The 141,793-nt window shown below is 39.4% G+C and overlaps 10 protein-coding genes across 10 annotated transcripts in view; 3 read left to right on the top strand and 7 right to left on the bottom strand.

Moving 5' to 3' along the window:
* Positions 1-4,708: 4,708 nt before the first annotated feature.
* LOC108434661 (ras-related protein Rab-20-like) lies at positions 4,709-11,643 on the bottom strand. The gene is made up of 2 exons (XM_017709978.2): positions 11,164-11,643; positions 4,709-6,252 (listed from the first exon to the last, which is right to left on the bottom strand). The coding sequence occupies exons 1-2, from the start codon at positions 11,351-11,353 to the stop codon at positions 5,696-5,698; spliced, it is 747 nt and encodes a 248-aa protein (XP_017565467.1). The 5' UTR covers positions 11,354-11,643; the 3' UTR covers positions 4,709-5,695.
* A 1,924-nt stretch (positions 11,644-13,567) lies between these two features.
* On the bottom strand, positions 13,568-27,084 carry cars2 (cysteinyl-tRNA synthetase 2, mitochondrial). Its single transcript, XM_017709992.2, has 15 exons — positions 26,622-27,084; positions 26,494-26,544; positions 25,561-25,678; positions 25,396-25,467; positions 23,625-23,730; positions 23,442-23,522; positions 21,359-21,488; positions 20,512-20,645; positions 19,145-19,212; positions 18,881-18,947; positions 18,451-18,589; positions 18,207-18,330; positions 16,679-16,777; positions 15,596-15,823; positions 13,568-14,098 (listed from the first exon to the last, which is right to left on the bottom strand). Exons 1-15 carry the CDS (start codon positions 26,801-26,803, stop codon positions 14,030-14,032), a joined length of 1,668 nt encoding a protein of 555 aa, XP_017565481.1. The 5' UTR covers positions 26,804-27,084; the 3' UTR covers positions 13,568-14,029.
* Positions 27,085-28,328: 1,244 nt separating this feature from the next.
* LOC108434674 (inhibitor of growth protein 1) lies at positions 28,329-31,608 on the top strand. Its single transcript, XM_017709995.2, has 3 exons — positions 28,329-28,368; positions 28,449-29,159; positions 30,468-31,608. The coding sequence occupies exons 2-3, from the start codon at positions 29,024-29,026 to the stop codon at positions 31,202-31,204; spliced, it is 873 nt and encodes a 290-aa protein (XP_017565484.1). The 5' UTR covers positions 28,329-28,368; positions 28,449-29,023; the 3' UTR covers positions 31,205-31,608.
* A 193-nt stretch (positions 31,609-31,801) lies between these two features.
* Positions 31,802-34,276, bottom strand: LOC108434675 (ubiquitin-conjugating enzyme E2 A-like). Its single transcript, XM_017709996.2, has 6 exons — positions 34,106-34,276; positions 33,640-33,720; positions 33,027-33,052; positions 32,834-32,923; positions 32,533-32,621; positions 31,802-32,418 (listed from the first exon to the last, which is right to left on the bottom strand). The coding sequence occupies exons 1-6, from the start codon at positions 34,147-34,149 to the stop codon at positions 32,290-32,292; spliced, it is 459 nt and encodes a 152-aa protein (XP_017565485.1). The 5' UTR covers positions 34,150-34,276; the 3' UTR covers positions 31,802-32,289.
* Positions 34,277-36,860: 2,584 nt separating this feature from the next.
* Positions 36,861-60,692, bottom strand: ankrd10a (ankyrin repeat domain 10a). Its single transcript, XM_017709997.2, has 6 exons — positions 60,300-60,692; positions 56,763-56,915; positions 51,748-51,839; positions 40,502-40,734; positions 39,049-39,135; positions 36,861-37,868 (listed from the first exon to the last, which is right to left on the bottom strand). Exons 1-6 carry the CDS (start codon positions 60,498-60,500, stop codon positions 37,501-37,503), a joined length of 1,134 nt encoding a protein of 377 aa, XP_017565486.1. The 5' UTR covers positions 60,501-60,692; the 3' UTR covers positions 36,861-37,500.
* A 1,991-nt stretch (positions 60,693-62,683) lies between these two features.
* LOC108434677 (heat shock transcription factor 2 binding protein) lies at positions 62,684-74,224 on the top strand. The gene is made up of 8 exons (XM_017709998.2): positions 62,684-62,837; positions 64,290-64,437; positions 67,231-67,334; positions 69,892-70,041; positions 70,458-70,599; positions 71,836-71,953; positions 72,355-72,458; positions 73,514-74,224. The coding sequence occupies exons 1-8, from the start codon at positions 62,787-62,789 to the stop codon at positions 73,744-73,746; spliced, it is 1,050 nt and encodes a 349-aa protein (XP_017565487.1). The 5' UTR covers positions 62,684-62,786; the 3' UTR covers positions 73,747-74,224.
* Positions 74,225-80,002: 5,778 nt separating this feature from the next.
* LOC108434678 (serine/threonine-protein kinase SIK1) lies at positions 80,003-98,792 on the top strand. Its single transcript, XM_017709999.2, has 12 exons — positions 80,003-80,179; positions 84,038-84,209; positions 85,462-85,578; positions 87,781-87,844; positions 89,404-89,565; positions 90,765-90,889; positions 91,514-91,637; positions 92,100-92,323; positions 93,033-93,381; positions 94,188-94,463; positions 95,996-96,197; positions 96,893-98,792. The coding sequence occupies exons 2-12, from the start codon at positions 84,048-84,050 to the stop codon at positions 97,326-97,328; spliced, it is 2,241 nt and encodes a 746-aa protein (XP_017565488.1). The 5' UTR covers positions 80,003-80,179; positions 84,038-84,047; the 3' UTR covers positions 97,329-98,792.
* Positions 98,793-100,740: 1,948 nt separating this feature from the next.
* cryaa (crystallin, alpha A) lies at positions 100,741-105,069 on the bottom strand. Its single transcript, XM_017709979.1, has 3 exons — positions 104,706-105,069; positions 103,949-104,071; positions 100,741-100,947 (listed from the first exon to the last, which is right to left on the bottom strand). Exons 1-3 carry the CDS (start codon positions 104,895-104,897, stop codon positions 100,741-100,743), a joined length of 522 nt encoding a protein of 173 aa, XP_017565468.1. The 5' UTR covers positions 104,898-105,069.
* A 3,499-nt stretch (positions 105,070-108,568) lies between these two features.
* cbsa (cystathionine beta-synthase a) lies at positions 108,569-133,264 on the bottom strand. Its single transcript, XM_017710000.2, has 15 exons — positions 132,850-133,264; positions 125,576-125,874; positions 123,532-123,638; positions 123,224-123,358; positions 122,286-122,365; positions 121,854-122,058; positions 121,152-121,243; positions 119,497-119,622; positions 118,602-118,686; positions 117,771-117,876; positions 117,535-117,612; positions 116,280-116,414; positions 113,107-113,215; positions 112,313-112,397; positions 108,569-109,938 (listed from the first exon to the last, which is right to left on the bottom strand). Exons 2-15 carry the CDS (start codon positions 125,866-125,868, stop codon positions 109,808-109,810), a joined length of 1,767 nt encoding a protein of 588 aa, XP_017565489.1. The 5' UTR covers positions 125,869-125,874; positions 132,850-133,264; the 3' UTR covers positions 108,569-109,807.
* Positions 133,265-135,326: 2,062 nt separating this feature from the next.
* LOC108434659 (splicing factor U2AF 35 kDa subunit) overlaps positions 135,327-141,793 on the bottom strand; it is a 10,754-nt gene continuing 4,287 nt past the window's right edge. The window contains 3 exon segments of the mRNA XM_037543541.1: positions 135,327-135,618; positions 135,733-135,825; positions 140,275-140,408. Of these exon segments, the coding sequence (XP_037399438.1) occupies positions 135,507-135,618; positions 135,733-135,825; positions 140,275-140,408 (339 nt within the window). The 3' untranslated portion in view covers positions 135,327-135,506.

Genomic DNA, 141,793 nt, shown 5'->3' on the forward strand with positions numbered 1-141,793 from the left:
CAAATTAGTTGTTTGGGTGGGGGGTTCTTTACTTCATATTCAGCTGAAACATCCAAACCATTGAATTCTACACAACATAATTCAATAAACAAGTGGGTTACATATTTTACATACAGTACAGACTTTAATAAATATAGTATGCAGTGCAGTTCCACTGACATGTCAAGATATTTAAGCAAAAATGTGGACTGAAATAGTTGTTTCATGGTTTGCTGCATACATTCCCAATCCAGTCCACAATCAAGGGCAGCGTGGCACAAGTGCAACTACTGGGACACAGAAAAACATCTAATGGGGACAGAATGACACTTCAGTGCCCCTAAAAATAAAACACAGAGCTCCTTCCTCTTGCTGCTCAGCAGTTTCCTTCTTAGCACTAATAAGCACAATTCTTTGAACAGTCATTCAGTCTTGAACCCATCTTCTTGCATGATTAGCCAAACTTGCAAGGAGCCAGCAGGTAAATTTGCAACCTTAAATGCTGATGTCACACAGTTACAGTTATGCAGACCGGCCTTGGATGAGCATAAAGAGGCAATTACAGACCCCCTACTTTGCTGGGGTACTGCTGAGCAAGCATCTGATATGAAGCATAAGCACATAACCCCCATTCTTCTACTCAAGTTCATCACAACCATTCGAAGAAATGATATGTTTACAAGGGTGATGTTATGATCTACTTAAGTTAAAGTTAAAGTTACTAAAGTTAAGTTTAAGTTAGATCTTAACTTAAAGTTAAGATCTAAATATATACAGAATCAACATTATAATGTACTTTCTACTGGAAGGTGGCACAAAGAGTTTTAGATGATAGGTGGAGACTTATTTTAGCCACTCCCATGCATTTTGGAGCAGGATGTAAGACTGCATCCATGTTTCTCATGGCCACATGGTGAACTGTAAGATTTTGAAGTAAATGTGTCCCAAAGTCTGAAAAACTTTAAAATTGTCACTACCAAAACACGTATTTTCTACAATTAAAAAAGTCCTTGTCCACCTGGTCTTGCCCTTTCCCAGGCACCATCTTCAGGGCCATTCAGTTACTTTATTAGCTTGAGTGAAGGCTGTTAGATGAGCCCCTCAGAGGGGCGAGGGGTCAAGTAAACACAAGTGTCAACTTCGGCAGCAGACCTTACCCAGAAATCACTGCGACTTGATGCGTTTCCTTTTTCAAATCCCAAAATAAGAGCAGATAAAGCTGTTTATAAGCCACATCAGTGAACCGATTCCACAGATTTGATAGTATGCCTGGTATTGTCACTATTAGTACTACAACCTAAATCACACTGATAATAGTATCCATCATTTCAGCCACAACCTTAGAGCTGATCTGTGGACTCCAGTTAATGTCCAGCAACTTGGCTGCCTGGCAATACGCACTGACCCCAATTCCCAAGCTACACCGTATAAGCTGAGTTAGCCCACGGCAGCCAGAGGTGAGGAAAGCCTCATTTACTTCATGCAGAGAGCTGCTAGAAGGTGCGAAAGAGGTTTCCAGAATCTACTTGGTGAAAGGTGTCACTCTGAGACCCAGTAAGTGAGATGCCAAACGTGGCTAATCATCAGCCCTTAGAGACTCCCAGTTTCTTTGGAGTCTGTAGCTTCCAAGGAAGCCTGGACAAAAATGGACAAAAGTATATCACACTGCTAAAAACAGTAGTCTTGAGGCCTGAGTTTTGTCTATATTTTTGTCCAGAAAACACATGAGCACATATTGGAGATTACTTAACAGCTTGATGCTGCTTGAATTAGGCATGATGAAGGCAAACTGTTAGCACCATGCTAAGCGATGCACTTCCATTACTACCTTAGCCTTGTTGCTCCAGTCCAAAATTAAAGAAGCAAACTTCAGAGACCAAAGATATTTTGGCTGATTGACTGCACTTAAAATGTTCAACTGTTCTTTCAGCAGAAAGAATATGGCCAAGTTGGTATTGTACTTCATTATAAGGTATTGTACACATTAATATGAAGCCTAATCTTAGTCTAAATTTGACTTGAGCTAGATTTACTGGATACCTTGAAATTCAATGGATTTCACAATTCTGCTAAAAAATTAGAATCCAAAAATGTGCTGTCCAAACAACACAATGCTGGAGAAACTTTACAAAACATAGTTGGTATATGTAAGTATTTTTAAAAACACTGCTTTGTCAAGCTAAAACTGCGAAAGAACCAATAAGTGGTGAATGTAATCAAAGCTAGACCTTGCCAATAGAAAACTGCACATCACTGTTGTACAACCTCCATAATGTTTGCTTTAGAGCCAAACGTTAGATTCTGACCTTAGACATGAATATTTTCAGTCAGCACTGAACTTTGAGGCTAACGTTGAGCTCTGAATGCAGTTACTCTTTGCTCGAGATAGACCGGTTCAGGCTAGTTTGATGCTAATGCAGCACAGCAAGCTCTGTAGGTTGTAGAAATGATTCAAGTCTCATCTGTTATTCTTTATGACAAAAAAAACATAATACTCAAGGATGATAATGGAAATAATTGAATCGTATAGTAATTTGACACAATTACTGTAGTTTACTATAGGAAACTGCATAAATTCTACAGATAACTATTAAAATGAATATTATTCTTATAATATACATTGCAGATTATAATATCATATAATTTCCTATTATGTTACTACAATACAGTTTCATAAAGTATGTATTAAGGGTCACAAAACACTGACTGCAGGTCTCAAGTCAGTTCTTATGTACTCACCAGGACATGAAGCTTGAAACATGTGACTGCTGAGCAAGGTTTCTTTTAACCTTTGGTAATTCAGTGGCATAACAACAAGAATAAATATCCGTGACCTTTACAGGATATCAGCAGAAACGTACAACCGAGATTTACAAATATGTAGCAGCCCTCGCTTATCAACACAAAACTGATTTAAGACAAAATCCTTACACTAATCCAGTGTGTACATGATTTTCCTTTGATAGTTACCATGACAACAGTCAATAGATAGCAATCTGTTGACTAAAACTGGAGGAACATAAATTGATTTGTCCCACTTGAGCTGATATAGATCTGAAGAATTGTGTAACTTAGGAAAAAGGGTTACTTTTTGGTACTTTAAGCAGCTTCATGATCTCATGGGGTGGTTTAATAAAACTCCACCTGAAAAGTCTATAAACAGGTTCCAGGTTAAAAGATCAAACGTCTCTAAATTCACCTATGAACTGTTTATCTGCTTTAAAGAAGGCCCGAGGGAATCCTTTGAAGGGGGAAAAGGTATGTGGTTCTTTTCGCTTTGCATATATATGTACCAAATATTAAGTGCCATTGTATTTTTAGCATTTTTTTATTTACTCAATTTTCCCATTATGCCAAATGCAGTCAATCAGCCAAGACATATTCAGGGTCTTATTTGTTTTCTATAAAAATGTAGAACACAGTGTTGTATAGTTGTTGTTTTACACATCATTAGCTATAAGCTTTTATTCCTGGTTAGCTACATTAGCCTCATAGCTCTGACCAAACCATCACTTTAAGGCCTTAGACATTTGACATTACACTAGGCTATTATTGCCCAAGTTGTGCTTCCTAATAGTCAGTAGTAAAATGCCCCCAAAAACTTTTGAAATATGAGTTGGAGCATCAATTGCGAGAAAGGCCTTCTTGTTCAATATCAGTGCCTGACCTCATATATGCTCTTTTGACTAAATGGGCACAAATTCCAACAGACACTACAAACATTTTGTTGAAAGCCTTCCCAGCAGCTTGGGGGCTCCATATCAAAGCTCATGGTTTTAGAATGGGATGTTAAACAATCTCATATAGATGTGATGGTCAGGTGTCTGGATACTTTTGGCCACACAGTGTTTCTCCAACACAAAAAGATTAAAAAACAAAAATCTCTCTCAACACTCGTTAAAATGTCTAATGCATCACACAGTGCAGTCTTAGCCAATTAGTATAAAAGTTTTCTGCGTGGGAGCTTTTAGAGGCATTAAACTCTTCAAACTCTGGTTTCCATCAACACCAGGGTGAACAATTCTGACTCAGTAAGTTTCTCTAAAAGAGAACATTTCACATCAAACCACTATGAATAAATTAATCTTCGACATCTTAACAGCTTTAGTTTTGCACTAGATTTAATCTCTAAGCTTTTGTCTATGTAACCCATAGAAAGCAGTGCCACATCATCCTTGTCAATGTGTAGAGTGACCTCTACTGGAGAAACAGGAACGTTTCCTCATTAGTGCTGTATGTAAAAACATGCTCAACCCTTTTTGGACAGATGGTAAACAATTTAGCAAGGGAACAAGATAAAGGATGAAAACAGGTCAACAGGTCAAGATCAATAAATGCGTTTAAAAACATCACACAAGCAAACAAAGAATGTCCAGAGTGAAGCGAAAAGACTTTCACAAACCTTTATTCATAGAACATTCCAGCTGTGTTTAAAAAAAAGTTATAAATAGCTTTCACAGTATAATTCCACACAAATAAAACATTTAAAATGAAAAAGAGACAGACAATCCAGTTATACAGGCTGTAATTATGGTTTCAAATAATGTGTGGATTCACATGTACACCATCACATGCAAAGGTCTGAACACACCGTGGTTTACATGTAATCTGACCAGGGGCGCACAAACTTTGGCATACAACTGTATACTGTATATCAAATTTGGGCATCCCTGGTCAAATAACACGTTGTTCATTTTCTAAGTTCACATCACCTACAGAGAACACACCTCTGCACATTTTAAACACACAATTATTGTTTATTTGCTGAAGTGTACAAAATAAAAGCACACAATGTGGTCTGTGCAATAATTAGGGTTAGTTTTTTATTGTATATTAATTTTTCCAATACAGTTGCAGTAGTGTGTCTCTGTACAGGAAGTGTAACTTATTTATACTCAGGAAGGAAAAAAAAAAAAAAATCTAAATCAACAGCAACGTGGAATTTGGCCAGGACTTTTGCACACTCAATACCAACAAATAAACAGAAACTCTGCACTAAAATATGCAAAACAAATATTTTTTAAAAATCCCTGTAGAGAACGTGTTAACTTCAGAAAATCAAAAAAAAAAGTAATTTGACAGGTGTTCAAACTTTTTGCAACGGTGAAAATATCACAATATAATAATCATCAATACTGATCTTCACAAAAGGCTACAATGTGCAAATGGGCCTTCTAACCAAGCATAACATTGGAACGGTGGTTGGTCAAAATGCTCACTTCCCACAGTGAAAGAGTGGGACACCCCAAACAATTCTGTGGGTGTTTGGATGAATCAATGTATTCAAGGTTTGAAACAACAAAAGTGAATTATTTTGGTCAACATAATGCAGGACAATATATATCGATGACACTGACCGACCAGACATATCACAACATGCAGCAACATAATCGCAACAGTACTATTTTGTCCAGATCATGCAGCCATATGAAGCTGGAATATGTGAGGGTCTCAGGCTAAGATACAGAACGAAAAGAGATGTTTAGGACTGTTTATGCCAAATCATGTTAAGCAAAATGGCAAGTTACAGCAGGATGAAACATACCAAGATGCTTCCAAGAAGCTGGCAGGTGACACCCTTTTATATTAATGGGAGGTCAGTTCTCTTGTTTCTCATACCTGTTGGGCAATTCTGTCCACAGATCAGTGTAAAAGGCAATGAAACAATTTACCCAGCAACTAGTCTTGACCTATGACCTAGATCTTTTACAGTTCCTCATGTGCAACAGTCAGGCTTCCTCTTCCTCGCCTTTTCCTCATACTCTTCCAAGCACACAGTAGGCGACTTCGCCCGTGCCTGCTTTTGGATGATGGATGGCAGGACCAGCTCAAAAAGTGTCTCAAATAGGGAGTCTACGTTGTAGCCCGTCTTGGCGCTCGTCTCAAAGCACATCTTCTCCGCTAAAGGGCTGGTGCCTTCGTTCAGGGCCTTGTAGACGATTATGCGGTTATAGAGTGCCATGGCATCCTCCTGGTGAACCTGCTTGTGAATGGTAGGGGTGTGTGGAGGGGCTGCGCAAGAAGGGGCAGCTGAGATGCCCGATTCCTCCGGCCCAACGTCCTTAGAGGTCTCGACCTGGGCGTACGAGTCTGTGAGGTCAACTTTGTTGCCCACAACAGCGAAGATGCAGTCGCTGTTGGCAGAGTCTGTGAGGGAGAGGAAGCATTCCTCCAGCTGCACAAGGCTTTGCCAGTTGGTGACGTCATAGGTGAGAATGATGGCGGACGCACCGCGGCAGTACATGGAGCCCAAGCCGTGGAACTGCTCACGACCTGTGAAGGAGTAAGAACTGGGAGTCAAAATGGGTTGCATTTTACAGTTGGTGTGCTGCATATTGGGCCCCCAGGACCCAAGGGTCTAAAAAAAAATACAAGCAGATACATGCGTCTAAAAGCATCTAGAAACCCCTTTTAATTAGAGACAGCAAACTTAAGGTGCACCCACTGCTAACATTGGCATTCATTCACATGCACCTGTATATTCTCCATAGGAAAGCATTACCAGTACAATGAACCTAATGTCACCATACTAAATGCCAAGCATCAGACTGAGGCATATAAAGCCAACATTGGTCTGTGTAGCAGTGGATCTGTGTTCTCTGGAATGATTGAGCTCCATCCAATATCTTTGGGATGAGTTGGAGTGGAGTTTGTGATCAAGAACTGATCATCCAACATCAGTACTTGACCTCACTAATGCTTGTGACTAAATTCAATCAAATCCCCACAGCAATGTTACAACATCTAGCTTAAAGCCTTACCAGATGGGTAGAGGCTGTTACTACAAACTTCCCATTAACAGCCTTCATTTCAAAAGAAATAGTGGCTGTGTTTGCATCTAATGTCAAATAATATAAAACCAATCAGAATGCCTGTTATTTCAGTACTGGCAACACATCACTTCCCAAAAATGGCCAAAGTAAAGACAAAATCCTTGAGAAAACCGAGGCTTCAAGACGGCTGCTACTACTGTTTTTAGCCATGCAAAGCACTTTTGTCCAATGATAGCCTCGGACCTTGAATTTTGTCCATTTATATAGATAACAGCAGGGGTCACCAACACTGCACGACAAGATCTACCTTCTAGCAGACTTTAGCTCCAACCCTAATCGACCCCACCTGACCTATCTAATCAGAAGTCCTTCTTTAGCTGAAGGAGGTGTGTTAGTTTTGGGTTGAAGTGCAGAAAAGTAGATTTAAAGGAAGGTGGGCTGGTGACCACCGTCATGAGGTGTTGCAAACCAAATAAACTACTTACCACATAAACAAGTCTAAAAATGATCATATACTTGCAGTTTGTACATTGGTAGCTGTCAGCTTTAAGCTTCCGTTTCTTTTTAGCCACATAGTCATATTCAATGTAGCTCCAGTGCAAAATTAAAGTAGAAATTAGACATCAAACACATCTTGGCTGCTTGTCTACGTTTGGTCTAAGGGGTCAACTGTGTGTTTTTAGCCGAACCACTGCTTCAATACTGTGTGTAACAAAAAAGGATCTGGTAATGTATGCACTCATTCTCTTCAAGGATAGCAGCAAACATCCTCTCATTGATCTCCCACAGACTGAAAGGCCACTCCTCGCTCTCTAGATCTTACTGACCTGATAAATATACCCAACAGTATCTCCAGCAGCTTCCAGCAGCTTCCAGCAGAGAACTAACCAGCATTTTAGTACCAAGTAGCCCAAATCTGGTTATTCATTTAACTACACTGAAGGAAAGACAAAAGGAGCCGCTTTGAGGTTTTTAATCAGTACGACTCAATCACTACAGTAGATAAAACAGAAGAATATGAAAGAAAGTGGAATGTTTTACACTGAAGACATTTATAACCTAAAGCTGGAAAAATCTATGAACTCCTGATCAGGGCACAAGCAGGACAGTGTCTCAAGACTGCTGGGTGCTGTGATCAGATACCAAAGTCACGCAGTCTCAGCTGAGCTGTTCAGTCACGCATTGACGGAAATGCCTACAGCAACCCCATTAACATTGACTTCACCACGCTCTCACACAAATGATAAGGAATGTAAGAGATGCCAGCCGAGAAGAGAGTAGTTTCAGGATGACCTCAAAGCAGCAGCAACAGTTACTACAGAGACGCACATCTAAAACTACACATACGATCCCAAGAACGGTAAAGCACGGAGGTGGGAGCATCACTATTATGGGGCTGCTTCTCTGTAAACCGTACTGTGGCATTACACATCACTGAATAAGACATGCATGGCACTCCATGGATTGGAACATCTAGAGTGTCATCTGCCAAGAAACTGAATTTGGGGAGAAGATTCAACAGTGACTCCAAACATACAGCAAAACTAACACAAGACAGGTTTCTGAAAAAGAAAGTGTTGCCCTGCACAATGTTCTGACTCAAATCCTTTGAAAACATACAGAGGGTATGAATATGTGGGTCCAACAGAGGGACCCTTGTAACCTTGGGGAACTGAAGACAATTTGAAGAATGGGCAAAAACTGAACCACAATGTGGCAAAAAAAAGCTAATTACCACAGACGTCTCGAAGCTGTAACTGCCAGCAACAGCTTTGCAACAAGTACTAATGTTATTAATGTGGTGCTAATACTTTTTTCCTTTCAATTTCATTCTTAAACATATAGTTGTTTGTTTATGAATGAATGTTTGGTCCATATACACAAGCACAAAATCAAAGGACATTATGTGTGTAAATCTGACATGGACAAGGATAGACTTGAGACGCCAAGTTTGCTTCATCTTAAGTGATAAACTATATCTGGGTTAAAAGTGAAATGGATTTTCCTTAACCACAGCTTTAACAGGAAGAGCTCTCTTTCCTGAGACGTCACCACCCATGATGCAACATATTAGGAACAAATGTAATTTCACACACTTTTGGAGATCTTTGACAACATGTGACTACATTTGTCCTATATGTGGCCTACTGCTGCTTTAGAAGGGGCTAATAGTGCTAGACCGGTGCATTTTTATTTTAAACTATACAGTGGCTTATTTACATCATCGCTCATAGGCTCAGCTTACTCCTCATAAGCTGTGACAAAAAGCCATCTTTTATTTTCAAATCGAACATCTGTTTAAATCAGTGCTACCCAAATGTATTAATTCATTCTAACGTTCTATTTAAAACGTGTCATTTATAAGCATTTGTGTGACAAAACATTATATCCATTAATTAAAAACTCCATTTGAAACCTACCTACCTGCTTTATTTCTTCACAGTTTTGTCTTTTGGGCTATTTTTCGGTCTATGCTGTCTATGCCCAGGACTGTAAGGTACTAATATCAGTATGCAAAAAAATTAATTCAATCATCCATCCATCCATCCATCCATCCATCCATCCATCCATCCATCCATTTTCCAAGCCACTTCTCCATCAGGGTCACAGGGGGGTGCTGGAGCGCCTCTCAGCGGTCATCGGGCGGAAGGCCGGATACACAATGGACAGGTCGCCAGTCCATCGCAGGGCAGACAGACAGACATACACAATCACTCACACCTAGGGGCAATTTAGCACATCCAATTGGCCTGACTGCATGTCTTTGGACTGTGGGAGGAAACCGGAGAACCCGGAGGAAACCCACGCAGACACGGGGAGAACATGCAAACTCCACACAGAGAGGACCCTGGTCACCCAGCCGGGGAACTGAACCCAAGCCCATTCAATCAGAAAGTTACTAATACAACAGGAAAAAAAGAAATTGCTCAACTTATTACTGGACACACGAAAGCCAAAGTCCCTGAAATTTATATTTCTAACATTTCACAAGCTGCTGACTCATGGCTTTTCACAGCCATGCAGTAAGATGGAAAGTTGTCTGGTGAAAGACGAGATTTTCCTTGTTCTTGTTTTCTCAGGACCGTGTGAAGAAAAGTGGCTGAGAAAAGCTAAAAACACAGGCAGTGAACCTGTGCTCAAGTTCAACACTAAAGCAGCTCCAGATGACTCCTCACACAGCTACAAAGCAGTTATGATGACTTTTTAAAATGTGCGTAAACCAAATTTACACCGTTTTCTTTGCATGTCGTCGATCAGCCATGCTCAGTGCACATTTGACTAATTTTGCAGTGAAGCTACAAGGCCAATATAGGTTTTGGGTGACCCAAACTAAAGGGGAATTCATAATTCAGTTGTTAGGATATAAAGGAAGTCATTCAGAGTGATTTGATGTGAAATGGGCCCAACTCATTTGTGGAGAAATTTACCAACACAGCCTTTCTTTAAAGTAGTGGTGAAAGGAACCAGACGTCCTAATGTCTACACTGCAAATATGTAGTAAATACTCTGCCCAAAACCACCAGTGAACCTACATGCGTCTTCTGAGTTTTATATGTAATTTTGGTGATGGTAAAATAGTCAAATCTGAAATAAGAAATGTTCCATTTTGTCTTAGAACACCTTTACAGTGGAAATATGTTGGTTAAAATACATTTTAGATCAAAACTTGATGACAGAACTACCGTAAAATCAAGGTCTCAGACATCAGACAACATATTCACAACCATTTCATGTAATAAGGTTCAGTGAAGGGGCTTTTAGTGGTGGACGTCTGGTTCTGGCTCTAAGTTTCTCTAGAATAGTGAATTTAACCACGCAGAAAAAAATAAAAGATAAAAAAATCTGTGGAGTTCCCCTTTAATGTTTAGGCATATTAGCTGCTACATTGCTCCAGCGCAAAACTAAAGAAACAAACCCCAGACCGTGTCTCGGCTGATGGACCACAGCTGAATTAGTCTGAATCTCTAAGCCTAATGCTGTGGTCATTTGATTTGACCCGGAATCACGTGTTGAAGACCACCAAGATGTCTGGGAATGTTCTGGAAATAAGCCAAATCACTGAAAATCGTTGTTATGCTCTTATTTTGAAGTGATTGGTGGGCTTTTTTGAAAGTGGCGCTGGAATGGCGGTCATACAAACCCAAATCCAAACCAAAGCAGGACCCGGCGCTCCTGCGCGCTGTAGTAGCGCCTTCTCGACACACAACAGAGCTCAACAGTTAAGAGGCTCCTTATTCGAATTTTCTGTTCCACCTTAATCGGTGCAGGACGTCCGTTCCTGTCTCTGTACAGACGCTAGTGCGTCTACTTTTTAAGGTGGACTGGAAAATTCGAGTAATGTCAGTTTCAGCCTTGTCAAAAAAGTTAGCCAACATCTTAAAGACGTCTTATCTGTGGACGTAACTGTTACCTGCGGTATCCCAGATAGAGATGTTGTAGGGACCCCACTGCTTCAGGAAGAAAGCCCCTCCAACTGTGCTCAGAGTGTCTTTAAAGCTCCGCTCGGTGTACCTGTGCAGCAGGGACGTCTTCCCCACGTTCATGTCGCCCAGGATGACCATCTTAATGTCGGGTTTTCTCATTTTCCTCGCTGCAGGCATCGTACACGTGTGAATGGAGCTGGTTACAGTCTCGGTCTGGAGGCTGACTCCCTCGGTAATCCCTTCCTTCTCTAAAAGCCAAGCGGTGGGAGTTTAGAGATGAGAATTCCCGCTTTGGTGGCTTAACTTCACCACTTTGCTTATATATCAGGCGGTCTCCGCTTTTGGCACGTCTTGCAGAAAAACAGCAAAGCTGAGAGCCTCATAAGAGCTGCTCACGGGCTGCACTGAGACAGACGCGCGGTTTGTCCCGGACTCGGTGGGAAGTTGGTGATTTTGAAGAAATGACACAGGGGAAACTCACGAGGCGGAACGCACGCGCGCTGAAAAAAAATTCAAAAAATAATTACGCAATCTGGCATGTGTCCCTGACGTCACACCGCGAATTCCTCACTCATGACACAGCACGTTATTTAAACAAAGGGAAGGGGGGGGGGTCGCTGGGGGTCTACAGCACGTCCTTTATTCAGGATATCAGTTGGAAATGGACGTGGCTTTTGCCTCGTATGTCCAATAAGATCAAATAAGTTCACTTTAAAGTTCATTTTACATAAAATATACACTATAATTCTGTTATTTCCAAATTTGTTGACATTAACAGGTCTTGCGCCTTCTGTGGATCTGCTGATGAAACTTTGACTCACCTGTTCTTTCAGTGTGAGAGAACGAATTTATAACCCCGTCAAAATGACTCATTCCTTTAATCTCAAAGATATGATTTGTTTCTACAATAACTTTACTAACAAGCCTCTTATGCTAAATTCTTAATTCATAAAGAGAAGTTTTCAGGATCCAACCCTGTCCCTCTTTTTACTGGAATTTAAATCACTACGCCAGTGTTTACATCTTGTAGAAAGAAAAGTAATGGATTCTTGAATTTCTACGACCAGCTTTATGGAGAGGCACTTCATTAACTGGCTTTCCTCTTGTGTGTGTGTGTGTGTGTGTGTGTGTGTGTGTGTGTGTGTGTGTGTGTGTGTGTGTGTGTGTGTACCTCTTGTACTCTTCACATATTCTTATATCTGATAAAGTCTGATTTTGTTTGTATACTTCATATGTTCTTTAGAAAAAAACATTTCTTTCTAGGCGATGAAAATCCAAGCGGTGGTGAACGAGTGTAATTTAACGGCAAAACAGATAAACATTATTTTAAATACACTCAAACAAATCCCATCAACCAATGTGTGACCCCAGAGGAAAGAAATATCTAAATGAGGTCAAGTTTGAGCAGATCAAGGGAAGTCATAGTAAATAAGGGAGGAATCTGATCCTAGATTCAAGACGTTTTCTCCTGTTTCTGATATTTGGCTCCTGAGAAATGACCCTCAGATTTTATCACTTTGATCAAAATGTCCTCACACACGGTTTAACTCGTTTTTGAAGATGGCTCCCTTCAGTCTGCGAGGAGATGCAACCCCTGAGCAAAAAGCGTTTTGCGTTCTCCATTTCAATAAGAGTGAATCTGTCATAACTGTGCAACATGATTTTCATGCAGCCCAGATCACCCACTGTTAGCTAAACAACACTGGACGATCTCCGGAATCGCATTGAAAGAGTGCAGTGACACCCAACATGCTCAATTGAGGATTGAATGAAACGGACTATGGCGTTGACGTTGTCCAAACAGCTGGAGGAGGTTCATATTGAGCACTTGTAAAATTACATAATAGATTTTATGCTCACTTAAACCATTTACAATTCACTGCATTGTTCTGTAATGATTTACAAGTGAAATAAATCATTTTGAAATTGGATTAATCTTTTTGAAGGTACACTATATTGCCAAAAGTATTCACATACATTCTCATGTATGCATAGTGTATGTGCGTTCTGAATCCACAAGTGACCACTCATCTGCAAAAAGAACAGCTACAACAAACTGGCTATGTAAATTCATGAAGTTATAAGGAGTGTTTAGGCCTGGGGCTGCATTCTGTTAATCTAGGATCAGATTCCTCCCTTATTTACTATGACTTCACTGACAGGAACGGATCCTAGATTAACACTCCTACTCTGAAAAGTTTCATGATTGGCCCAGGACTGCTTTTTCCCTGCAGCATAATACAGGGTAACCAATCAGAACAGAGCTCATTTACATATACGTTTTAAAAGCACAGAAACAAAACCAACCCGTTTCATTCTAAGGCATGAGTGGTGGTAGGAATGTGATTATGTGAATTTTGTTCAAAACTATTTTAAATTACAAAGCTGACCTAAAGGAAAAAAGATGTGGGCCCTTTAATGTTGAGACAATGACTTGATCATGAGTTAGTCATTCAGACCACAAAACAACAGACTAAGAGTTTTTTCTGATACTGAGGCTTTGTGATGATAATGCCTTTTGTTTTTGTGGGCTGTGTGTGTGAAATATATTTATAGAACATAACAGCAAGTGCGGCTATTAGAGATGAGGCATTGATCATTCTGAGTTACAGAAATATTTTACATTCACTTTTGGCAAATTACAGCGATCATCATCACAGACGACAATTGAAGAGTCTCTCAGAGGTTGAGTGCACTGAGATCGCAAAGTGCTTTATCAGTCTGCCAATGCAAAGTTGGCACTCAGACTACAGATAAATACAACTGAACAAAAACTGATCATCTATGGTCTTGATTAGTTACAATGCCATGAACTGCAGTCCCATTGTGGTCCATATTAGGCTGAAGTGGATTCTAACTTTTCTTGTCTTTAATCTCCTTCTGTTGCTGTGTGATCTCCCATGTGGAGGTGGTTCCCCTGTCCTGAAAGCAAAACGCAAATAATGCAAGATAGGTGCTGGAATAAAATGAAAATTTCTTACATAATGATCAAACATGATGAATAAAGAGAACATCATTTAAAAAAAGGTATATGCACAGGACACGGGAAAGTAATAAAGAATAAGACAGCAAAGCTCAGAATTTGTCTGTGTATTCAAAAATACCAGAACTTTTCTGAACAGCAGAGGCCTTCAAGTGAGCCCTTTGAACCTTAAGCCACAAGGATAAACAGGCGTTTGATGAGCACCAAAGGAGGTGCTGGGTACCAGAGATGCAGCTTGCCCTTTTTAATGATTTAGATACGAGACAACTAGACCTTTTTAATGATTTAGATACGAGACAACTAGACCTTTTTAATGAGTCGAAGTTAATTGGATCCAAAAAAGTAATAAATCTTTGCTTTAATGATGAGCAAACAGGCTATGACACAACAAAAGAGAGAGAGAAAACTGAATGCACTTTGCCTGTAATAAAAACCAAAGCTTTTTTTCTCCAACTGAACCCATAGTCTGAAGTCTTCCTTGAAAACCTGAGATAGAATACTCGCTAGACGTAGGTGATACTATGTAAGACTTATAGATAAAGTAATTTGTTTAACCAATAGTCTGGCGTGGGTGATTAGTGTGGCATGGCACGGGCTTCTGTCTATCATCTTTAAAGTAATATATATTAGTGCTTTTCAGCCTAATCTCTATCTGCAGAATCTAAAATAAAATATTTTCTAAAAAATCCTCCCTCTGGACAGGTAGTCCCATCTCAAAGAACAACTTTTACAAATTTAACTGAAGATCTCATGAAAATGTGTTACAAAAATAGATATTTCACATAAACCTTCTGACTATATTCCGCAAATGACCGTTGGTTTTGTGTGAATGGATTTTGTGTACTTTTCCTAAGGACAGGGAAACACTTGGAAATGACAATTATTAATAATAACTGATAATTGAGAATTGAGAATCATATGTCACAGATGCAGGACATAAATAATTATGATGAAAAACACTGGAATGTTACTTTATAATTACAGAGTACATCAGAGAATTCAAGAGAAACTCTTACTACAAAGAAAAGTAAATCAAGTGTTGGTTTGCAGATCATAGAACATACAGTGCAAGGGTCTCTTTTAGGAGAAAATGCCTGGTAGAGGACATAAGGGCACAAAACATGTATATGTGATTTAAAACTAGAATAGCCCTGAAAAGCCTCGAATTCCAGAACATTTAGTGCAGGGGTAGCAAACTCCAGTGCTTGAGGGCCAGCAGCCTAAATAGTGTCCCATTAAAAATGGTTCAACATAATTTTCACCACCTATATAACACCCTTTCTTACAATCATATTCTTTCACATATAAAACTTTGAAAAGGCACATAACACTTCACTTGATCTTAAAAACTGAGAACTAGGGATGTAAACTGTGGCATAGTTGGTATTTGTAGGCTTAAATCTGTTGTCATTTACTCACAAACAAGGAAATCTTACCTTAATCTGTACTCCTAAGGGCACTAGATCCTTCCGTAGGGCATCACAGGCCTTCAATAAGGGTACTCTGTCTGGATGAGGCTTCTTTCTTGGGGGCTGGACACTGTTCTGAAGGTCTTGTGTGGCTTGGCCCTCCACAGAAAGGGCAAAGTTTCGAACCTCGCTGCGGAAACGCACCAGCTGCTCCACCACGTTGTGAAGAACACCAGATAAGTCATCGTGGAACTCCTGCAAGAGAGGATAATACGCCATGCAAAGTAAAGACTAAAGCAATGAATAGTTTGGCTAGAAAAATGTACAAACATCAATCAGCCATGACATGTTTGGTGTCTTAAATTTGCTTCTCAAGATTCACACTGGAACTATGATGCTAATGCAACTAACAAGCAATTAAAATAAATAATTTATCATCATGCAAATTGCATGCTAAAACCATCATAGAGCCTGTTTACAGTTTGCATCCGAATCGTATCTGAATAAAGTTTGGTCGGATTCCATATAACTAATATACATCCCCAGTGTAACTAGATGAGTTTGGAGCGCATGAAAGAACTTGTTTCAGTCGTAAGTTCTGCCTTTCATATTTTTGTTTTGTTGTTTCTCACTTGCTAGTCAGCACTCAGCAAACACATTTCCGCTCACATAATGGTACATGGACAATGAAAATGCATTCTGTTTACACTTGTGTTAAAAGCAGTAAACCTTTCTCTTATTTTGCCTGCATTTCTCTACCATGAAACTGGGTTTTGAAAAATGCACTTGAGGCAAAAACATCTCAAAACTACTGTGAATGTGTCGACACCAGACAACATATTCTCAACCATATCATAATAGCTTCCTGTGAGATGGTCCTAGATGGCTTTAAACTTTACACACATCTGGCTCTCAATTCTAACCCACTAAAACAGAGCATTTCACATTAAACCACTCTGACTAAATTTGCTTACACCTTGATGGTTGAACTATGCAAACACTGCTAAATGCGTAATAGACAAAATCAATCAACATGAGCACAACCCCCTGCTGTGTCTACATACTGTCCACTGCTGTAGGCAGTAAATAAAAACACCAGTGACCACTGACCTTTCTGTCCAAGAGATCAACTCCAAGGACGTCCATGATATCTCTAATGTAAGTCAGCATCGCTCCAAAAACTGCTGGACTCCTAGAGGTCCCGTTAGACTTAACACATAAGAAAGAAGACACATTCAATTAAATACTGTTCACCACTCCTGAAAAATTATTATTCTGGGAAAAAAAAGATCATGTTTTGGCCTGGAAAATTGGGTTTTCTCATTTAAAATGATAGCAAGGTTGCACTACAGAATACTATACAACACGACAAATAACATGTTAAATGCTAGTTCTAGTCCAGAATGCCTAACTTTGTGTGATGTGATTTGATGAAAATCAAACTGCTACACAATTTTTAAATTAAATTTAAGGCTTTTTAATACCTTTTTGAGGCCTCAGCATAACAAAATTAATCCTTAAACAGACTTTTCAGTAGGTTTGATCAGGTCTTCTGTCCTGCAGTCCTTCATCAGCGATCAGTTTAGACCACAGATCCACTGTCAAGCAGGGTACTTTTTTTTTTTGCTTTTATTTACCTCCTGATCTGATATTAGTCATTTAATATGAAGTATTTGCCGAGACCGATCCACTATCTGCCCTTTCATGGATAATGTGGCTACACAATTTAGGGAAGATTTAGGTAAGATTACGCTCTGGCCAAATAATCCTACAGTAAAACCTTTTTATTTAGTGTGAGCATAATTATGAACTGGTAATTGTGTATTTTTCAAAATTAACATCTTATAATGTGTTTAATGGCTTATGATCATATCAGAGTGATTGATCTGATGATTTGGAGGCCTGTTCTGCAGAGAAATCACTGCAGTTTTGATATATGCACAGTATTACAGATTAGAAACAAATTTTTAATTTGAACTCTTTATGTGAAACAACCATCTTATAAGGTGGTGAAAATGCTAAAAGTTCATATGTTTTAATGCGAGCACAGCAGCTGCTCCCTCCCTACCTTGGAAAGAGCTTACATTACTGCTAATGTCAGTTTTAATTAGAGTGCACCCAGTGCATGTTTTGTCAGCATGTTACACGTGACATGCAGCAGAAAACAAGTTTGTTGTTGCAGACACGTTTAGACAGCTAGGGGGATGGTTTAAACATGGTTTTAACATTTGGAAATACTGAAGTTACAGATATCACAAATTTTATGCTTCCTCTTTAAAAGAGGAATTTATGTCCATTAATGCCGTCTCAATGACAGAGGAGTAAAGGGAGTGCAAAGGAACTGGATTGGGTTATTTTATCCCTTATAATATGCCTGAACATCCCTCAATTTAATAACTCTCATAGCAAAAATAATTTCCAGACATTTTATGACCTTAAATGTTCAGTATCTATTCTAAAACTTTAGAAGACTGGATATGAAGTATCCAGTTCTGGCTTTTTCACAACTCCTTTTTTAGTTCTCTTTTTGAAAAAATTAAAAGGTTTAGACTAGGCTGAAGTAAGTTTGTATGAACCATTTGTAATGCATTGCAGGATGTCAGCAGGACAGGTACATATAGGCCATATATGAGCTTACCTTGGTAACAGGCTGAAGCTGACAGTTGCCATGGTAAATGAGACTCATGATTGCATCCATCGCTTTTGGTGTGTCAAAATCATCTGCTAGTGCACTCAGGACACTGGCCTGCGCAGCTGATAACCTTAACAGAACACATCAGGACGACGTGACCAAATCCAGCAATGGAACCTATTCACCCTTTGTGTGTACTGCGCGCAGCAGGCTATAGTGTTTATCTGCAGTTACATTTTCAGTTTCCTACCTCTCCCATAAAAAGCTCTCCTGTATGGTTTGGCACAGTAACTGCCCCTGCATGTAGCCCTGGGCATTGTGGATAAAGGCAGAGATGGCGGACAGTGTGGAACGAGCCTCGTTCATACTGGCATCGCTGTAGTCGATTGCTGGGGAGACAAAAGCAATGAGTCGCGGAGCGTTCTTAGAAAAAAACTGACGTTGACCGTTTCTTTTTAGCTCTAATTAAGAAATTCTTTTCAGGAGCTCAGAAGAGGTGTACACTGCCCCAGCTCAACTGGTTTGATGTTATATTGGATCAAAGTCATTCAGACTCATAACTGACTTGAACTTTAGAGTAAAATTAAACTCATGATGAAGGTAAATCTAAAAAAAGAACATGACAACTAATGCTAACGCATCGATGCTACTGTATAAGATTTAAAGAATGCAAAGCTTACCTGATCTGTACTTGGTTAACAGACAAAACAGTCTGAACTCATTGGCACTGTGGGACTGTAAATAATCCTACAAAGAAAGAAAGAGTGGTATATGTATCAATGTATGAATTTAAATGTGAGAACTCTCTTATTATTCAGTCTGAGATGAAATTAACTACATTAAAAACCAGTAATAGTCTTAACCTGAATACCAAACAAGAAGTATTCTACCAAAGTAGAATACCGCATTTATCAATTAATTTAGCTTGCTTAAGAAAGCTTTACCTTTATTGTGATATAATTCTTCAAAGACTTAGACATCTTTTCTGAACTGCCTTTCAAATGGAGGTGCCCTGAAAATGTATATGAAGTAAATAATTTGCATTGAACTCTTGTCTATTTTCAATCCTTACAAAAGTTCCAGAGAATTGCAGTAATAATCAAATTCATCTGTCATTCATTCAATTTTACATTTTACAAAGACTGTTAAGCTGATTGACCAATAATAGCAATACAGACTGAACTAGTAAACTTACTATACACACAGCTCTATCGTGGCAAAAAGAGAACATACATTTAAAAGAGACAATTAACAAACCACTAAAATAACTAAAATGCTGTGCTACAATATTTGTATGATTCATGAGTTACTGCTGTTTAAAGAATCTGACAATTGAACTGATTATTATACGTGATAATTTACAGTAAAATCAATCAGTAAGGCTGTTTAACTAAAACTACAGAAATCTGTTCAGTTTTTGACAGTATGAAAATTGGTGGATTTAATTCCTCAAAATTGGCATTCGTTAAAAAATTGTCAAATCTTTCAGGACCTATTTAAAGGAAATACAAACCTCAATTCCAGAAAAGTGGGACAATATGACAGGATTGATCCCTGCAGCATGTTTCTACAAGTTAAGACTGTGCTATGCACATCCAGTCAACAATGTACAGAAATGCCACCAAATTCTCTGGGCTTTGTGGTCTGAGGAGTTAATCTTTTAGACCGTTTATGGAAATAATGGACATTGTGTTCTCTAAGCCAAAGAATAAAAGCACCATCCACACTGTTAGCAATGCAAAGTTTAAAAAAAAAAACAGGTACTAGCATGGGCAACATGCACAACTATGAAGGCACCACTAAAGCTAAAAGATATGCACATTTTGAATGCATTATGAACTGAAAAATATGGCAACAAAAGGACTCATCTGAAGGAAAAATGGGAAATATACTGCTTTCAAAACTGGATCAGTTTGTGTCTTCAGTCCCCAAAAGATTATTAAATGTTGTTAAAAAGAAATGTGATGTAACAGTGGTAAACATGCTTCTGTCCCAAATTTTTGTCACATGCATATCATTTGGAGTGAGTGTGAGTTCTAACAATCCTAAGGTAAACCATTAAACATTGTCTTGTGTACTGTTTTCAATTTACTTTAATACAGGTCAAACTGAATTTATTAACCATTTCCCATACTTTTCCAACTTTTTTGAAATTGAGGTTTGTACTTTTTTGACAAATACTTTGACATTACAAGTTGCAGATATTCAGTGCACTTCAGAACTTTCAATCTCATTTCAGAAAGAAATGCCACTGCAGCATGAACACTGAAATCAACCTACTTGGCTCCACCGCACTGTGCAGTGGCTTTACCTGAGTGCAGAAAATAGTTTCCCCATTGGTCACACTTGTGGTAGGCCTCACACTGAGCTATTTCATTCTCATGATGAGGAAAGGCCAAGTCTAGACCTCCTGAGTGGATATCCAACTGGCTCCCAAACACAGAGCTACAGAAAAGAGAAGGGTCATTCCTTAGCAAATCAACTGATGTGGCTGGCTTAACAGATATTTCTATAAAACAGTTCAGTGCAAAGGAAGTACAGCAGAATCAAAATGTTTTTATATTTGTCAAGTTCATGATGTGCATGGAAATGCTCTTGGTGCTTTTATCAACATATTTTTTTAACGTGATCAGTGAACGGCACAGCTGCAATGACTACAAGAAGTCCTTTTAACGTACTATAGGAAGCATTGTGTCAAACAGATGTGGCCGTGTGGTGCATGACGGGACTAGACATGAGAGTCACAAAAGCTGCCCCTTATGCAAATGTCTATGCACATTTTGTCTGTCTTTTACTGTCTTTGTCTTTGCACTGTTTACTATGCATATTTTACTACTGCACTGGAAAGTTAGCCTGATAGTGTTTCGTTATACTGTACCACCCTGTATTGTATAATGACAATAAAGTTGAATTGAATTTAAATGGATCAGGCCAATGTGACCAGTCAACACAATCAGAAGTCAGAAGGAGTTTGAGTCTAAAGATCCTTGTTTATAGATGGAGCACTCAGTGTTATGAGGGCGATACCAACTGCCAACTGTCCTGTAGCATGATCAGAAGAACAAGATCAAGTAAACTAAGACAACCTCACACACTGGCCTGCAGGCAACTTCTGAGATGTGAACTTTTGAATGTCTCAGTTCATAGGAAGTACTTACCTAGCAATGGTGGAGCATTCAATGTGCCAGCCAGGTCTTCCCCTTCCCCATGGAGACATCCAGTAAGGTTCCTGTGGTTTAGAGGCCTTCCACAGGGCAAAGTCCCGGGGGTCCCTTTTCTCCTTGACCCCTGGGAAACAAATGACTGATCTGAGACCAAATCGACTAATACTAGGTTAGCATGGGCACTGGACATCTGCCACACTGCAGTGTTTAGATCCAACCACAATCTAACACACCTGATACAGGTAATGAAAGCCTTTAGGGACATCTGGATATTAGAGCCAAATATGTTGGTTCACTCCAGGGTGACAAATCTCCAGGAGCAGGACTGGGCACCCCATACCTGACAGTTTGTGCCCATACAAAACATCTTCATAAGCACTTACCTGGATGGATATGAACGAAATACTAGTATCACAATTAATTTGCCTCATTTTACCTAGCAGTATACAATGACAATGCCAAAACATTATGACCGCCTAATATACTGTTGGTCCTCTGTGTGTCGCCAAAACAGCCTCGCCCTTTCGAGGTATGGACTAGATCTCTGAAGGTGCCCTGTGGTATTTGGCACAAAGACATTATCAGCAGATCCTTTGAGTAAGACATGAGGTGGAGCTGCAATGAATCAGACTTGTTGTTCCAGCACATTTCACAGATGTTCAAATGGATTGAGATCTTGGTAATTTTGAGAACACTTTGAACTCTTCGTCACGTTGCTCAAACTATTCCCGAACACTGTGCACAGTCTGGCAGAGTACACTATCCTGCTGCCTTCTGGGAAATCCATGCCATGATGTAAACGAAAACAAGTCTTGTCTGACCAGTTGACAACCATCCATTGCTCTAAGGTCCAGTTTTGATGCTTGCACGTCTATTGTAGGTGCTTTCCACAGTGAACAGGTGTTAGGATGGGCACTCTAACGCAGTCTCTGGCTACACAGAAGAGAGCAACGTACTGTGTGTTGTGAGACATTTCTCACTTTCATTAAAAATATCTATGACTTCCTATGATTTTTGGTCACCCATGCTGACCAGGAGCACCCCACAAGCCTCGCAGTATCAGGGATGCTCCGACGCAGTTATCTGGCCATAACATTCTGGCCTTTATTATAGTTGCTCAGGTCTTCACATCTGCCCATTTCTCTCACATCCAATATGTCAAGTATGAGAACTGATTGTCCGCTTACTGTCTCATTCATAAGTGGTCATAATGTTTTGGGTATTAAAGATGCACTGAATCAGTAATGTGACATGGCTTGCATTATTTTGACCAAAAACAATACTTATACTTTTGTTGAATTAGAAGAACGTGTCGCTTCATCAAAACAACCACAGGGACACTGATCTTAAACTGTGATTGACCAGGATGCTCACAGCACAGAGAAAACAGCTTGATTGACTCGCCTGCATATTGCAGCCTTGTGAAATATCAGTAAGGCCAATATAAAACAACAAACAAACAATATATTGTGTGGCTTTAGTAACTGTAACACATAAAAACATGGAATAAATAGTGTGGAAATACACTACCATTCAAAAGTTTAGAATGACTGTTTTGAATATTATTTTAACCACAACAAGTAATACAGACATAAATACTCAGCGCTAGAGAGCAAAAGATACATTTAGATGGCAATCAATATTACAAGCATTTTGGCAACAACAAAAAGTTTTCAAGGAAAATAATACACTGTAATCATTTATATGATTTGATATAGTTTAACAACTCGGCTGCCTCACAATGACTGCCTCAGTGTGGCTGTTACTTTTAAAACACAAAGCATTAGAAATACTCATTTTACTGTATATTCAGCCAGGCATTTTAGAGTCTTCATTCTTAATAAATCATTGTTTACAGCTTCATACATCTTTCTGGACATCTATAAATTTTAATTATTTCATTTTTTTTTCTTTACCGCTTCCTACTGATTATTTGTAATGATTATTTGCAAAGAACTGGCTTTGTATTACTAAAAACATGATTCCAACTTTTGAATGGTAGTGTATGTTTTTTCTGTAATAAACAGGTAAGAAACTTTGTGGGCCCAAGTTTAAATCATGTGAGACATGACTGTACCTGGTGCCTCAGCAGCATCTCCAAAGTTCACCAGCTTGCCGTAACGACTACCAATGGATCTAGTATCAAAGTAGACATCTCCTATGAAAAAGAACACAGATAAGATTACACCTTTTCTTTAGCTTATGGTAACATACCATTCAACTCTGAATTCATGAGAGCCAACATGAAAGTAAAACTGACCTTGACCTGTGGCATAAGCATGGCCATTGCTGATGATGCCTTCTATAAAAGCTACAATCTGAGGTATGTTCTCTGTGACTCTCATGTACACCGCCGGGGGAAGCACCTAAACAATCAAAAAGAAAGTTAGCTCAGAAAATTATGGGACGCTTTAAAGCCTATTCATCACCATTACTGTTATATATACAAAAATTCTTCTGGAATCAATGTTTCCAGTAATATTAAAATATTTAGTTGCATATAAATGCATAATGTGTTTTTAACATGTTTTTTATGATTCTGAAACTAAAGTTACAAATTATTTTTAGGGAGCCGTGAAAAAAAACTACATGAAAACGGATTATTACATCTTGGGGCAAATAACAGGAAACTGCTGTAATAGCAGCATATTTTAATTTAAAACTTGTTGTTCCCAAACAAAAAAAACATAAAAAATATATTGTAATGTCGTTTTATGTCAATCAACAGTACATATTAGTATTTATGTAAATAGTATATTACTATTTAATAAAATTACACAATTGTTTAAACTGTAGCAATATATGAAGATTCCAAAGTTTTGAACAGCAGTGTATGAACATGTATACACAGTACTGTGCCAAAGTCAGAGACTGCTCTTGACTTATTTAATGTCTAGTCAAAACAGCCTTATAAGAAAAAGTATTACTTTGTGTGTTCAAGGCTTGTGAGGCGCTCTCAGTCATTTGGTAGAGTATCTACCAAAAAAGGTCAGAGAAGGTAAAGGCCTTCCAGTCTTTTCCAGAGACTTGTTTTCACTTTCTCAAACTCCAAAGTTCAGTTGTAGAAGTTGGTTGCGTTCCCTGCTTCTAATGATCCAAGTAATCCCAAACACACTCAGTGATGCTGAGGCCTGCAGTGGTCAGTCCACTGTACTGAGGACACCACCAGCTTCTTTGTTTGATTTGCAAATGTCAGTGTTTTTGCATATTTCCTTTTCTCAGCAACATTTAAAACACAAGGTCTCTATCCTTTCAGACCCAGTACTGAGTTGTCTTCCTATGGTGGAAGGACAGACAGGACTTTTTCAGATATGGTGACAGTTTTGGTGGTCTACCACGTCTTGCACAGTTGTAAGGAGTCCCATTTTTCCCTGCATCTTTTAATAAAAACTCCAAGTCTGAATACTTTCCTTTGACTTTCTCCTTCTTTGTTCAAGTGGATTATCTCATATCGGATCTCCTGAAAAATCAATAACTTGTACTTAAATGGCTGTTTGATTGGAAATGAAATAAATGAAAGACTGTCACACACTGGCACAGCACTGTATTTGAATTGGACGATTTTTACGCCAAACACGTGATCAATTCAATCATTTTATTTGGCCAGTCTGTTACAGTTTAATGATGTAAATAACATGAGTCACTGGGGTTTATTGAAATTTACCCTGCACTGAAAAAGGCTCATCTTTTTGTGTCATGTGGTTACACACAAAGAAAATCAACACAGTTGCTTTTCTGAAAGAGGTTTAATTATTACTGCAATCATGTCATACATTTTATTTAAGTGCAACCACTTGACACATTTTAATAGTGTAAGTTCACAGAGACTCTTTTTTCAGTGTGCAAAGTGTGAGCTTCAGTATAAAAAAAGGCAATAAAAGTCAGCCAAAAATCATTAACCACCTAATTTGGCTGCAAAAAAATCTGAATCGCCTCTAAAAATTCATAATTGGTGAATCACTAACATAAACAGAAATGTGGAAAATACATGTGCATTTAGAGTGTATTACACTGAAACAGGGATGTTAGACCTTGAGAGCCATCATATCTCTTTTAAACTCCTCTTCATACATTCTGGCAAGCACAAAAGGTGAGACGTTCTCCTGTGAGACAAAACAAGAACCATTTTGCTTTAGTACAACAAAGCAGACATTTCACTGTCTGAAGACACAAAACATCAGCCGAAACGCACTTACCTCAAGGCCCCTTTGTATGATCTTGTCATCGATGTCCGTGATGACCATGACATGAGTTACGTTTATTCCGAACAGCCTGGTCAGAATCCTTTGCAGAATGTCAAATCTGACATAGGAGCTTGAAAAGAAAAGAGATCAGGCAAGAACATTGGCTGACTGACAACAGCTGTCAAAGTCCCATGTATATGTGGGCATGTGCCCAACTGAATGAGCGGTTAAGCAGACACTCAGGCCAAAAAGACAAATCCATGTCTGAGATGTACACAAAGTCATTCAAAGTGGTTGCAGTGAAATGCTCTGTTCTAGAGAAACGTGCTGAGTCAGAATCGTTCGGTGGTGGTGACAGGAACCAGAGTTTAATGCCTCTGAAACCTCCTTTACAGAAAGTTATTACATGCTTATATACATGCTGCTTGATACCTGACACGTAGTTTTATGATAAGGTTTTGGCTTTAAATGTATGTAAAGCCATTTATTTTAATCCATTCATTGTGGAAGGGTATGCGTAAGGCAAAACCGTCCCCAAAGAGGACAAAAATGTTTGTGCTTCACTGCATTCAGATTTATTTTAGCAGCATCGATACATACAATTCACATAAAAGCAGAGAAGACACGTGTTACTTCACTGATGGTTTTGCAGAATAAATAAAATGTTTATATTTGTGTTGTAGACATGGCCTCTGGTTCCTTTCAACACCACTGCGAAGAAAACAGTCCCTACGTTTCTCAACAACAAACCATTTCACATCAAACCCTGAATAACATCTCAAGGACCCAATTATTCCGAAATTTTGAAAAACTGGTGCCATTCCCCTTTAAACGCTGGTCCAGAAAGCCCCTTAAAGTCGTGTTAAACAGTTCAGAAAACAATAATATTAACTGTCAGTGATCTTCTGAACTAGTAATGCATCTCAACTGACTCTCAGGACTTACCACGCATGGCCAAGGTGGGCATGGTCATAAACTGTGGGTCCACAGCTGTACCTACACAGACAACAACACTGATATAAGGACTATTTCAGCGTTTTCAAGTACACCACTTCAACCTGAGGGTGTCTTACCAGGTTGCTACTCCTTCTTTAGCCAAAACCAAAGGCTCCTTCTGTCTGGTGAGGCTGTTGTATGTCTTTAAGCCGGTGTCACGACCTGCTGGTTTGATCCATTTGCTCCCTGATTCAGAGCACACTGCTCGAGTTGAAACCAACGAGGCTGCATTTCTGACTAGTGTCAAAAAGGGCCTCATCGTTACCGAAATGTCGCTGTGATGAAGCAGAGCATTTGTGTTGTGTTGTCTACATCACTTCGAAACGGTTGACTAGGCTAGGTTGGCTGAAGAGTGAAAGTCCTCTTCATTTCCTCGTTTGCTATCAAAGTTTAGCACCTGTCCTCTACTGTAAAAGACTCGTGAACATATAACGCCAAAACCAGCGCAGGTACAGTCACTAAGAGCCTTGTTTCTAAGCCAAGTACTTCGCCTCTGTGTCTGTTACTGACATTTTCAAAATGGCCACATTCCGTAAAGCTTGCCGGAGTTAAAAGGCTGTGTCTCAAATGGCACCTTGTCTAGGGCACTAGAAGTCATTAAACGATGGATTCTACAGCCAAATCGTGCTTTATGTTGGCTAGAAATCCATTTATATTCAGATATAAACTCCACGTCCCCTATATTTAATATCTAGTGTATAATTTGGGTGCAGTAGCCTTAGTTTCAGATCACACATAGTGCACTATATAGGGGGCAGTGGAGCTAAGTGGGATTGAGGACACAGCGGAACGATAAAGCGCTTCTCCCTTTAATTCTCAGTGATATTCTCAGTGATAGTGACATAAAGTCGGGTTTGGCATTTTTCTTTAAGTCCCATTAAAAACCATTAATTTCCAACACACGAGTACTGCATTTCGCCTTCTTGTGGGTTTGTTTCACCGGGTTGCCAGGTTGCTTCTACAGTTTCCAAACAAACAACTGTCTGCGCTCAAAATTTCCGCTAAAATACTAAGTAATATATTTTTTAAACCGGTTGTACGTCACTAATAAACTGCTGGGTACGTTAACCAATGATCTTGCCTTCGAAAGTGTGCAGGCTGTCTGTTTACTAGGGAAGATGTAGATGTGGGGTTATTTGGAAAATAACTCCTAGTTATTATTTTAATTTGTTAGCTCATTTGTTTAAATTCACAAAGTAAAAATTATAAAGCCAGAGCAATCCTTCCAGCTTTCCAAAACTTTTTTTTCTTGTTTGCCTCTCGCAGAGGCATGGAAAGAATTAATACATCAACATTACTGCAAAAACATTTTGGAGATTTTGAAATGATAAAACATGCTTTCTAAATTCTGGAGTGTTTCTCCTTTTTTAATTTGATTATATTTAATCATGTGTTTGTTGCTTTTTTGTTTGTTGTCCTCGTTACTTTAATATCTTGTTGCCAGTTTGTAAAGTTGTGCTGATCTACTGTGATCCCCGTGATTTCCGTGATTTAAAAAATTAAACATTTGCTGTTTTATTCAGAAATGCAGTTTATTAAGTAACGTTAACATTACTGCTTTCTTTTGTACAAGCCAGCCCAAGTGTTCTCCACCTGCCAAACAACGTGTCCTCCCACTGTATCCTACTAAAAATCTGCGCAATTTGGCGGTACATTGCACAAACTGGCAACGCAGGACAGGGGCGCTAGTGGGTGACGTAGCCCAACGCCCCGCCTGCTCGAACGTGATTGGCTGGCTGTACATGACACGAAACGCTTACGAGGCTGCTGCAGTTACATTCACAGACGGCGCTGATCGTAACCCAGTAAAGCAAACAGACGCAGGTCAGCGTTGGGGAAATTCACCGCTCATCTCCATCATGTCTCTGCAAACTAACCACGTTACGATGCCGTTTCCCCCACAGACTCGACCCCAGCGCCGCTGCCAATTCCCAAACCTACTCTCTGTCACAGGTGTCGTGACACGTGGGCGAAAGCGGCTCAGCCCCGGCGGCGCGGATCAAGCCCCGAAAACCAGAAACTGGACGAATCTGAAAGTATTTAGATGAATAAAAACACACGAGAATATGCGCCCCAGGCTACCAATCACTCTGACTAGCCACAAACAGCCGGGGAGTGATCGTCCTACGCTGGCGCATGCGCAGTAGCGCAGCCAGACTGTTCCCCAAGTGTTTGAAACTACCCGGAGGATCTGATCTCCACGCTGGAGCGAGTAATGCGACATAAGGGACGTTTTCGCCACATAACGGACAGCGATCAGCGTCTTTTACGCCACTTTTCCTCTTCGCCGGGCGCACTTCTCGGAGCCCCTTTAATAAAGCACCTTTGCCTTTTGCCTCATAGTAGTTGTGTCGGGTGGTCTCTCAGCAGCAGCGGGTGCCGTACGATCATCTCTACTCGGACAGATCAAATGCATTTTGTTTTGTCGACGAGCGGACTCATCCCGGGCATCTGAAGCACCAGCCGACTCGGAGCCGAAATGCTGAACACGGCCAGCTGGGACCCGCTACACGTCGCCAACTATGTGACTGAATATCTGGACTTGGTTGAATCGCTGCCGTTCGACCTACAAAGAAATGTGTCTCTCATGAGGGAAATCGACTCCAAATACCAAGGTAAAGGTCTCCTTCGGTCGATAATCTGCTCCTCTAGCCGTGGAAGCGGGTTGTTTTGTTAAGGACAGCTCGCTGTGCTTTTTATTTTGAGGGGGTCGAGCTGCGGTGTGGACACAATAGAGCTTACACAGCTTTGCTCCACAACAACCTCCACAACAAATCTGCAGATTCACACGGCTGTTTCTTCGCGATTCAGTGGTGCTGTGGCTGTCCTGGTGGTTTTACTCGCGAATGGACGAGGCTGAAGTTGGCTCCCCATTCGATGTTTTCCGTTCTCCCTTAAATGTATATCGTTAGCGTGTAGATTCTGCGCCATTTAAGGTGGAACGGAAAAATTCGAACAATTGGCCAACTTCAGCTTCGTCCTGCCGCCAGCTTTCATTCAGCGAACGTTTCGTCAACGATCACACGGACACACGGGTTTGGGGACTGGCGGTTTCCTAACGTTACTTGCTCTCTTTTCACTTTGTTTTCGGTGTAGTACAGCCGTGGCTTTTTGTTCACCCGCCTGAAAGAGGTACAACACGGCTGTGTACTTGTGCGGTTGCCATCTATGCTCCGGTCGTCGTGTTTACACTTGGAGAACCACTTGACTACAATCTGTAAACGTTTTAAAAGGGAAACTCCACGTAAAGGATGTTTATTCCATTGTCACTAGGCTTACTCTTGTTTACCCCGACTCGGCGCGTTGACCCTTCCCTAAATGGAGACTTTAAGTGTTGTTATTGTGCGGAAACTTCACACCAAACCGCAGAGATGAAGATAAACCGCTTCTTACACCCGTCAACCTGTATTTCCAATGTTTTAAGCGAAAGTGCGTCAGCTCGCTCGACACTGTTGGGCAGAAATGGGCATGAAACGTACGCTAAAGACTTTATTTGCATAGTCGACAGGCTCCTCCTCCGCCGCTCTCTGATTGGCTGGTAGTCCCGAATGCGGGCGGGTAGCCTTTGCGTCAAAGAGCAGCGGTTGGCTTGCGAGTTATCCGTCCCTAGTGGCCACGCCCACTCCGGACGCATTAGGGTGCGTTCGTGGACTCTGATTGGTGGCCTCACGCTAAAGTAGGCGCGTCTCTGCTTGGATTTCTCGGCTGTGATTGGCTGTGTTGATGCTGAGGAGGGCGGGGCTATTGTGTTTATGCTTAGTGCGTTAAAAGCCAAGTTGTTCGCTTGAAGTTCAATGTCAAGAGCGATGTGCTCAGACATGCTATTCTATACCAAAATAGTACTGAACTCTGATTATTCACATAAAATCATTTGTAAAAAAAAAAAAATAATTAAAAAAAAACAAAAAAACTCTCTTTTACAGAGATCCTCAAAGAGTTGGACGAAGCTTACCAGAAGCACAGCCAGGAGGAGGACCCGATCCAGCGGAGGCGCCTGCTTCACTGCATCCAGCGAGCCTTGATCCGAAGCCAGGAGCTGGGCGATGAGAAGATCCAGCTGGCCAGCCAGATGGTGGAGCTGGTGGAAAACCGTAGCCGGCAAGTGGACAGTTTTGCCGAGCTTCTGGAAGCTCACAGTGAGCCCCATGACAATGCAGCAGCTGCTTCCATGACCACCATTGTGCCTGGAAAGAGGCGAGAAGAGGAGAAACGGAGAGAGGAGGCCCTGGGATTGGTCGATAGACTTGCAGGGGGCAACAAGCGCTCCAGGCGGCAGAAGGCCAACAGCAATGAGAACCGGGAGAACGCTTCCGCAAGTCACCATGACGAAGTGGTCGGCATCACAGGTAGGGAGAAGAGAGCCAAGACATCAAAGAAGAAGAAGAGGTCCAAAGCCAAGCAGGAGAGAGAGGCATCGCCGGCTGACCTGCCCATTGACCCCAATGAGCCCACCTACTGCCTCTGTGAGCAGGTATCATATGGGGAGATGATAGGTTGCGACAATGACGAATGTCCGATTGAGTGGTTCCACTTCTCCTGTGTTGGGCTTAATCACAAGCCCAAAGGGAAGTGGTATTGCCCCAAATGCAGGGGAGACACAGAGAAAACCATGGACAAAGCCTTGGAAAAGTCTAAAAAGGAGAGGGGCTACAACAGGTAGCTCAATACCTGTTGAACTGCACAGCCATGTTAATATTTCTATTTATTTGATATGTATATACATACACATTTGTTCAGTGCTAGAAGTATTTACTTCATTGTTTTAAGTCAGTTTGTCACTTCAGTATGAAGCTTTATGTGAGTTTTATCACTTAGCAGAGTAGCACTAAAGGGCTTCAGTTCAGCCTTTTGAGTTGAAGGATACGATATGTGCCAGTGACGCTCTCAATTAAGTATTTCATTTTAATCTGGATGTCTGTTTTGTGAGTTTGTCTACCTATTGTTACATGAGCAGTACAGTTGACAGGAGTATTGTTTTGTGAAGGCACTTGCAGCATGTGGTTATCGTGTTCAGTGTTTGAGTGGAGATGTTCTCATTGCTAATAAAACGAGTATAGAACCCGTTCTTCTTGTAGTGCTTCAGTCAGGCTGCTCACCGTAAGGCTTCTTTTTAAAAGTGTAAAAATACTATACCAACATGTTAGGTAAAAAGGCCTGCTCGCTACTATTCAGAGGATAAAGAAAACTAGTGCTAAAAAGCTATTTCACTAGAAGAAATCTGGACCCCCAGAGAACACTAATCAAACTACACAACTACTGTACATGAACTTCAAAGTGTATTTTTTACAATATGATACATGAGAGGCAAGTTGACAAACACATCATGGAATATAAAATCACACTTCCAGGCATGTAACAGCACACAATACAGCATAATTTGTGGGGGTTGCTTGTAGGTCAGTTCCAAACCAGGCACAGACAAATGCAACAATGGCAGGCCAGTACCATGTCAGTCCTGAGGAGTTTAACTCCACTTCTTTAAAAAAAGGCCCTTGCATATGTTTCTACGGTAAAAGGCCAGCATCGTATTTGGTTACTTCTTGGACAGAAAGTGGCCAGGTGGTCAAGGCTGAATAGAACAGAGCAAGTACTCCAAAGTGGGGGGATGGGTGGGGTAAAGTGCATTTGAGCTGTATGTTGAAAGGAGTGAGTGAGAGACAGAGAGAGGGAGAGGTGCAACGAGATGCTTCACAATTCACTCTGTTAACTAGCATCGCACAAAGTTCTGCATTCTTCGGTGAGAGGTCAACTATCCCTCCAGCTCTGCTCGACGATGGCTGAAACACGCTTCTCATACTCCCGTTTGTTCTCCTGGTATAGCTGGGCCGCCTGGCTATTGGCTGGACTGTTTGGGTTTGGCTCATCAAGCAATGACTGAATATAAGCAAAGAAATAATGATAATCATAGTAATAACAATAATATTAATAACAGTTATAATTAAAATGACATTTGCGGTAATATAAGGCATCCTTGCCAGAACACTTTACCTGGATCGACGTGAGAATGGAAGAAACATCATAAGTCGGACTCCAGCGATTTTGTAGAATATCGAGACATATACTTCCATCGGCATATACTGAAAGAAACAAAAGGGCAGGGAAAGGAGCATTAAATTAGCATCTTTTAGACAAACCTGCTTTTTCTTTTTACCTCTCTCAACCTGAATGCCTCTTATTCTAAAAATAAACCTAAGAACGTATTTAAAAATAAGCCACTGAGGCCAAAGACAAAAGTGCCAATAAGGACACAAAAAGCATGCCCAGCCACCAAGAAAGACAGCGACCGTACCATTTGGATGAAACATCTTTGAAATGAATCTGACTGTGGGTGGCTTATTGGGGTATTCTTCTGTGAACTCTACAGTCAACTTGAAAGTACCTGCAAAATAAGGACAACACACAGACGCAGAGTATAAATAGCAATGCAGTTTATCAATGCTGTCAATAGAGGCTGCACACTGCACTAAAAAGGTACTTCTTACCATCTTCGAAGGGAGTCCCCTCTGGTCTGTAAAGAAAAATAAGAAGTCAACACAGCTGGAAGTAACAGCACAAAAATTACCCTTCCAGCCAGTAACAGGAACATAAACAAATGCACCTGACAAAGCCGTAATGACTCGGATGTAATGACTACAGTTAAAAAGACAGCATGTAGCTACAGCCATCAAGCTCCCTCTGGACAAAAATCAAGGTGAAGGAGGAAAATGAAACCCCTGAAAGGGCAAAACACAGTTCCCCCACGGTCGATCAGGAAAGACAAGGTGTTTAAAGACTGCTTCTTTAGTTTTCTACTGGAGCTGCGAGGCTACTGTAATGGATGTCTAGGTCACCCAAAAAGATTCTGGGCGACACAGACCACCATTACCTCTTAGCTAGCTGCGTTAGCCTCGTCGCGCCAGCGCAAAACTACAGAAGCAAACTTCAGACACTAAAACATGTCTCGGCTGATCGACTTTGGGGTAATTAAGTAGGGAAACGTGCACATTTGGCTATTCAGAGATCCGCTTCTTTAAGCGAGAGAGGAATCATAACAGCCGGGCCAAGGGAACAAACACGGCTCGCATTCGCGAGTAGACTGGCTTCCAGCCCGCTTACCCAAATATAACTGCGTTCCACACCATGATGTTGTTTTCTGAAGGGGCACCACTAACTCCGGCCGGGGGGTCCTCCTGGAGTCTAAAGCAGAAACAGGAGAGTGTCAGTGATGGAGATTATCAGCTCAATAGCACCGCTCGACCACACAGCGAGCAAAAACACTGAAGTAACACGGGCGCCGCTTTAAACGGCTCAAACGACATTTAAATTCGGGCACTGACTTAACTAAAGCCAAAATAAACGAAGCCGCAACAATTTCCGACATTTACAAACGCCGATTTCGGTCTCAAATGAACGTTCAAACTGAAATCTTCTTCTATTCTAACCGACTTATCCGAACATGTAAACGTTTCTCCGCAAGAAACACTCTGACATTTATCACTCAGTTCCAACGAGGCAGCGTTAACGTTAAGCTAGCTAGCCTGCAACCGACTGCAGTAAACAGCGGCTTTCTGGACGAATTCACCTTTTAAAATCCCTCATGAGCCGTCTTCGCGCTGGAGTAGACATCGTTGCGGATTAGAAACGGCTCCGAGCAGACTTTTATGTAAAAGCAAGGGGCTTATTTTCCGGAAAAAAAACACCTTCGCTTCTCTTGCTCGACCCCTCGGCCTCCGGACGCCAGCTAATGTTTAGACTCTGCTGTGAAGATTTCAACAGGGAATTACAGACCGTACCACTTCTGTATGGGGTGATACCTTTATTGACCCTCAATTGTAACAGGTACATAAAATAAACAACCCTTTATAAAAAAATAATGAGCTGGCTTAACAAAATGATCTATGTCCAATGTGGCATACAAAATATACGTATGCTCGGAAAGTATACAATTATTTTGCAAAACGTTGTGGTGTCACACCCCCCATTATTTAACGCGCAGACTGAACACTCCGTGCATGTAGGTGGAGCTGTAATGACGCAGTGAAGGTCGACGCAGACTTTTGATGACTGGAGTGTGTCCGGACACGTGAGGTTGTGGTCTGGGGTGGGCGCTGGAACTTCTGCGAGACAGACTCTAATCAAATATCAGCATTGATTTACCCGGTCAACCTTAAAAAGATGGTTCTTCAGTAAAGGGAATGGTTCTATTTAGAACCAGTAGTTTTATAGCTTTATAGAAACCTTTGATGCTTAAATGGTTCTTTGCATGGTGAAATGGTTCTTTAGACTGGTAGAGAATGTGTTGCACAAAGTTCTGTGTGGCACCTTTATGAAAAGGGTTCTTTACAGCACCAACATGAGTTCTGCTGTTGTTAAGATCTCAAGCATTTTACAATAGAAGAACCTCTTTTGGTGCTCTTTTCAATTTCAAAAGTGTTCTAGATAGAACCACATATTCTGCATCAGTCTGAACACATGCACAAAAAAAAAATCAATTATTCACATGGTTCTATATAGAACCACTGCCTTTACTAAAGAACCCTTAAAAAGGAGTTTTCAAGATTGACTGATATGTATGCACAACACATTCTCCATCAGGCTGAAGAACCATTTCACCATATTTAAGCATAAAATGGTTCTATGTAGAACCCATGGTTCTAAATGAAACTGAAAGAGCATCAGTGGTAGTGTATTTGGTCATGAACTGAACGTTAATGAAAGCTTCTTTCATCTATTGCGGCGGTCTCCAAGTAATTCACTGACCTCTGTGAGGAAATGTCCACAGTGCAGTCTGAATGCTGAATCATACCTGGGGACTGAAACCGTGGGCAGGACCACCACTCAGTACGTTGGTTGAGTACAGGGTGTTAGTGCTGGGTGATCTGTCATCTACACCAGCATATTGTGATATTGCTTTTCAGTTTTAGTGATGTTTTGTACTGTTTAAAAGTCTGAAATCTCCATTTGTTATTTAGTGTCCTGCCCCCAAAAAGGCAGGAAACATAATGTGTAACTACAGAAAACCAACACTAAGTATATCAAATCTCAGTGTTTCATTTGTCCACTCTTTACTTTTGTGTCACTTTAACATGTCCATCATTCCAGTCCTAAAACCGATGAGTTACAGCAATAAAAGCTGTTCCCAAATGTCGCTGACATTGTTCCCCTTCACAGAGGCACTAACATTCACACAAGCAGCTACCCAGACACACTTCAGCTACCTGCATATTTCTTTGAAGAACTGAAAGTTTCCCAAAAAAGAATGGAAGCTGCAAAAAAGGCAGAGTGAACACATTTTAAAAAAAATCCTGTTATATTTAGTTCTTGAGGCTAACTTGCAAATATGTTCTCTGCTTTTTTCCTGAAGCTGCAAAATGAAGGCCTTGTAATTAACGGCCTCCTGAAGCACAGTTGTGCTGATGTTGCTTCCAGAGGCAGTTTGGAACTCCTAGTGAGTGATGCAACAGAGGACGAGTCACTGCTACACATTGTGTGCCTCAGCACGCAGCGGCCCCTCTCCCGAGTTTAGGTGGTCTACTGCTTCATGGCTGAGCTGTTAATACTCAAAGATGTTTCTGTTTCACAATAATAGCACATCTGTTTGACCAGGTCAGAAATACCATAAACTGACTTATGGCAAATGTGGCACCCTTTGACAGTACCATGTTTAAAATAACGGTAAAATAAAAGGTTTGACCCATTCTACTGCCAGTGTTTGCCAATTGACATTGCATGGCTAGGTTTGCAGTGGGTGTGGATAAAATAACTCAGCTTAATAATTAAGAGGCTTTCTCTTGGCCTTAGAGTTTAACATATACCCTTTCATTCTTACGTAAAAGCATTTCTGAATTGTAAAGTATAATATATAAAATTATACTGTGCAGCAGCTTAGATTCCATAGCAATGTGTCTATTGTCTGTATAGTTATGTCTCACTCTTTCATTTGAACCACAATGGAAAGTTAGGAAATAAGTCTTTTTGTGTCTAAAGTGTTTAATGGCCACCACGATGATGAGAATTTTAATCAAATGAATAATTTTAGAGAACACAGTAAGGCTTTAAAAGGATCATTATCCAATATTTTTCTTGTATTTTTTTTCTCCTGAGGTTCATTTAACATGTGGGATTATGTACCAAAAACATTTACATGACCATGTCCCTAGATGTCCCAAGATATTGTTACAGTACCTTTAAGACTGACATGTAAGACTGACGGGGCATGAAATGTTTAGAAAATGTGTGTCCCATACCATATCAAGCTGTTTTATTAACCCCCCCCCCAAAAAAAAGGTGGTTGCAAAAACACAAAGAAAAACAGAAAAAAAGACAAGAACACTTCATTCTGTGCCTCAAAATTTTATATAGCACTGCACAAAAGGTATCACCAAAGTCCAAATGTCCAAAATCTCAAAAACGTACTTCTTTACAGTCAGAATTCATTTTACATCCATTCATAAATCCATTCAACTGAGCTTCTCACAAATGACAGGAAACACAAAAAAGCTCTGTACAAAATTTTCCATAACAGTGCCAAGCTTCGTAGAAAAAAAGTACTGGCACCAATACTACAATCAAACAAGGGGGGAGAGGGGAAAAAAAAAAAAAAACAATGCAAAATTCACAAATCACACTATACAAAGAGCATTCAATTCAATTCTCAGAAAGTTGGGGGTGTTTAACGGACCAGAACAAAGAATCCACAGCTAGGCTACTACACAAACATACCATAAAATAAAGGATTCAAAATAGTCACATACAAAAACAGAGTTTGTCCCCTTTGGTACAAAGGTTTTCCCCAGAATTCATCAAAAACAAACCAACTTCTTGCTGTGGCTGTGATAAGGTGCAAGAGAGAAGTCAAGGTAAACCGCTTGGTTTAAGGCGGCTGGTGGCTACAAAAAAATAAAATAATAAAAAATACAAATAAATGCAATCATTTGTACTTGAACGGACGGATTGTAACCAGCCAGCAGATTCCATTCATGAGCCATGAAACAGCAGCATGGTGCTTAACACCTCCTGATTGTAGCACTGCTCAATCCTAACGGTCGTATTGTGATCGTGGCGGCTGCTGGCATCTTCCAGGTCTTCCGCAGTGTCTCCGAAGCCATGGTAATACCCGTAGTGCAGATGTTCGCTGGAGTCCGAAGCGAACGTGCCCCAGGACGGCCTGAGAGTAACGCAGCTGCTGGGGCTGCCGCTGAGGTGCAGCGAGCCGCACATGTCGCTTCTAGTCTCAGCATGGACAGGCTCGGTGCGGGATGGGTGGCAGTGTCCGTTTATGGGGACACCATTGATGGTAATGTTGTTCTGTTGCGTGCGACTGTTCCTCAGACCTATGGTTGTTTCTATGGTCAAAACATAACACAGGTCAGAGATAGCCAGACTGTACCCAAGTGTATGGTGAAAGAGCAGAGCAGAGAAGCTTTTGTACGATGCCAGTTCAAACAAGGTTATTATACGCTCCAAATGTTTCGCTTGATGTGTCTTCATAATCGAACGTTCATAGTTTACGATACACAGAACACCAAACTCTACCACAATGAATGAATGAATGAATGAATGAATGTTGCACATACAGGAACAGCTTGATCAAACAAGCTAATGTAGCTTACAGTGACCATTAGCAGGATGTCATTTGTATGCAAACTGGTGGATGCTGCTTTTCATTTATTTCAATTAGCTTTTTTTTGGACTGTGCTATTCCTTAAATGGTCCATTTTTACTTTGCACATTTTTGTCCATCTGAATGACCAAACCCCCCTCTGAAGTCTGAAGTACAAACCATTAAAATTTTAAAAATCATCAATATCTATCAAAGTTAAAGGTTGCCAAATCAGGTATACTGGGCTGAACAGAACAAAACTCATTTCAAATTACAAAAGAACAAAATAATGTATAAAATTTGTTAGTAAAAGACTGTATAAGTGACTCATTCATACTGTTTATACTATTAAAACAAAGAAATCTTAGGAAACACGACTGAAGGGACTTTCACAATTCACAAGCATTCACTGAAGAGTTCAAATAAAAGATTTGATTATTAGAGTTCAAATATAAAGATGAACTGATGGACAGAAAGTGTGCAATACAAAACTATAGCCATGACTGCAAGCTTATCTCAATTAGAAGAATACATACACATGAATGAAGATGAATAAATATACATTAATAAATATACATCATTTTGTTTCTTTACATGTGTAAAGAAACAAAATAAACTATATAAAGCTGTAATGTGCAACATTCTGAAACATGAACAACTAATCAAACTTTTAGATAATCGAGTGGCCCAACATATTTTCAATAGAATCCATCTCAAAACTTTGAATAAACTATACAAGTCTAGGGGGATTTTTGACAGTGATTACAAATAGGCATAGGAGTTTGTACAGCGCCAGGGAAAAGGCATGGATGACTCAGACGTGGGCTTCAGTGTTCGTGGGGTGGGAGAAAGGCTCTCCATGGTAACACTGTCTTCATGACGTTCACTGTCAGTAGGCATAGGTGGAAAAGGTCCAGTCCCACCTGATTGATTGTCTGGAGCAGATTCCACATGCATGCTCTCCATCTCTTCCCCCATTCCATTCAGTGCCTTCACAGGGAAATCCATACCTGAGTGGGGGAACATTCAGAAATGAGCTACATACATGTAATACTTTATAAGGTTGCACCAATACTGTTTTGGGAGTTAACTGGGACCTTGAGTACACTATTTCGTTCCACTTCATGTACCACATGTGATGCGAAAGACAATAAAGCCTTAACTCATCTTATCTTATAAGCATGGATAACGCCACTTAATCAACAGTATTGGTATCAGAGACAGGAGTGCCAACACCACAAAGCAATTTCTGACGTGTAGGTGGTGTTACTGTTCGACGCGTGCATGCACACTGGGAGATGGAACTTAAACGTCAGAGGCGTCTGACACAGCAGTAAAAATGGTCATGGTAAAATTTCTAACACCAGTATTTCATAGGAAGCCAACAGTAGTGGTTGATATCTTTGTTGAAATTCTTCCCAAGATATGGTGGTATCCTGGTGAAACTAATAAGACAGATAACCCACCATACACACAATACTGAACATAGTAACAGTAGCCATTTAACGTTACCTAAATGACTGACTCAGGCTCATTTCAGTAATCGCTCCTCTCCCACCACTATGTAGTCAGTTACAGTCTTAATTAATGTTAGTCTAGGTTATTATCGAGGGTGCAAATGTCAGAGTGACATATGGAGGGAACTGCCAGTATTGTGAGGGTAACGATAGATAATGTGTGGATGTTTAACACATGAAGCTGCACAACAATAAACACAAATATTGTAACAAATCTCAAGATACTGCTGTAATCCCTACCTGACAGGAGTGAATGCTTAAAACCAACTTATTTTAGTAATTGTTTGAAGACAAAAATATATTTTGATTCATCAACAATTTCAACTGAGAAATATTTTGACAGTAAAGAAATGCAATTTAGTATTAGGGTGATTTTTTTTTTTTTTTAATTCAGATTGCTTGCGCCATCATTAAAACAAGAACAAAAACAATCATTAGTCAATCAATCAATCAATAAAAAAAAAAGTCATTAATTAATTAATACACTGACCTATTTTGTTTGTTGCAGCTATACCTAAAATATTTGTATGGGAATCATCACCTATTAGAAAAATAATGCACTATAAAATGCGTCAGTCATGTTGTACTGTCCTTCCAGCACTCCATGATGATCCTCCACTCAACTAACTACAGCAAAGACTAAAGTAGTAGATACAAATTGTTCTACAAGGTTACCATTCCAGAGCGGCTTATCAAACCTCAGAAAATAATAGAGAGAGATACACATGTATCTTAAAATGTTTTCAAGTATATTTTACCATATTGTCCATCCCTACCAGTTATTGTCCATTCAGCAGTCCTGCAGTTCTCAATAATTCCTGCAATAGCAGAAAGACGTGGTGACCTCCGCTTAACTTACTGTCAGTTCTTGCTTTCTTGGGGTGACTGGGCTCTGAACAATCAAGGAGCCTCTTTCTACTGACCCCATTAAGGAGACCTCCCCCTTGGACGTGGGTGTGGTCAGTTCCATTATGGCCAAACCCATTGAGCTGCTTGAGCTGATTCTCTGCATTAGACAAGAGCTGAGCACATTCCTGGAAGCCTTGTGCACGGGCCAGGCCGGCTGCAGTCAGGCCATTCGCATTCCTCAATCTGCACAGCGGAGGGAAGGGATGATTAGAATGGTACACACCAAAATGTTAACTGTTAAGTCTGAACAACAGGACAAAAACAAACATTCATAATCAAATAACTGTCTAGGCTTTGCCTAACATGAGCTAGTTTTAAAGACTTTTTTTTAAATATACTGCAAATGGAAATCATATGGAACTGATGAACTGACTAATTTAAAAGTTTACAAGTGCACATGTTGAGTTCTCAAACTACTGATCAAAAATCGGTGCATTTCTGATATGTACATTTTGGGAGTCCTAATGAAACACTAAATGCAGTTAGTACACAGTGTAACAGGGCTTGAAGTCCAGCCAATTTTCAGACATGTTAGCTGTCTATTAGACAGCCCGTTAATTTTAGACTCTGGGAATCGGAATAATGTAAACAACCAAGTCATCTATGGGCGCATTTCTACAACAGAGTTCTACAGAACATATTTAAGTCCATCTGCAGTATGTAACAAATATAAAAATTTAAATACAGAATTCAGGGATGAACCCACCCATTAAAAAAGTCTGATATCACGGGGGCAACAGCAAATTTCTGAAATTTGTTTTGAATTATAAAGTATTCTGACTGTTAAAAAAACGACAAACAAGCCACTAACAAAGTATCTGGCAATTTGGTTTGTTTGATCCATTCCTGCCTCAGAATGAATAAAAAGGAAATTGTTTATTTCATAACAACAACAGCTGAGTATTAGGAAACAACAATCTGATTTCTCCTTCATGCTTAAATATCAATAAAAAAAGTTAAAATAAGGCGAAGTTTTGTCTTAAAGTTAAGGGGATTTGCATAAGAGGAAAATGAAAGTTTTCAAAACTAGAGATTACAAAATTATTAAAAGATTTAGTGAAAAGCTCACTCTTGCTTCAGAAAAAAATCCACAAGTGTTTCTGTTCATGACAGAATGCGTCTGAAAGGATGTGTAACTGTTAAAAAGAAGACCAAAAAAGAAGAATATCTGCAAATCAAACAAACAAACTGCTGGTGTTTTCAGAACAATGGACTGACCATCACTGAATGTGTTTGGATTAACTGGTTCATAGGAAGCAGAAAATCTAAGACTGAACTTGAGGTGTGGAAAAAGATCCCTTCAAAAACTGAAAGCAGGTCTCTCAAAAAGAACAGAAGCTTAATAAAGGCAAAGGGTGACATTAAATAAATGAAGGGTGTTCACTCATGTTTGCACAATATTTTATAATGTTCATTTAACAAAAGCAGCAGTCAGCCTAAATAATAATAAAAAATATATAGATCATTTGAAATGATTGCAAGGTGTTAATATTAGCTTTATTGTTTTAAATTATTACGGTTATTATTTTTAACTAAAACAGCTTAATACAGTAATTTATTCATTCTGAGTTAGAAAGTGACTTCTAAATACATCTCCAATTTCTTGGCTTTACCACTGACTGGCAGCGACGAGATGACAAAGCCCAAATAATATTAGCGAGCATATTCAATTGCTAAAAAAAAGTCTATAGATGGAGAGGCTCTCTGGTAGCTATTTTGAAACAGTATAGTTTAATGGCAGAAAAACATGGAAACGGGACAAAACACCTAAAACGTACCAGCTTAACTTTAAACAGCTTAACTTTATCGTAGTAATCAAAGACATTTTGGAATTTTTTGGAACTTGTGTTTTGTAATATAATTTCCATTTTTTCTACAAAATGCTGGGAAAGGTGGGTGCACAATATGACAATATGTTATCATTATCATATACTAAATCAGGCTCTCTCCTGTAGTTCTGGAAGATTTAACATAGACAGTTTTAAGCCATTATAGTAATACAACAATCAGTGTATGAGAGCTGCAGAAACTGCATAACAAGTAGCCAATTGGATGCCAGCCGACACCTTATTTCTTTTCATTTCATTTTTTTAAAGACTGAGTCTTCATAACCTCTTATTTCTAATAATTGTACAAGAAACAAGTAGAAGTAGTACAGTTATGCAAATGCAAAGTCTTACTGAAAGATATTTACGATTCTTTTAATTCCTTAATAAAGAAATGAGTTTGATAAACTACATGGTCAGAATAAACAGGAGGCGCTCCTAATATGTCCATTTTTATTTATACAAGTGCTGTATGAATGAAATAAAGACCAAACAAAATGTTAGTGGGTTCATTCATGAATTCATCTGCCTCTCTGTCCCTGAATCACTTTCACATCCATGTACATAAAAACAATGCATTTGGAAAACAAATCCTGAGCACAAAAGAAGACAATGTTAAACAGTTTTAACATGAAAAAAGTCAACATGACTGGCTTGCCTTCACAAATTCCTACATTCCTAAAAAAATTCAAAATGATCCTTGAAAGAATTAAATGCTTCCAAGTGCATTTATTCAGTTTAAATATGCAGAGGTACAGAAATAAACACTCCCCTCCATGTTTTTTCAAACAATGCCAGACAAATACAGTATAAGTATTTAGTTTAGTATAGAGGAAAAGTAACAAAACAAAAAACCGGAGTGCATGGACTACACTCTACTCTACATACAGTAAGATGACAAAGATATGTCTGTAAACAAACATGTGCTCCTACATGTACTAATACTGAATGCAAGTACAAACCTTGTACCTTTGCTTCTGGTCTGTACAGAGCAAATTACAACACATTTATGTTCCATCATTTAATACGTAACAAGCAGTTATATTTGACAATAATAACATCATGGTGCAATTTTACATGATATTTTATCACACAGATAATAGAAACAAGAAATTCTATGGAAACTGCAGATTTTAAACTTTGTCTATTGATTGTATTTGTAAACAAAAAAGGAGATTTCACTACACTTTGAATTTGATAAATTATTGAAAATAACATTTATGCCATTGAGTGCAGATTTATAGTGTAGCAATAAAAAAATGAATTTACTGTATAACTTAATCTGCAATTAAATATGTAATTACATAATTACGTTTGAAAACGACAGCAAAAAAAAAAAGCAAGCTGCATATCAAAGGGTTAAGGATAAAGATGGCACAATACCACTTTTTCTTCTCAGATATTATTGATACTTTGCATATCAGCCTTTAGTAAAAATGTACTAATTTTAATTGAAGCACTTCAATTAATATGAAAACAAGATATTTCTGTGTTATATATATAAAAAACGAAATAATGAGTCAACTCTATTATAACAGTTCATCCTTAACGTTTTGACAAATATAGTTGGCTTTTGTAGGAAATGCTTTAAATTCTTTTTAATAGCAGCCAGTAGAGATTAAATACATTAACAAATCAACAGGTCAGGCTGTGAACACTAGCCAACATGCTACTTTTTACTAACGCAAATTTCGTTTGTTATGAGTTTTTAAAATGTATATTTTACATTTCCTCTTGTCACATTTCAGTTTGACACTAATGCCTGATATATGATTAGTTATACTGTGGCAACTGTGGTAAATGCTAAGTCTTAATCCTTTATGACAGCAAACAACTTCCCATGGCCTTTAATGGTCAATGTCTGGCATTGAAAGTGAAAACAGTGTGGAAAGAGAAGTTCTGTGAGACAATTATATACATACATACTCCATTTTGTCAGTAATTTATTTGCCCAAGGAAGCATTAAATATTTTCACCATTCCTGTAATGCTTTGCTTTGTGATTCTAAATGCCTTTATGGACAACTGTTCCTTTGTTACACAGTGGTAAATTCAAGCTAATATCTAAATAACCATGGTTTTACATGTTTACCTTCTCAGTCTAACCTGAACCTTTCCAATAAGCTGAAATAGCCTTAAAAAGAGAATATATTAACAATGCTGAAACATTAATAAAGCTGATGTTATCTAAGCAAAGCATGCAGGTCTAAACAACACAATTACTGTTTTCCTAAAAACAAAACCAATCACCGCAAGAAATACCTCAACTGTTTGCCAGTGTGTAGATACTGAAGGAAGCGATAGTGAGAACACTCAAAGCCACAACTGTAAGGGTGTTCGCTGAAGCACGTGTGGCAGATTCAGCAGTTTTTGGAATGCTTCCCCCCTTTTCTGGGCTTTACTTGAGAAAATCAAGTCATGTTCAAATTCATTGGCTGCAAAACATTGAGATGTGTAGGGGTTTTCCTTCTCTGTAATGGTTCACAGTGTAGCTTCAGTAATTATTTGTGAACAATGCTACTTTCAGAAATAAGTGACATGATCTCAATTAGGTCAAATTCAGAATGGTTTAACATTGAAAACAAGAAGCAAAAAACAGACATTTGAGAATTGTATTTGTACATTTGCTTGCCTTAACAGATTCTATACTTCTAAACAATGTCTAACCTCACTAGCATCCAACTAAACCAAAAGTATAATTATTTGCAAGCTAGACTGCAAATAATTACAAGATCCTACAAAGCTTGAGGGTTGAAAGCTCATTAGAAAGATGAAAAACATTAAATTATTTAACATTTCCATACGTTTTGTGAGCTATGTGGACTTATGTGGACAAATTATTTTGATGGATTAATGCTGTAGGCCTCATGCGGCAGTAATACAGGTATGAGAAATGGTTTAAGCTAAATGAAGTACTGCTGCCAAGAACACCTTAGAACTTTTCCTGGGTAAGACATCGACAGTACCTATTCTATAGTGTTACACACTCAGCAGAAAAGTCTCAGATTCTTGGAGCTGCATAAGGTTAAAACCTACCACAGGGATCATGTCTGAATGCTTCTATTGTGTTTCAAAGACTTTAGCTTTGCACAGTTTTTTAACTGGTCAACACACTGTAATGCAGCACAAATGCAAGACTCATTCTTTACACAACTGTTAGAAAACTTTACTTCAAGCCAGCCACTTGAGGTTCTACTGGCCAATTCTAACACATCGCCTGTCTAGAAAATTCCAACCATGCACAGAGGTAGAGCTTGACTGATATAGGACTTGTAGAGTGATACCAATTTCAATATATGAGGATTTAAAAATCCCATATATCCAATATATCTTCCAATATTCTTTTTATTTCCCTTTCAGAAATACATAAAGATTTCCCTAACTTTTGTAGTTATTTAAGAGCCCTTACCAAGAAGCTAGATAACTTTCATTAGCTACCAAGCCAAACCAATGTTAGATACTTCAACTAACATTAATCTCTACTTTAATAATTTCCAGGGCACCGACTGCAACTACAGGTACCGTGCAGGCACATCTTTCATTCATCAAGTTATAAACAATGTAAAGTGGTTTTAAAGTCCAATTGTGAACCTTAAATAAGTTTTTCCCCCTAGGTGAAACATATGCATTTGTATAGAACAATAAAGTAAAAAGCCTGGAGATGAGACAGGTTCTGAGGAGTCTATCATTTTTTCAAAGGATTATGGCACAGCAGGTCAACCACTCTAAATGATTCATCATTTAGGCAAAATAAGTTAAACGCTATAGTTTAACTGCTTAATAATGCTACTTGATTTCCATTGCCAATCACAGCATTAGCTCGTGAGTAACCTGATTTAGCAATGAACTAACATGACTAATGACTAATATAATGAATACATATATAATGAATACATTGCTGCAAGCAATGCTGCCAGAGAATTTTTAGAAGAAATGAGCTAGTAAGAAAAGACAGGACCATAGTTGTTCCCTCACTAAAACTGACACACTTTCATTAATAAATCTACAGTCAAGTCTGTCAACAGCTAAGCCTACACCACTCAACTATGATAAATTGTGACGGTTGCCTGACATGAACGTTGCCAGGTTTATTTAGACTAAGAGGATAAAAAAGTTTTTTTTTTCCTTCATTTTTTGACAGGCTATTACACAAATGGTCTTCATTGTCCAAGAAAATATGCGGCAACTCTAACGTTAACATGAACTGAAAATCATAACACTTTTCTTTGGTACCTTGGGTACATATTTCTGGAGGAGACTGCAACAGGGAAGTCTGATGGTGGAGATGGTGAAGTGGGAGAAGAAACATGTTATTGGTTAATACTACTTTTCCCAACCAACTGGTTCACAGTGACAATCAAAAATCAGGAGACGTTCAGAGAAGAGCAAAAGTCATTGCATTTTGATCGAAGATTAGAGGAAAAAAAGAATTTTGTCCTTTAGATAATGTGCTTAATATAACCAGGAATATTATCTCATCTCAGAACATCATGGAGCAGCAGTACTTCATTCAGCCAATATAAATTTACTTACTGTTATTACAGTAAAACTGAGCAGTTTATAATTCAAGTCAAACATCCCAACCTACACTGTGCCAAAGATTAAAAAGTTAATTTTTATTCACTCACCTCAAGAAGAAAGCCTTGAGAAAATGCAGATTTGCAAAACTCATGTTTCTTGCCTAAATAAGCTATTCTTTACAAAGTCGCCCTGCATGTAAAGTATTGTTTCACTAACTTTCAATACATGCATTAATTACGTTAAGTAATCTAAATTCAATAAAAAGCCTTGTTTACAATAACATTTTGATGCATCTGGCCCACCAAATTGTCAATGTATTTATATTTGTGACCTCAAAACATTAACATGACAAAGTCAACAAACAGCAAATTACAACTGTGATCAGCTTTAACGCTGGCAGTTTTGTAAGAATTTTGCAAAGGTTGACGTACAAAGCCTAATTTACATTTCCGAAGAAATGTGTCTTTGTCCATTTCAACATAAATGGTTTGGCAACTTCTCCATGGCAACTGAACGCCAAGACAACGGTCCCTTTACACTCTTAGGAAGAATACAGTAGTGGAAATGCAGTGGAACTAAACAATGGAGAAGATGTTAAAGCCAAAAGTTCAAGGAAAATACCACTTTACAGAACAAAGAGCTGAACCATAATCAAATGTGCTAAACATCTCTTTATCCAGCTGATTACAGCTGTGTGATACAGTGCTGTCTAGCACTGATTAAAAATACAGTAGGCACGCAGTACAATTCAGCAAACCTGTAGGATGTTGAAGAGTCTCAGACAGGCTTCAAACTATTCAGTGCTTTTGGTTCATCAACACTTTTCTTCAGAAGAATAAATCAGACTTAACACATATTTAAAATAGGCAACCTCTGTACCTGAATTTGTCCCAGGAGTAAAGTGGAGGTGTAAGAACATCACTTAAAGTGTTCTACTTTGTTTTTGGATGGTCTGAGAAAATAAGGTTTGTGTTTAACACAAGCTTAGGAGAGCTGACATTTAGTTTCATAAGATTTCACCTGACATCACTCCGTAATGTCTGTCGGTAGATTCAAACTGCTAGAGTAAATACCACACTTGTTTCAAAGTTATCATAAATCGACAAAACATGGTATTTTTAAAAAGTAAAGTTCTACGTAGGAAAGGCTTTTTTTAAGTAGAAATAAGAACTTTACATGGCGTCAATCAATATCTCAGCTTACACACACATATAGAAACGACTATGTAAACACGTGTGGATACACAGACTCTACAGTCAGTTAAAAAAATGCTAATCCAGCTGATTTAAATAGTCCAAATTAGGGGTGTATTCAGGCCCAATTTACTCAAACAAAGGGTTTCTCTGAGTATTCAAGTCTCTGGTCCTTAAATTCTCTTGAAGCCAAATAGTTTACTGTAAGTATCTAATGTGTAAATACGTTTCGTTACCTTGAGCTTTGCGAATTCATCATGACAAGTTTTTACTTAACAGTTTGTGAAGTTTCACTTTTGTAGAAATACTTTCATATATTTGCTTGTATTCAAGCACATTTCACACGACTGCCTCAAGATAAAAACAAACTACATTTGTTAATCACAAACCTTACTTTACTCATCTCACTTTGATTTGAATTTGAAAGGCTCTGCATGGTCTGGTATTGCTAAGTAAACGTTTCATTGTTGACATTTTTTAAAAGCTGTGATCATCACACTGCTTGTCCAAATAACCAGCAGTGAGAAAAAAATACCAAAAACTTCCTGTACAGAATATATAAAATTATTAATGCCATGTGTTGACAAACAAAAATGGCCAGACCATATACAGTGCATTTTAAGCTAATTTAAAGCACAATGGAGAGATGTCTGCATGTGGTTAACAGCTCAGCCAAATTCAATCAACATCAACAAGTGCTGATAAATGTGCCTCATATATTATAGCGTCTTTTTAGTGTTCTAACAATATACTCTTTACAGAAAGGTCCCCATAAAAACGAAACCCCCTGACAAAAACCCACAATGAGCTTTCCTCTCTTCAAGTATGCACTTTAGCAGAAAACATTACAAGTTTAATAATAAACTACGTTTGTACAGGAAAAATACATAAATCATGCTTTTTCTATTGCCCTAAAACATGATATTCTACTTCCAGAACAAATGCACAGCCCCTTTAGTCTTCTTCCCCAGAAGTCTGAGTGTCATGTCTTCATCTCATGAAGACAGACATTTGAGGACTGAAAAATCTTTGTATTAAATGTAATATCCAAATAACCGATTTAAAGTAATCTTGGCTTGTCCAGGATATTTACTTTCCTTATTAACCAATTAGGTATTCTGGGATTTACATAGAAACATTGCCAAGGAAGGAAGGAACACTACAACCAGGAACGTTATAATTTCACTGATCTCTCACATGTTAACAGTTATAATAAAATCTAGATTGTTACATTTAGAAAAATGTGCATTCCATGATTATCATGGCAAAACTACACGTGATTACTAATGATAATTGTGTTATAGGTAGAATCTGAGTACCCATCATTAATTGCATACTTCTGTGATCAGCTAATTGCAGAGACTGCAAGCATAATGATCATACAGGACCATTACAGTAACATTAGAGTAGAGTTTTTACTGCTATTATTTCATTACAATGCATAATGTGTATAACAATCATACAATCATGCTCCCTTTTGCTAGAAACAGCCAATTTCTCTTTACCTACATGTTTATTTATAAAAAGAGCAGTCCCATCTAGAAGGCAGTGGTAAATCCCAATATTATCACAGCAATAATTTAAGGGAAGGCTGTAGGATCTCTGAGACATTACTTCATTTGTGAAGAAGGAAAACAGGCCAAACATTACTCAAAATAGGATGCGAGTATAGTCACACTGCTAACTAAATATGGGAGCCACTTTAGATGCACTGTGCCAGATTCATAAAATGTGCAAAATGTGTGGCATAAAACCTATTCACTGGTGGCTTTAATGCTATTTTCACCTGTGGTGGGAAAAAGCCAATCAAAATCCACACACAAATGAGGTAATACATATTAAAAGACCCACGGCAATTGACATCAGTTGCCTGGTAAAACGTCTGTTGTGTATCAAATAAAAAAGTTCTCAGAAACAAAGCAACAAATTTTAAGAGTGCTGGCAAAATTGCTCAGTAAAGGTGCTTTTAACTTTTAATCAAGAAACAAAGTTACTTAAAAAAAAAAAAGACATCTATTAAGAACTGAATTATTATAACATCATAAAATTCAGATTTTGATTGTAGGAAGTTATATATATATATATATATATATATATATATATATATATAAATAAAAGCAGGTAAAAATTTCATCGCATTGGTTAGAATTCAAGCCATTTTCCAATTCATTAAAAATGCAGTAATATTTCAGTAACGAATTAAAATTTAACATGTTAATTTCCCCCCATTTTATTTGATAGCAGGAATTCAATTTGCACATGCAAATATTTAAATTCAACTAGGATATATTAAATTTCAATTACTAAAATTGAGCTTCAAGTAATAAATAAAATCATTTTCAGTAGTACAAATTAAATTTTTACATGTCAATAGAATTCCTTCATAAAAATCCATTATAAATTGAAAATTGGGATTAAAAGCTAAACCTGCTTTCAATTCTCATGAGCACAAGCTGTAAAACACACCAGTAATCCTTGTTAATGAATGAGCAAACATGTAACCGGAATGCTATTTGCTCTTACAGTCACAGTAAATCTGGCGCTGCATTTTATGAACCTGGCTCATCATTTTTTATGTATTATGCAGTAGCAAGTTTAGATTACATCTATTAAATCTTTCTGGAAAATATTCAATTGCAATTTTTCTGAGCAGTACTGCGACTGTGATTTAAATGTGCCTATTTGCTTTAAATATAGCTGCTGGCCTTTATTTGCCATGAAGACCAACACATCCAATAAACACTGAATGCAGTGAATACAAACTATGTTACTAGTTTAAATATCTCCATTTAAAATTTAATCGAACATTGAATAATGCAAGATATTATTAAAATGGTAGCTTTTGCAATTTGAAAATTGCAATTTCACTTTTTAAATAAATTTTTGTGTTATAAAAACAATTCATATTTCATTCCTACTTTTATTCTTTTAACAGATGCTCCAATTAGGAGCAAGTTAAAACTGTCAATTCCCTTCAAGGGAATAAGCAAGGAATTGTGCATTTGTTCTGTCACATTATGAAATAACATTTTAATTCTTCAAAGACTCATAAAAAAATTTAAAGAATTTACCTTTAGGCTGAGTGATGAACACAGGTTAAAACAGACATTTATTTGAATAAGGGAGCTCCACCTAATGCCCTTGGCTAGCCAACTGCTAAAAGCCTCTCTGATCCTACACAGCAGGGAAACGTAATCAGTGGATGGCCACTTGATTCAGTCCAGATAAATTCTGACCGCAGGGCCAACCTGTTGCTGGGTCTGTATATTTGGAGGCATGATTTTTTTTAGGAACTTGCTTTATTCAAATTGATGCTTTTCCAGCAAAAGCCTTTGTTTCAACAAAACTGGACAGAAACTGACTGGTTAAGAAGGAAGCTGAAATTTCCTTAGAGCTATATGTAAGCCCTTCAGGATGAAAATGAGATTTGAAAGCCCCCTGTGCACCCAAAACTGACTGGCTCTGTTTGGTGAAAGTATCTGGACAATTTAAGCTGCCAGTTACTCAAGGCATTCTAGTTCAACACCATCTGGTTCTTTTAGATGGACAAAGCCAGCAATAAGCTCAAAATTAATTTGCATGAAGGTGGAGGTCCCTTTTAAGACAAGGTTAAGAGCAGAAATATAACAAGTAAATAAAAAGCAGAGGTTGACTTACTCCGGTTTAGCACCAGATATCAACAGGGCACTGATGCACTCCGTGCTACCTGCCCTTGCAGCCTTATGGATGGGTGTTTCACCCACATAGTCCTGGAAGCACACAAGTGAAGTTAATATTTCCATATTATATATCCAGAATATCACTGTACCCAAAAAATAAATGAATAAGCAAATTTTTTACTCCAAACATGCAAAATCAGTCAGTTTTTGTACATTCTGGCTGATCTATATTGCAATCTAACATTAGATAAGAGCACTCAGGCTATAGCTGAATGGTGATGCTACAGCCATACAAAAAAAAAATATGGCATAATTCACATGCATGCAAACAATCCTATGATGCAATTTTGGTCAACAGAATTGCTGACAAGTGCTAATATATTTCCTATGTTCATTTAGCCCACTCAGCGTAAGCTTCACAATTAAGATAGGAACAAGACAGAATATCTGAATATTCAAAGTCATGATAGTTTAGGAGACAGACAGACAGACAGACAACTTTATTAATCCAAGAGGCAATTCCTTCTATTACAGCAGTATAAAGGACAGTAAAGAGTAGCACAAGAGTAAAATGAACAGGAGCAAAGTAGTCATACACTATTTACAGATATATAAACAGAAAGAGATAAATAAATAAGAAAATAATGTGCAGTACAAAACTAAGAAGTAAACTGCATAAATACTACGCAGTTGACAATGCAGTGGTGCACGTCCCCTTCAGTGAATTACCTAGTGACTATATACTATAACAGTAAGTTCTGTTAACAGTTGTGCAACATGACATTCATAGATGCATAAACAAAGTGGCAGTGCAATATGAAATATGAGAAATGTGTACAATCAAAACGTACAATAATTAATTCGATTAAAACAATTAATAATAAAATCTTTGCATCTTTTCTCAACCCGAGGCACAAACAAACACTCAAAAGATGCAGCTAAAAGCGCCACAAAAACAACTTTAAGACCATCTTTTAGCTTTCAGCAGTGTGAATGTGGATGAGAGCCCTACACCTAAAATGACCCAAACAAACTGAGGCGGTGGCCGAGAAACCAAAAAAATCATGTCTGCCACAGCAGTCCTGTTCAGCAAGGATTACAACACAAAAAAAGATCACCCCAAACAGAACTTCAACACTACAACACACCTGCAAGGACACATGCATACTACTTCACATGTGCCCCTGAACTGGTGGAAAGTGAATTGAACAAATAACTGTGGTGAGTACAGCTGGCAAGAACCTACTTACAGAACACTGAATTTGTTGGAGATTATTTGAAAAATGCTGTGAAAAAACTGAATTTATAATCTACCTAAAATGCCTATTCCTGATAGAAACTGGAATTGATCATAAAAGTGAACGATTAGCGCATCGCTGCCGAACACCTTTTGGGGAAAAAATAATGTTACAGTAAACTGACATGTCAACCCACAGAGTTTACCCTTATAAAATAGATTTTTCCCCACAATTTTGAAGGTATAAGTCTTGGATAGAGGACATCTAGTATGTAGTATGGTTTTGCCCATATTCTAATACATACAACTAATATAAATCCTGTCGCATTCAGATTTGTTTTTCTTCTTTTTATTTTATTGCACTTTCTAAATGATGTGGCCACATTATGGGGGGGTGGTGTACTGATTTAATTGAAAGTGTCTCCAGCTTACAGGAGACGTTTTGTTCTGCCAGCTAACAGTGGAACGAGACCTCTGTTGTGCTCTTTGTCCTGCCTATAACTTTTGTATATTTAACTGTGTAAGAGAGACATATTAGTCAAGAAAATCCATTAAAACCGTTAGCTGTCTTCACTAATGGATTTAATGTTAGAAAAGTTCTATTTGGGAAATTTCACACAGTTTGCGGCCTGCGAATATGGTTTACTTTCTCTGGAAATTATCATCCATGTCAATCTCTTCAGCCAACATATACTGGAAAATATTCAAGATGTTACTGCATAATTTACATCTCTATATTTCATATTTAGTATTCGATACTGAAGTCTTCAAATGCTCAACTAAACAGTTAAACATGACATCATACAACATGTTTAATTACAATTATCTTGCTTGCTTTAAAACTAATTTTAAGAAATTGGATGTACATCATATTGCTTGTTTAAGAGCATTAGGCCACATGTTACTGAATAAAACTCTTCACCTGTATGTTTCAGATATGCTGTCTCTGCCCATCCTCATTAAATCAGCACACACAATTCAATGCATCCATAGGCAAAATGTGTCAGTATAACAGTAGCCTTCTTCGAAAAAGAACTGTCTCCAAAGTTAGAATACCAAATTCAAGTCCAAAGTCCACAGCCTGATAAACAATTTATAAAACAGACATAACATTGTCGTTCAGAAGCAGCAGCTGTCATCTTAATGTGAGCAGAACATTTAGGAGACAGAGCCAGTGCCCATGAGGGAGAGTGTGAACTCTTAACCCCAACTCAACCACTCCCTCTAGGGGCAGGAATACAGACACGCTTGCTCTTCAGAAACGGTGGATAACGCCGCAGAATGTAGGTCACACTGCACAATTATAGCAGACTCACTGCTGCTGCAGGGATACCTCCCCCCATAATAACCCTCATGCTATCCTCCTCCAAAGTGAATTCACCCCCTCACCCACCCCATCTGTTTTAGGGGCGTGCCATTCTTAAGCTGCCAGATATAGATAAATATATTACCCAGATATAGGTTGCACTCCTTTAGTCATTTGTTACTGCAGCAATACTAACATTTGAGGATGTGTTATCATCATGGCTGCACATCTTTCCAGCCAAGGAAAAAAAAATCTAAGTCAATTATTTCAAATGTATAAATGCTGTCTAGAAAAAGACACCTTATAATATATAAGTAATATATAATATATACAAATATCAAGTTCATAGAATAGAAAAAAATTACACTCTTATTTATTAATGAAGACTTTTCCCCATGTAATTTTGGACTTTTTGCATTGGTTTACTATAAATGCTTTACCAATTTTAAGGGCAGCTGGTGAAAAGAAAAGAAAAGAAAAACACCTTCCAGCCAATTGGCTTGTGTGGTCACAACTGTGGTGAACACACTGCAGCGTAGGGCTGGGCAATATGAGGATATTTATAGTGATAAATGATATCATTATACACTTTTCTGAGCAAATGGTGGACATCAGTACCTAAAGAACAATAAACAACTACATCTTTCATTACAAACAGCATAATTAGATTTCAGTTATTACTGTTGGTAGAACATTAATTACTGTATTTATAGTAACACAGTGACAATGTGCACTACAAAACAATTTGGGGAGGGGGTGATGGGGGGGGGTTGAGTATCAGGATGTATTTCTACCACATCACCCAGCCCTATCACAACACCACAGTACAGGATTTGCTATTTTGTTTTAGTATGTACTGTATAATAAGGATAGCAAGGACATGTGTCAAGTAATTTGGAGTTAACCTTTTTCCCAATTTTCACAAAATAGATTGTGTATTTTGAGCTTGTCCGTGCCCGACTCTGACAGGTATCTTCCAAAGATCATAGAGCTGTCAGTCAACGGCAGGTCAGGATGATCCTGTGCAAGAGGATCAGCTTGGCAGAGATTTGCACTGATCGCCGTAAAGCAGACAAAGAGAGGATGGAGGTGACATTTTGCTTAGCTGGGTTTTTGGGTGCTTGGTTTGCTCAGGCATAGTTACTTCCTGGTCGGAACGTTTGTGGATTAATCAATCAACTAATTGATCTGCACAATACACAGGAACCCTACAAGCTTTCTGAGAATAGCTAAGGTTTAATCCTGCTGTCCTTTTGATTCTTGCCATTAACATGCTATGCTACCTTTTGGGTTTTACTATTGTGCTTTAAAGACCACCGTACATTTATGTTTTGATGATACATTTAGTGACCATCTAAAGATCTGCACACAGAGTTGCTGGACCACATGCATGTCAGTCATCATAAGATGGATTAGCTTGTGGTAATGAAGCTTTCTGTGAACTACCACGTTCATCACTATGATGATGCTGCCTTTCTTGTTGAATGCACTGCAATAGTAACAAAAGACATCTGAAGCAGGTAATAAATTCCTATTGATATGTTTGCTTATTCAAAATGGTAGTTTGCAACATATAAAAAATAAGTGTGACACCAATGAGAAATCATATTATTAAAGGAGAACAGAAGGTAGCAGGTTAAAGAAAACATTAACTGTAAAGTTTTATAGTTAATAACAATGTGTGCAGTCATGGGCTGAAGGTTAGGGAACCTAACTCCCAACCCAGGTCCTGTAAATAGGGCTGCCCATCTGGGCAAGTTGTGCTCGCTGCCCCCTAGTGTGTGTGTGTGTGTGTGTGTATACGTACTAGTGTGGTTGCTGCTTTACCTACACCAAAAATATCTTGGCACAATCAGTCATGAATAATTATGTTAAGATGCCAAGTGCCTCTTACTTTCAACATAGCTCTTTATTTGTTTCATGTTATTTAAATAGGCACCTGATTTTTCTATTTACAAATGTAAAATGCCAGTTTGGCCTATTAAAGAGCAAACAAATGTTGTCTATGTGTATACTGGAGACAGGCTGGTGGCATGATCAGGTAAAAGTGTGTAGTAATTAAAGCATTGATTTTCTGCTTTATGTTATGTAATGTGTTGTTTTTGTGGGAACAATGATATATACTGCTACCTATGCTGGCAAAGACTCCCCTGTAAAAGATATTTTTTATCTCAGTGAGATTCAAAGGTAATAATAGAGAATTGGAAATGTGCTAGTGGGTTTCATGTGTTCAGTGTGAGCTTAGAAGAGGAAGCGGGTAGTTAGGTAGTTACGTAGGTAGATCGATAGCCAGACAGACAGACAGAGAGACAAACAGATAAACTGCAATCAGCTATAAAAGTTTGTGATTGTATAAGTATATCTGGAGCAGAGATGCACCAAACAGCATTACTCATAAATTACAATATCATATTGTCCACCTCTACCCATCACCACTGTTATCAGTACTGTGACTTATGAGATGACCCACCTGTCTGTTGATATCAGCACCAGCCTGGAGAAGCCACAAGAGGCACTTTGGGTGACCTCCAAACGCAGCGATGTGTGCCGGAGTCTGTGCAAACCGGGATGTGACCGCGTTCACCTCACAGCCCACCTGCACCAGCCGTAACACACACTCTAGCTGTAGATAGAGGGAGACAAATACCGAGACATTTAGTGTTGGTGCTTTCTAACAGGGATTAGAACCAAAGTCCTCAGAAAGGCGGTACCATAAAACAAAACACGCAGTGGAAGCCTGACCTTGTGAAAACTAATCCAGCTCTTCTTGGAGAACGCCCAGAAAAAAAATGGCGGGAAACGGTTATAGCCACCATGAGATAAAGTGATAAGGAAAGGCCTTATTATATTATTGCTGGGACAAATGAGACCTAAACTGAGGGTGGCTTGTGCAATTTTAACCACTAAACACAAACAATTCAAGCTCCTTTTTTTCCAGTCCACAATAATGAACTGTATTTGAAGCTCTTATTTCAGTCATGTTCTGATTGGCTACAGTTGTTTGAGGCTCCTGTTTCTTGGCTGTGCTTCACTGCATGGCTTCAGCAGCTGTTTCGTTGATCTAGCGTTGAAAGCAATGGTGACTCATCGCCTTTTGGCAGGATATAAACAGCATATAAACTTTCCAGTATAAGAGACACTTTCCGCAGACAAACATACGCATATACGCCAAACTCCTCCTCTCTGATCTGCATACACAGACAGCATAAACATAAAACATCTGCCAAAAAAGTCTGGCTGAGGCAAGAGATGCTGATTCATGTCTCCTCCTCCATACATTACTTTGACAAAAAGACTAAGTGGACAAACAGCAACCTTGTGAGCTGTCTTATCAGACACATTTAAAAATAAAAGCATGAAAATATGTAAACAAACAAAAGAACGCAAGAAGTTTGTGATTTGCACTGTTTGAGAAGCAGACTCCCACTTAGCCTTGAACCATGCCACACTTTTCACTTGACTCTGTTCAGGGAGTTTCTGTGGAAACTTCCATTAGTGATGAAGACTAAAAATAGTTACAGGCTGCTGAAAGTTTTTTTTTTTTTGATCATTAAAAAATGTGGGCAGTATGACAAACTGACATTTCTTCTTCACTTTGTTTACTCATGTACACAATATATCCAAATGTTTGTTTACACCAGCTCATACGTTTCCTCTGAAAAGAAAGGTATTAATAATTAGTTTGTCCCTCCTTTGCTGTAGTAACACTCTCTACTCTTCTGGCAAGGCTTTACACTAGATGTAGATGGGTGGAAAACTGCTGTGAGGATTTGACTGCATTCAGCCACCAGAGCACTGCTGAGGTCACATACTGATGTTCTATGATCAGTTTGGGATTACAAACAAACTCATTCAAAGCTACTGGATGGAGCTCCAACACTCCAGAGAACACGGTTCCACAGTCCAATGCTGGGGGTCTTTATCCCCCTCTAGCAAAGCATGGCATTATGCATGGTGATCTTAGGCAAATGTGCAGCTGCTCCAGAGCATCCACTTCTATTAACAGTGCTTTTCTTGAATGCCAGCGTTAGCAATGGGTGCACCTGAGTGACACAACTGGTTTAATGAACCAAACAGGCCACTCTGTTGATCTGCTACTACTCTACATGCAGTTCCCAGGGCACTTATAAACACATAAAAATGCATCCTTTAGCATATTCTGTCCTCACCTTTGGAATATCGCACCAGAGAGTTTGAGGGCGTTTTTGAAATGAACCTTAAGTGTTACTTTTTCAACAGCACTTTTACATTATAATCCTTTCATTCTACTATTTCATTTTAATTAGATGTTCATGATGCCCTGCGATGGACTGGAGACCTGTCTGGTGTATCCTGCCTTTCACCCGATGACCACTGGGAGAGGCTCCAGCACCCCTCCGGCGACTCTGAGGGAGAAGGGCTTAGAAAATGTGCGCGTGTGTGTGTGTGTGTGTGTATGTAGATGTTCATGAGGAGTGTACAACTGTTTGATTTTATAGTTTCAATGTCTTATTTCTTTTTATAAAAACAAAGATTTGATTGATTGAACTGCCGAGCGTTGTCTTCATCACTCTCTCTCTGGCGATGCCCCAGCCCTCCACAGCCAACATTCCAAGAGAGCACAAACAGCCTCACACTCCCTGGGTGGGTCCAGCACAACATTAGATCACTTCTTACGTTCACAGTAATGACATGTTAAACAACACATTTTTGTTATGTTATGAGTAACACATGCTGTTCTCAACTAAACACACCAATGTGTCTGGTTAAGGAAAATGTTTTTTTTTTTTGTGGTTTGATGCGAAATGCTCCGATCTAGAATAAACATACAGTCAGAACTGTTCACACAGGTGAGGGTGGGAACACTGGGCCTAAAAGGGAACACATTTTTCTAAAAATCCACATAATTAAATTACTGAGATGTAAACAAAGTCATTCAGAATGGTTTGGTGTGAAACGTCTGTTCTACATAAACTTCCTAATGTCCACTTCCTAATGTCCACTTCCTAACGTCCGCTCCCTCACAGAAAGTTAATACATTATTAACTTATTAAAGTTAATAATTGTTTGAGGGGAGCTTTTAGAAAAATAATAATAAAATAAAAATGTACATATATTTCATGCAGTTACTGAATAATTTGCCTTACGATTTTAGCAACGTAAATTCAGATGGACAAACCAAAACAACTAAAGCACTGCATTATTGAGAAAGGTTAAATATGGTGGATTTAATCTTTATGATGTCCATATGAATCAGAAATTCTGCTTTTGGGGGGGGAAAAAGCAAACAAACAAACAAAAACAGGTCAGTGTTTGTGATTCAGGGTCAAAGGGCCTCTTTTCAAACGGCGGTTTTGGCGCCTCGCCTCTCATTGGCTCCCGCTGAGCCAATGACCGACTCGCGTTGGCTGTGCGCGCGCCCACCTGCAGACCGACTCGCCGGTGTGATCAAGTTGATCGCCCCCCTCGGTCAGTCCGGCAGCGTCAAACTTACCGTCTCACTAACGCCGAGCCGCACGTTTTCACGCTTACAGCAGGGCCACCTCGCCTCTCGCTGCCTTAAAGCTAAACACAGAGCGCTCGGGGGCAAATAAGCAGCCGATGCTCTCAAACGTTCATCTGAACGCGGCTCGGTCAGCAGGTGAGCTGCGATTAAACAGGACTCTCGCTTCTGGGCCTCGTCGACCAAGCGATGTGGTCCCCCAGGTCTGCTGCTGAGCTTGGCTAACGCTCGCCAACTGAAACCGCCAACCGCGACGTGCACAGACCTGCAGCTTGAAGTCACTCGAATTTGCCGGTTCCACCTTAAATGGTGCAGCAGTTACATTCTGGCGCCTCGGGGTGTGTGTAACTGCGTTACATACAACGGCTACACTATTTAAGGTGGAACGGGAAAATTCAAAAACCAAGCTGACAAATAGGAAACCGACTTCAGCCTCACACCTCAAGTCAAGGTGAAAGTTAGTTGAAACTAAAACTAATATCCCCCATTTAACGTTACTTTTGCTAACGCGGCTCTTAACGATACCTTTCCGAAGTGGGCCGCCCAGTGAATGGGCGTCCAGCCGTAGAAGGAGTCCTCGGCGGCCAGGTCCTCTGGGCAGGCGGAGCACTGCTGGAGCAGCGAGCACAGGGCGCCCACGTCCCCGTCCCTGCAGGCGCGGTGGATGGGGAAGCGAATGTGGAGCAGCTCGTCGTTAGAGAAGCCGGACTCGACGCCCACAGACATGGCCGTGTAACGTCTGCTCAACCCGAGCTGTGTGGTGATAAAAAACGGAGCTTTCCTGAACGCGCCGATCAGGAACCAGCGAGGCGTGGACTTAGAAAACCCCTACCGCACAAAAGACACACACACAGCAGACAAAACACACCGGGACACACTCAGACACACATCCACACGCTCTGGAAGTGTAACTTGAGTGGCCGCGTGTAAAACCCGGAGTGGAGTTTTGATTCCGCACCACGGCCTCTAGTGCAGTAGGGACTAAAACCAGACATGGATTACACATGATGGAGTGGGACTCGCTGCTAAGCTAATGCCCAGTCGAAATCTATGCTCCTCTACACTGAACAGGCTACGAAGCCTCTAAGGTGACATGTTGATTATTGTTTAATATGTTACGGCCACAAAGTACTATATTAACGCCTCAAATTACTACACAGAGGCCTGAATTTACTATAGTGAGGCCATGAATCATTGTGGAAGCCACAAAATGCTACAGGGAGACAACAAATATACTGTATAAACTATGTTGAGGCCTCGGTGTTTTCATTTGTGGCCACACCTTATTAAAGTAATCACCTTGTCACCTTAAGGCCTCCATAGCACACAGTCCATTTAGGGAAACTGCATAAAAATATGTTTTCCATGACATGGACCCTTTAATAGATGTGCTAAAGCTCAGAGGTGAGCCGTATAGGCACCAGCATGGAAGTCACCAAACTGAAAAAACAAGCACACATCCAAAAAAAAAAAAGGAATCAGGAGCTGTATGAACGTGAAGGACTAAAATAACGCTGAGTAAGAAGTAGATTCCTTTCTCCTCACACACATAGTCAAACAAACACAAAAAATCATTTGAAAGTAGTCAGAAAAATTCCAAGTCTCCTTAAGGACATGTAAGAGTAAGTATAACTAGGTTCCACACACCTCTGATGGTCAGTGGTGCAAGGCGCTAGTTTCTGTAAGTATTAAATCTGTAGATCTGAGCTTCAAGCCTGTAGAGTTACACATTCATCACAACACAAACTCCAAGAAGACTGAAGATGGGTCAGGCTAGCATTTTATTATCAAGACAAGTGTGGACTTGTTAGCATTGCAGGACAGGGGGAACTTTGGCCCACCATCTCTGTAGCACTTATCTTTGGGCCTGAAGGACCCATGTCCTACACTTTTTATATATATTTCAGGTCCACTTATGACGTTTTGTACCAAAAACAGTCATGTTTCATTTTTATATGACTGTTTTCCCATCTCTCTCCATCTCTTATGAAACAGGCTGATTTTGTTGCTTTGAATTTAAGACTGATGTAAATGAGCTCTGTTCTGATAGGTTGCCTTGTATTGTGCTTCATTTAAAAAGCTCTTTTTAAACATCTCTGGTTGAACCTAACGGAACTCGATCGGCTTTCTCAGGACAACCGGTCCAGTCCCTCTCATATCTGAGTGAGATTTCATAATACAAGTAAGACTAGATGATGGTGGTTTAATGTGAAATGATCCATTTTAGAGAAACTTACAGACTCAGAATTGTTCACAGTGGTGGTAAACCTAACCAGACATCTGAAGAGTTTAAAGCCTCTATTTACATGAAGTTATTAGATGAAGTGGTTAGATAAATGCTTTGATTTGTGATAAAGTTTTGGCTGAAAATATATTTTAATCCTTGTAATTTAATCGACTCATGGTGAAGAGACGCAAACAGGGGCTTATGGGTCAAAATAGTCCCCAAAGAAAACTTTTCTTTTCAGACTTATGACTGTTTTACCATCATCTGCATTACATATAAAAACTCTCGTGTAGCTTCACTGGTGGGTTTAGATAGTAAATAAAAGGGCTATACTTATGTTGTAGACATTGTTATCCGTGGTTCCTCTCACCACCACTGTAAAGAAAAGGTTTCTCTACAACGAAACCATTTCACATGAAACCACTCTGCTTGGCTTTGTTTACATCTCAAGGACTGAATTGTGGAGACGTTTTGAAAATTTGGTGGGATTCCCCTTTAAAGCGCCGTTGTGTGACTTATTGATCTCACAGCTGAGTCAGAACTACTCATCGATTTTAATCCTCATCGCTGGCTGGATTAGCGATTGTTCGCCACAACAAAGCCCTGCGTCTCGTCCCTCTGAGTGGCGGTGTTGTGTGGCGCTCCTCTGAAAGCAGATCAAACCCTAATGAGAACTGTCCGTGAAGCTCCAGCAGAGGGCGCCACAGACCCCTCCGGCAACCCGCTCAGCCCCGGACACCGTCAGACAAGCGCCGCTAGACGTTTAGCTACCAACGTTTCTCAAAATGAAAGCGTTAGATTCCACTAAAGTGTCTCCTTTGAGCTCGACAAGAGAGGTACACATCACCGTCCCTGTCCTGTTGGGGGGGTTTCGCGCTCAGACAGCGCAGAGACTCTCAGTGCCACTTTATTTTGGACGGTTCAGGTAACGTTGGCTAATGCTAGCGTTAGCTAGGTTAACTTCGCTAAGTTACCTGACGTTAAATGAGGATTAACTAACTTAGTAAATGCACCGCAGACAAGGTGAGCTGCGCCATCTCTCATCAAAACTAGAGAAGCACAAACAAAGTAGACAGTTTCTACAAATCACAGTATTTAAACGGTGAGAAACAATAAAAATGAAGCCTAACGTAAACTGACGTTAAAGGGCCAGTGTCCCACAATCTGTGTTGTACTTCTGTCTCATTCTCATTTTTGTGGTTTCATGTACCAAAAAGTGATGATAAATGTTTACATAACCAGTCTTAAACAGTACAGTCACAAAAAAAAACAGTCTTTTATTCAGAAGGTTTGGGTAGGGTAGCTAATTAAGTTCAGATATTTTATTGTCCTTGTCCACATAAACACAAGTGGATCTTGGAATAAGATAAAAGACAGGAAAATATATTTGAGGTTGGAAAATGGTCGGAAAGTGTACATAAAACCACACCAGTATTACATGTGAATGTGAAGCGGGAGGCATGAAATGATACCGTTAGGACTGGATTATGTCTTTTAGCTCTGATCTGATTGGCAACCCTGCATTGAGCATCGCTCAGTCTGGCCTGAAGGCCTTATAACTTCAGCAGGAGTGGGCGGGGCTAACTGCTTTAGGCTGAGTGGGTGCATACGTGTGTGTGTGTGTGTGTGTGTATATATATATATATATATATATATATATATATATATATATATAAAACACATATGTACGTTTTGAAATAATGTTTACATACTACATGAGCTACATACTACATATCAGCTTTCCACAAAAATGTAGTATTAGGAATACAGTAACAACATATGTAATTAAGATTTTGGTACAACTTCAGTGGCAGCCTGGCAACTAAAATATTAGCTGAATTTAAATTTAAACAAGTATATCTAGCTGTAGGCTTTGCTTACTGTTGAGTTGAACAGTCAAGGCTCTGGTTTTCTTGTTACTTCTTACAGTCAATACTCAAAGTTCCCCACTAGATGTCAGTATTGTTTCAGTGTAATAATTAAATACTCATTGACCAGTGAAAAATGATAGAAGCCAGAGAGGATAGCTTACATGAGTGTTTCAGTCCCACAGCTTTCACACGTTTCCCTTATTTTTCCTGCTCTAGTCTGCCTGATTCAGCAAAAAGAGGGTTTTTTGGTTGTTTGTAAATGGCGTAGGTTAGGTGCAGCAGAAACAGTAGAAACCATGCAATGGGTCTCTGCACCTAGAGCTGAAAAACACAGATCTAGACTATTTTAATTTGGACAGTTTTGGTCTTCACATTACAACACATGTAATGTTTATTATCTACAATTTCTCTTTGTAGGCTTTAGGAGGAGACCGTTTTGTCAGGGTCAGAAAAAGGGACTTGGAGAGACTGTCCACAGAGGTCATGCAACTCAGAGAGTTTCTGCCAAAGGTTATTAACAGAGACTTTATCGACTGCCTGCATAAAGCACGATCTTTAGAAACACGTAAGTCAACCCCCCTCGCAGTCATGCTCTACAGGACAACCGTTTGGATGTCAGTTAATTAAATACATAATAACAAGTAGATGTATTAAAATGTGAATATCAAATGGTTCACTGTAGAGAAACTTACCTACCTAGAGACACTAGGGGTCGCAGTGCCAACAATGTGGGCACTGTATTTAGTATCCAAAACAACCCGTGTACCTAAACATGTCTTCTGAGTTTTTATATGTATTGCTGGTAGTGGTAAAAGAGTGGAAAGTTTTTGGGGTTCTGTTTTGCCTCATCACATCCTGTAAGCGCATCTGCCCATCACTGACTTTTAAAAATACATTTTAGGCCAAAACCTCCCCAAATCTGTTGTAATCAGCATCTCAAACATCAACCAGTGTATTTGTCATCATTTTGTGTAATAGCTTTCTGTAAGAGCTTTTAGAAGCGTTGAATTCTTCAGACATCTGGTTCCTATCACTACCACTGTGAACAATTTTGACTAAACTGTTAACAGTTCTAATAAGTTCCTCTAGAACGGTGGAAAATCACTGGAATTCCTCTTTAAATGTCTGCGTTTAAAGTGTACAACTGACTCATTTCTTCCTTAGTGCTGGGGATTATTCCTGAAAGTTTTATTGAGTTTTACCTGATCAGTTCCACCTGATTGTCTTATTCAGAAGCTCCTAAGGTGAATCAGGTGTAATAAATCAGTGTAAGGCTTAATTATCAACAAAGGCTGTGAAAGCTTTTCCCATATAATGCCCTAGAATATTAATACATCTCTGCAAACTAATGCAGTAAAAGATGTCACTAAACATGTTGTGAGGTGTGGGTCGATTAATATGATGCATTTAAGCTATATTTATTTAATGGTCTACCGTTATTGATCAACAGTCATATTACTACAGCCCCTTGTGAAATGATGAAAGGGTAAAGAACGTAAGTTTACTGTTCCAGCTTACAAACAAGAGCAGCGAAATGTCAGTGTGCTCTTCAAGCAGATGGTAAAAACACATTTTGTGTTTATCTAGGCACATTTATTAGTTACAGCACATCATATGTTACTTTTAACACACATTTGTGTGTCCAGCTGAGGTTCACACATTTTGTGTTACAGAAAACAGTGGCACCAAATGCGTTAAACACATCACGAAAGGTGTGCTGTTAATTAACGTGTGAGGAGGCTTTTGTCTTGTCACGTGTTTCAGAAAGGCACTCAGAATCAGCACTGTGCTGGGCTCTCAGCAGGCCTGTAAACTATTTAAACAAAGACGTGGATCGAATCTGAGATACAGCAGAATGTTATGTCACCATCACTTAAATGGAGTGCAGTTACATGAGTTAAGGCACTTAGAAAGCTCCGCTGCTGTAGTTCGTTTAGGCTCTGATGCTTTAAGGCTCTGATGCTTGATGCATTGCTTTCATGTGAAAAGTTTGTAGGGACATTTAAGGGCCCATGATATCTACCATGCAAATATAGTAATTTTATTTACTATCCAAAACCACTAGCAAACTCACACGTCTTCTGAGTTTAATATGTGATGTAGATGATGGTAAAATTGTTATAAATGTGTAAAAAAAAATTTAATTTTCTTTGAGTACTGTTTTGCCTTACAGCACCCTTCAATACCCTCCCACTTTTTAATAGATAAGTTTTAGGCCAAAATTATATCTCCGAACAATGTTCCAGGCGTCAGGCAGTGTAACTGTATTTAGGTAATAATTATGTAGAAATTGCCCTTTAAGGTCCTGATTTAAAGGAATAATTCTGTGCCTACGTAGTTTCTGACAATGTATGGTATACTGTTATCTATGGTATTAGACAAGTACAGGCAAAAATCCAAATAAAATAAAAGGTGCATTCTACTACTGTTTGTTTTTAACCTATGTGGCATACTTTAGTCCACTTTTATATAGTGTCCTAAACTGTAAGAAATCATGTGTATGAATCTATTTGAGATGACTTAACTACTTGGCGTGACTTGGTGCAAGTGATGATTTAAGTATGTTCTTAGTACAATGTTGATGACTAATGAATTTCCAATATATGTTAGCTATATTGGCCTCATAGCTTCAATGCAAAACTAAAGAACATTTCAGACACCAAACATATCTTGACTGATCAACTATGTTTGAGGTAAAAGGAAAATTGTGTAGATTTGATTTTGTGCAAAGTAGTGTTATAGTCAAGACCAGTAGAGAACAATCAAGACTGAAACCTGGACACGTTGAATCTGTGCCAAGACCAAGGCTTTGTAGTAGTCGTGTCTGAGTCATTCATTATGTATGGTATATATATGAATAGAAGACATTAAATTTTATAACATATTTATTATAAATCACATTATTCCCCAAGACCAAGACATGATAGTTGTTCAAATGATCTCAACACCATAACACTCAAGACAGGCCTCAACATTATATTACAAACTATCACTTTAAAAACTGAGACATTTACAATGCACCATTGAAATATAGACATTTACAAATGCTTATGTAGTCAGTCACAGGTATTTTAAGGAACAAACGTGCAAAGAAGGACACAGTGTCATTAGTGTGAAGCACTGCTCTTATGAAGCTATTTGACTTTTAATGGTGCCCTCTTGTGGAGAATCTTCAACCTGCTAAACATGATGAAGTGAATGAACTATACGACAGTTCTATGAAGAGGCCTCACATCTAAAAATCATAAACATTCTTTTCTCAGTAGCTGTCAATAGTAAATGTTATGAAGGTAATAGAGTGCATTTTTGTGGGACTGTGCTCTTGGGGAACTCACTGTAGGTTCTCTTTGTTGTGCAGTGAAGGAGCAGAGCCAGCAAGAGCAGCAGCAGCTAAAGCAGGAGTGCCTACACCTTCGCTCACGCCTGGAAGCCCTGCAGGCAGAGTGTCAGAGAGAGAGGGAGGTGAAGGAGAAGAAGAGTGCACAGAAAAGGAGAATATTGTACAGCTCCTTGAGTTTAGTCTAGAGTTCCTCTTGTAAAGGGCTATTGGCACATATGAGCATAGCATGAGCACTAACCTAAAACCTTGTGAATCCAAATGGTTCTTATGGTTCCACTGGGTTCTCTGCCCTATAACATTTTATTTATAGTTGTTTAGTTTGCTTAATATTTGCTTAAAGGGCCAATATCATGGATCACAGAACTTTTCCCACTTATTTAAAATAAAAGAGTTTAAGAAAGTTCAAGTCTGTGTAATCCATGTACGGTAGTTAAGCTACTGTTCTTTTGTAGTTTAGCTCCACCCATTCATATTGAAGTTATAAGGAGTGTTTTAAAAAGTTGGGACAGTAGATGAAATGCAGATATTAAAAAAAAGAGCAGTTATTATTATTTTTTTACAGGCAGTTAAACAGCACAAAGAAGATACATTTAATATTTTGCTTTGTCAACTTTACTGATTTTTGTAACTATATGCTGAAAAGTTGGGACAGGGGCAATGTAAGATGGGGAAGTTTGTGGAATAATCAAAATGCATGTTTTGAAGCTTTTTACAGGTTAACAGTTGGAATAGGTAACCGGTGAAGCTATTGTGGTTCAGTATAAAAGGATTTGCGAAAACTGCATGAGCAAATAGTCTTAACAGACCAACATTTCTTAACACACCACTGCGTGGAATTTATTGCTTTTACCGTCTACAGTCCACAACATTATTAAATGAATCAGAGAGTCTGGAGAAATCTCTGTGCAAAAAGAGCAAAGTTAATGGCAATGCAATAAAAACCATAATGTTACTGTAATGAATATCACCACATGGGCTAGGGAATACTTCGGAAAGCCCTTGTTAGTAAACACAGTTCATCGCTCTATCTGCGAATGCAAATTAAGACTGTACTATGCAATGCAGAAGCCACATATCAGCAACATTCAGAAATGCCACCAACTTCTGTCCATCTGAGATGGACTGACACAAATTGGAAACATGTGCTATAGTCCAACCTTTCAGATTGTTTTTGGAAATAACAGATGTTGTGTTGTCCAGGCCAAAGAGGAAAAGGACCATCCCAACTGAAGCACCAGCATGTGTCATTCACATTTTGGAGCAACATATGCTGCCATCAGGGACGGCTGTGCTTGACTGTTGAGCAAATATTATGTCAAACAAGAATGGAAAGAAATTCCACTTTCACAACTACCGGAATTGGTGTCCTTCCCAAACAATAACTGAACATTTTGAAAGGAAAGGTGATATAAATAGTGGTAAACATACTCCTATTCCACCTTTTTTGGAACTGCTTCAGGCATCAAATATATGACGAGTATATATATATATATACAAAATTAGTTGAAACATTACATGTTTTGTCTTTGTACTTTGTTCATTTGTTCATATTAGTACAGGTCAAAAAGGATTTGCTGTTCTGATCAGTTTTTATTTATATTTTATTTATATTTTTATATTCCTACTGTGTAAACTTTTGGAAGTGGATTTGTACATAAACCCACAGAAATGTCAAAAGTGGATGTCAGGGAAAAAATAAAATGCAGAAAATGTCCCTTTAGTCATCAACTGAATCATCCCTGTAATTCCGGGATGCCCAACTTTATTCCCAGAGAGCTACCACCCTGCAGAGTTTAATTTCAGCACGCACAGCAATAATAATGGGACGCTCTTGATGGCTGTGATTAACTGGGTCAGGTGTGTTAGATTAGGGCTGCCGAGTGGCAGATCTCCAGAAGCAGAGTTGGGCAGACACGCTGTAAATCAACACACGCTTATTAGTCAAACGAACAGTTAATTCCTGTGGAGATAATGCCTGTGGAGCAAAGCAAGCTGAAAGAACACATTATTGCAGATGAGAGTGGGATTCATTGAAATGAGTTCAATTATGATTGCCTTAATCATTGCTTTGGGGCCTTTACGGTTGCAGGTATAGGCCTATTCAGTCAGAGATCACCCATTTATTTATATAATTCCCAGTCAAAACACCCATTAAGTACAATATACTCATTTTTAGCATTAGATAAAAACAGAAAACTATTTTTGCTATTTATCAGTATTTTATGTGTCCACGACTTCATCACAGCTTCCATTCTTTCCTGCAGACCTGCTTTCGGTTTTTCAAGGAAACCTGCAGGGATACTTTTCACACCTCCATAGTTCAGTCTTAGAAGTTGGTTGAATTTTCTGCTCCTCACGATCCAAATAATTCCAAACATATTCAGCTATGTTGAGCTCTGGATTCTGGAGTGACCAGTCCACTGCTCTGAGAACACCAGCAGCTTTTTTGTTTGGTTTGTAAATGTTCCTTTTTGTCTACTTTCTTTTCTCATTATAAGATAAGATAATCACCTGGGGATTTTTTTCTGATCTGAAGCAAGAGTGGAGCTTGGTTTTGTCCTCTGCCTCAAAGATGAAAGCTTTGGTGGTCTACATGATGTTTTCGCATCTAATCATTGTGAGGTCAGAGATTTATTTACTGTATTTTACATGTGACTGTGTGATTTTGTCTGTTTGCAGGAGAAGATGGTCCTGAGGGAGCAGTTGTGGGAGAGCAGGGAGCAGCTGCAGCAGCAGGCTGAGTTCTGTACGGGTCTTGGCGCTGCCTCCTGCACTCTACTCTGGAGTGCCTCCCGCAGGGAAGAGGCTGTCAGGGACATATTGGCTGATGTAAGTCAACCTAAAAAAAGGAATTCTTCTTCCAGAAATACTGACCGAGCTGCCAGTTACTGAAAGGCTGAAGTTATTTGAAGCATTTTTGTTTTTTGTTAGCGCTATTAACATTTTTGGGCAACATGTTGTGTAAAGGCCTTTATACAATGAGTGGATAATAAATTCAGACATTAACATATTCGTCTGTTGACCTGTCACTGTTGTCTCTAGTGTTGACATGGCGATAACCAAGCTGACTGATTGGCTGTATCTGAGCTACTAGAACGTTTGTGCTTTACTTTGCCACTTTTCACACTAGCATATCCAAAAAAGGAAGTCTGTTTTAGTTCTGTTATCTACCCCTCTTTGTGTGTGTGTGTGTGTGTATGTGTGTATGTGTGTGCGTGTGTGCGTGTGTGTGTGTGTGCGTAAAGGGAAAGCTGGAGCCGTTCCTGAAAGTAGCAGGTCAAACTCTTGAAAGTTTTGTCAAATCTCTGGATGAAGAGGAAAAGCCTCAGCAGAACTACAGTTCCCATGAGCATCAGTTTGTGCTAGCACTGGCAGGCATCATTACCAGTTAAGGCTCAGACATGCTTCCTTAAATTACTCACGGTTTGGTGTTTACCACAGGTCTGAAATAACGTGAGGGGGAACATTGGCGGGATAAGGGGGCTTGGGTGTTCTAAATTTTACGGTGTTTCTAAATTTTACGGTGATTTTATTAAATTATCCAAACTCATTTTAGGATTATTTTAACTTAATTGGATATAAGGCATGTGTAATTTGGAATAAAGAAGTCATGCATTATCTTGTAATTTTGTACATAGTTAGTGAAGTTGTATGCACAAGTTTGGCACTTTTGGCCAAATGACTTATTTTGTTGGGTTTTGAAGTGAACAGAGGTAAACACAACCTATGCAGCAAACTAATTAAATAAAAACATTTTATACAAATGTTAATGTACAGTTACTTTATATTTGAATGACTTGAATAATGTGGACAGCCTTTCTGTTTTAAAGTCTGAGAATGTAACTAATGACACTAATGGTAGGCTTGGAGGGAAAAAAGGAAAGTATCTGATGAAAATAACATCTTGTCAGCCACTAAGAATTAATGAAACTGTTCATTACCATTTGCAGAAAAAAAACAAAGTAATATGTTGCAGAGCTTGTGGTTACTTTGATTCAAAAATGGAATGGAGGCCCGCACTGTAGCATATACCTGTTGGTCCATGGTTGTTACTTGCACAAAGTGTGTCGTTATTTGTTCATAATCATATAAAATATTTTGGAAATTGTTGAAATGGGACAACATGTACTTAGATGGATATCAGTATACGGGGGGTAGACTGTAAGGGGAGCACTGCCAATAACTTTTCAGATCTTTGACAGTAACATCAAGCATTTTTTATCTGCATATTCAGGACAACCTCATAAAATTTAATATCAGTAAAACACAAGTAAATAAATAAATAAATAAATGGAAAAGCACAGCAAAACCCTCATTATCACCGAACATGGAAGATGATAGGTCAGTTCACAAGGCAGCAGGACAAACTATCTGTTGTTTTACGCATAGTTTGATGATGAAAGTTGTTGGACACGATGAAGAACTGATGGTTTCTATTTAGCCCAAAATCTATTATCACATGACAAAATTGCTTGAAGACTTCAGAACAGGTGACACTGTAAAACCAATGTGGGATTTTGTCCTGTCATGGGGACACGTGCTGTGATAGTATCAAACAGCTGTACTAAAGTACTTAAGGTGGCTTTAAAGAATTCAAGACTCAACACTGTCCTTATTTTCCAGATTTAGCAGCTGTGACGAGTGGGAGGGACTTCATATCCAGCTCCGCCCACATCCTGTTGGACACTCTAATGCAGCTGCTTGGGCTCATGAAGCCAGGAGTGTTTCCAAAATTGAAAGTGTGGGTTGAAACTCACAAATGCACAGACACACACACACATTCTCACTCAGTCTCTGTCACCTCTGGTGAAATGATGTTTTGTTGATTTTCTAAGTGAAAATAAGTAAACACATCCCCTTCAGAATAAACCGTTTTCCACACATTTTATTGCACATATTGAGGAAAGAAAACATAAAACGAGCAGTTACTGCACATTTTATATTTTATGTTTTATTTCTTTCCAAAATGTTAAACTCAGCAAAGAAGAAGTTCAAGCTTGTTCCTCTTACTGAGAAATTAAGTAATTACAACTCAATTCCACAACAACAAACTCAAGTACAAATAATGTCAGGGCTTTCAGTGCATATGCTGTAATGAGTTTTCTTAGTGTTTCTCACTGTCGCTTTTCTTTGTGTGTGCAGGTTGATGCTGATGGCTTTATATAATGTCAGCATCAGTGTGAATGGGCTAACATACATCAGCGAAAGTCCAGCACTCCTCCCCCTTATCTGCACCCTGCTTAAAGGTGTGTGTGTGTGTGAGTGTGTGTCTGCATGTGTGCGTGAGTGTGTGAGTAAGTGACTGCAGCTGAGGCAGGTCCCCAGAGGCTTTAGAGTTTATCTGATCTCAGCTTTGACGTCATGACAGCTAAACTCACGTGCGGAGGAGGGGAGGATTAAGTAAAGCCCCACACTTTCTGTCTCTGTCCTTTGCACGTTCCTTTTTTCCTCTCTTTCTTGGGCATGTAACCGTGAATGTTAGTCCAGTGCACATTCACATCCTTATATGTCCATTTTTAGTCCCCTTTATTCTCACAAAAAATGAATTCAGTCACAAACCTCCAGCTATCCAAAAGTCAGAGACCACCCTTCATTTTCATTTCCAGTCAAAACAGCCTTTAAGCATGAGCATTTTTGAGATATTATCTCAAAACAATTAGGTAGTATTTTAAAGTAATGACCTGGACGTCACAGAATAGTGGCATAGCAATTCACTTAGACAAATAATAAAAATGCTTGATTTTTTTATTGCAGGAATGGGCTTCCAAATATTTTTTAAGTAATGGCTTCTTGACAGCTATTCATCTGTTCAGACTACACACACACATTTTCCAAGCCGCTTCTCAATCAGGGTCGCGGTGGGTGCTGGAGCCAATCCTTGCGGTCATCGGGCGGAAGGCAGGAGACACCCTGGACAGGTTCCCTGTTCATCGCAGGGCTCTGTTCAGACTCGCCCATGTCTTTTTAAGTTTTAAGTACTGTTTAACATAACAGTTTTGGTTGTCTACCGGATATTACATGGTTGTTATGAGTCCCATTTTCTCTATATCTTTTTTATGGCGACGCTGGTCTTAATTATTGATTTATTTTCCTTTGACTTTGCTTTTCCTCATGCAAGTGAATTATGTCTCAGTGGTATCTCCTGAAAATATCTCCTTAAATAACTGGTACTTAATGGTCATTTTAACTGGTAATAAAACATATAAAGGGTGGTCTCTGATGTTTGCACTGTACTGTGTATTTGAATGGAGTCAGTTCAGCGCATTACTTTTTCCCATGTTTCTCCCTCCTTCTGTCTTAGACCGGGACTCAGAAGTGTGTCTGCAGGCTCTGCGGCTGCTCCAGTCTCTGCTAGTTGAGGGCAAGGCTTTGGAGCAGCTCACCCCGGACCTGCTGAGCTCTCTGCCAATAGGACACATTCGTCAGCTGGCCTCCAGTCGCCATGCCACCCTCAGACAGACGGCCCAAGAGGCCCTGGAGGACCTAGAGCGGCTCACTAACAGCCAGAACGCAGCCTGTGAGAAAGAACAGTGAGGCCTTGGACATCTCTAGACCATGACATCATTAATAATACCCTTGCAATTATATTAACAGCCAGTGTAGTGTGCACTGCTGACCCAGTCCAAACAGAACAGTGTTCTAGGTTCAGACAAGTTCTTCAATGGGGCTCTCTTCAGTAGCTCTAATTCTGTTCCTCAGTGGTAAGTGTAATCAATTAAAAGGGGTCAGAGGTCACAGAGCCAATTGAAAAATGTCCCATTGACCTCCGGGGTGGTCCAGTAGGTAATAATATTGGTTTAAGTAACCAATGTTGTCTTTTGGTTTGCACTGAATAGGGATAGTGTTTCCACAGTTTGAAAATGATCAGTTGTTCTTAATATATTAAAGAAAAATTGCACAGTTTTTCAACATAATCTCTATCTGTGGTATCTGTAGCATATCGCTGTTGTCGGAAGAAAACCTTGTGTCTCCAAAATGGTAACTTTACAGGAGAAGGAAAAACCTACTTTACTTTTAATGTAAGTCAATAAAACCAGACTTTTTTTCTATGTAATTTTGGGTCATTTCTTCATGAAATTTACACACACTGTAAGGAGCAACAGGGATTTTCAAATTATGTCAAAAACTGGAAAAAAAAGACCAAAATAGAGATACAAGATTTTCTTCCGACAACAGCGATATGGTCATTTACCATGGATGATAATGTTGCTGTGTTTTTTGCACGTTGTCCTGTACATAGAAAAGGTCCTTTGACTTGAAACATGTTCTCTATTTATTGTCTCTAGATATTTTCAAATGTGTTTTTCGGTCAGGTTTTCTGCTTGTTTATAAGCACGTTAATCTCCCAAACTATTTATATATGGCATATAAAGCTGAGGAATGCTGGAGTATTCCTTTAAGTGTGCAATTCTGGCTTGCTGTGATTGTGTCCAATTGATAACCAGTGTCGATAACCTGTTCCTGTTAATACTATTTCTAATATCTTTGCATTGTTTCAGTAATAATAATCTGTTTTAGAATCATCAAGTTCTATTAACCCACTGAAGTATGACAAAATATAAAAGAAGCTTTGTGTGCCTAACTCCGCTGTATTCACTGAGAGGAAGTAGTCCCATAAAACAAAGTGTGACATTAGAGACACTCAATTAAAGGTGAGCTTCCTTGGTGGTCAACAGAGATTGATGATTTTCATTGATCACCTCTGTGGGTGGCAAAACATGTTCAGTCAACTCTGCTGTTATTACAAATCCATGCTGTGGACCCTAAATACATTATAAACTTCTAACACTATATCAAGTAGCCATTCCCCTGGCTTTATCTCTAGATTTTAAGTACTATTTAAGTGGGCGGCAAGAGATAGCTGTATTTAGCCATTCCAGTATGTAATCCTTGCTAGACTGTGGGGGTTATATTCAGTTTTATCTGCAGAGAGAAACCACATAATACGCTATATATAGTCTAAACTGTGGGTGAGTTCATGCAAGAGATTAGTCAGGCTAGGAGATAGCGGACTTCTTATCAGTCAGCGTTTGTGACAGAATACCAAGTACCATTCTTGCTGCAGTTCTTCAGTGGAACTGCATTAAATTGATGACCTAAATGGAAAGTGACAGACAGTCCAAATATTGTATTATTGTATTATCGCAACTGTGGTAAGGAAAAAAACTTTAATTTCTGAAATGGAACTTTCTGAAACTTTACAGAAGAAAGAAATGTAACATCATTAACTTTAATGCATGCTATTTTATACCATTGCTCTTGGTCTAATCTTCATAAAAGGTTCATACGATGTAAAATGATGTCCACAATACAAGTTTAAAAAGGAATCTAACATAAAAAACCGGTCTCTGTCTGGACAGTCATTATCTATTTTAAGAGTCCCCTAGAGGAAGACTGCACTTTCAAGCCTGGGTCAAATGAAGCTCATGTGTAGCTGTGGACCGTCCCTAATACTGCTGCAAATAACATCGCATTATACGCTCAATGTGACCAGCTGCAGGTAGACACTCTTACAAGCACATGTGACCTTTGCCTGCTGTCAGGAGCATTAGCTATACAGCAAGGAGCACGCTGCCACAAGGCTTTACGATGACTGTGCATACCGTTGATTAAACCTCCATCGGTTCAGTGCTTTGGAGGTATTTAAGTGAGAGAAATGTGCTTTCATTGTATACAGTCATTTATTACTTTGTCATGTGCTGATGATTGTGGTTGTGAAGGAGGTTTCGAGTCCCCACGGATGTGTTATATAATGTTTTGACATAGGGATAACAGCACTGTACAGAAATCGCATTTCAATGTAATTCAGTAAGCTTTATTAGCACGACCGTTTTTAAAACCACTTTAACCAAAGCATCACTGATATAACAAGAACATTAGAGAGTTAAGAAGTCTTTTTTTATCTTTTCAGACAGAGAAAAGTTGAGGTTAGGTAATAAAATGTAAAACTCTTAAATTCTATGAAATTGTTACAAACAACAAGTAGAGATAGCAGTTTAGAGGGGAGATTTTAAGGGGGTTTGAAGGGGGAATATGAGAAAATGTCTAAAGATGTCCCTCAGTTCATTACACCCCAGAAATCTCAGTTGAATGAACTCTGACAGTGTCTGTTAGGCGTTAGAGAAATAGTTCAGCCAGAAATAAAATCACAGCTTTCCCCTTGCCACTAATATATATATATAATGAATCAAGACATATTTCTTTAATTCAGCACTTGACCTATAAGGCAAATGTGGCTAATTAGAAAGTAAATGTCATAACTGCTCAATTAACACTTCAAAATTTCCTAATTGCTGTACACTTGCTTTGAATAAAAAAAGGAAAGTTTTTTGGAAAAGTCAGCTGCTGTTTTTTTTTTTTCTGTGTTCAAATTTCACAATGAATGGAGTAAAATAAATGCTCCAAACGTGCACAGGGAACACTTTTTTCACATTAACTTCCATTCAAAGTTACGAATGTTGTTCCGTCTCCTGTTAAATTACCATTTTGTAGGTACAGGTTTTGACAGCGACAATATACTTGCTTGATTTCTTCTTATCCACGGCCTCAGTGCATGGAATCTTGCGGTGCCAGACATAATCTGGAGAATACACATCTAAGGACAACTTACTATGGCATGCACTGTGTTCTTCACAACGGGACTCACATCTACATGCTTATTTGGACTTTCTGGGGAGATCTTTAAGCCACGCTAACTTACATTACATCAGTGGGCTAACGGCAGGCTTGTCGTCCTTTATTGTTGACGAGCACATTATCACCCCTTACCTGGAGCTCTAATTGCATGAGGCATTGGATCGGTTTAGAAATTGCACACTCAGAGTGTTCCTACCTTAAGTTCATGTTCTCGCTCACATCTAGCCCAAAATGTATCATGGTTTTCCTGATCTTCTTATGATGTCACATCTAACCTGAAAGACTACAGCGCAAACTTATATACTGTGTGCATTTTGTTTCACAGTGCGGACTGTAGTATAATTAAGCACAGGGGATTCTGTTGATTACAGTTTTCTTGATGAAGCTCGTTATAAAAACTCCCCAGCCGACATGACCTAGTGGGCTCCACATAGGTAAATGTAAACTGAGTGCCTGTCTTATGCATGATAAGCAGATAAATAACTATTAACTTCCATGAAATGCAATCTATCTAGGGTCTGATGAGAACGACACGAAACTGCAAGCACTTGCCCGCTCAGCACTGCGACAGCCATTCACAGCGACAGGCGTTCACAACTCTGGTTCATGACTCCAGGTTTACTGCTGCATTTGTTACCTATTGGTTTGTTTTGGTTGCAGCCCTTGTTTTAAAACAAGTTAAAACAATGTTTTCTCTGTCCCTAAGTGCCATGCTAAAACAGGGGTCTGTAAATTTTAAAAGTTAAATGGATTTTCCTGCTTCGATTCAACTGCTTAGTGATTCATTTAGAAGTGTATTTTGTAAGACTAGAAGTGGGCTGGCACTTAGGCCTTTTTTAGGCATGAGGGGCCCACAAAGATCCACCGGCTATATATTGTATGTGGGGTTTAAATGGGGCTAACATGGGCCATAATTGGCAGCACAGTGGTGTGGTGGGTAGCGCTGTCACCTCACAGCAAGAAGGGGCTGGCTTCAATTCCCCGGCTCGGCGACCGGTCCTCTGTGTGGAGTTTGTATGTTCTCCCCGTGTCTACGTGAGTTTCCTGCGGGTGGGTTCTCCTGTTTCCTCCCACGGTCCAAAGGCAAGCAGTCAGGCCAATTGGACATGTTACATTGCCCCTAGGTGTGAGTGTGTGTGATTGTGTATGTATGTCTGTCTGTCTGTCTGCCCTGCGATGGAATGGCGACCTGTCCAGGGTGTATCCTGCCTTCTGCCTGATGACTGCTGGGATAGGCTCCAGTACACCCCCCCCCATTCATTCATTCATGAATGAATGGGCCATAATTGGAGGATGATTGCTCAAATGGGCCCTTTATTGTATCCGCTAATGGGCTAATGATGGGGCCAGAACAGGCTAAAAGATATGCCCAAACAAATCCACACTTTTAACTCATTTGTGGCCCTCATAGCAACCCAGAGAACCACTCTAAATCCATGCCCAGTCAAAACCCACGTGGGATCCGCATGCTGGCTGGGTCGATACTGCAGGTCACGACCTGTGTAGCCTTGCCTCACTTGACCAAGTCCTTCAGGGATTCAATGTGTGCGTGAGTGTTCACACAGCGCTAAGCCTGTGCTGTAATTCTGCCCGCTCGTGCCTGAACACAGCAAAATCCCCTGTGTTGAATTAACACAGAGCTCTTACAGTTTTTTTGCGTCTAGCTGAGTTTATATAAATGATGTAGATGTTCATGTAGCACTGGTGGCTTTGCAGTGAGGACACTGCTGTTGGTCTCCAGCACTCTGATTTGGAAAAGAGAGCTGTGGTGAGTGTTCAGAAGAGCCGAAAGAGCTGATGCTCTCAGGTGGTACTGCTGCAGGCGCAGTGAGTGATGACACAGAGCTAAGAAGCTCTAAGGGTGAAACACTGGAAAGCAACACAGCTTTTAGCTGACAGAGATGGTTTGTGGGTGTTTCTGTGTGATTCAGCCTTTCTAATAACCCTGTAATAACCCTGTATGCCACCCTCTCCCTCTTTCTCATTATAAAAATAATGGATGCTTAGCTTATGCTAAAAATATGCACACACCTTCCTCTATATGAGAACCACCTGTCTTGTGGCTCCACCTTGGCAGACTGTAGTGGACATATAAAGTAGGTGGACCTCATAAAGTAGCCAGTGAGTGGAAGCACAAGATAGGGGTTTCCAATAAAGTGGCCAGTGAGTGGAAGTACAAGATAGGGGTTTCCAATAAAGTGGCCAGTGAGTGGAAGCACAGGACAGGGGTTTCCAATAAAGTGGCCAGTGAGTGGAAGTACAAGATAGGGGTTTCCAATAAAGTGGCCAGTGAGTGGAAGCACAGGACAGGGGTTTCCAATAAAGTGGCCAGTGAGTGGAAGTACAAGATAGGGGTTTCCAATAAAGTGGCCAGTGAGTGGAAGCACAGGACAGGGGTTTCCAATAAAGTGGCCAGTGAGTGGAAGTACAAGATAGGGGTTTCCAATAAAGTGGCCAGTGAGTGGAAGTACAAGATAGGGGTTTCCAATAAAGTGGCCAGTGAGTGGAAGTACAAGATAGGGGTTTCCAATAAAGTGACCAGTGTGTGGAAGTACAAGATAGGGGTTTCCAATAAAGTGACCAGTGTGTGGAAGTACAAGATAGGGGTTTCCACTAAAGTGGCCAGTGAGTGGAAGTGCAGGTAACTGTTAAAGCACATAGCCAGTGTTTATGCCATAGCGGTCAAAGTAATGTGCCATTAAATTCTCAGGATTTCCACCGACCCTCAGGACACGTCATCAGGAGGAGGTTTTCCCGGTCTTTACACCACAACATCTCACCTAGCGAGCCTGGAGAGGCTCAGCAGCTGCCATGTTCACAATAACAGAGACACTTTTAAAGCGGCCGGTCAGTCTTTTCCGCATGTTGACTGAGCAGATCCTGCTGAGGTCAGGACCCTCTAACAGAAACGTTTCAGGCGTATTTTCCTAAATAAGCTCCGTTTCTGCAGGTAAAGTAACGCGTGGCCGCTCATATCTAAATCACGTAGACGCCGCGTTGCTCGGCAACATGACACTCGCGCCAGCGGCCGAGCCCGTGGCCCGCGCGCGCCCGCCAGGATAGGTGCTCTGACGTCAGAGTGACGCTAATGAAGTGTGCGCAAGGTTTGAGGAGGAGAAACACACACACACACACACGCACAGCCACACACGCACACGGCGCAGCTGCGGAGTGTGTGAGCGGAGCGGAGCTCGGAGCAGGACCCGAACTCGGTAAACACGCCAAACGAACATGAGCGCGAGGGGAAGTTTCACAGAGCGGCTCTCAGGACTGAGCGGTCACCAGGACTCTCACCGCGCCGTCATGCTTTGGTGTAAGGCTTGAGCACCAGGTGAGCTCCAGATTCAGACACTCTAACTGTCCAAAACCACCTCACGCACCACAGCGCTCTCCTGTAATTACTCCGTTTGTACTTTTAAAGGCTGCGTCTTAAACCAGCACTCTTAAGCAGAGTGTCTGAAAGAGTGCACCACCCTCAGCACCACATTTACTAGCAGAGTGTACATGTGGGACGGCATGGTGTGGTTTGAGGCTCTAACATACTGAACAGTGAGCCCGCATGCTCCCTATATACCGCGCTGCACGCGCCACCAAATGATAGCGTTTACCTCCAAATACTGCATTAAATGTGTTAAATCACTTAGGACTGTAAAAGCCGCGCTTAGCGGCTGATATAGCGCGCTGTACAGACAGTGGGGAGACGTTTGAGATTCAGACTACGCCTAAACTGAGTATTATCTGCATCCTGCCCTGTACTGTAGTCCTATATGTGCGTTTTCGTCTTCTTGCCTTCTTGACCTTCTTGCATTGCGTCCATGTGATGGAACAGATTTGCTCTTCAAATATGCTTCTGAGAGGCGAACGAGATTGATCAACTTTAAAGGCTGTAGTCTGTATTTATGTGTGCTATTTGTAGGGTGTTCATTGGGAATGCTCACGTGTTCACTCTCAGGGTGACACACGACAGGCCTGGGATGATGATGATGATGATGATGATGATGATGATGATGACAATGATATCATTGTTTATAATTATATTTATTATAATTACAATATTTTAAATCTTAGTTTTTTATATTTTGGGTTTATTTGTTAAATTGTTGTTTTTAATTTTTTCCCCACACATTTTATGAAATCCTAGAACATCTAGTCCAACTCTTACCTCAGAGTGACCTCTTAAGACTCGATCATCTGAACTGTCTGAAGAATTTCACTGCAGAAACAGCTGTAATTCTGTAGCGCTTTGTCCAGTGAAAGCTGACAGAGACAGAAGTGGCCTCCAGGACTCGGGCACTGGCAGCTTAAACTGGGCGTTAGAGGGCATCTGCCTGAAGGTGGCGCTGCTGTAACACCAACCGGGCAGCACTAACAATCCTTTTAAATCAGTGTAAAGGTGTCTGTTGTTCTAAAACTGGACTTCTGGCAGATTCTTATCAAACCTTTGAAACACTTTAAATAAACGCGACAGTGTTTAAGGCCATGAAATGTGCGAAGAGGTCTTATTTCTTACTATTGAAGGCATTCCAATCTAAGATGCTGCCAAAAGACCCTGTGGAGACCAGGGATGCACTGCTGTGGTTATTTTGGGCTGATGCTGATACATTACTGCCGATGCGTATACATTCACATCTGTAAAATGGAGAAATTGGGACTTGATCTGCTGGATTAGCATTGCAGAGAAATGTAACATGCATGTGTAGGGAAGCACGACAGCAGTACAGTTAACAAAACACAGATATTTCAGCACAATAGCCCAGCGTCACCTAGACCAGCTCTTCAGAAATGCAACATATGCATCAACAAATATCAGTTTGATTTATCAATCAAACCTAAACGTCTGTCTGATGTTGAGATTTTTTTCAAATCAAATATCTGCCAGTATTGGTATGTTTCGGATATCATTGTGTATGTTAAACTAATTCAGAATAGTCCCCCTACCAAAAACATCCGAAGCTGGCCGCTGGTGTAGGGCAGAACTGGTAACAAAAATCTAACACCAAAAGTCATTTTTGATTTTCAACCAGTCAGTTTGAACAAAACAGACATCAATACATGCCATATTTAAGTTTGTATGTGTTGTTGAGGGCTGGTGAGCTGTCCAGGGTGTACCTGCCTTCCACCCAATGACTGCTGGGATAGGCTCCAGCTCACACCTGCGACCCAGAAGGATAAGCGGCTTAGACCGTGTGTGTGTGTATTATATTCATACTACTCAAACACTCACAGGATTGAATGAATTTCATTCCAGCATTTTCTGCTGATAAGCCTGATACCGGATGTGTGCTACTGTGTAGTGTACAAAATTCTGACAGAATTTGTCAGTCTTTGAGCACTAGGTAGCTCTACATGTATGATATTAATGATCCTATACTTTTTGTGAGGTAAAAATGTTGCTTAAGCTACTTTTTACATGATTGGCTGTGATAGTTTGCTATCAGATGGCCACAGTCTGATGCTGTGTTCTGGGCTTAATAATTAAGAAGCAATCAATTAACACTACTAACTGTGGCAGTGTGGCACGAGGATGGGACAAAAGAGAGAAAATCATAACTTTTTTCAGGGTTAAAGTCAAACATTCAAAGAAAAACACAAAGCTAGGAAAATAATACAAACTAATGCAAGAAGTTAACAAAGCACAAAGAAAGAACAAGCAGAATGACTAAGAAACACAACATAGAACAAAACAGTGGTGTAACAACAACACACAGCTGGTAACAATATCAAGCAAAGGACTATAAATAAATAAAAGAGACAAGACAGCTGCGAACACTGATTACAGAACAGGATTACAAACAAAACACAGGTGGATACAAGGGATGCGTGTACTGGCAACAATTCAGTGACTTAGCTTTGCTCTTATTTGGGAGTGGAAAAGTGTATTATATTACACTTCAGTCATACATTTTTTTGTTATGCTTTGTTAAAGGGAAAATAAAATGTTTATCAAAATAATATGTTTCCTTTGGGGACTAGTTTGCTGTATAATGCCCTGCATGTACCTCTCTTCCAAAAATGTTTTTTTAAAAATATGAATAAGGTCCACAGTCTCTCTCAAAACTATCGTGAAACAGTGTTTAGCAGTGTATTCGTACTCATTACATTTACAAACATTCTGTGAGGGAGTTTGTGGAGGCATTAACCCTTTAAAATCCCAGACTTATTACATACTAAGGCTTATTACTTAGTAACTACAGGGACTTTAGTGCAAACTGATTGAGGTATGCTTAGGTTATAGAAGTGTGTAATAAAGCTTTGGTCCTGTTGGCAGATTGTGGCCATTTAAGGGGTTACCAGTGTGAACAATTCTGACTCAGTAAGTTATTGTAGATTTCACATCGAACCACTCGGAATGACTTTGTACACTAAAATGCGTCCTCCATTACTCATCCGATACAAAAACCTACCAATTGTCATATGTATTCCTGCTCATTTTTGTGAGACTGAGTGTTTTAGCATTTAACACCAGTGGTATTGCATGAAAAGTAGGCCTACAACCTGCGTTTCCCTTCTATATGCGTGAGGAAATATCCATTCATTAACCATTATGGATTCTTGACTATCATATCAAAATGAGCCAGAGTGCTCATCTCTAGTGGAAATGGGTCTGGACAGTGGGAAATAGGCAGAGATAGAGAAAAAGAAGTAAAGCAAGACTGGGGCAGAGAAAAAAGGGACAGACTGACAATGTCATTAATTATACTTTATATGATCAGAATTATTGCAGTATTGTCAAAATAAAAGTACAGGTATTATATTAATTGACTATGTATTGAACCTCTGATTTTTGTAACACTCAGAATCATCTGCAATTTGAATAAATTTAACATCACCAGCACTGTTACTGCTCACTGTTCTGACTATAGCAGTTTATTTGAAAATCCATTGTCCTGGTGCTAGATTTATTTCTGAGTATTTTATTTTTTTCCACTTTTATAATTATTAAAATTTGAAATAGTATAAATATTATTGTTTTTTATATTGCAGTATATCATTAAAGCTGAAAACCTTCCCATCATTAGCCATTACTTTAATCGCCAGCACAATGTACATATATAACAGAACACATTTCCAGGTCTCTTAAATGGTTCCTTCAGCGGTGATGTTATTAGGCTCAGTCCTATTAATCAGTGTAATTTGCTACCAAAAAGCCACTTGCTGATGTTGTGTCTTCTGTTTAATATTTAAACAGCTATTGTTTAATGACACTGGCCATGGTGGTGTTATCGGACGATGGGCTGGGGTCTCCCCCGAGCAAGCCTGGCAGACCACTGCAGGTTGGCTTCTACGAGATCATCCGTACCCTGGGGAAGGGAAACTTTGCTGTGGTGAAACTGGCCAGACACAAAGTCACCAAAACACAGGTGCTGTGTACATTTTACACAACCACTACATGCTTAATTATTCGCAGTGTGTCCAAAAGTTTATAGACACCTGCTCCACTAATGTTTCCTCTTAAGTGAAGAGTATTAATAAAGAGTTTGTTCACACAGAACCAGCCTCTACTCTTCTAGGAAGGCTTTACACTAGACGTTGGAACATTGCTGTAAGGTTTTAATTGCATTCAGCCACAGGGGCATTATTAGTGAGATCAGGTATTGATGTTGCATCAAAAACTGCAGCTCATCCTAAAACTATTGGACGGTGCTCCATCACTGCCAAGAAACCAGTTCCACTGCTTCACAGCCCAGTGCTGGGGGCTTTATAAGCCTCAATTCAACAGCTGTCATTGGGCATGGAAATCTTAGGCTCATGTGCAATTGTTCCACAGTATCCAATTTAATTGGCTATGGAGATTATAAAGCTGTGTGTGCGTAATTGAACACCTGTATCAGCAGGAGTTCACTATGTATAAGGCAGATCTTGACACCTTTGGATGTTAAAGAGTCTATAACATACATTTGTCTTGTCTTTTTCCAGTTTTTTTACCTTTACCTTTTTTACATAAAACTGTTTGATGCAGTATTATAAGTAGCATTATACACTTCAAAACGTGACATGCAGTCCGCAGTCCATACAGTCGTTATATCATCACTGTCCAAAGACAAACAAGTATCCCCAAAATGTGCAACTTCATGGGAGAGAACAAAAACATTTTAACTTTTAATGTGAGTTAATATAATGGGACTATATTCCAAGCAATTTTGGAGCATTTCTGTTGGTCATGAAATTTTCACGCAATGTAAAGGGCCATTGCTGACCTCAAATTAAATACAAAAGATGAAAAAATTGGACATGCTTCTTTTTTTGGATAGCAACAATATGCAAAGTAAACCACAAAAAACTGTCTGCTTTGAATTCAACATGGTTGTGATGTCACAACCATTAACACACTTGACCACCCCTTCAGCCTACAGCAGTTCAAACTACCCATTAATGCTGAAGTTACTAAAAACAGTGTGAAACTTTAATTCTAAGAATAATTTTTAAAAATTAAGAAACAGACATGTAACAACTAATCGCTTTTCTAAAAAAAATCCAGAACATGATCCTACACAAATATAAATGGACTTCAGGGAAAAGCAATTTGTACAATAAGTGTGTGATTACAGTGATTGGCGTTTGTTTCTTGAGAGCACTTTGTTCTAATTAATGATCTGTAATCAATTTTCACAGGTTGCCATTAAAATCATTGACAAAACTCGTTTGGATGCTTCAGATTTGGTGAAACTCAACAGAGAAGTTAAAATCATGAAGCTTCTGAACCACCCGCACATCATCAAACTCTACCAGGTCTGTGAGTTCCCAGATTGCTACATACATGCCACAAGTGAGCTATCACTCCTACATATTCAATAGATGTCAGTAAGTTATGTGAAACTATAACTAAACACTACATCACTTTTTCTCAAAACTACTTGAACACCACACTTAACATAACCTTGCTGGTTTCTGTGGGTTATTTTAGTGAGGTTTTATGTAGAGATGGCTCCAATTTGATACTGAGATATAGATAATAAATATATAAGTGTGTGCGTATAGGATATATGTAGCAGCATTTCTGAATTTTTAAAACAAATATGTACTTCAGGGGAGAATGTGTGTAGGACAAAGCATATCGGTTTTGGACCCAGGGCACAATGGAGTGATTTTTTAAAAAGCCATTAGGGAAATATGGCTTGGTAATGACAAACTATGAACTATTGAATGTCCTTAGTAGGGCTGGGTAACAAATTTCATTAATTGAACTGACAGAATTACTTCAGTACTACCAAATATTCAAAAATTCAGCCCTAATCCTCAGAAGGCTGCTCACATAGTAACCTCAGACTTAAGACCATCACAATCATGAACTTTTATCTGACAATTAATTACCATGTAAATATTTGCAACAATTGAATTGTCAATTAAGTTGCAATTAATTGTCTTTTTTGATCACTGAATTACAGTACGAGCCTAAAGAGCCAAATTAGCTGATAACTCTCATACTTCATGTCTGTAAATATGTAGTAGCTTCTAACACTCCCAAAGTTCAAATAAACAAACATTACTTATCATTAGAGGTGTACTGGTACAGTAAGCCAGCGGCTCGATTCATTCATGATGATGTGTCCACAATTCGATATTGTAGTGATATTTTGAACAAAATTAGAATGAGGATAAATGACTATTATCATATTGTTGCATTAATGACACTGAGCTAGGAGGCAGGAAGAGTTGAGGCAGGAGGATAGCATCAAAACACAGTATCAAGATACTTAAAGACATTTTCATGATGCACAATATGTATCATGATATTCACTTAAAACAAGAGTGCACAACTCCAGTCCTGGAGAGTCAGTGTCCAGTATAGTTGGGTGGTTTCCCCTCTAAAGATATCCACTAAATCTGGCCAGATTTACAGATAAGTGTAATCAGGTGTGCTGGAGTAGGTAAATCACCAAACTGTGTTGGGCCCTCCAAGACCGGAGTTGTGCACCTCTGACTTAAAGTTTAAGAAGTTAGAATAGATAGAATGCACCAGTAGTGCCACATTTAAATATATTATCAAAAACTCTGAATACAATGGTGTTTATTCAGCATTTCACATATTTTGCTGCATTAAAAACACATTGTGTTATACAGTGATATAATTATTTGCAGTAAGATAAAATATTGTTATGTTGCCCACCCCTAAGAGAAGTGTTAGAGCAGGTTGTTGATTGGTGCTGATCATTTGGTGTATAAGCATTGACATTTGATACAGGCATGAGAGAGTGTCCATTCTTCACAATGCATTGCCATATCCTCATAATGCACACCGTCACAGTTTTGCATTGCAATATCACAGTCTGTAAATGTATTGCTTCACTGTATTGTCTTAACTGCCCTTATAAGTTATAGCTCGAATCAGAAGTTTGACGTGCTGTTTTCGTTGTGTTTCTAAAAATGTGCTTTCTGTTTTCTTTACATGCGTTTGCCTTAAACCATCTGATTAAAACACCCATTTCACACTGTTTGTTGAAGTAAACATATGACTATGGAAGGTAACTGTGGAAAATAATTGTGGCTGGATCACATACTGTGATTAGCTCAGATAATTGCGATCAGATGGTTATGTAATAATTGTGAAGAGCTTAGTCAGAGTCTTTCAGTCATCTTAACAGATCAACTGATTCAGCTGTACTTTCCCACGACTGCTGCCTCACATTATTTTTACAGTTACTAAAAGACTCTTGAGGTTTACAGGAGGGGAAACAAATGACCTCAATTTAGTCACAGCACAACTGTTTTCTCCTTTCTCAAAATCCGTGAGTCTGGGGCATATTTATGACTGTGCCCTGTATTAAGATAAACAGGAAAAGGTCTGAGTCGTGTATTGATACAGGGGAATCATGTCTGGGAAATGATCTCAGACAGGCTATGTGAACCTGTCATTCAAACTGATGTTCTGCTTTGAAAATGTGAGGTATTCCTTACCAGCTTTTGGGTATTTGCCCTTTGTTTGAATTGCAGGTTATGGAAACCAAAGACATGCTGTACATAGTAACAGAGTTTGCGAAGAATGGGGAGATGTTTGGTAAGTGTGATCATAAATTTAATGCCTTATTTTTGAAAAGAACAATGTCAGTACCTTACATTTTTTTGTTTATGTTACTTTTGTGAGTTAACTGGACCGTGAGTACAATGTTTCGTTCCACCTCATGTACCACATGTGATGCGAATGACAATAAAGCCTTATTTATCCTTATCTATCTGTCTAAATCAAAGTCTACAGTTATTGCTGTTGTTTTGGTTATCCACTGACATGTAATGACCTAATTAGTTACATTAGTAGTGTGTTATTCCAGTTTGTCCAGTATAACGTTTACATTTTTTCTCAGATGTGAGTTTTGTCATAATTATTATACTGGTATGCCAAATGAGCGCAGACAACGCAACGTAAAAACTGCACGACATGTTACCATTAGCACATCTGCTGAGTAGCTGAGACAGTGATGTGTTAGTCATGTTTAAAATGAAAATGTAACCGCTGCTTCATTTAAGGTGGAACAGAAAATTGGACATGGAAATTGGAACAGAAACAAAAACGGCAAATAAAAAGCTTCAGTTTTGTAGAAATTCAGACGCATCTCAACATTTAGCACCATTTTTTGCCAGAAAGCAATACTAACATAAGTTTATCTACACTCTTAGATCGTTGTTTAAGGGTTCGTAAGTAAAGAATACACAGAGAACCCTTTGCATGATTAAATGGTTCTTTGCATTGTTAAGTGGTTCTTCAGATTGATGGAGAATGTGCTGTAGATGGTTCTATATAGAATCTATTTGAAAAGGGTTCTATATAGCACCAAAAAGGGTTCTTCAATTGTACGTTGTCAAGCTTGTTGCAACAGAAGAACCCCTTTTGGTGCTGCTATATGGTTTTATATAGACCCTTTTGAAAAGGTTCTAAATAGAACCATCTATAGCACATTCTACATCAATCTGAACCCTTTAATCACACAAATTGTTCTGTATAGAACCATTTTTTTCAGTAAAGAACCCTTGAAAAAGCATATTGTTATTTGTGTATATGTTGTTCAGTTTTGTTTGTTTTTACAATAAAATATACTAAAAATACTAAAATATACTAAAAATACTGTTTTTACAATAAAAATATTTCAGATTTGCTTTGGCTGTTAAAAATAAGCCACTGTTCATCTACAACAATAGGTTTACATAAACATCTAAAATATTTTTATTTAAAAAATATACATATTTCCTGGTTTGTACTGAAACCACCAAAAATTGCAATTATACTGTGATGCAATTACAATATTACCTAATTTATATAACTATTTAACATTTTTTTCTATTTGTTTTAATTTCAGGAAACAAAACAAAAACAAAAAAAACAACATTTTTTCATTTCCACAAAAGAATACTGCATGCACAACAATAATTCATAAACTAATAGTTTCTCTTTTACGTATAATCATACTTGTGGTATTATTTGGAAGTTCACAGTCCTCCCTTTTGACAGAGTTTCTCCACTCATTTCTGTGAGCTATGAGTGAGTAATGATTAACAGGCTTTTGATATAAAGACTTCTAGAATATCAAATTTCTTAAAAGTCTGCCTTTTTCCTTCCTAAAGATTATCTTGCTTCCAATGGCCGTCTAAGTGAAGAAGAAGCTCGCAGGACGTTCTGGCAGATCCTCACAGCTGTGGAGTACTGCCACAGACATGGCATCGTACATAGAGACCTCAAAGCTGAAAACTTACTGCTAGACGACAACATGAACATCAAATTGGCAGGTGACAGACGAGGCCTATCATAAACACTACAGCATACAGAAAATAATCAATCATAATGCAAATATACATAACATATGACGGTATTTTTGTATTTTAATGCTCTGAACTGCAAATGCAGAACTGCTGTTATCACAACCTAATGTTAAAATAGCCATATGTAATTACAAATCTTTTGGGACAAGGTGTATAGGACTATAAATCAGATCCTCCAGGAAGTCATACCAAAGGATCCCACCGTCGCATTACTCGGTATCTTTCCAGCAGGTATACAGGGTAGAGCTAAATTATATCTCTTAAATATCTTTTTTGTAGCAGCCTTGAAATGCATTACTATTAAGTGGATGCAATTAGAGCCACCCACTTACAATGCTTGGGTCCAAAAAGTTGGCGAACTGTACCAAATGGAAAAAATAACATACTTACTAAGACTCCAAAAGCATATTTTCAGTTTACGGTGGGACTGTGCTAGAGCACTACTCAGGTAATGCCCCAGTTTGTAAACGTGTTGCTGGAATGTTGGGTACCGCGACCTTGCCACTTCAAGTAGATATTTTATTTAATCATTCATTTATTTTTCCTACTCTTGATTTATGTGATGCTGAAACCAAATGGAACCTGTTGTAAAACAATATTTTGAGATGTTTATTTTATTTTACTGAATGTCAGCACAATGCTCTCTAATTACCATCTGAAGTACAGTTGTATGACCTGCTCTGTTGTTAAAAATTCAATAAAAATTTTAGTTCTAAAAAAAAATAGCCATATGTAGCCTCACTTATTGATGGCTATATAAGTCCTCCTTTAGCCTAGTACAGTGAGAGTGAGAAGACCATCTTGAGTGAAGTGATTATCAGCTGATGTACCTGCAAAAACACTATATAATATCAGAATAAATAAATGTAAACATAATTACAGTTTCTAAAAAGTTATTATTGTGTTGACTTAATTTATTGAAGGATTGATTAGATTAAGTTGGAATTGAGTAGTAACTGTAAATGCTGGACTTTCTTGAGGGGAGTTTTGGAATTAGATAACACACTCACACATAAAAGCACAATATGGAGTGTTTATTATTATTTTTTTATTAGCAAATAATACTTTCAGCCTAGATAAATAGCTTTACATATTGCAAGGTATTGCATATTTATGAGAATTTCCAAATACATTTACTTCATTTCTTTCCTTTCTGTCTTCATCAGACTTTGGATTCGGAAACTTCTATGTGCCTGGTGAACCTCTGTCTACCTGGTGTGGAAGTCCCCCTTATGCAGCTCCAGAGGTGTTTGAAGGCAAGGTGTATGAGGGACCACAACTAGACATCTGGGTAGGTTCCTCAGAAGAACATTAGTCCTACTGCTCTGCTTATTAACCACCTTGTTTGATGTCATTGGAGCCGTGGTAAAGACAGGTGACAGGTTTAATGCTGTTTTATGCTGTTATAAGGGAAAGCCAGACGTGTCATTCTAATACATGTTTGAGAAACAAATCAGCATGAGGGTTTTTATTAAAAATATCTCACATGAGATGTTTTACTCTTTATCAAGATACAAAAAAATAATTTTGAAAATCACTCAGGCCTAGTACATAGCTAACTTGTGTAGCTGATATGCTGTATAGGCAGTTCTGAATTGAAAAGAGACAGTGTAGATAACAGCCGGTGGTAGGAATATTGGGGGTTTATGGCAGTATTTTTCATGTACATATCTGCCGACACCAGCATGAATTCCAGTAAGAAATATAGCATTGAATACAGAGTTACAAATACAGTAAATTGAATAATATGCAGATATTACAGCACTGTAGCCCAGCTTCACATAAACATTCTGCTCTTCTGGAGTCTAATGAATACATTATCAAATATCGGTTTAATGTAATTCCAATATCATTGTTCTGTTTCTTTAAGAGCTACCAAATCTTTGATTTTTAAATCTTCTTTTCTGATTTTCAGAGTCTGGGAGTGGTTCTGTATGTGCTGGTATGTGGCTCTCTGCCATTTGACGGTGCTACTCTTCCTGCGCTGAAACAGCGTGTTACAGAGGGACGCTTCAGAGTGCCCTATTTCATGTCACAGGGTGTGTAGAGCGCCAACACGGCAACTCTTTTAACATGATTGGCAGTTGCTGCAGGCAAATGGAAAATTGAGAACCCGGCTACAGAACACATTCATTTACTTTCTGAGCCCCTGTTTCAAAGAACTGAGAAAACCCATTAATGAATTGACTCATCATTGATCCATCAATGATTGTCAAGGATAACGCAATCAATGCCAGACGTGTGTCCATTGTGGTGTTTGACATATAACAACAAAGACAACAAACATTACCTTTCAATTACAAAATCAAAAATACCACACACAATTTACACATATAATGTCAGCATATACTCATAATGGCCCATATTTGTTTATGCCTTTTTTATGTAGCATTGAATAGGACTAGACTGATGAGGCCTGAGCTTAGATCAATGTACCTACACTGAGGAGCTTGATAAATGAGGGCCAGTGTGTCTACATATCTCAATCTTTTCTTCCGCAGAATGTGAAAACCTGATACGGAGGATGTTGGCAGTGGACCCAGCCAGGCGTATCAGTGTGGCCCAGATAAAGCAGCATCACTGGATGCAGGCTGACCCCACAGATTCCTGCCAGGCCACTTCTGCCTCTCTTTGCACTGATGGCCTGCTCCAGCCAGAGAGCTACAGCGAGCCGGTCCTCAGTCTAATGCAAGCACTGGGCATCGACAAGCAGAGGACGATTGAAGTGAGCAAGACTTGGGTCATTTTGTATGTGCTTTAATTTTTTACCACCTGTCAGTTTTGGTTCCAGAATAGCAATATAACAGTAAAGCTAGGTAGCTGAATTTGATTAAATTTAGAGTTAACCTGAAATAAGAACTGTCATATCATCTCGTTTAAAAGACAAAAGTCTTGTTTTCTCATAAGCTTCCATTAAAGTAAGACTTTAATAACATGATTTCTGATACATATTAGCCTTAAGTTTGATGTAAAATCAAATTTATATAATCCTAGATTTGCACTGAAGCTGTGCCTACCAAGTAATGTAAGCTTATGTACAGCAATTATTATCATGAGAACTACATGCTTAAATTATTGCACATGTTATTATTTATAAAGACGAACAAAAGTATGCCACATAGATAAAAAACAGTGGTAGCAGCAGTCTTAAAGCCAAGAATTTTATTGGTCCTAATTTATTTGGATAGCCCCCAAGAGTTTATCTTTACAAATTGTATTACATTTTTTTTACCAAACTGGTGAAGCTCTTGTTGATCCTTAACAGTGTTAAAAATATGGTTAGTATTAGTACCAAACTTTGGGACAATAAAGCGGAACTGAATAGATATTTAGGTGATTGTAGGTTATATATAAGCCAAGCATCCACAGTGGGCTATCCAAATAAAGTGTTACTTGTTTTGATACACTGTCCTAATCTCTATCTTTCTCCATAGTCTTTACAGAATGGCAGCTACAACCACTTCTCTGCCATCTACTGGCTCCTACTGGAGAGATTGAGAGAACACCGGGACCAGCAACAAATTCGACAGGACCGGGACTGGCTGAAAGAGTCTGGTTACATGCTTCCAGGAGCAGAGCTTAGAGGCGAGGTGGAGCCAAACGCATTACAGTACAGAAACTCTGCCTATCAAAGCATTCAGTTGGACACTACTGTCAGCAAGAGGGCCCCAGCTAAAGACTTAGAGAGACTGCCTCTTAATCTTACCACCGAATCCAGAAACACAACACGCCGACACACTGTCTCAGAGGTCTCATCCTCCCAACACTCATGCCACCCACCAAGTGAGTAATTTGTTATGCACTGTACAGTTACAAGAACTGAGTATCACATTAGTCCAAAGTAAGGAGTCATGAATTGATTTATGGAGTACTTATTTTATGCACTGTAGCCCACCTACACAGAGAAAAGAACTTCTAGAAACCCATAAAACCCTTCAATGCATACCACAGTAGAGTACTTGTGCTGGTCAAAACATAATTGTTCAAAACCTAAGTAGTTAGTTTAATCATTATCATTGAACCAGCAAGCATTCAGAGAAGGCCTAATGATTTCAGTGAAATAAATAATGCATGTCAGTATTCTTTAGTTATTTTTGTATTGAATAATGCTAGTTGTATGTAAACTTGAAACTTGAAAGAAAAAAAACAGTACAACAATAACAAAACAATAGTGACTGGCAATAATTTTCACCCATACAAGTAAATCCATGGCTCATCAGTATTGCTCCATTGATATATCAGTTGGGCACTAGTTTTTGTAATGTATTTTTTTAAAAAAAGAGTCCAGGTGTCATGTAAAACTGGACTTTTTTACTTCGTAGATTTAATGTTTTATGTATTTTTCATATTCGTGTATAATGTTTTTGTACATAAAAGACGGGATCAAAAACTTATCCTTGAAGAAGTTATCAAATTATTGGTATGGTATGGTGTTGGTATGAGTATTAAAACACTGGACAGTACACAGCTCTAATCCTAGTATCTTGTAGATAAAGCTGTGATAGATAGAAGATAGAAGTGGTGTGTCACTAATGACCTGAGGTCTGTAACATCTCACAATAACCCTTACATTCTGCTTCTATTTCTAGGTATTGTTGTAGACCTTGTGGATGATGCTGCCTCAGCTGGCAGCCACAGGCTCTGCTCTTCCTCCAGTGCCTCCAGCCCCTTTCTCACTTCCCCCAGTGCTCTTTTAGAAGCAAGCACACATCTCTTTGCTGACCAACCCCAGGGGCTACACCCATTCTCACAGAACTCAGTAAGAGGCCCCCTCACTCAGTCATCAGTTCTGGGGTTCCAGAACAGTCTGCAGGTTCCCAGCTTCCAGGAGGGCAGAAGAGCCTCAGACACGTCTCTTACTCCAGGTGAGATCAGAGTGGGCTCTATTGACACTACGTATGTGTTCAGAGACATTTATATAAACCTGTCCTAGACACTGCCCAAATATACTGTAAAAAATGGACTGTTATTATTAAAACTGACATTCATGCAATAAATAAAGTGTTAGTTGCAAAGATGTATTTCAAACAGTAAGGAATAAGAACAGTGGTCACAAACCTTACTCATGGAGATCTAACAGAATTCCAGCCTGCATCTAAAATGCTGCCTCCTCCTCACCTAAAACACTAATGTATCTGATACAGCCAATTAGGGACTTTTGAAGAAGTTCATTAGCTTGAATAGGTGTGGCAGATTGTGGTTGGGACAACACTCTGCTGGAAGGTAGATCTCCTGGACCAGGATTGGTGACCATGTATTAGAAGAACCACAGTTAGGAGTGGCAGATGGTTGCTGATGTAGAACATCTGCCAAAGTGTTCAGAGTCTGCAAAAAGAGCCTAATATTGACATCAGTCAATACATTTACATGCACATGACAGTATGAGTGACAGTTTTTACACAAGAAAACTGTCATTCACTTCACTGGTTTGCACCCTCAATTATACATCTTCAGTACTTTTAGTTAGACAAACTGTACCGTATTCCATTGTGAGTGTATTATTTCAAAGCTGCACTATATATTGTATATTATTTTTGATAAATTTTAAAGGAGTAGCATTAAAAACATTAAATTGAGTTTACTAAATTAAATAATAATTTAAATGTCAGACGCACCGGAAGGGAATTCACAGGTGTTGTTCGGACCACATAATCAATCTTTAGGTATTAACCTCATTCACACAGACTTGACGTTTAGGTCTCAAATGCAAAATCATCATAGTACTGATAAAGATATGATGACAATAGCGGATTATACAGTCGTAACAAAGTTAAGTTAAATTTTTTAAATCTGTTTTAAACGTCTGACAAATCAACAGATTCATCCACTTGGGGAAGTGGGAGCGAAGAGATGTTACGAAATGTTCTCCCACGTGTTGTGTGCAGTTACATGGTTCAATCAGAGAGGTGTCCACTCCAAATCCCCACATTTTACACAGTGTAGCCATGAGTAGGTGATGGCAGAGTACCTTTAAAATTTATTTAAGGTACAGAATTGTACCATTTTTGTACCTTTAAGGGTACATTTACATTCGTTCATAATTTGATGAAGATAAATGTACTAGTAAAGTGTCTTTTCTCTGACTGCAGTCTTAAGAAAGTAGATTGCACATTTACAAGAGATGTATAAAAGCCTCATCCATTTATAGTCCTATTTACATGCTATTTATGTGCCAGCATAGTCTGACTTTATGCATGAAAAGCCTCTTTCTTAAGCCACTGAAGTTCATATACATAGTCATATGCAAAATAACCTGCTATAGTGGCTGTCCCCACCAGCAAAAAGTGTTGGTAAACTGTGATCAGTGCCTCTCTTAGTAAATCTGCTTCTAAAATTAACTATAAGTAACTAAGCAAAGGAATGTTCAGTGATTCTTGATCTCCCCCACCTCTTGTAGGTCTGGGATCCTTCCACCAGCAACTGAGGAAGAACATTCTCACTAAAGGCTTGAATAAAGTCAAATGTCCTCCACAGTATGCATGGCCCCCATTTCACAGCCTACAGGACTGTGTTTCTGTAGTATCCCCATGCTCTCCAACTCACACTCATTCATGGGACCATCTTCAGAATCCAGTAAGGAGCTTTCAGGACCATCAGAGGTATGAGTTTAGACCTAATTCTCTCAAAGCCTTCAATCGAACATGCTTGTAACGAGAACAGTGGTCACCAGCCTTGGCCCTATAGATTTACATTACTGTGCAAAGCTTCAAGACTACTGTTCATTTATGGAATTTCTAGTCAATACAGCCATTAAGTACAAGTGATTGTTACTTTTCAGACTATATTTGGCAGGAGATTAGATATAAAATAATTCATTGCAAAAGGAAAGGGAAAGTCAAAGTAAAATAAGTGTAAAAACAGAGAAAGATGATTAAGAAACAGCCGTGCAAGACCTGGTAGACCTCCAAAACTGTCACCATCAGATAAACAGTACTTAAAACTCATTTGTTAGATTTCTGAGAGAGAGGAGAAATCAAGCTCTAGTCTTGATTTAGATCTGAAACAACCCACAAGTGAGAACTCAACACGGAAAAGATGTGTAGCTGTCGAGAAGCCATTACTGAGAAAAGAAAATAAGACAATAACTTTGTAAATCAAGCAGAGAAGCTGGTGGTATTCTAAAACCAGAAGGACTGGGCACACCAGAGTCCAGATCTCAATTTCGTTAAATCTGTTTGGGATTACTTGGATTGTGAGAAGCAGAAAAACTTCTAAGGTGAGAGCAAGTCTCCTGAAATGAAATTCCTTCTAATGGACCCTTTTTAAAGTGCACTATTCTTTTGTCTTCATACAGAATGACTCATCTTCATCTTCATCATCCCAGTCATCAGCAGCTATTACAAGTGCCCTCTTCTCATCCTCCTCCCACTGCAGCCGTTCAGCAGCAACACATCTGGCAGTGCCCAGCTCCTCCATTCCCAGGCTTTGGGAATCTCTTGACTTCTTCTCTACCACCCCCAGAACACCAGGGGCACTACCTTAACCCAACATGTCACCTTCAGCCTCCTCCCAGCCTGCTGTGCCCTCAACAAGAACCACCCCCTCAACACTCTTCCTGTCTGTCAGCTCTGGCGAGCTCTTGGTGCTCCTTTTCTAGCTCTTCATCCTCAAACATGGTGGACTCTGCCGCACTGCTCCTGGAAAGCCAGCTGCAAATCAGCCCCAGCTCCCAGCCCCAGCTTCAGTCTCGTGTTCAGTTGGAGAATGGGGCTCCCTGCTGCCCACACTGACTGCTGGGAGGCTCAAGTCAATAGTATGCCGAAAAATCTATTTTACACAATTATTCACTTAGATCAGCTATGACATGTTTGGTGTTTTAAGTTGTTTACTTTTGCACTTGAGGTACAGGGCTAATGTAGACAACAAACAATGGAAGGTACAAAAGTAAGGAAAAAAATCTTCAACTTACTGCTACTGCAGTTTTTAACTATGCAAAAATACTTTTGTTATTTTTATATTATGTCATGAAATGTCAGAAAACACATGACTAAGTCTAAGATGACCAAATCCCTCAATATCCCAGGCCTATTACAAACTAAGGCTTACTATTCAGTAACTACAGGGACTTCAGTGTAATGGGTTTAGCTATGCTTAAGTTACAGAAGTGTGTAAGTAAACAGCCTCATGGCCATGTAAGGGGTTAACGACTCAACACAGTTTGAGCCAAGTGTGCGATGATTTGGCCTTCAGTTTGCATGATGCTTATTGGTGGCATGTATGTATGTGTTACTTGTTAGCTACATTAGCCTCATAACTCTAGTGCGAAGCTAAAGAAGCAAACTTTGGACACCAACATGCCTTGGCTGACTGACTACTTACTGTTGCTGTCTAAATTAAAACAAGTATCTCCAAAGTAAATGTTACAGGAAAAGACAAAAATGGTTTTTACTGTCAGGGTTTCAGTGTTAATGTGAAGGGATTTTATTACAGGCAGTTTTGGAGCATTTGAGCTGCTGTGCTCAAATGGAAAAAATGGAGATACTTTTTTGTTTGTTTTTGTTTTTTTTGACTGTGACAATGTAGAATATGGAGTAATTTGTGTAAATCTGAGGATATTGGTAAGCTGGGCACATAAAACGTAAAGGATGTGATCACAAAGGTTCAACCAAGAGTAATTATGGACACTCGTCTCTGTTTGGGCCATTATTTGGACAGTTCAGAGCTTTGTGGGAGAAAAGATAAACATGGCTATTAAGTATGCAAAATTGCTACTGGGAGAACAACATTGGCTTCTTTTTTTTCTTAAACAACATATTTAAAGAAGTCTATGACTGATTGTCACACTAGATTAGTTTGTCAGAACCATTTTGCATCCTGACAATCAGTTCAGTGAAGAAGAGTGCACACAATCTGTCTTCCATTATTATTTTACTTTTATATTTTCCAAAGTTATTTTTCATTTTATGCATGAGGATATTCAACAAGTAATAGTATTAAGAAAAAGTAACAACAGTCACTCGTTTGAATAAGCAAAAAATTGTAAAAAATTCTGTGTTACATACTTTGCCTGATATGAAAGTATTTTAGTTGGACTGGATTGATGATGATTGACAGACTGATTGATCAGTACTATTATTCATTATTAACGTGTTACATTTCCATGCTTGTATTTATACTTATTGTGTGTTTAATCACTTTAAGCATGATTCCTATTGTATTTTATGGATGACCAAATATAGAATATATGTGTTATACTACTGTTTACTGTGTATTTTCATTATTGGCACATTTTACTTGCATTTTGGTGAGTTACATACTTTATGCGTCCAAAGATGTGGAGTTATTTGCTCATCCAACATTTCTTTAGAAATCAAGGCAAATAATACAGTTTGTCCTCTGTGATGAAGCTCATCACTACGGAGAACACAGCCCCACAGCCCAATGCTGGCGGGGTTTGTACCTCTCTTGCTGATGCTCAGCATTGGGTATGGTGATTATAGGCTCATGTATGGCTGCTTTAAAACATCCTATTTTAGCAATAGCATTCTAAGGAGATTATACAAACTGTGTGTACACAGTTGAATGTCTGTCTCAGCAGTGGGTTCACATTAAAGTATTCACTAATTAGAAGAAGTGTCTGGATACTTTTGGATATACAGCGTACACTGTTTCAGAGAATTCAGACTTGTTCCATCTATGCCTAGAGCAAAGATTCTTGCATGCTCCTAGTCAGTAAAGAGGAATTTGAATGCGACGAATGAATTCAAGGTTGTCTGGGATCTCCTGACTGATGAAGGTTTTCTTAGGGGTAACTTTAAATCTCATTACTGGACACCATCCTCAGTGTGAAAGGTGGAGCAGGCTACTCAAGAGACGGTAGGCATCTTGAGATCATTTTATCATCAGGTATGGCTGCTTTCATTGGGCCGAATATGATCAGGGCCCTATCCAAGATTTTCAGCCTCCCTTGTTTCCCCGGGACCCGATTCAACTCTACTTGCAGTGGAAAACTGGTTCCACTGGAGTGAATGGGCATAGGAGGCTACGCATACCCATCTGACTAAGGCTTCCCAGTCAAAGGTTTAGGCACAGTTTGTGGGCCCTTTTACGATCCTGAGATTGGTCAGCCAGGTTTACCAAGTCTTCATGTATTGTCTATAGCAGTACTCTGATAATGATCTGGTAATGATCTAGTACATTAAACATCAGACTTAAATTAAATGTGAAAACTTGCTCTAAGTCAAAGGGACTTAGTGTGGGACTGTAGTGTAATGATGTACATCAATGGAGCCTAATATAAAAGGTATATACTAATATAATTTGATCTTATTTTATCTATCTAGACTACAGGTGTAATGCATAGTATTTTGTTTCAAACCAAATAAAATGCTCTGTGAAGACCTGTCCTGTGATATAGGAGCAGCATGGCATGTACGGTGTTATTGAATAAAAAGACATGATTTTTTGCCTCTTGGTTAATGATACAACTTTATTGTGATCGTTTTTTTAGTACACCCCTCAGGAAAGGGGCTGTTATAAGCAGAACTAGAGGCTACAAGACAGGGAGGAAAAAGTCAGTGGGACAAAAGAGATAGGGCGAGAAGAGAGTGGACACAGGTGAGGAAGACTAGCCAGATGGCTGGATGGTCCCAGTGTTGGAGCCTCTTACAGATCAAAACCCCCTTGAGGAGAACGAGACTTACCCTTAACCAAACCCTCTACCTTCTGCTTTGACGTACTTTCTCAGAGCAAGGCATCATACTCCTGTTTAGCAAGATTAGCCAAACAAAAAAGGCCTTTTTTGCAGTTATTTGTTCACGTGATCCTGCTGAGAAGATGAGAAAAGATTGACAAGAAACTGTCATTGACCAGAAGGTGAGGGGTGTGGATTAAAGCAAGCTGGTTGTCTCAAACTTTCCAGATCCCAACCATTCCCTCTTTATCCGTTCCTCACATTAGAATGATAATCAAAAATCTTAACAATCATAGATTTTAGCTAAGATCTAGAAGAGGGTATTAGGCTAGATATACATTGATACCTTTAGGGGCAAAGTGGGGAGAGGGTTTAGTAACTGCAAGGGGGTTAGATTATTTATAACCTAACCACCAAACCTACTTGTGAGGTGCCCCCCTTGCTTGAAGCCAAGGCCCCCAGCTGAGCCCCCACTCGCCCCCCCTTTTCTGCCAGCCCTTTTAGATAGTCTAAGAAGAGGGGGCAGCGTTGGTCTTGTCGTCACGGGTGACTTGAATGTTGCGATCTCCACGCCCGGTCTCTGAGCCGTCTGTCTTGGGCCCGCAGACGGTGAGCAGGCCGTCACGAGACAGGGTGCAGGTGACGGCCGACTGGTCCACGTTGGAGGGCAGGCGGTAGCGGCGGTGGAACTCACGGGAGATGTAGCCATGGTCATCCTGTGGAAAGGAGGAGACTGGTGTGGGTATAAAGAGGAAGATGTTGGAGAATTTGGCTGTTAAGTGATTGTTTGAGGAGAAATAGGGATATTTTACAGATGCCTAGTCCAGACATGCTAAGCCCAGACATGATTGCGCAACGAGAATACATATTGGGGGAACTTATCAAACTTTTGGTGCTGGATTGTGGTGAAATCTGCTGTAAACAAAAAGGTATGCATCCTCAAACAACCTGGTGTTATTGACTGGAGCACAATCAATAACACCAGGAAAACAAACTAGCTAGCACCACACTATCATTAGCTAACAGAGCTGTTTTCCCTTTCAAGAGGTAATCTTTATTTTGCCTGCATGCAGTGTGTTCTCTACACATGACTCACATCTATATGATTGTTTGGAGCTTTTGGGGAGGCTTTAAGCCTTGCTAGCGTACATTACATTCATAGGCTGACAACAGGCTAGCTGTCAGTTGGACAGTGTTGATGAGCTCAACATCGCCAACGTCATGAGATCACATCAGGCCCTTCGAGAATCTGAGTCTGTTGTCCTTTCACCAATAGATATGTCCTGGTCTGAGACTATAAGCTTTGGACTTACTTACAAAGCTGCCTTTGCCTTTACTTTGAAAAACAACTAAAGGCCATGGTGTGTGGCCAGATAGGTTTATGTGTTATGTTTGTATCTGAAAGGAATTAATTTGTTATGTAATTTAAATGTCGCAGAAATCCTTTTATAATGTAATAATCCTTTTTTAACATGATCTCTGCACATGCACTAAGTGCTATACCGGACAACGGACAACTAGCAAGATTTAAGTAATTGCCCAACGAACAGTGACTGCAGTGGAGTGGGTCACACTCTGAGACAGATTTAGGGTAAAGGCAGTTTAGCCTGTAAAGATTATTCACAAGGCTGCAGAGTCCCACAGGGATGGCTGCCTGTGACGCAGAGAAGACGTCAATCCGCCAAAAACATTCCAAGAGATTTCCCCTCATCTAAACCCCTCTTCCCCTCTCCCTTAAGGCTAAACCATGTGCATAAAGTTGGAGGAGAGGAGTGGATGGGAAAGCAAATTAGAGACGGAACGAGGTAGAAAAAAGACTGAGGTCTTAGCAGCAGGGAAGAATTTGATGATGATGAGGTTTGAAGGATGAGTCATGTCATGGATTTATAAGAAGTCTGATTGGTTTCATTCAGTCCTCTGTAGTACGGAAAATCAAATGACTGTATACGGTATTTTGTAAAAATGTTGTGCAAAAAAAAACACATTTAGTACAGAGCCATAATCCAGGAACAGCTTTCTCTGGGAAAGCAAGTGGATACTGCTCTCAGTTTTTGAAACCGCAGCCGCCAAGACTGAGATCTAGAACTATTTAACCTAGTGAACTTCTACTGTTTGGTCTACACTATGCACCAGCAGCAACGTGCATAGCAAGGAATGAGGGCAGTGAAGCATTACTAGGGCAATTGGAGATCCACAATCATGACACACTGTCATCATAATGCCATCTTTCAGACTGTCCGGTTAAATTCGTTCTGACGTAGAAAAAAACCCAGAAGGATGAAGAGCAATTGGTCATCACGAGGAGTGTGCGTCTGCCCTTCGGACACGGCATATAGACATGTCTTGTAAAAGCTGGTCCACTGATCTGAGAGTAAATTACATGCTGCTGCAACTATTATGTCACTCAGCCCTACAGGCCTGTCTGTCAAACAGACAGCTGTCTGTCTATCATTCTTTCTTGCACAGCAGTCATAATATAAGTCCACAAAACTCTCCTATTTAAACGCTGCTTGTCCATACCTTGCCCGAGACCCCTCTTTAAAAAGGAAAATCTAGAAGCAACTCTACTGAATAATTACAGACCGATTTGAAATCTACCTTTTATTGGAAAAATTATTGAGAAAACAGTCCTCAAATAATTTACTGGATTTCTGTCCTTAAATAGCTGTCTAGACCAATTTCAGTCAGGTTCACAGTCATAATCATAGTACTTTAATCATAATTAAAAGTTATCAATGAAATTCACTATCAATGATATTCATACAGATTCTGGAAAAATATATTTCCTAGTACTGCTCGATCTGTGCTGCCTTTGACACCACTGACCATAAAATTCTTATAGATAGAGTTGGGAACTGGGTTGGGCTTTCAGGAACTATCCTAAAATTGTTGAGTTCCTACCTGCAAGGAAAGGACTACTTTGTGGAAATTGCCAGTGACCTTTGGTGTCCCACAGAGTTCAATTCTTGAGCCACTCTTATTCAATTTATACATTGCCTAAATACTACAAGACTATGAGATATCTTATCACAACTATGCAGATGATGCTCAGATTTACTTGACCCTCTCCCCAAACAACAACATTCCCCTTGACTCACTTTGTAAGTTCCTGGGCAATATGACAATATGCATCATTATTGTGAGAAATTACATCACATTATGTCATCATATGCTTTCCTGAGCATATTGTTCATATCATCAGTACTTAAAAACATTTTTCAATTGTATGTTTCATTACAAGAGTACAATTAGTGCTGTTTAACTGAATTCAGTATGATTTTACAGTGTTGCCATATAACCCAGTTCTAATTTCACTGGATACAATGACTTAAATCTAGTAAAAACATCCAGAAACAAGTTTATTAGTTATTCTTATGTTATATTTACAGCAACCTTGTAATCAAATATATTAGATATATTAACTAGGTTTATTTTTTAGGTTTTTCACTTGCTAAGATGTTTTTTTGCCATATAGGCAAAGATAGAAAATAAATGTAAGAACTATGCACAAAACATTAAGATTCAGATGGAAGACTGAAGGCCCTTTCGTTAAAATGTACAAGCACTGTTTGCAAATAAAAGAGAGAAAAGTGTGCGAGCGTACTGAATTTAAGAACAGTAACTTAAAACCACTTGTACTGTGGTTTGTGTGGAGATTCCTCCTAGAGCCGAGTTCTAAACTAACATTAGACTCACTATAAAGATCAGATGGCTCACCTGTCTCTCCCCATGCTTGCCATGGATCTCCAAATAGTCGTCTGCCACCTTCACGTCAAGCTCCTCGGGGGAGAAGTGCTTCACATCCAGGAAGACTGTGAACTTGTCCCTGTCAGACCTCACCTAGAGCAGAACCAAAGGAAGCTTTGATATGACGGAATCAAAGCAGTGGGCATTTTTTGCAGATCTCCAGACTTTTGAGGCACGAAAAGAAAGCAAAAAGCTTGAACTATTCAGTGGACACAAGCCTTTATCACAGTATTTTTTGGTGTGCCCAAAGTTAGGATAGTACAAAATGTCAAACTCCCTAACAAAAACCACAAGAACTTCTTGTGGTCTGGCCATTTGTTGGGGTATATAAAAAAGTTTGAGTGTTTTCAAAAGTAGCCATTTAATAAATGATAATAGGATGTCATGTGAGGTACTTAAAGGCAGAACTTCATTCTGAATGACAGGTAACATCTTTGTCTTATACAACATGTAATCATCTGCAATACTGTCATGATACAATTATATGAACTAATTCTGCATCATAATGCTGTCATATGCTTTGCCACCTTTTTACGAGCTATTCACATTCAAATGCACTTTCCGTTGGATAATCTACTTCATTTCTTCCCTCAGCTCCACTAGAATTTTAAGCAAATCATTGATCTTCTCAGCATCAAAAACTCCTTTAACTGCTGCAAAGACTCCATGAGCAACCCTTGGAATACACGTAAATCCAACATGGTCACAGAGCCAACCAGCTGCTTACCTCAGAGATGCCAGAGTTGGAGGACTCCAGGAAGTTGCGGAAGAGTGAATACCGGTAGTAAGGGCTGACAGTGGAGGTGGCGTAAGGAAAGAGGTCGTAGTCAAACAGGCCCTCCCCGAAGAACTGGTCAAAGAGTCGGGAGGGGTAGCCCAGGGCGCGTCGGAACCAGGGGTACTGAATGGCAATATCCATAGTGACTTGGCTTGGCTTGACTTGGACTGGAGTTGCTTAGCAGGTCTTGGCGAGTCTTGGCCTCTCTGCCTGGGACACCTTGGGCACAGTCTTTTAACTAGGATTTGATTGAGAAGAACAAGATCACTTGAGGGAGATGTAAGAAGGCTATGGAAGGCTGTGCGAGTGGGCAGGGATCCACGAACGGTGCGTGCTACCTTCCGCCGTGACCACCCCAGGCCTTTATATAAGTGAGTGGCAGAAAGAGGGGCTTACACTAGGATCTCTCTGGAATGGCATTAGCTCATGGTGGGAACGCCGGTGTCAGCAGAATCGCTGACCTGCGGACGACAGTCTAGCCCTGGACGGCTCCAGGCAGTGGCACGGATGCCAGCCTCAGCCACCACCGGAAAGTGAATGGCTGCCAAAACAAACTGGACCTCAGGCTTGGAGGGGTGGATGGGGATTCAGGAGTAGGTCATGGTCTTCTATAAGGGACACTTCCTATGGCTGTTCATGGTGGTGTGAGTGGAGATGCTCTGAACCATTGACTATACAGATGATCATACCAAAAACAAGCCTTATACACCACTACATACTTATTCTGACATACATTATTACATAATGCCTGGACCAGCATGACTGCAGGGGCCTGGTACTGATAAAGAGCAGGGATTAGGAGGAGAATGATACACATTCCTATACTGCACAGAAGGCCACTCACCATCAATGGGGTTCCTGTGTCTATTCAAAAGACACAGAGTAAACAGGTAGGCCACAGATTTCCAGCCTTAAGCACTACATTAAAAACGACAATACATTCTGAACTTCACATGTATACAGAAAGAGCAAAACATGAAAGGAAGAATTTGGTCCAGTGTGATACTGGATATCAGCAGAACATGCTGGTGGCATATCGGAGGAAAAAGAAGAATGAATCAAATGTATTCTTGTATCACAAACACCAAAGTCAAGAACAAGTGGCACACATGACTGTGCAGCCATTTTTTATAAATTTTTTAAAGGTATGAGGGTTTATCTGTGTTGATGAGTATCAGCGTCAACAAAATATCAGCAGAAAATGCTGGATTGGATACCTGAAACAAATCTGTCCTTTACTATCCCCAGGATCCCCTGGATACAGATTTTTAAATTTGTTGATGCTCTGGGCTCAACAGATGGTGCAACCATCTATGCTCCAAAAAATGATATCTTTGCAATTCAAATAATCTTAAATCTTGTAAATATGTCTAATATTACTCATTTTGAGATTGTGGTAAGAATAAGATTTCTTCAGTGTGATAGTGACAGGAACCAGCGGTCATAAAAACTGCCAGTTTAATTTCACCTTTTGAGTTTTTTATATGTAACTTTAGTGATAGTAACATGCCAAATATGCTTAGTAGTTTGCTTATCCTACCTTATACACACACACACACACACACATAAACACACACACACACACACACACACATAAATAACATAGCTAAAAAGCTAATTATGTCCTTAGATGAGGGATAATATTACAAGGAACAGAGGGTCAAATTTGTGAGGTTGGCCCATATTAACAAAAGAATAGTTAAAATAAAGTCACCTCACTTCCCAAATAACCCTCAGAGATTGAGCTATTACTATAATTTTTACTACATACTATCATATGTAACTACATAATTGCATATTAATTACATTGTAAGTTATGCAAATCAATTCAGTTTATGTTCTATATTGATTGTTTTATAGAGCACTAAAATGTAAACTTCCGGTTACTAGTCTCACCCAAGACTCTGTGTTTGTCAGGTACGAAGCTCTGAAACTGCCGCCAAAACATTGCATCACAGCACAATCAGCTTACTGTACGCAGACCTTAACAAACACACGTGTGTATGTGTGGTCTGGGTGTCTATCTAGCTTATGTTCCAAATGGTCAGCCCACGACTCTACCATCACCCTGATCCCACATCTGATGACTTCCCCTCTGGGCCATGTGGGGCAGCATTAAGGTAATCCCTGGGGGCTTTTGCTTGACCCGCTGGAGAGGCTTAGCCGAAAAGTACCAGCGAGGCCCTTTTTCCAGCCCAGAGAGCCCAGGGCCACGGCAAACACGAGGCAGCTGAGGGAGGGGCGTGTGAGCCAAGAGGACGGAGGCTTGGCTGCTTGGCTGGGGTGTTTTCCACAGGGGTGGTCAGGAGCCGGATGCTACGGGCAGTTAAGCTCTAGCCTCGTTTTAGCTCACTCAGCACCTTTTTGATTGGTTGTGGCCTTTTCTCAATGGGCCACAACAACAGTCTGCCAGTCTCACAAGAGGGCTGCTTGGAACGGGTGTGTACCAGCAGACTGGTGTATGATATCTGTCTCTTTCAAAGGGCAAATTTTTGCTTGTTGAACTTCTTATCTTCCAGGTTTCAGATCCAATATGCCCAATAAAATCTAAATATGATAAATATATGATAAATAACAAATACTGTAATACATTATTATGTTGTATGCATGTAAGTTAGTGTGTTTTATTCTAATTTTTCATTTGCTCTCAATATTTTTTATTGTAGTATAGCATGTTATTCTTATGTTAAAGGTTAGATTTGGATGTTATTTTAGCCCTAATGGCATTTTGTGAGTTCACTAGTTTAATAAGTAAACTACTTATACGAACAGGCATTTTGTGTTCTGCATTGGACAAATTGAGATCCAAAAGTTTCAGAAGTATGAAAAATTTTACCCAAGGAAAAGTTATGACAAATTAAATGAGAAATTACTCAAATTTAAAAAATAGAATAGAAATGTTCGAATTTAAGTACATTTGTGGTGTTGAACATCTTGAGGCCTTTGCACAAAAGGTCAGATTTTTTTTTTTTAATTAATAGAGTTTAATGGAGTCCAATGGAGTCCATGCAGCACACGTGCACACTGTCGTTAAAGACTCCCTCCAATGAAAATCTTTCAAACTTGTTAGCATGTCCGTGTGGTGTCTTTTACATGCTATAAGACACATCATGAGTGAAATAAGTAGTCACTGCCATGGCCGAGTATTTCTGCTTTGAAACTGTAGTGCACCAATGACAATTTCAAAAAGGTGGAGTCAGGCAGGCAGGCTCTCTCACGTCACAAACATAAGGAACCAATCCCGTCCGCTGGCAGGTGAGGCTTTTAAAAAAATAGCATAATAATGAGGTAGAACAGGGTGTATCAGTGTCAGGTGTAGCTACATGGTGAAGTCCCCCCCCCCCCCCCCCCTCCAAAATGATGGCAGTGACAGGTTCTGTGTTCAGATGGAAAATTAAAGGGGAAAATGTGAGCCTTCATGTTACCAAAGATTCTAAAAATAAAAAACGGGTGCCGTTTATTCTGAAAAATAAGACTGTTCCAAACTTCGAGAGCAAACTGGGGTTTACAGTAGCCATTTTCCAGAAGACGGTTTTGTCAGTTTTACTAAAATAGAGACTAGCAAAACAGAATCTGCATATACTGACTGAAGGCAAAGGTGTGGAGTTCCATCTAAGCAACTTTTAAGGCAATAGGGGACTTTTTTTAATGGAGAGAACTTAAAGCAAAAAGGGGGACATTTCAAAGTGGAAATCCACTCAGACTTTTGGTCTCAGACCTTACTGTATATGAAAAGTATTCTGACAGTGTACATTTTTATTGGAGTAGATATACAGGCTCTAAATCCAACTGTAATGAGGTTCAAACACAAATAACTTCATTTACTCTTTATTGATTGCCTCTTTACAAGAGTTTTCTTACAACAACCTCCTACAAAATCCTTTCTGTCGTACACTTGTCAAGCCAACATGTTTGACCTTTGACAGGCACAAAGAGGAGTGTAAAACATCACAGCTAGCTGTAGGGGAACTTCCTTAAAATAAATAAAAAAGGAAAAAAACTGTTAGCCAAGGTTATTTCATGGAGAGAGAGAGAAAAAAAAAAAAAAAAAAAAAAAAAAAATCAACATTCTGCACAGTTGCATTCTCATGAGCAATTAAGTGCAGCTGAAGAGCTTTTGGCTTTTTTTCCCCTCAGCAGAGGCGCATAACACTAAATTTAGCTGACATTTACTCGTATTTATGGAACACTGCCTCTAGACTTTCAACAAAATGGAAAGGGACGAAAAGAAGAATTGAGATTAAGTATACAACAGGGATATCGGGGGTGCCCAACCCGGGTCCTACCATCATTCAGAGTTTAACTCCAACCCTGATTCAACACACCATATCTGGTTAATGAAGGCAACAATAATAACCCAATACTGGTTTAAAACCAATGTGAGGCCCTGATCTGAGAAATCTAGTCTGGCTTCTTTTAGTTTCTTAAGGTGTTTAAAAGTCCTTTGGAAGATGTTTGCCATCATATCAGATGCTTCAATGTTATACATCCTTACGTTAAAAATTATATTACCAAGCAATGTGAAAAAAAAACTTGCTCTGCAGAATGTTGTAAATTCTGGGTTCACAGAATAATTTTGACTTATGACTCTTAACCCATAGACGAGCTATAGCCGGTGGGGCACATCATTATATATCCCCTCCACAACCTGCATCTCCTACTTTCCTCATATAGACTCATCATTTCAGGGGAACTGAAATGAAGGAATGCATATTACTCTATTTTTACCTATATGCCTTAATTCATTTCAGACACGATGATTTAAGAGGATCTGGTCGCAAACATGAATTTTTCACATAAAATATGTAGTTGCATGTCCACATGCCAATGTTGCACAAAACATTTGCCTCTCCTACATTCTAGTTCTTGCATTTTCAAAATTAAAATCTGGAAGAATTTACAGAGGAGTTCTCTGAATATATATATATATATATATATATATATATATATATATATATATATATATATATATCTCAGGAGACTCATGATAAGGCACCATACCACATGTAATCATTGATTGAGAGTCAGGAAGTGTTCAAACAGAGGGCTAATCACAGTTCGTCTGTGCATTCAGACAACGATCTCTCTCGTTTCTCGCGGGCAGTGACAAAGTTGAGCAGGTCTATGGCCGTCACTACTCCAAACACCATCTGCCTCAGGCTGCTGGACCCGTCTGTCAAATCTGAGGAGAGCAGAAATAGCCAGAACACAAACACTGTCACAGATAAAGGAGCATGGACATTAGATCCTGCATAAGTTGGTGGTCTTCCTACTCAAACACATCTGAATCGACAGCTACCTGCAGGATTTAGTATGTGACCACAGGACTGCAGTTCGCCACCCCTATTCTAACCAGCCATATAGTATTGGGCCAAAGTCAGAGACCACCCCTCATTTGTTTCATGTCCAGTCAGGTTATATAAAAAAAAGAATGAATCTGATTATCAAGTTCTGAACAGGAACCTCTCCTTGAAAGAGCACATACAAACTGTTAGATGTGAAGGCGTTAGCTGTGCATTTCTTCTTGTGGGGTGGTCAAGTGTTTGAGTAATTTGAACATGATAGCCTATGTTTAGATGCTCATCTTAAGAGAAATCTCAGAGACCACCCCTCATTTGTTTAATTTCCAATCAAAACAACCATTAAGTACCAGTTTTTTATTTTCAGGTGATACGTCTGAAGAGAATGGATGCAAAATAATCCACTTGCAAAAGGAAGGGGAAAGTATTCGCATCAGAAGTTTAAAAAGATATACAGAAACTTTTGGGGGGGGGTTGAACACAACACACACACACACACACACACACACACACACACACACACACACACACACACACACACACACACACACACACAGGTGTTTCTGGTCATCCTCCTACTGTGAGAAGACGACCGAGTCTGAAAAGATGTGTTGCTACCAAAAAGCCATTACTAAAAAATTGAAAAATTCAAAAAAGTATACACACTTGCAAATCAAACAAAGAAGGTGCTGGTGTTCTCAGAACAATAGACTGACCACCCCAGAGTCCAGACCTCAACATCACTGAATGTGTTTGGGATCACTTGGATCATAAGAAGCAGAAAATGCAACCAACTTGTAAGACTGAACTTCGGAAGTTTGGAAAAATATTCCTGCAGATTTCTTCAAAAAACAAAGTAAGTCTTTTTCTGAAAAGAATGGAAGCTGTAATAAAGGCAAAGAATGAACACACTAAATAAATCATACACTGTACATCATGTAACACATATATTTAGTTGTTTTGGCTACAGTGTAACATTCTGTTAAATCTATGTTTCTCAATATATGGTGAAAGAAAAAAAAAAAACTGGCCATGACTGGAAATTAAATAAATGAAAGGTGATCTATTACTTTTGCACAGTCCTGTGCAAAGTAGTCCATGGTGGTGAAAACAGGAACAGACACGGCAAAGAAATAGAGGAATTAAGTGGAGTTAAGCTAGAGCTCAGGACAGTTGTAATTGAAAACTCCACATCGCAAAAGAGGGGAAAAACAACTTTTTAGATCCCAGTGAGTGGTCAGATGAGGAGAGACAGAAACTGAGTTAAGAACTGCAGGAGCCAATTAAAAGAGCTCATTGGATCTAAATCCATCCAGTTGACACATTTACCTCTACAAGAACACTTGTTCATTCAGTTTAATAAGGGGTGTTTGTTTAAAAGGGTAAGATGACATCCTTACTTATGCAACACTGACGTCAAAGCATGGCAGCTAGCACAGGATCTGGCTGTTCATTAGAAATAACAGTCTAACTGCAGCTTCAGTGTTTTTCAGATCATAAACGATAACTCCACAGCAGTTCCTGCTAGCGGGACACAGAGAGCACAGATTTTTCCTACTCTGAACAAACAGGCTTATCTGTGGAGAAGATACTTCAGTTCACTTACAATACTAATGCAGCGAATGTGGATGAGTGTTGGCTACAGCTGATTTACACTAATATTTCTTTTATATTGCTTTGTAAATGTGTTACACTTTTCAATATATTAAAAATGCCCTGACGAATCAGCAGCAGTGGACGATATGGAAAACCATTTCACAATAGACGATATGTATCATAATATTTTGACACACAGACACAAAGCACTAGCAGTGCCATATTAATCAACTGCCATTACAAGGAGAAATTCAGTGTTTACTGCTTGACACTTTGCATGCAGTGCTGCACTAAATCCACTTAAACGGGAGTAAAGATGGTCTCTTTCTGGTGAAATATGCAGTCGATTGGGTGATCTTCAAGCACTGATGATACGTTCCGAAACACTGAATGTGTTTGGGATCACATGGATCATTAGAAGCAGAAAACGCAACCAACTTGTAAGACTGAACTTTGGAAGTGTGGAAAAATATTTTCAGTTTTTCAAAGAAATCTGCAGGGATAAGTCTTTTTCTGAAAAGAATGGAAGCTGTAATTAAAACAACTCATTTTAAAGCTTACACGTTTTTAAGAAGAAACATTGGATTAATATTGACTGATTGTAAAAAGTTGAAATGTTGGTATAGAAAAAAAAAAAGCCATTGTTCCATCTCTACTCACACTGAATCTGTTCATGCACCACCAGGGCAAAGTGATCCGTCTCCAGGATCCGAGAGAGCTTCCCCAGGTTATCAGTCAGACGTATCTGAAAACAAGAACTTGTTAGCTGCAATTTCAAACACCTGTATTTTCTGCAGTACCATTATACACAAATGCTGTCACAGTAATAAAAAAAAATCCTTTCATTTTTCTGTCAATTGTTTTTTTCTGAATGGACCAACACACATGTTCCAAAATTAAAGGATGTTCCAAAAATCTCATTATACTGACTGACATTTAAAGAGCAAGAGCATTTTTGCCTTCTCCTGTTATGTCACCATTTTGGAGATTGTTTTTTTTGTTGTTTTAACAGTGATGATAAACCTGTTTTAAGTTCCCTTGCAGTGGATCAAAGGTGTCCACTCTTACCCAAAAGGCTGGTGTGGCCTTTTCACTCCAACAAAGCAGAAGCACAGCAGTTTGAAGACTGATTGCAACAGTTTAAACAAGTAGAATCCTGAGCATTCCAGCTTGTTCGGAGTGAAAACCTGCAGCCACACCGGCCCTTTGTGGATAAGGCCGCCCCAGCAGTAGATGGTTCTTAGAGATGGTTTTGTAAATGAGATGTGTGAGTGTGAAGAACTGTTTTAATGTTTAAAACACTCCCACATCATGTAAAGCTTTTATATTAATTAAATATTTCCGCAGAACTGCATGCCCAAGCTAAGAGCCATTTAGGAGCATTTAATTTGAAGAGTACAGTGCTGGCAGCTAGTCATATACAGACCACAGCTGAGTGGGTGTGTGAGACTCACCTGTTTGAACTGCTTGTAGAGCACTTTGCTGACAGGGTCAGAAGGCTTGACTTTTCCAGCCAGCACTGACGCCAACATGTTCCCCAGAGTCACCATGCCAAGAATCACCCTAAACACACAGCAGAGACAATATTAAATGAATCAATAGCACTTTTACCTTTTCAAGTGTCTAGTTAGAGAGTGAGGCTTAGCTGTGCTATTCTCAGTTCCTTACACTGCAAGTTTATTGTTTAGTAAATGACCGTAAAGACTCATTATTCCCAAACTACTATAAATGATTGAGCATTTACTTTGAAACTAACACAAAAGTTACATAGTTTTAAGTAAGGAGCTGAGATCATAAGGGGTTAAATGATAATGTAATAAAAGATGTATCTGCTTCTAGGCCTTCGGACTACAGCACATCACCCACTACCAGCAGACGAGCAGGGCGGCTACAAACAGCCACACCACGCTACCTGATGAGCTAAATGAGTTTTATGCTCGCTTCGAGGTCCTCAACCCTGGCTGACCAAGAGACATTATGGCCACACGAAACATCACTCACTGTGACATCAGTGGATGTGTGCAGGACCTTGAGGAGAATAAACCCATGGAGAGCAGCCGGCCCAGACAACATCCCCGGGCGTGCACTCAGGGTTTGCTCATCAGAACTGGCCGATGTGTTTGTGGACATTCAATCTGTCCCTCGCGCAAGCTTTTGTGCCATCCTGCTTCAAGTCAACCACCATCGTACCCCTCCCAATGAAAAACATTGTTACCAGCCTAAATGACTATCGCCCTGTTGCACGCACCCCAATCGTGATGAAGTGCTTCGAGAGAATAGTCATGACTCACATCCAGGAGACCATTCCAAACACCATAGACCCTCTTCAGTTTGCATACCAACGGAACAGGTCCACAGATGACGCAGTGAACACAGCCCTTCACACAGCGCTCACACACCTGGAGGGCAAGGACGTGTATGTCAGGACGCTCTTCATCGACTACAGCTCAGCATTTAACATGGTCATCCCACACAAACTCTCAGAAAAGCTCCTCACCCTCGGACTGACACCTGCCCTCTGCACCTGGGTGCTGAGCTTTCTATGAGATAGACCCCAGTCAGTCAGAGTCGGCAGATACACATCCAGCACAAGAACAGTCAGCACAGGGGTCCCACACGGCTGTGTGCTGAGCCCCCTTCTGTACACACTCTTCACGTATGACTGCGTGTCCTCCCAGAACAACAAGAGCATCATCAAGTTCGCTGATGATACTACAGTCGTTGGACTGATCACTGGTGGGGACGAGACAGCGTACAGGAAGGAGGTGGCAGAGCTGGTGGCCTGGTGTCATAACAACAATCTCTCCTTGAATACAGACAAGACCAAGGAAATGATTGTTGATCCAAGGAGGAAGCGGGAGCTGCACACACCCCTGTACATGGGTGAGACAGAGGTGGAGAGGGTGAAAACCTTCAAATTCCTCGGCATGCACATCAGTGAGGATCTCACCTGGTCTCACAACACACACCTCATCATCAGGAAGTCCCAGCAGCGACTGTACTTTCTGAGAAGACTGAGGAAATTTGGCATGCCAGCCAAAATTATCAGCGCCTTCTACAGGAGTACGATCGAGTGTTCTTACCAGCTCCATCACGGTCTGGTATAGAAACTGCACTGCTCAGGACAGGAAGGCTCCCCAGCATGTAATCAAAACTGCCCAGTCCATCTCAGGAGCAGCCTTCCCCTCACTACAGGACACTTATCACACCAGGGTCATCAGAAGGGCACAAAACATCATCAGGGACAGTGCACACCCCCAGCACAGACTCTTCACACTCCTACCTTCAGGCAGACGTTACAGGAGTGTGAAGTCCAGGACTATAAGACTGACCAACAGTTTCTATTCACAGGCCATCAGGCAGGTGAACACCTCACTAACTACCCCCACCCCCCTCCCAATCTGAACTGATTTAACCTTGCACTCAACAACTGCACCTTATCTGCACTTTACTGCTGCTGTTAGAACAAGTCTGTTTACATCTATTACTGCACAGAGTAATATTGTTTACATCTGTTTTCATCTGTCACTTGATGCACTTTATGAACAGCTGCTACACTTATTTGCACATACAACTTTAATTTTATTTCAACTTTGCACATACTGTACACTTTTTGCTTTTACTACGTTTTTTTTTTTTAGAGTTATTCTTATATTTTCTTTTTTTTTTATTCTCTTAAGAGTATATATGGTGAATGGAGGAACAGCAAAGTAAGAATTTCATTGTACAGTGCAACTGCCTGTTCTGCTGTGCACATGACAATAAAACTCTTGAATCTTGAATCTTCTGGGCGCCCTAATAATTTCTGGGAATGTATCTACGTATGTCTCCATAATTTATAGTTTTTATTTAATATAGAGTCATCATGCTTGTTTATTTATGTTATATTTAAATATATTATTTATAACCCAGAGAAATGTCCAGTCATTTCTTTGCTGTGGTATCTAGACAGATACAGCCAAGCGACCTCAGAAGCTGAACTGATGGCTTTACACATCAGATTAACTAACGACATAATTAGGAAGTGACGTTTAAGTAACCAATCACATTTTGATTTACAGGTAGAAAGAAGTCACGCTAGACCTTCTAGAAGTTTTAGATGAATCACTGAGAGTGAACACAAACTGTAGTCCAGGATTCAATTAGTTGTCAGAAATGGAAAACAGTGGCACTGAAAAAAGACAAACTCCTACACGGTTAAATATATGATAATGAATTTGTTATTAGCTTACAAACAAAAAAAAAAAAAACAAAACAAAACAAAACAAAAAAAAAAACCCCACACACACACACACACACACACACACACACACACACACACACACACACACACACACACACACACACACACAATGAATGCCTATTTATTCAAAAATAAATAATAATAAAAAAATAAAAATCACATACACCAGCCTCAGCTTACTGCTAACATACTATTACAAATCTCATAAAGGATGCTCAACAGAAAAAAAAACATTGTCAGAGTTGGGTCTCATTTTTGACCAATTTTTGAAATGAAGACTAAAGTGTAATTGTAATTTATTCCAATATACATAAACAATAACCTAAACAAAGTGAAAATCCTAATGGAAGAGCTCAGAACATTGTTTCACTGTGTGAGACTCACCCAGACTCATCCACAACTGGCGCCTGGTCAAAACCCTTTTCTTTCAGGATCTTGATTGTTTTTTGACAGGTTACTGTGGGCAGTACTGTGAGAGGAGCAGAGAGGTTTAAACTCTGCAACCTGAGATTCCACCACCTAAAAGACAGACAGAAAGGAAGAAAGAAAATTAAATAATGTGAAATAGCTTCACGGCCATTATGCCAGAGCTAAACCTGCAACTCTCTCACAACGACTGCCACTATTCCTCACTACAATGCAGCGCTTAGGTAACTGGACATCAGCCAGTGGTACATCATAACTATAAGGTTAAAGGTGAACTCCACTGATTGTTTTTGTATTTCTGCATAATTCAATTAGTAAGATGTAAACAAAGTCATTCGGAGTGGTTTGATGTAAAATGTTTTTTTCTAGAAAGAACTGCTTGCAACAGTGATGACAGTGATTCGCTGTCTGATGCCCGAGACACTGTTTCATGATATTTGTGAGATGAAAGGCTTTGGGTTAAAATGCCTATTTTAAAAATCCATTCATGACAGAGAGGTACACACAGGGTGTTATATATATATATATATATATATATATATATATATATATATATATATATATATATATAAATAAATAACCCCCATAGTGGGAAAACACACAGGTGTTACAATGTCAGAAATAAAGGTTCTGTGCTGGACATTTTTCGTTCATCAAGGTACAATCAATATAAATGCTCCCACAAAAGTACTCCAGTGGTTTAAAGGTACAATTGTGCACCTGAAATAAGTTTTTTCCCCCCAGTTGAAAAATACGTATTTGTACCTTTTCATAACCGAATGTTTTAAAACAGAACAATAAAATAAAAAGAGCCTGTAGATGAGACGGAGTGTGTGGAGTCAGTACAACTTAGACAATATAATTTCAATGGATTAAGGTACAGTCATGTTCTCTGACTAGAGGTACTGAGATGTACCCTTGAGGGAACCACCCCAGCAACAAGAGAGGTACTGCCCCAGTGAGAGTTTACTACCTTTGTTTCTGAGAGAGTAGGTTAAATTAAAGCAGGCATTCTGTACGTTAAAATGGTTCACTGAAAAAAATTAATTTACACACTCTAAACAAAGCTGAAAAACAGAAGTAGCCTTGTACTTCCAGTGCCAAACTAAAGAAGTAAACAACTGTCTTTGCTAAGCGATGTCTAAGCAATAAAATGCACGTGTGAAAGAATTTTAAATGAATAAGTTAATAAATAAAAATAAAACTGTCTCACCATGGCTTGGTAACCATGATGTCTTCCTCTGTGAGAAAGCCTTTCTGGAACATCCATTTGTCGCTCAGGAACTTGGACCTGGAGAAGAAAGGAAAAAATAAATAGGTGCCTTCACCTGGTCACAACCACAACACACACACACACAAAAAAGGGGTAAACAAAATAAATAAATAAATAAATAAATAAATACAAACACTCCACCCTAATCCACCGGTCTCCCCCTCTCATGCCCTTACATGTAGTTGCGGATGGAGTCAGGGAGGATGACCACGCAGCGCTGACCCTCATTCAGCTCCTTGGCCACCTTCACTGCTGCTGCCATAGCTGTCCCTGAGCTACCACCTAAAGGGAGTTAAGGACAGACCTTAGAGCTGTAGTCGACCCAAAGATGATATTTACACAGTTTCCCTTTAACCGAATGTGGTCAGTCAGTTTGGTGTCCAAAGTTTGCTTCCTCGGTTTTGAGCTACACGGCTAATGCAGCTAACAAGCAATGGAAGCCAATACTGCACAGATAATCACAATTGTGCTTTCTGACACTGTATGACACGCTGTTATCTATAGAAATGGATAAAAAAAATAAATCAAGCTTTAAAATGGCGGTTGCTAATGTTTTAGCTTTGTGTACTACTGACATGTTTCTACAATAATAGCAGGTGGAACGTTCTATTGCCTGTTACCTACATCAGTCTATTGCTAAAGAACCAAACTTTTGACACATAAATAAGAAAACACTTTTGGCCAAACTACTGAATTAAATGAGATTCACAGTCTAGACTACAATGTCCATGGCGTGAAGTTAGCTAAGCAATGGATTTCTGTTTATACTAATATTTATACTTCTTTAATTCACTGTAAAATGCTGGAGGGCCTAGAGTTTCCACATTTCACATATTCTGCTTAAACATTATGCAAAGGATAACAAATAGCCTTTACTTTCGCAATATACCTTGACATGGGATACCATTGTTCATTGAATTTCCATGACATTTTCTTCATTTGCTCAGGTATTGGAGTATAAAAGCACTGAGAACAGTTTTAGAGGAACTAAAGTTAGCACATCGTACCACATAGCAGCCCCTCGTCTCTGATGAGCATGCGAGCCATAGCAAAAGACTCTTCGTCGCTGGACTTGTACCAGCAGTCCACAACCTTAAAAAGGAACAAAAACTTAGAGCAACAGAAGTGATAAGGATGGAGATCTTGCAATTTTGGGCACAAGTAATCTTATATTTGGTCTTTTATATAGCTGTAGGATATTTTGTGGCAAGTCAAATTTGTGTGCATAAAAGAGGAGATCAAAGAAAAAGATAAAAAGATGGAGAAATTAAAGAAGTAATGATGGCACATATTTCCAAACTTAGGAAAACAGACCTTCCTAGAAATTCAGTCCATGCTCTGGCTAACAGACTATATTTTGCACTAGCACCGACATCTAGTGGCGATTTAAAGAACAACAAATTTAGAAATAAAAAAAAAAAGAATATTATCAAGCTCTAGCGTTATTAGGAATGGGTGTAATTAAAACACATGGATATTAATATATCCATATATGTAATTATTAATATATATATGGTACTCATCTTATTACTTGCTTACCTAATTACATATTTGATTATGTATCATCTTGTTGTTTATAAGTACATTCTTGACTGAGTTTTTGATGTAGAACCGCAGGGACTTTGAGCACATAGGCAGTTGATATTGCATCTTGTGCTAAGGAAATGGCCACATCTTAGGCTACCTTTTACATTAGCAGGCTGAAGTGGCATAAATTAGTCACTCACTTAGCACCACAAGGCCAGTGAAAAAACAGGATGTAAACAGTGAACGGATGCAGTATAGTTTAGCGCAGCCATAAGAGTTAAAGTGTTTGATTTGTTTGGCAAAAAATATGTAACATATTGGAAATATTTCAAGTAAAAAGATGATAAATATCTACACTGTGATTGATTAACTCACCGATCTGTCCAGCACAGTTGGGATGAAATCATAGCCAATGCCCTCCACCTCGTACTGCGTCTTATCCGTCTGATTCAGCTCCTCCGGCTCAGCCAGGATCGACCCTTCTGGATCCACACCAATGATCTGACACGGCAAACATACTGCATTGTCATTTATTTCATTACCCACCAGCCTCTTCCCTTTGCAGCAGCTTCCATGTTTTTGTGGCCTGTATATTTTTAACATTAAATTACTGCTGCCCTTTGCAGTAGCAGAGAAATAAGACACACACACACACACACACACACACACACACACACACACACACACACACACACACACACACACACACACACACACACACACACACACACACACACACACACATCTTCTAAGCTGCTTCTCCTTCTGGGTTGCGGGGTTGCCGGAGCCTATCCCAGCGGTCATCATGCGGAAGGCAGGATAAACCCTGGACAGGTCGCCAGTCCGACACACACAATCACTCACACGCACAGGGGCAATTTTGCATGTCCAATTGGCCTGACTGCACGTCTTTGGACTGTGGGAAGAAACCGGAGAACCCGGAGGAAACCCACGCAGACATGGGGAGAACATGCAAACTCCACACAGAAAGGACGCTGGTCGGGGAATAGAACTTAGAACCTTCTTGCTGTGAATTGACAGCGTGAAATATGCAGTCATATACAAACGTGAACACATCTGGTCCCCTAAACAGGGCAATTTTTACTGCACAGTTTCTATTAATTTGCTGAGTTTGACATATTGGTAAAAAATGAAACATAAAATATACCACACTTTATGTTTACCCCCAGCAAATAAAGAGTAAATATGCATTAAACTGTGCAGAGAGAATGTTTTACGTAGAAAATCAAAGCATGTAATTTGACCAGGTGCGTCCAAATTTTTGCATACGACTGCATGTGCAAACATTACCATTCAAAACTTTGGAATCAATGTTTGCAATAAAATAAAATGTTGTTGGAGATGCGTGTCTAAATGTATTCTAATACAGTCACTGTATGGTGCAATGTGACAGGTTTCAATTAATTAGTAAGAAGTAATAAAGTAATGAAATGACTGATCGTTAGTAACACAAGTTATTCAAGATGAAAATGAAACACTGCTCTGCACTGCTCCCGTCAGACTGTAAATGAGCAGTTTTTATTGTGGGCTTCATTTCCTAACCGTTCTTAAGAAGACATTTCTTCTTAAAACCCACTTATGCAGTTTTCACGAATATTCTGACAATCACCAGTTGTTTCTAATTTAGGATTTGTTCTCAGGTAAGAACAGAATCTACACACACTCAAGAGCACAAAGGTGAGAAGTGTTCTGCGGTTTACAAACACGTCATAAATCTGGCGTAGAGTTTTTGTCAGTCAGTCACTAATCTAAGCCGTTTATCCTCATGGGTAGTGGGGGTGCTGGAGCCCATCCCAGCACTCACTGGGTGGAAGGCAGGAAACTCCCTGGACACGTCACCTACACATCAAATTTTCTCAAGTACAAATTTATTTTAAAAAAACTTGGGAAGATATTGGTGAATGAGGCCCTGTGCTGTTTTGCAATTTCATGAACATTTAAGATCGCAAAAAAAAATGATTGAGTATCATGTGTCAGGTCTAGAAGCTGGTGTAGGCACTGGTCTTCACCTTAATGTTGGGGCATTTTTCTTTCAGTTTGCGGGCGATGCCGGTGATTGTGCCTCCTGTGCCAGCTCCTACTACCACCATGTCCACTTGCCCTGAGTAAAGATATTGGTGTAATAGGAGTGAGTTTGACATGAGGTAATGAAAGAAAAAGAAATTTAGTTAGTGACTGAAGTTAACACTTAAATAAAGGAACAGTTTACACAATTTAAACCACGGCTTTGGTTGTTTAGTTTTGCACTTAGGCTCACGACAACGACAACGACAACCAATGAGAGAAACAAATCTAATAGAGAGTGAAAACAGAAGGACACATGGTCACACTACTAAATCATGAAGAGTTAAAATTGATTTGATAACGTTGTGTCTGACACTGTACAAAGTACTGTTGTCTATAAAAATGGACAAAAATAAATAATAAATCACATAGTGCAAAATAGCATTTACAGCAATTGCTGAAACTTAAGGCTTGTAACAGTGAGTCTTACAGTGTCAGAAACCACAAAATCAAGTCAATTTGTGATTACTTAACAACTTAATGTGGTTTTAAGCAAGTGTGTGATGATTTAAAGATGCAGTTTGGGTGCAGGTTTCAGTTACTTGTTAGCTACATTAGTCTGAAAATGGTGCAGCTTTTTTTTGCCAAATTCTCAAATGTAGAAAACACACAGAGAAGACAAAGTTAGAGGTAAAACCAGTCCTAACCATTGCACTGTTCTAGTATCTCCTCAGCAGTGGTGTCATAGTGAGCTAAGGGGTTGCTGGGATTGCGGTACTGATCCAGGATGTGCGAGTTGGGGATTTCGTTCTTCAGGCGCCAGGCCACGCCCACATGGGACTCTGGCGAATCAAAACGGGCGCTGGTGGGAGTTCGGACAATCTCAGCTCCCAGAGCTCTCAACACGTCCACCTGCACACAAACCATATTTACTAGTTATTCCCCAACTTGAATACAGTTCAGAGTACGAAAAGCTACTGACAGGGGACGTCAAGCGTCTAAGGGCTTTTTAACCATTCGTATCTAACCATAATACAATTAAGGCTCATTAATCTACAAGAGAGCCGTGGAAAATCTTTTTGTACTTTATTCATTTTAACAGACACCATCATTATACTGACACTAATAGATGCCTTTACCTTCTCTAAACTCATCTTCTCAGGCATGACAATGATGCAGCGGTAGCCTTTAACTGCAGCAGCCAGAGCAAGACCGATACCTGATACAAAGAGTTTCAGAAAGTCTATGTATGAGACCAGCATGTGAAAATAAACAGCAACACATTAAATCTCTATGATATACACTGAACATCCAAAAGTATGTACCCCTTCTAATTAGTGAACTCATTGCAGTCACAGGCATTCAGTTGCTTAGATAATCTCCTCTACATACAAAGCATTGCCAATAGAACGAGACATTCTGGAGCAGCTGTGTGTGAACCTAAGGCAATCGTGTCCAATGATGAACCATTTTGACTGACAATCCAGACTTCATGCTGTGATATTGGCTAATTATCTAATGTATTAGATAACGTGCCACATATGATCTGAAGGTAAATAAACCTGTTGAAATTTTTACACATTATACAATGAATTCTGCGTTTTAGTTGTCAGGATTAGTCAATTCAACTAAAAAAAATATATTAAATATTTACTTCAATGATAATTTAGTAAAGACTGATTGTGAATTATGCGTTATGATATAGCATTCTTGTAAAAGGTTAGAATAGTTCTGAAAATGTCATTTATATTTGCATTTTATTTCATTTTACTGCATTTGCAACCCTAAATAAGTCTTTCCTGTTTCTTCATAATGCTGATCCAGGTGGAGCTAGTTTCTATATTTCACAAATGTTTTTTTGGCAATCCTGAGATTATGTACATGAAAAATGTCAAATATGGTTCATCCCTAATAGCTTATTTATATTTTAAGTATTTTTTACCGGATTTCTAGTTTTGGCCTTTCTGAAAAACACAGCAAATTATCAAAATAATCAGTTGATAACTTGATTATTGATAAAAACAAGAGTGAGAGTAACACACATAGAGAGTGAGAGTAACCCCCTCCCACTGATTACCAGTGTTTCCAGATGTGGGTTCTATAATAGTGTCTCCAGGTTTGAGGACACCCGCTCTCTCTGCGTCCTCCACCATCCGCAGACTGATCCTGTCCTTTACGCTGCCGCCCGCATTGAAGAACTCACATTTTGCCACTACGCGCGCACACACACACACACACACACACACACACACACACACACACACACACACACACACACACACACACACACACACAATATTATTAAAACAATGCTTCACTGCATAGTTACACAGTTAAAGCTCAATATGCTGTTTTTTGAATGGAGAGTATTGTCTGCATACTCACACAGCTCACACTTGAGTCCGAACGTCTTGTTGATCTTGTTGATACGGACTAGTGGTGTGTCTCCGATTCGTCTAAGGATGTTGGGCAAGATGCTCGGAGCATTGGTTCTTTGAATGTGGAGAAAACCAATTTATTTACAGCAGGGGTTCCAAAAGTTGCCAGTTGAACCCTTTAACCTCATTTTTTTTTCTTAAGTACCCCTTGAAACGTTGTGTGCCACAAATGGTTCTATATAAAGAACTGTGTTTGTAAACCTAAGAATGACTCAGTTTGCATTGCATGCCCTACAGTTACTTAATTATAATAAGCCTTAGTATGTAACAAGCCTGGGATTTTAAGGGGTTTAAAGTTCAAAATAAAGTTTTAAAATAATCTTTAAAAATCCTGATGTACTAGACCAGGCCTGACCTATTTATTGGCAGCCCAACGATATCGTCCTTCATTAAGATTCAACAAATTTAAAGGCCAAATCCCTAATGCAACATTTATAAAAGTTACGTGAAGAGAACACATGAAAAATAACCTCTAATTAACAGCAAGGACATATAGTGTTACTGACTTCAAACTTCAGCACATGGTACTCCAAAAGTCCTAGAAAGCACACACTTCTTGCATGCCCACAATGCTCAAATGACTCAACGAGGATGCTTTTTCTACCCTTACTAAAGAGCCAATAGCTCCCCCTCCCTCACTGATCAGAATTACATAAAATGTATATTATTTAAAACTTTTATTTAGGAGGTTTTGCTGTTAAGGAAAACAGACAACTGAGAATCAAATCTAAACCTACTGGAGTCTATTTAAAATATGTACAGGTCTGAAAATTTTCAGGCCGGTCATAAATACAGAGGTACAGTACTGTATAGTGAACTGTACAGTCTACTACAAACTGAATGAACAACAGAATCCGTTACAACATGCAGAAGCACAAGTTATGTAAGTACAGAGAGCCTACATGCCAGATTTAACAGACAAAACACAAATCTGGAACTGGTTTCAGCTGGATTTACAAGAGTCAACACGCTTGAGCATGCCAACAAGTCTACGCAGACACACTGTAGAAATAACTTTTGCAATGTAAAAATGATTTTGTTTTAACTCCAGGCCAAAATGTAGTCTGTCCTCTTTTTAGCTAACTCAGCATTTTGTTCAAATTCAAAGACCATTAAAGTGGTTCATATGGAACGTATTTTCTGCCAAATGCAGAGAAATTTTTAAATTAGGGCACCCCTGTTTTTCCACCATTCCTGATAACAGATTTTTCTTTAAATTACTGTCTTATAGAGTGCGATTTAAAGGGGCTGATAATATTATGCTTTGGTAGAACAACTGCTGAAAATGCTCTGCGTTGGAAAAGTGTTTAGGGATTAAAATAACAGTTTTGTCTGGAGGTTCCTATTTGGCACACATCAGCCCTTAAGCTGTTGGTCAACGAATTGTTGACTGAATGTTCCCCATATTCCTGGATTCTTAAAAACCTTTAGCATCCCAGATTGGCCAGATACTGATCTGATGTAGAAACTAAAGCATCAGGGGTGTAATGATATACACAGTTTCAAGTTTGATAGGGAGGTCAAGATTTGATTGTATTTTCTATATTTTATGCATTTGGGTCTCTCACAAAGCAGGATTTCTTGCTTTGCCAGTTAGCTTCCAACTTAATTCCACCTAAGCCTGGATTTTTTGTCCTACAATAGTAGTCACTTTTTCCCAGGCTCCATTAATGTAAAGTATTTAAGATAAACAGACAAATCTGTTTTCAACTCAGCTAACGTTAATGTTAAAGCTGGGTTTTGTACATTCTGATACCCAGTGCCAGAGACCCTGTGGTGATAGTGCGCAACACAATCTGCTTTTTAGATGCTACAGTGGTCTGTTTTGACTCTTCAGACCTGCTATTTTTCTCCGATGAGAATGTATAATGCTAGAGATGTTAGAGAAAGCTAATCTGCATATCAGAAATCCTAATTTACAATTACATTTTTTTAAAACTTGAAAATTCTGACTCATTTCTACCACATATGTCTAGTTTTATATGTCTTACTTGGGTGGGTGCGTATGGGGGGAATCAGTGTGCGGTGCCCCTAAGCTCCAGGTGCACTTGCTCCTCAGGTCAGGACGAATCCATTTCCTCTCGGTGGCCCCCTTTTCCCTTGTCAGTTGGATGGGTCCATCCTTGCCGCCAGTAAAGCTCAGTTTGTCTTTCTCTTTGCTTTCTGGGTGGTTTATCTCAGGGGGTCCATCGCTGACCTCGCCACTGCTGGAGCCCTTGTTGTTAGTGAAGGGGCAGACAAGGCTGGAGGTTCCGCTGTCTTTGGTGGAGGGTACTGAAGGCATACTTGACTGGACAGAGGCAAAGACACAGTCACTTTCACTGAAAGAAGGATGAACAGCGCACTATAAGGTGCTACAGAAAACTTCTGGATCGTTTGGTTAGGAGACATGTCCTACACAGCTGTACAAGGGCAGCCACAATGTTACTCACTCTGATTACAATAATTTACTGTAACATTCAGTAAAAGGTAGAATTGAAACAGTGAAACAGGGGGTAAAACATCTAATTTACAGTTTCCCTCTTACCCAAAATGTAGTCGACCAATCAAGACGTTTGATGTATGAAGTTTGCTTCTTTAGTTTTGCACTGGGGTGACAGGGCCAATGTAGTTACTGGGTAATGAAAACTTATTAATACCCAATTAGCATCAAAAACTGCCTTAAACTATCAAGTTGTTAAGTAACCTTAAATGGGTCTGCTTAAGTTGTTTCTAACACTGTGACACCGTTTTCTATAAAAATGGACAAAGGTTTGTCATATACACTAATGTTCGGACTGTAAAACCACACTGGTTTCTCAGTTAATGTGGTAATCAGCAATTAAACCAGTTTTATTCAAATCAAACAAACACTTAATGGAACAATTCAGAATATTGTTTAGATAGACAGGTAAAATACTGATTTTGTTCATTTTAAATCAATTCAAACCTCAAAAGCATTTCAAATCAACTTCTACCGAGTTCTACATTTTACAGTGTAAACTGATACTTTATTCACAATTTAAAAGACCCACAGAACAAAAGGAAAGTGCTAAAAATGTTTATATGATACTAAACTTTGTTATATTAAACACCCAGGAAAGCTTGAATGAAAAATATAAGATATAAATGTAATAAAACTTTAATGGCTTAAAAACCGCTGCTCAGACCTATCTGAGAATTGTGTGGCCAGGGCTAATGGGCAGCTTGATTGACAGCTCTCTGTCCAACACTCCTAGCCTGATCCTCTCACACAGAACTAAAATCATTACTCAGCTTTATGTGACCATATCTGGACGAAAAAAGGTCACGGATGAACAGATGAGGCACAGACACACGGATAAACAGACGAAGCAACGCGTGGATGAAGGAATGAACGAATGTTGGTGATCGGATGGACGAATGTACGGACAGTGTGCTCAGTACGGCCTCTTCTCCCCTGCAGGGCCGAATGGTTCTGAGCAGGGTGGGTAACCGTTCCAGTGGCATTCCCACACAGACATGGACTGTGGATTAAGCTGTAACCTGGCGGCCTATGCTAATGCTAATGTAGCTAGCTAGTTATTCAGCTACAGGTGAAAGCCACCATGGAACAGGCTGATTCAGTAACAGACGCTCAAATTACACCCATTTAGAGGATAAAGAAGACGAGAGCTCATCAAAAGACTGACAGACAGACTCAAACATGTTTTATGGTGGGTGGTGTGTGCATGACTATTAGCTTGTTAGCGGTTAGCCATTCATTTGCATAGTTTTCTTGGGTATTTCCTGGTTCGGATTTAGGAGGACAACAGAAACAAAAACCATAACCGGTCTCACAAGTCCAGACCAGCACAGAACGGCCCAGTCCGGCCCTGAGAACCATTTGGCCCGACAGTGGGTAAAGCGCCCTAGTTTCTCTGAACTGCTCTGTGTGATCGAGACGTCAGCCTTGTGATTGGTTAGGAAATGCTTACAGAAGTGCTGCCCAAGGTTAGGACCACCCAGTTTGAGAAATATGATGAAATATATTGGTCACTGCAACATTATTCAGGGGGTTTATTTGCTACATGTTCACCGTTTGCCAGTAAGAACAAGAATAACCTAATTAGAAACATTACATTTTTTACATAATTTAAAAGGTGCCCTCAGTCTAGTTTAAAGTACTGTGAGAACAAGTTATGACATGGTAAACAAAATAACCAGTTTTATGAAATAATAATCTGTAATTTAATATTGTGGATATTATGTTTTCATGAGTTAATTTTTAGCACTATTCATCTTTTTAGGTTATAACAGAATCATCTGCAGGTCTGTTCATCATCAAGACGTGTTCATTTTTCCCCACTTCCTAGAAATTGAAATCTACACTGTAAAAAATAGTGAAGTAATTTTATTTTTTATAAACAACTGTTTCAATACAAGTATATATTTAGTTGAATAAAATCAGTTAAAATGCTTGTTACGAAACTAAGCAATGTCAGTGTATAGGATATTAGTATCCTATTAGATGTACTTTATGCATTACTAAAATTATACTGCAACAAAATTGTTTTCGTATTATTGAAAACTGATTCCAAACATTTGAATGGTAGTGTAGCTAAAAACAGCAGTAGCAGCCATTTATATAGACAACAGCATTTCGTGCAGTGCCAAGAGACCACAACAGCATGCCTGACTGTTTTATCATACGACACTGATTATTTTGACTCGCACTGCTGTGCAAATGAAGTCAATTAAACATACAACCACACTTATTACAAAAGGCAATAGATTTAAAAAGTTGGACCTTGAGTTCCCATTTTAGTGAAAAAAAAAACCTGATAAAGATCCTTTTAGCCACTTAATGCTATTTGGATTAGCCACATGTTTTTCACCACAGATCTGAGAGGGATAATTATGTCCAGGCCCAAGAACCGTGACTTATCTATACTGGCCAACATGATCTCACTGGACTCATGCCAAAGGGATTAGAGCCAAAACTTGTCTGGCTGGCTGGCACACAGCCCTGAATCCACCAGTTAAACTGATGAGGGCCAGGCATTTTCACCATGACAGTACAAGAACAGGTCTTAAAAGTGCCTGGCTGCCAACAACAAATCACGCCGAGTTTATGTTTTAAGAAGACTGTAAAATGTGAAAGTTTTGCTTGGACCACCCAAATGACTGGCCTGCTTTAAATGATGTGATATGACAAATAGTGCTCAATAAGACCAGGAGCATGAATTAACAAGGTAAAGGCTTTACGTTTTGAATTCGCGTTGACTTTATCTGAATACATGACTATGGTACTATTACACAGCCATCTTGAGTGAGGTGCTTCAGTTAGAAATAGCTTGATTTAAAACTAGATAAAAAAAGGTATCAGATCAGTTTTGGTGCTGGCTGATTCCCAAAGGAAAAGAAATAAGCGCAATTGTGCCACGTCTGCTGAGGATGCTACCTGGGAAATAATTAATCTGTGACCAATTCCTGGCATCTTCCTCTCTTCTGAATAACTGTGCTGACTGGGATGAATACAGCAGGCTCAGGTGGAAATGGTAAAGCTACACAGCAGCTGTTCAAACCAAATCTTCCTGGAGCTGCTCTGAAACTACACATCTCGCTCGGTTGCCTCACTGTGAAATAACCAGAGGCCAACATGGGTCCAGCATGCTTTTTTCCCTTAGAAATAACATGCGGTGGTCATTTATGGCGTGATTTAATCATGGCTAAATCAAAATTGTGACAAATGGTGAACAATAAACATCATTGATATATGCAAAAATAATGACACTGGAATAATTCCGTATCAGCAGATAACTGTTTTACAAACACCACGGTCATGGTGAAAATGCCCGGCCCTAACTGGTGGTTTCAGTGCTGTGTGCCAGCCAGCCAGACAAGTTTTGGCTCTAATCCCTTTGATCTTTAGGATCAAAGGATCTTTATCAGGTTTTTTTTTTTTTTTTCCACTAAAATGGAAACTCAAGGTCCAACTGGATGGGTTAAATGCAAAGGTGGAATTTCCCCGTTTGTGGGATTAAAAAAGTATCACGTAAATATATTTATTTTTTGTTAATTATTATACGCTGGAGGAGCAAAACGTTTGGCCGATGATATGAAATACCTGTATTAGTTTTACAGCATTTGTAACCATATACAAATGAAGGTTTATTTCTCAGTGATGCTTATCCAGGTGGATTTACTACAATTCCTACATCTTATAGATGTTTATGCATCAGCACTGGCAGATATGTACATGATAAATATCTAATATCGCATCGTCCTGTGACTCCCTTGCAGCCCTAGCTATGCTAGTGCATATAGTGCATGTATACTAGTGCATAAATGCCACATACAGCACAACAGCACATTGCATAGCTAACAGCAGTTGACACTGAATATTTTCCACACTTTTTCCAGTTTGTCCATTATTTTCAATAGTCAGTGTTAATCAGAAGCAACATAAATTCTTCTTATTAAAAATTACTTAATTGCTTAGTTTGAGGTAATGTGTGATGATTTTGGCAAGCCGTGTGCACAATGCTAATTAATCTACATAAACCTCCATTACTCATTAGCTACATTAGCCTTATAGCTCTAGCAAAAGCTAAAAAGGAAACATTTCAGACGTTGAGTAATCATCTTTAGGATAAAAGATAAAACTTAAAAACAAAAAAAGATTCTTAGCTCAACCATCGCCTTTTGAATTTGGTCACAAGTTAAAGCAGTGGTCATTCCTTACAGCAGGTAAGTCAAGCTGGGGACCTTCCAAGCCAAAGTGCTGCAGAGCTTAGCATTCACCATCATGTAATGCTATGAATTCAGTACATGAAGGCCAAGCTTATTAGCTGATGTGCTGAATCAGGTGTGTTTAATGAGGCAGTGCTGAACTCCACAGAGTTCTGGTCTGTGAGGACTGGAGCTTGACACATGCCTCACAGTGAGACTGGAACTACAGGGCTTCTTTGCAACAGTTTAAGTGCTCACCACATGCCTCATGTAAGCAATTTGGTGCTGCACTCTGAGACTCTAAGACTGCGATGAAACTCAAGACACATGGGCTCAGTCCCCATCTGGAACATGACGCACTACACAGAATACAGGGTTGTACACTTGTATCCTATTTAGTGCCCTAAAGTAACTGGAGCAGTAACTGGAGGCGAATAAGGGAGGAGCTGTAAAGGCCTTTAAAGGTTTAAATGTGGAGAGGGACTCATGCGTCATGGATGGCCTTGGCGGAAACCCAAAACAAGCACACAGTAACATGTGCTGTCATGCTGCAGCATTGCATAGGTCCTTTCTGAAGAGCCGGCTAAGAAGCCTGAGCACTTTTCTTAAGTGGACAACCAGGACTTTCCCAAACTACTGTAAAAACTAAGGACAATAAAACTAGCTTGTCCACTTCTGTGAGCCTCGGAAAGCAATGAGAAGGTTTTCATGCTAAAGCTGATACTTATGACATTTTATACTTCATATTAATTTGAATTATTAGATGTTTTTTTTTGGGGGGGCAGGGGATTCTGACTCAATATCTAGTTATTAAGAAGTACACTTTAATGATTTAGAGTTTCATGGGAAAAGTCCATGGGCTCTTCCTTTGCCAGTGAAAAAGTATAATATATTCTTAAAAGTACCTTCTTAAAAGACCGTGTACCCGTAGGTACAAACATTTACTCACTGCATTATTATACCGCAAGATAAATTGAGTGACTCTGCTTAAGAAATAAGCAAACAAACGTGTTTTCAGCACATACGCAGGGCTTATCTAATCTTTGCCCTGGGGCAAAAACAGTACAGGTTAAATAAGGCGAGAGTAATGATGTTCAATAGGAAACACATTTTCTCAGTGCTCTTCTGGACCAGAGCTAAACTGCTTGGCTTAAAGCAGGGATGTCAAACTCAACCACTAAAAGGGCCATTATTAAAATTTTTCCAAAAATTCGTAAGTCATTTTATTTTATTTTTACTTAACATTTTGTCCTGACCCCAACTGACCATTGTTTGTTCAAAATATGCCAAAACTATAAGGCAAAAAAATAGCCACTGAATACATAATTTCTGTAGATAACCTCTTTAAATGTCCCCAATGTACAGTAGAAAAAACTTGTGCATTCACTTGGACTAAACCTGGCATCTTTTTTTTTTTTTTTGTGGTGCTGTTCAGTAGAACATTATTGGGGAGGGGATGGGAGCACACATTACAGTGCATGCTGGGAACTGTAGTGCAGCTCATGGTGAAACAGGCTAATATTAGTTAAAATAATTTTATGGGCCGAATAGGTTTGTGCCACAGACTTGGCCCGAGGACCTTGTATTTAACACATGGGGTTTGTAAAGAAACACTCTGGCCAAATGCTGCTGTAAACAATAAAACAGTGCCTTAGTACAGAGACCTGCGTGGAACTGTTTTTTCAGTCCGAATGATTTATTTATTAATTTAGACCAAAAAAAAGCTCCCCAATGGTTGTATGATATATTTGCATAATGCGTGCTAAGTATGGTGGTTAAAGAGCACTTATGATAGTAAACAAATATAAATAAAATATATGAGATATAAAATCATGAATCCTGTTAAACCGATAAGCCAGAGGAACTACATGCTGTGACATGACAACACTACTAGAAAAACCAGGTCAGCATGACAAAATTCATCCAACCCAAAAGCCTTGTCCGATGGAAATACAACGGACACTAGGACCCAGAGAAGAGGGAAAGAGATGGAGGGCCATGTGCTTCCCAAAGGGGGTTAAAACAGGAATTTTTATGAAAAATCCAACTTTTACTGCTTTACCCCAAAGCCACTGACTTCAACGGCACATAAAGCAGCTCAGAAGCGTGAGTTACATGCTTAATAAAGAAAGTTGGGATTGAATATGACCGACAGGCGCTTTTTAACAGCAGCCACGTGCTGAAAAGCCCTTTTACTCTGATACACATCGCGGCTTACAGGAGGAGGAGGAGGATGGTGGTGATGGTGATGTAACTCTTGATAGTAAGACGTCATTCAGCGCTGCTGCTTATTTGACTAAAGTACTTCACGGAGGTTAGAGCTGAGATTTTATCTACTTTATACGATCATTTCAGTCACGCCCAACATCAGAACAATTCTGCAAAAGCGGCCTGCGGCTCTGGGAGCAGATTTCTGCTGCTAACAGCAAAAGTATTTTTAAAAAGTTCATAAGAAGCTGGTGGATATGAAGCCAACTGCAGCCTCTCCTGTTATAGCTGACCTGGGTTACTAGCTTTGGTCTCTCCACGCCTGAAATAAGTAAACGGTCCGTTCATTTTCTGCCTCGGTGCTGATGAAGAGAAACCGGCTCACCTGTGTGTGTCGATACTGAGAGCTTCTCTTCAGAGGCGGCTGACTGGAAACTTGCCGAACTCTCCAGAGGTGTGAACCGAGTGATCAGCAGGTCTGAGCAGAGTGAGCAGAGTGAGCAGCAGGTCCAATTTTAAAGGGAAGGGAGCTGATCGCCATTTGGGAACCGGCCCCGTTTGGGAGCGCGCTGTGATTGGCTAGAGCGGGGGGCGGCTATTTACATACCCACATACCGCCCGCAGGTGTATCCAAGCAACCGGGCGAGAAAGGCGACGTCCAAAGGCCGCGTCCCAACAGCAGGATGTGTCCTCTCTGACGAAGCTCCCTTCACTGATCTGGCCCCAAACAGATGATGCAGAACCTCAGAAAGAAGTGAAGGGGGAAAGAACTCAACTATTAGGGCGCAGCGCTGCTGGCCGGCCCCGGGTTCGAGCCCCAAGCGGCGACACTTCAAACGCTGGTTGCTGAATTGCATAAGACCGTTAGTTTAATACCTAGTGAATTATTATCTTGTGAGTGACCTGATCAGGAACACTGAGCAGGAATCCACCTGGAAAGCCTGCTGAGATACACAGAATCAGAATAAAAAAGGTTTAATGGAACTTAAAGGTGTGGTGGTGTGATTATGGAGCAAATCTTTGGGTTTACGGGATATGCTCACAGTATGTAAAGGGTAGCTGGAGATGTTTTGTTGTTTTATTTTGGAAATCCTGTATCATGATTCCGCCAATAACCCCCCCCCCCCCCCCCCCACCCCGCGCGACCCTGAGGGAGAAGCGGCTTAGAAAATGTGTGTGTGTGTGTGTGTGTGTGTATCATGATGCAGTGGCCAAGTGAGGTCTTGGTAATCTCAGCTGTCGATCTGCCAGTTCAAACAGCCCATATCCTACATTTTTCTTGTGTTTAATTTCGCCCCCTGCGGTCCACCTATAGCAGAGTGTGGTGCAGGTATTGAAACAGTCACACCCATGTTCCACACTCTGTCCTTCCCAATTAAACAGGCTGTTTTTGTTGCTATTCTTTTAAGACTGATACATGTAAATGAGCTCTGTTCTGATTGGTTGCCCGGTTTCGTGCCTCAGTCAAAAAAGCTGCAACATTTATAACTTATAACCTCACCCAGAATGAGAGGCTTGAACTGCTGTAAATGGAATAGAGGGATGTGTGTAAACGAGTTTCCTTAACTTAAAAACAATCAGTTCAAAATGGGCTATGTTACTTCACATGGACTGTATTTTGAAACTTTAACACAAATCAAATGGTACTTTTACAGTGGAATTCCAGAGATCTAAAAGCCTTAACACATGAAATAGTGATGTAGATGTTGACTGATGCCAGACGCATTGCTTTACTATAGTTTTATAATAACATTTTGACCTAAAATGTATTAAGATCCATTCAGATTTACCACAATTTTACCATCATCAACATGAAGCCTTGTGTGGATTCACTGGTGGATTTGGAGTTAGTGAAATGGTTATTTTTGTCTTTCATACATTGTGAGCTCTGGTTCCCATCACCACCACTGTGAAGAAATCTGTTGGTTTTTCTAAATGAACCATTTCACATCTAACCACTCTGAATAGAGCTCAGCAATACAGCAATATTTATCAACAACGTATTTCCTGAGCATACGGTGTTGTCAACACTTCCACTGTTTGATTACATGGAGTATGTAGAGTATAACAAGTCCTGTTACATTTAACACCACTTGTGAAATGTTAAATACAAATCAGTATATTCTTCATTTTTTTAAATGTTTGTTTTATATTTGGCCATTAAAATTAATATATTTAATAGTGTTTAGTTTTTATATCATAAAACATCTTAAAGTAACATGTTACAATTTCATCATATTATCCAGCTCTGATTCTGAATGATTTTGTTTATATTTCAACCATTTAATTATGCAGAACATTGGTGGAATTCCCTTTGCCAGTTCCTCAAGCACTTGTTTTAGTATTGAAAATGCCTTGGTACTTTATCCTCAGCCAAGTATCAGTAACATTATTTGTGGCAGAGTCAGCATTAATAGCTGACAACCTGAATTTAGGTCCGGACTGAGATTAATTTGTGTCCAAAAATTCCTTTCCCCCAGTTCAACCATAACAAAACAGCCAGGTAGAGGCTACCTTTAACATTTCAAATAGTGGCCAGTTTTTTCCCCCAGAACTATCAATAAAATAAGGGTTAGAAACAGTCAAGCACATATTTACACACAGCTGCACCCAAAGTCCGTGCAGGCTTAGATGTAGGAAGCAAGTCTGATCAAGCATAAATAAACCTTCATTAGGTTTATTGCCTGAAATCACTGCATAAATAGTGGTGGGAAAAATTGTATGTCATTCCATTTTATTGTTTATAGTGCAAGTCATGATGACTGGGACTACATAAAACACTAGCTATAGCCTAGATAAGGGAAAGCATAACCACACCCACAGTCACAACCAATGGCAAGGAAAATTGTAAAGAGACAGACATTAAGGAATTTATAACGATGTCATTTTATTGAGAAAACGCGTCCAAGAAAAACAGAAAACAATTCGAAAAATTAAGATCTAACACAAAGTGCAATGTTTTAAACAAATGTTTGTCGTCTGGCATGGTGTAGGCAAGTCACGACACTGAGGGGTAAAAAGCAAAAGGGTTCGAATTTTGGCTCAAAACCGTCCAGAACGTTCAAGTTCTCTCGACCTCCTCCTCTCGCGACCTCGCCGGCCTCGGTCATGCGAACGAGAGCACCGTTCTCGAGACCTTGAATGGGAGCGATGCCTGAAAAGGCCAATAAAGGGCAGTATGGAGAACACCGAAAACATTAAATAACAAATTACAAACGTTTCTACATTTATAGTAGTGCAACTTATCAACCGCCAGAGTTTTCCATACCTTTTTCTACGCCGTCCATACAGTTCCCTCCTCAGCTCTCGAGAGATGGGCTTTAGGTGCATGAAGTTACAGAAGCCGCCTCGCGTGCACTCCCTGCGGTAGACAAGACACTGCAGTCAAACGTCACAGCAGTAACATCAAAACGGAAGTATTCGCATCAGCTCATATCAAGTACCTTGAAAACACACTGTGAGAAATGTTATCTGCCCAGCAGCTGCACCCACTGTTGCACCTTAGTCAGGCTGGCTGAGCAGAAATGACTTTGCTACTTTCCCTGCCAAATATAAAATGTAAGGGGTCGGTGCTTCAAACTACACGTCACCATCCGACAGTTGAAAATTCTTAAGAAGAAAATGCAGATAGAAACTCTCAAACATATCACAATGATAGACGTTACGGCAGAGGTATGAAACTCACATTACCTGTAAACCACTAGCCAGGTGTAGTGAAGTGGGTGAAGTCAGAAAAAAAATTGTCCCTTTTTGTAGAAGTATGAATTTTAATTATATGACTTATTTAAGCACATCATAATATTTATGAGTTATTCTTTTATAACCACAAACAACTAATATTTCTACTAATTATAAAAATAAGAAGAGGAAGAATTATCATTAATAGTAATAATAATAATAATAATAATAATAATATAAATACACAGTTTAATAAATTTTACTGTTCAATTAAATCAAGTATTTTTTTATACTTATGCTACACATCCAGACACACTAATTTAATATGCTTTTTATATTATCACTGTAATATATTACAACTTTATCGAACATCACATTTTATGACCACATCATGCAGCCCTAACAGGCTGTACAGTGTACACCTATCAGGCATAACATTATGACCATCTCCTTGTTTCTATGCTCACTGTCCATTTTATCAGCTCCACTTACTCTATAGGTGCCCTTTGTAGTTCTACAGTTACAGACTGTAGTCCACCTGTTTCTCTGATACTTTGTTAGCTATGCTATAGGTGGACCTCAGAGAGCCAGTACTATTGGGGGGTGGATCATTCTCTGCACTGCAGTAACACTGACATGGCGGCGGTGTGTTAGTGTGTGTTGTGCTGGTCTGAGTGGATCAGACACAGCAGTACTACTGGAGTTTTTAAACACTGTCCTCTCACTGTCTAATATGTTAGACACTCCTACCATGTTAAACCTAGTGGAGGTAAAGTCAGAGGTGCTAGCTCATCTGCTGCTGCACAGTTTGTATTGGTCATCCTCTAGTCCTTCATCAGTGTCACACGGATGCTTTCAGCTAGATGGTTTTAGTTGGTGGACTATTGTCAGTCCAGCAGTGACACTGAGGTGTTTAAAAACTCCAGCAGCACTGCTGTGACTGATCCACTCAGACCAGCGCAGCACAACACACACTACACACCACCACCACATCAGTGTTACTGCAGTGCTGAGAATGATCCACCACCCAAATACAACCCCTGGCAAAAATGATGGAATCACCACTCTTGGAAGATCTTTCATTTGTTTAATTTTGTAGAAAAAAGTTTGTCACAGAGACATTTCACAAAACTTTTTTTTTCAAAATTCCAGCCTTCTGGCATTAAGAAAACAATAAAAAAGAAAGATATACACTGCTCAAAAAAATAAAGGGAACACTTAAACAACACAATATAACTCCAAGTAAATCAAACTTCTGTGAAATCAAACTGTCCACTTAGGAAGCAACACTGATTGATAATCAATTTCACAGCTGTTGTGCAAATGGAACAGACAACAGGTGGAAATGACTGGCAATTAGCAAGACACACTCAATAAAGGAGTGGTTCTGCAGGTGGGGACCACAGACCACTTCTCAGTACCTTTCTGCTTTCTGGCTGATGTTTTGGTCAATTTTGAATGTTGGTGGTGCTTTCACACTCGTGGTAGCATGAGACAGACTCTACAACCCACACAAGTGGCTCAGGTAGTGCAGCTCATCCAGGATGACACATCAAAGTGAGCTGTGGCAAGAAGGTTTGCTGTGTCTGTCAGTGTAGTGTAGTCCTGAATATATTAGAACTGCGTGGATGTAAAATTGACTTTTCAATGTTTAACTTATAAGTTGTCTGACCAGTGGTAGGATGGTCCCCCCTTTAGATGTGAGTCTTGGTCCTCCCGAGGTTTCTTCCTCCTCCAGCTCTGAGGGAGTTTTTCCTTGCCTCAGCGCTCACGGGGGTTCTGTATATTCTGTATATTCTGTATATTATGTTCAGTGTTTTGTCTGATTCTCTGTGCTGTGATTCCCATTTTTGTAAAGCTGCTTTGTGACAACATCAGTTGTAAAAAGCGCTATATAAATAAATTTGATTTGATTTGATTAGTGTCCAGAGCCTGGAGGCACTACCAGGAGACAGGCCAGTACACCAGGAGACATGGAGGAGGCCATAGGAGGGCAACAACCCAGCAGCAGGAGCGCTACCGCCACCTTTGTGCAAGGAGGAACAGGAGGAGCACTGCCAGAGCCCTGCAAAATGACCTCCAGCAGGCCACAAATGTGCATGTGTCTGCACAAACTGTTAGAAACCGACTCCATGAGGATGGTATGAGGGCCCGACGTCCACAGATGGGGGTTGAGCTCACAGCCCAACACCGTGCAGGACGCTTGGCATTTGCCAGAGAACACCAGGATTGGCAAATTCGCCACTGGCGCCCTGTGCTCTTCACAGATGAAAGCAGGTTCACACTGAGCACATGTGACAGACGTGACAGAGTCTGGAGACGCCGTGGAGAGCGATCTGCTGCCTGCAACATCCTTCAGCATGACCGGTTTGGCAGTGGGTCAGTAATGGTGTGGGGTGGCATTTCTTTGGAGGGCTGTACAGCCCTCCATGTGCTCACCAGAGGTAGCCTGACTGCCATTAGGTACTGAGATGAGATCCTCAGACCCCTTGTTAGAAAATATGCTGGTGCTGTTGGCCCTGTGTTCCTCCTAATGCAGGACAAAGCTAGACCTCATGTGGCTGGAGTGTGTCAGCAGTTCCTGCAAGATGAAGGCATTGAAGCTATGGACTGGCCTGCCCGTTCCCCAGACCTGAATCCTATTGAGCACATCTGGGACATCACGTCTCGCTCCATCCACCAACGCCACGTTGCACCACAGACTGTCCAGGAGTTGGCAGATGCTTTAGTCCAGGTCTGGGAGGAGATCCCTCAGGAGACCATCTGCCACCTCATCAGGAGCATGCCCAGGCATTGTACGGAGGTCATACAGACACGTGGAGGCCACACACAATACTGAGCCTCATTTGGACTTGTTTTAAGGACATTACATCAAAGTTGGATCAGCCTGTCGTGTGTTTTTCCACTTTAATTTTGTGTGTGACTCCAAATCCAGGCCTCCATTGGTTATTAAATTAGATTTCCATTGATGATTTTTGTGTGATTTTGTTGTCAGCACATTCAACTTTGTACAGAACAAAGTATTCAATGAGAATATTTCATTCATTCAGATCTAGGATGTGTTATTTGAGTGTTCCCTTTATTTTTTTGAGCAGTCTATAATTGTTGTAGTCAGTCACAATTGTGTTTGTAGATCAAGTACAGTAAAAAAATGATGGAATCATTAAATTCTGAGGAAAATATATGGAATCGCTCTGTAATTTGCAGTTCTAACACAAACACCTGCATCAGATTAAACCTGCTTATTAGTCTTCAGTTAAAAAAAAAAGAGTGCTCACACCTTGGAGAGCTGTTACACAAAGTCGACTGACATGAATCATGGCTCCAACACGAGAGATGTCAGTAGAAACAAAGCAGAGACTTATAAAACTTCTTCAAGAAGGTAAATCATCACGGAATGTTGCAAAAGATGTTGGCTGTTCCCAGTCAGCTGTGTCTAAAATCTGGACCAAGTACAAACAAGATGGGAAGGTTGTAAAAAGGAAGCATACAGGTAGACCAAGGAAAACATCAGCGCGTCTGATCGGACTGATGAAGAATACTGTTTGTCATTAGTTAAGTCCATGCCTCAGAGAATTCAACCTGTACTAATTCAACAAAGTACTAATGGTGCAGTGTTTTTCTCATGATTCAATAATATTTTCCTCAGAATTTAGTGATTACATATTTTTTTTCCCTCTACTTGATCTGCAAACACAATTGTGACTGACTACAACAATTATATTTATTTCTTTTTTTATTGTTTTCTTAATGCTAGAAGGTTGGAATTTTGAAAAAAAAAAAGTTTTGTGAAATGTCTCTGTGATAAACTTTTTTCTACAAAATTAAACATTTGAAAGATTTTCCTCCAAGAGTGGTGATTCCATCATTTTTGCCAGGGGTTGTAGTACCTGCTCTGTGAGGGTCCATGGGGGACCTGACCACTGAAGAACAGGGTAAAAAGGGGCTAACAAAGTATCAGAGAAACAGATGGACTACAGTCTGTAACTGTAGAACTGTGCACCTATACAGTAAGTGGAGCTGATAAAACGGACAAAGAGCGTGGAAACAAGGAGGTGGTCATAATGTTATACCTGATTGGTCTACATGACAACAGGAGTGAAACAGAGCAAGTGAAACAGACAAGACTGACCCCATTTCATATTGCCTGCAGCAGGCTTCTCTGAAGTCAGTCACAGGGGAAAGCTCAGCATGGATGGGCTGGCCGTTGAACCAGCGGTTGTTCAGGTCGAGAACAGCCTTCTCTGCATCCTCTTCATACCGGAACTGTTCAAACATCAACAGAGTTCAGTACTGAAGGTCATGACTATAAAACGTATAAAAATAGAAAAAAGCAGACAGAATTAAAGCTGGCTAGTACTTTACTGTTTCAGCCTTGCAAAGAGCTAATTTATGCTTAATAACTACAAACAATGTGATCTATAGATGTTATTTTGTAACTCTATATACAAAAAGTCTGTACACGCTACACACCATTTTAATATGCTTTTCATATCACCGTAATATACTACAGTACTACAATGTACTTCTGTCAACTTTGTAAACCATCACTTGTGGCTGCATGACCCTCATTACTCCAATGCAACAGACACCAAACAGGTCTTGGCTGATCAAATACTTTTGAAATAAGCAAAGAAATATAAATGTGAAAAATGTATCAAAATGTTTTGCTACACCATCACTTAAAGATCAGATCTAGAACTGTTCTGCGATTCAGTTATTTGAACACAAACATTTCTGGACCACGTTTTGACTATTTGATTCCTTAAATACATTTACATAAATACACAGCTCCGGTTCTAAACCAGGAAAGCAAAATTTGGCTCTAAACGTTTTGGCTGATCAACTAAGTGTAAAATTGTGTAAATTTTACTTTTCACCAAAGTATTGTTTTAAAGGGGAGAGCGGCATTATTCCAGGGACTGAACACATCCACATCCATTAGCTTCTGTACTTACCTTGGCTAACATCAAGCCAAAAGCTCTTTAAGTCAAGGCCACACACACACAGAACAGTGTCAGACAGACGTCCTTCATTTTGAGGTGTGAAACTTTTTATGGGATTTTATTCTGTTTAATGTGTGTCAGAAAGCCACTTCCAATCTTAGCCTGCTATTTTCTGCGTGCTAAACCTTTTCCTGGGGTGTGGTTGAAAGTGAAAGAAAAAAAAAGTAATATTTTTTATATATGAATTAAATTGCACAGTGGAATGGGGACTGTAGTCTTTTGATTAATGGCATAAATTAAGTTTGAGTAAGGGCAAAAACATAAACGGAGATATTTAACAATTATGATAACATTTAGCAAGCATGATAAGGCTGTAAGGCCTTCACACCCAAAGCACCATTTGTTATTTTTTATTACATCATTTTATTCACCATGTTCCCATCTGACCAACCATTACTGTCTCTGCTGTTGGCATGGCGACAACTAAGATGACAGTTTGGCTGCATCCCAGTAACTACATCAGCTAAAACCAGGATCAAATATAACTCATTCAAACTGTATGAAGACACACTCATTAATCTCTAAACACTACTTTCCACTTTGGTAAAGTCAAAGTAGGTAGCCTTAATGTCACCATTTGCTCTGTGTGAGGAGCAAAGAATACTGCCCCTGTTTGCTTTGTGCTTTGTTACATGTGGAGCTGCA

The sequence above is a fragment of the Pygocentrus nattereri genome, chromosome 12, assembly GCF_015220715.1.
Source record: "Pygocentrus nattereri isolate fPygNat1 chromosome 12, fPygNat1.pri, whole genome shotgun sequence".
Lineage (NCBI taxonomy): Eukaryota > Metazoa > Chordata > Actinopteri > Characiformes > Serrasalmidae > Pygocentrus > Pygocentrus nattereri.

Coding starts and splice junctions, on each gene's coding strand:
- LOC108434677 (XM_017709998.2), top strand. CDS start 62,787: ATGAAAGCGTTAGATTCCACTAAAGTGTCTCCTTTGAGCTCGACAAGA. Junction 71,954..72,354: donor GTGTTTCCAAAATTGAAAGT/GTGGGTTGAAAC, acceptor TTGTGTGTGCAG/GTTGATGCTGATGGCTTTAT. Junction 72,459..73,513: donor TATCTGCACCCTGCTTAAAG/GTGTGTGTGTGT, acceptor CTTCTGTCTTAG/ACCGGGACTCAGAAGTGTGT.
- LOC108434661 (XM_017709978.2), bottom strand. CDS start 11,353: ATGCCTGCAGCGAGGAAAATGAGAAAACCCGACATTAAGATGGTCATC. Junction 6,253..11,163: donor CTCTATCTGGGATACCGCAG/GTAACAGTTACG, acceptor ACTCCTTCACAG/GTCGTGAGCAGTTCCACGGC.
- cars2 (XM_017709992.2), bottom strand. CDS start 26,803: ATGAGGCCCTTTTTGACACTAGTCAGAAATGCAGCCTCGTTGGTTTCA. Junction 26,545..26,621: donor AAAGAAGGAGTAGCAACCTG/GTAAGACACCCT, acceptor TTGTCTGTGTAG/GTACAGCTGTGGACCCACAG. Junction 16,778..18,206: donor AGCTTCAGCCTGTTACCAAG/GTAAGCTCATAT, acceptor TTATGTGTTAAG/TCTAACGGGACCTCTAGGAG.
- LOC108434675 (XM_017709996.2), bottom strand. CDS start 34,149: ATGTCTACTCCAGCGCGAAGACGGCTCATGAGGGATTTTAAAAG. Junction 32,924..33,026: donor GGGGACTCCCTTCGAAGATG/GTAAGAAGTACC, acceptor CTTATTTTGCAG/GTACTTTCAAGTTGACTGTA. Junction 32,622..32,833: donor AAAGATGTTTCATCCAAATG/GTACGGTCGCTG, acceptor TGTTTCTTTCAG/TATATGCCGATGGAAGTATA.
- cryaa (XM_017709979.1), bottom strand. CDS start 104,897: ATGGATATTGCCATTCAGTACCCCTGGTTCCGACGCGCCCTGGGCTAC. Junction 104,072..104,705: donor CCAACTCTGGCATCTCTGAG/GTAAGCAGCTGG, acceptor GTTCTGCTCTAG/GTGAGGTCTGACAGGGACAA. Junction 100,948..103,948: donor GCAAGCATGGGGAGAGACAG/GTGAGCCATCTG, acceptor TCCTTTCCACAG/GATGACCATGGCTACATCTC.
- LOC108434674 (XM_017709995.2), top strand. CDS start 29,024: ATGCTGAACACGGCCAGCTGGGACCCGCTACACGTCGCCAACTATGTG. Junction 29,160..30,467: donor AATCGACTCCAAATACCAAG/GTAAAGGTCTCC, acceptor TCTCTTTTACAG/AGATCCTCAAAGAGTTGGAC.
- LOC108434678 (XM_017709999.2), top strand. CDS start 84,048: ATGACACTGGCCATGGTGGTGTTATCGGACGATGGGCTGGGGTCTCCC. Junction 87,845..89,403: donor GAAGAATGGGGAGATGTTTG/GTAAGTGTGATC, acceptor TCCTTCCTAAAG/ATTATCTTGCTTCCAATGGC. Junction 94,464..95,995: donor AGACACGTCTCTTACTCCAG/GTGAGATCAGAG, acceptor CACCTCTTGTAG/GTCTGGGATCCTTCCACCAG.
- cbsa (XM_017710000.2), bottom strand. CDS start 125,868: ATGCCTTCAGTACCCTCCACCAAAGACAGCGGAACCTCCAGCCTTGTC. Junction 123,639..125,575: donor CCCCATACGCACCCACCCAA/GTAAGACATATA, acceptor CCACATTCAAAG/AACCAATGCTCCGAGCATCT. Junction 122,366..123,223: donor ACCCACATCTGGAAACACTG/GTAATCAGTGGG, acceptor TCTTTGTATCAG/GTATCGGTCTTGCTCTGGCT.
- ankrd10a (XM_017709997.2), bottom strand. CDS start 60,500: ATGTCTGTGGGCGTCGAGTCCGGCTTCTCTAACGACGAGCTGCTCCAC. Junction 51,840..56,762: donor GTGCTGATATCAACAGACAG/GTGGGTCATCTC, acceptor GTGTGCTTCCAG/GACTATGTGGGTGAAACACC. Junction 40,735..51,747: donor ATATCTGGTGCTAAACCGGA/GTAAGTCAACCT, acceptor TCCGCTGTGCAG/ATTGAGGAATGCGAATGGCC.